The sequence below is a fragment of the Pseudonaja textilis genome, chromosome 15 (genome assembly GCF_049901715.1).
Source record: "Pseudonaja textilis isolate UNSWEBS1 chromosome 15, rPseTex1.2, whole genome shotgun sequence".
NCBI classification, from domain to species: Eukaryota; Metazoa; Chordata; class Lepidosauria; order Squamata; family Elapidae; genus Pseudonaja; species Pseudonaja textilis.
Window position 1 is genome coordinate 12642481 of NC_142004.1, and position 115722 is coordinate 12758202.

A 115722-nucleotide genomic window follows, 5' to 3' on the forward strand; every position below is an offset into this window, starting at 1 on the left:
ACTCCACATGAAGGGAGCGGGAAGGAAGGAAGGAAAGACAGCAATCGCTTCCTAGTGCTTTACAACCCTCTCTAATTAGGCAGTTTGCAGAGTCGGCTTATTGCCCCCAACCATCTGGGTCCTCATTTTACCCACCTGGGAAGGATGGAAGGCTGAGTCAACCTTGAGCCTGGTGAGATTTGAACTGCCAAATTGCAGTCAGCAGAAGTAGCCTGCACTTCTGCATTCTAACCACTGCACCACCGTGGCTCAAACTCACACCCCCATTGTGTCCATGACACTGTCTAATCATCTCACCGTCCTTTGGCCTTCCATCTTTCCCAAAATCAGGGTCTTCTCCAAGGAGTCCCCTCTTGTCTTTAGGTGGCCAAAGTGTTTGAGCTTCAGCTTCAGGATCTGTCCATCCAAAGGACAGTCGGGGTTGATTTCCTTTCAAAGACGGATTGGGTCTCACTGCCGCCCAAGGGAGGCCGGTCCAGAGTCTTCTGCAACCCCCACAATTTGAAAGCATCCGGTGTTGACCACCACAATAAAGAAAAGATGTTGAGACTCTGGAAAGAGGGCAGAGAAGAGCAACAAAGATGTTCAGTTTAGCTTACCTTATTGACATTGCACCTCGTAGAGTGAAATAAGTGCCATCACCAGTGTACATTATAACTATAAAAATAAAACACAAACACACCTCCTTCACATTCTATACAATTGAATGGAGACCCCATTAATATTGCACTCTACAGTAGAATCCGGTAGAGTTCCTGCCCTGGGATAGAAGCTGTTTTCCAGCCTGTTTGTCCTTCTTTTTATTATTATCCTGTACCGTCTGCCCGATGGTAATAGTTAAAAAAAAATAGGGTTCCCAGGATGAGATGGATCTTTGAGAATGTTTTGAACTTTCTTAAGGCAGCGGGGGCTATAAAGCTCTTCCAAAGAGGGAAAAGGGCAACCAATGATCTTCCGGGCAATGACATTCACCCTCTGGAGAGCCATCCTATCTGCCCCTGTGCAATTGGCAAACCATACAGAGATGTGCAGGATGTTAAAATGCTCTCTATAACCATCAGATGAATTAATTATTCAAAAAATAATGGCGTGTGCTGAGATGGATAAATTAACCCTGATGTTACGAGAGAAAGAGGAATCTGAATATTACAAATGGATGATGAAAGAATTAATGATAAGCAATTTATAAGGGTTTACATTCGCATAGATTGTATATATTTGTAAATAAGCACAAAATAGAAGTATATGAGATAGATGTCACACGCTGTGAATGTCATAATATGTATATTTCTGGTTCAGTTTTTAAAGATATAAAAGACTAATAAAGTTTATTAAAATAAAATACTCCCTATAGCAGGGGTCTTCAACCTTTAAGACCTGTGGACTTCAACTCCCAGAATTCCCCAGCCAGGCTTTGCTTAAAGTTCCCATGGTTGGAGACCCCTGCTCTGTAGGACTAAAACAGATGAAGAACGATTGCAGGAACCGGGCACCTTACGAAGAGAAGGCCTAGAGCTGGCATAGAGGAATAGAATATAGACTAGGATATAGAATAAAAGAGTCGGAAGGGAACCTAGAGATCTTCTAGTCCAACCTCTTGCTTAGGCAGGAATCCCTATACCATTTCAGACAAGTGGTGACTGTTCAATCTCTTCTTAAGCTGATATGACAGTCAATAGGGAAAGCCGGATTCGCTTAACAACTGACTCACTTACTGTCCAGACGCTAGCCGGTCTTCCGATGCAAGGAAACCGGCTTGGCGCGCCGCCTTCCCGCCCGGGCTGCCAACGGTGCGGAGGGGGATGCCCGCTGCCAGCCTGCGCCGGGAGAGGGGATGCGGACCGCAGGGAGAGCAGAGCAACACCCTCCCCCTCCCTCTCCCCCCGCGGCGTGTCACAATGTAGCCCCACCCCGACGGGACGGGACGGCTGGGCGGCGGCAGCGCAACCCGGAGCCCAGCAGCGCCGCGAACCCGCCGGGCACCAGCTGTGCCAGCTGCTCTCGGGGACAGGCAAGCCACGCCCCTCGGCGCGGAAACGCCCCCGGGCCGGCGCCGCCGCCGCCTTGGAGCACCTGCGGAGGGGTCCTTGGAGCGCCGGGCGGGGGTGGGAGAGTTCGGCCCCCGGCCGGAGGGGCTCCGGGGAGGAGGGTCGGTCCGGAACCCGGGGCAGGGAGGCGTTTAGGGCAGGGGTCTCCAATCATGGCGACTTGAAGCCTGGTGGACTTCAACTCCCAGAATTCCTCAGCCAACTTTGTGCTGGGGAATGCCGGAGCTTTGCTGGCTGGGGAATTCTGGGAGTTGAAGTCCGCCAGGCTTCAAGTCGCCATGATTGGAGACTCTTTGATCTACTAGAGCAGGGGGTCTTCAAACTTGAAAGCTTGAAGACTTGTGGACTTCAACTCCCAGAATTCCTCCTCCAGTCATGTTCGCTCAGGAATTCTGGGAGTTGGAAGTCCACAAGTCTTATCCTGGCCAAGGTTGAAGACCCCTGGGGTCTTGGGCATCCCGGGAGCCAGCTGCAAAACTTTTTTGGAGTGGGCGGGCAGGGCAGGACTCAACTATCACTTCCAACATCTCTTTGGGAGCACGAGTTGTGGCAAAGGGTGCTGGGAGTTGTAGTCTCACCGTCTGTAGCTGCCACAAAGAAAGAGGGGGTCAATTTATTCTCCAAAGCACTGGAGGGCCAAACAAGAAACAATGGAAACTAAACGAAGAGAGAAGCAACCTGGCATTAAGGAGAAACTTCCTAGCAGGGAGGACAATTAACCAGGGGAACAGAAGCGGCCTCCAGAAGTTGTAAATGTTCCATCTCTGGAGGTTTCTCAGAAGAGACTGGACAGCCACTTGTCTGAGATGGTATAGAATCTCCTGCTTGAGCAAGGGGTTGGACTAGAAGACCTCCAAGGCCCCTTCCAGCTCTATTCTATTCTATCTGGAGAGGCAGAAGTTGTGCCTCTGCCTGTAGGATCTGTGCCCCTTCCGGGGTCTGAAAACGCCAGCCGAGGCAATCTTCTCATGCTCTTCTGCCCCCCCTCCCCCCACCCCCCACTATTTGTTTGCCTTTTGAGAGCACTGCTCTCTAAACATGCTCAGAGGTAACCTTCCCTGCCTTGCCCCAGTGGATGGGGGAGGGTTTGGGGGTGGGCAGGCTGAATTCCCCTGTGCCTGACTCTTCCCCTCCCTTCTGGCCGAGGCGTGCAGGATGGAGACCCTGGAGGAATTTGACAGCGAGTACCCGCTCACCCTGTCCTTCTGCGAGCGGATCTCTCCCCAGGACTACGAGGCCCAAGGCCTGAGCTACACCCAGAAGTCCCTGCAGGAGCTCTTCACCCAGATGGAGCGGAAGCCCAGCATCTGCGAGCGGGTGGTGCGGAAGCGGAAACAGGCCGAGAACGAGAGGGGCAGCCTGGGGCAGTATCTCAAGGTGAGGGGACCGGTCGCCAGAAGGGACCCCAGGATGGGCAGAAGGGGTGGCATCCCCACCATTTGGGGTGCAGCAGAGGCTTCTTCGGTCCAGGGCAGCCTGCAGGGCAGGGTCACCAAGTCAGTGCAGTGGTCTTAACGTTTCCTTCAAAAGAGAGAGAGTGGTTACCATAAGTCCTGGCTGCCATCTTGACTTTTTTGACACAACTCCACCATTCCCTGGCTTTTATCGCTCCTATTCTGACCAAGGCTTCCTGAGACCGTAATTAAGCACATGCTTAGTTAATACAATTCTCTTTTTATTGCAATGCTGGGAATTATGTTCATTCTCCATAATGAGTCCCAAACAGTCCCTCAAGATAAGCACCCACCTTTCTTTCCTCTGAAGTGCTGCCAACAACTGGAGTACCAAATGAACTATAAAAACCAACCAAAGTACAAAGTCCACACAGAGCTTCAAGGTTTAATCCGAAGAGAAAAAACAAGGTTGCTTCCTGCAAAGGTTTCATCATCTTAGTCTTACTTGTATCCCTTATGGGAGGGCCAATCACCTCCCAGCCTTACTCCCGAGTTGTCCCTTTTGTCTCAGCTGCTCTCGCCTTCTGGAAGCTCTGCACACATGCGCACTGGGAACAGGCTCCCCTGGGTCCTCTGCCTTGCTGCTGCCAGACTCCGGAGGCTCCAGAGGCAGCACCCCACTCCCAGATGGTCCTGGCCCCATCTCTGCATCGGATGCAGGACCCTCATCTGAGTCCTCCCCAGACTCCTGGACTGGTCTCTGTTCTTCCCCACTGTCCGATTCCGTTGCCGTCTGCACAGGCTGCACAGCTCCTGAGGAGCTGTTTGTGGCTCAGGCATCCTCCTAGAGCGGAAAGGTTTGGCTCTGCCTACAGGAGAGCCTGATGCTTCGCTCTGCCCAGCCGGAGCAACTGCCCGACCCAAAGGCACTGACCATCGCTCGGCCTCGGCTCTTTTCCGAGAGAGAGAGAGGGAGAGAGGTTTCTGGGCTGAAACACTGATCTGGATCCCAGGTGTTCTGGATGAAGGACAGCCATCTGGAGACCCTGGACGTCCCCAGTTCTCAGGCTGTGTCCAATAAGGTGGTCTGTGCTGGATCACCACTCCCATGTTCCCCAGCCAGCATGATGGGAGATATGGTCCAAGCAGCCCCAGGCTGTGCCTTTGACTGCTCTTGTCCTGAAAGCAGGACAGGAATTGTCTCCTGCAAGGAGCCAAGGTCAACAGCCTTGGGTCCTGCAACGTCCTTTCAGCTCAGTTTGATTGATTGTTCCTCAGAAATTCAGATCCAATAACTGATCCATCAGCTGTTGAGAGAGGAGGGGCCCTGCAGCCCCCTGCCGTAAAGTGCCTGTTCCCTTCGGGCGGAAAACTAGCCCAGCAGGGAGGAGACGTGTCGAACTGCCTTTGAATCCTCTCTTCCACTTTCCTCCTTCGGGACATTTTGTATTTTGAGCACTCCACTAGGCTGCCCTTCGCCGCCTTTGCGCCTGGAGGTCCCTTTTGCGCGCCTGTTCCCAGCTCTCCCTCGCCCCCTTTGGCCCAAGAGTCGTGGTGGCAAAGTGGTTAGAGTGCAGCATTGCAGGCCAATTCTGCTGACTGCCAGCAGTTTGGCAGTTCAGTTCTCACCGGCTCACAGTTGACTCAGCCTTCCTTCCTTCCTTCCCAGGTGGGTAAAATGAGGGCCCGGATGGTTGTGGGGGCAAGAGGCTGACTCTGTAAACCGCTTGGAGAGGGCTGGGAAGCCCTGGGAAGCGGCATATAAGTCTAAAGGCTCGTGCCGTTGTTCTGCTCTTTTCCAGGCCAAGTTCTTTGCCCTGCTGCAGGGCAGTGTAAATTACGACAACTCCCTGGGGGAAATGGAGATGGAGGAAAAAGTCGAGCAACTCAAACGGGAGATGGAGAAGGCCAACGATTATGCCCGTGGTAACTCTGCCTTGCCTTTCCTCTCCTCTCATTTGTTGTACCTGCGTTCAGGTGTTTTCCTGCTCCCTCCTACCCTCCCCCGGACACTTTGAATAGCTGTAAGACTGGAGGGAGCCAAACTGCTGACCCTGGGGGGGGGGGCACCTTCCAGAAAAACTCCCGAGACCCTCCCCACAACATCACTGGCTGCATCCACACACGACGAGGGGGGATTTCAGACTTTCTCAGGCTGCAGAACTTGACAATTAAAAAAAACCCTGTACTGTTAAGCAAATTAAATACCCAGACAACGTGATGTTTATCAAGCACTAAGAAATGTAATTAATTGAACATTAATAAAATTTATCTAAAACAAAACCTTAAAGTTCAAGGAACCCTGAGCAAGGGTTAGAAAATTGGCTTTGAGCAAAATTATTTCTTCTTAGTCTTTCCTGGAACCCTTAAAAAAACAAGTTTGAAGCTCCACCCGACCGCCCCCCCCCCCGACCCCCAAATCCCCTGCACTGCCAGGCCTCTGGATCAGGGCTACTACAATCCAGTGACCGGCAGAAGGTAGCGAAGCGATACGAACAAAGCCATACACTTTGGGGCTCTTCTCCAGGGACAGCATGTGGCAGCCCAGAGCTGGTAGCAGCCCAAAGTGAGAAGCCCCTTGTTGTCTTAGCACAGGGGTCCCCAAACCTGGCAACTTTAAGACGTGTGGACTTCAACTCCCAGAATTCTCCTGCCAGCATAGCATAACTGGCTGGAGAATTCTGGGAGTTGAAGTCCACACGTCTTAAAGTTGCCAGGTTTTGGAGACCCCTGTCTTAGCATTTGGTATAAATTAATCTGGCGCTAAGGAGAGCCTGAGTTTTTGCGAATGTAGCAATGGTGTTAATAGAATAGAATAGAAATAATAGAATCACCATAGAATTTAGAATAGAAGTTAGAATAGAATAGAATAGAATAGAATAGAATAGAATAGAATAGAATAGAATAGAATAGAATAGAATAGAATATGGAATTAATAGGATAGGACAGGACAGGACAGGACAGGACAGGACAGGATAGGATAGGATAGGATAGGAGCTGGAAGGGACCTCAGAGGTCTTCTAGTCCAACTGCTCTGCTTAGGCAGGAAACCTTACACCACTTCAGACAAACTGGTTATCCAACCTCTTCTTTCAAACTTCCAGTGTTGGAGCATTCATAACTTCTTGTGGCAAGCTGTTCCACTGATTAATTGTCCTCACTGTCAGGAAATTTCTCCTTAGTTCCAGGTTGCTTCTCTCCTTGATTAGCTTCCACCCATTGCTCCTTGTCCTGCCCTTAGGGGCTTTGGAGAATAGCTCGACTCCCTCTTTCTTGTGGCAGCCCCTCAAATATTGGGGCTCTGCTATCCTGAAGTGATACCCATGAGGAGAAAGCCGCAATGCTGGCACCCAGCTGGTTATTAAGCTTCAGGTTGAAAGTTTCAGGGGCCTCTTTTGAATCCCGATGTAATCACATTTTTTTTGCAGGAAACGTCCATTGTCATTCTGCAACTGGGTCAGGCCGCCCAGTTGCTCTGGTCAAGTCAGACTCCCTGAGCATCCTTCCACAGCCCCCAGCTCCACCAGTGGAAATCTGGAACAGCCCAAACCAGAACTGCATCCAAAGGTGCTTTTTCAAGAGGCAACTGGACTTCCTGGTTTTTCCTTGGAGACGTTTCTCTTCTCACCAGAGAAGCTTCTCCAGCTCTGACTGGAGGGTGGGGAATGGAAGGGTTTAGACTCCTTGTAGGCAGCTGGTCATTTGCGTCCTTTTAGAGGGTCGTTGAGGCCACCTGGAGGTTTGTCCTTAGGGTCACCTGAGTGGTGCAAATGGGTGTGGAGTCTTCTCGGAAAGGACTGTGTTGTGGAGCTGTGCTTTCTGCAGGGACACAGGGCAGAAAACATCCTGCAGATCCTTCCACCCTAGCCCCACTGTCCAGTCAGAGCAGAAGAAGCTTCTTGGATGAGAAGCAACATGTCTTCAAGGAAAAACAAAGTCCAGGTGCTTTTAGAAAAAAAAGCACTTTGGGGACAGCCATGACCTGGATAACTGGGAATCTCCATAGACATTTAGAATTTCATCTACTGAGGCACACAGGCCCCGGGGGGGACGAACTGTTTGAAAACAGGGGTTGACCACTCCCTGCCAGGTTTATTTTGAAAGAATGCATTCCAGATTTAGGAAATTTAAAAACTGTGTACAGGTATAAATCTTTGCTTTGTAGCATGCCGGTGTCTCATTAAAGTAAAAAACAAAACACAACTTAATACAATCACAGGGGCCTAAAGCAGGGGTCTCCAACCTTGGCCACTTTAAGACTTGTGGACTTCAACTCCCAGAATCCCTCAACCAGCAAAGCTGGGAGTTGAAGTCCGCAAGCAAAGCTGGCTGAGGGATTCTGGGAGTTGAAGTCCACAAGTCTTAAAGTGGCCAAGTTTGGAGACCTCTGGCCTGAAGGATAAAATGAAGGGTAGTCTGGGATAGGGATTTAAGGAAGTCAAGGTGGAAAAATATAACAAAAGAAATACATGTTTAATTTTACCTGTGGTACCTGCAGCGAGAATTGTGTATGCACAAATTTGGAAAATTATATAGAGGAAAATATAATACAGAAAATATTAGAATGTGCTGAAATGGATAGATTAATCTTATAAATTAAGTATAAGGAGGAAACAGAATACTTTTTAAAGTGGGAATTATTCTATCAATGGTTAGAAAATAGAAACAGAAGTTAGAAATTTAAAACTAAGGAGGATATGTAAACAAAAATGAAGTAAGTGTATAATTAAATAATGAACGTTGAATAAGTAAATATTTTGAGTTATAGACTTGGAGGATAATGGTTACAAATGTGATGTTTATAATGTTTGATACTGTTAACTAATTATAGACAAAACTGAACAGTGCTTAATTAAATAATGGAAAACATTTAATAAAGGATAAATGAAGATCATGGACTTTGAGAATAATGGTTACAACTATTGTGTGCATAAGGTTTCCTATTTGTATTTAAAAGAGATTGTATACTGCCATTGTGGATATGGAAATTGTATATATAACAAAAGAAATTGCACAATATAAAATAATTTTAAAAAGAAAAGTAAGTCAAGAAGGTGATCCAAACCATGCAGGGAAATTCCTGCCCCTTTTTTGTGCACTAGAAGAATCACATTCACATGGTTGGTGGTTGCCATTTTGACTTTCTTGACCTCCTTGCAGCCTGGCGGGAGGCACTGGCTTAGCCCCCAAACCCTAATTCTTCCAAACATGGATGGGAGGGTGAAACTTTGCTCCTTTTCAGCTGCCAAGACCTCATCCTGGAGGCCGGCCGAGAGGAGGCTCCGGAGGACTATCCTGACGGGAGGGTTCAGCCCGACAGAAGCCAAGCTCTGGGACTCAGGCGTTCCAGCCATGCCCAAAATCTTCGGTTCTTTCCCAAAGCAGGTTTGTGCTTTTGTGCTTCTCATCTCGGCAACCTCTTCCCTTTCCAGAGGTTGCCCCTCTGCACTGGGGTGGGGTGGGGAGCATTAGTTACAGCAGAGGTCTCCAAACTTGGCCACTTTAAGACTTGTAGACTTCAACTCCCAGAATTCTCTGTAGTTGAAGTCCACAAGTCTTAAAGTGGCCAAGTTTGGAGACCTCTGAGTTACAGCAAGGGGACTTTCTTGGTGGTGGCCCCGATAGAGTGGGCTGGACCCAGAGGCTCCACTGGCCTCTATTATGGCTTTTTAGAGTCAGGGAAGAGTTTAGACTTATCTTAAATATTCGGTGGCTTTTTTTTATTACTGGGATTTTATGCTGGGTTTATTGCTTCTAATTTTTAACTGGTTATCGTCCTCCATTTACTTCTTAAAAGCCTCCAGTGCTGGGACACCCACAATTTCTGAAGACAAGCCACTCTACTGGTTAATTGACCTCACTGTTAGGAAGTTTCTCCTTAGTTCCAGGTTGCTCTTCTCCTCGATCAGTTTCCATCCATTGTTTCTTGTCCTGTCCTTCAGGTGCTTTGGAGAATAGCTTGACTCCCTCTCCTTTGTGGCAGCCCCTCAAATACAGGAATGCTGCTATCATGTCGCCCCCAGTCCTTCTTGTCCTTAGACAAGTCCATATGTCCATATGTTTTAGCCTCCAGTCCCCTCATCATCCTGCTTGCTCTTCTCTGCACCTTTTCTAGAGTCTCAACTTTTTGTATAGTGTGGTGACCAAAACTGGACGCAGTACTCTAGGTGTGGCCTTACTAAGGCTTTATAGAGTGGCATTAGTACCTCCCTTGATCTTGATTGTATCCCTCTGTTAATGCAATATAGGATTGCATTGGCTTTTTTGGCTGCTGCCACACACGGCTGGCTCCTATTTAGCCGGTTGTCCACTAAGACTCCAAGATCCCTCTCCCAGTTGCTGCTATTGAGCCTGGTTTCACCCAGTCTATATGTGTCCTTTTGGTTTTTCTTGCCTAAGTGTGAGACTTTACTTTACATTGAATTTCGTTTTGTTAGATGTGTTAATATCTTTTGCTTTTCATTTACTTGGACTTGTTAAAGGAAGAGGATTTCCTCTCCAGGCTTAGCATCTTCTTCATAATTCCCCAGGAAAGATAATTGCTTGCATTGAATATAAACTGCTGCTCTCTACCCTGACAGGCGGAGAGAAACAATACAGACTTGAAGCAGCTTTGGGCCGGCATGTCACCTGTCAATCAAAAGAGGTCAGGAGCCAGACAGGGAGGAAGAAAACTGTATAGAAATGAGGTAGAATTGTTGCCTTCACAGAACTCCCCGAGCCACCCATGGGCTTGAAGGGTTTCTCAACCTCAGCAAACTGTAAGGTATTTGGATTTCAACACCAAAAGTCCCTAGAAAGCATTTTTAGTATTTTTATCTTCTGAGACATCCAAATTATTAAAAAAACTTGTTAGTTCTTTTGAAACTAAAAATACCACTCTACATTTTATAGATACCTATTATCAATAAATCAGTTTTGTGTGCATATGCTAAGAAATAAGTGGAATAGAATAGAATAGAATAGAATAGAATAGAATAGAATAGAATAGAATAGAATAGAATAGAATAGAATAGAATAGAAAACTCAAATTCAATGTAGAGAAAAGTGAAGTTCTACACTTAGACAAGAAAAACCCAAAGGACGCATCCAGAGTGGGTGAAACCAGGCTCAATAGCAGGAACTGGGAGAGCGATCTTGGAGTCTTAGTGGACAACCAGCTAAATAGGAGCCAGCCGTGTGCAGCGGCAGCCAAAAAAGCCAACACAATCCTAAATTGCATTAACAGAGGGATACAATCAAGATCAAGAGAGGTACTAATACCACGCTATAAAGCCTTAGTAAGATCACACCAAGAGTACTGCATCCAGTTTTGGTCACCACATTATAAAAAAGATGTTGAGGCTCTAGAAAAAGTGCAGAGAAGAGCAACCAGGATGATTAGGGGACTGGAGGCTAAAACATACAACGAACGGTTGCAGAACTGGGCTTGGCTAGTCTAGGGAAGAGAAGGACCAGGGGAGACAGGAGAGCAGCCTTCCAGCGTTTGAGGGGCTGCCCCAGAGAGGAGGAAGGGCTCAAGCTGTTCTACAAGGCACCTGAAGGCCAGACAAGGAATAATAATGGATGGGAACTGAACAAGGAGAGATTCAACCTGGAAATAAAGAGAGATTTTTTGACAATGAGAATCATCGACCAATGGAATTGAAGATGCCTTCGGAAGTTGTGGGAGCTTCATCACTGGAGGCTTTCAAGAAAAGATTGGACTGCCATATGTCAGAAATAATGTAGGGTTTCCTGCTTGGGCAGAGGGTTGGACTAGATGACCTCAACTCTGCTAATCTGTAATCTGTAAGAATAGAATTAGAATAGAATAGAGAATAGAATAGAAAATAGGATAGGATAGGATCAGATAGGATAGAATAATAAAAATAAAAGATAGAAAAATAAAATAGAATAGACTTTATTTGGCCAATGTGATTGGGCACACAAAGAATTAGAAATTCCTATATTGCCTAGACAATGTGAGTTTGAGTGTCACTGGGCCTCAAATGAAGGTTTATGTAATAAGAATAATGCTTCTTTGAAACACATGTTTTTACAATGTAGAAGATTTACTTAAGTTTTGGGAGAAAGGCATTGGAAAAAGTAATTGTATGGCCACTTTGAATCATTGGAGCTGACTCCACTTGCTGGAGTGGATGTGTGATTGCCTACAAACGTGTGGACAAATATAATGAAATAGGCAACTCAGTTTTACAAAGTAGTAGTAGGCTAAAAACATGAAAATTATATAACCGTAAGAAATAAATTTGTACTCGACTGATAACTCCATTAGATAACTATATATGGAATAATAACTATTTTACTGCTAAAATATGTCCTTTGTTGTATCTTTTTCCTTTTTAAAACAGTATTTTCTGTGTTTTTATTTCCTTGATAAAGTCTTGAAGGTTGCTGAGGTTGAGAAATGCTGGAGTAGAGCTTTTCTCTGGAACAGAGGTCTCCAACAGTGGTGGGATTCAGCCAATTTGCACCAGTTGGGGAGAACCGATTGCTAACTTTCTGAGCAGTTTGGTGAACTGGTTGCTGGAAGAAATCATTAGGGCAGAGAACCGGTTGTTAAATTATTTGAATCTCACCACTGATCTTCAACCTTGGCAAGTTTAAGCCTGGAGCACTACAACTCTCAGAATTCTGGGAGTTAAAGTCTGCCAAGTTTAAAGTTCCCAAGCTTGGAGACCCCTACTCTGGAAAACCAGCCCCACGGGACCAGTTTATGGTTCAGGAGGTCATGTGAATCCAGGCAGTTGGGCAAATTAACCAAGTCCTGCCAGGGCAAAGAACCCAAAGCTAAGAAAGTGTTTTGGCACCCTGTGGCTCCTCCCGGCTGGTTTTCTGGTATCAATCGGCTACAAGAAAGGGGAAGGGGAGGAAGGAGGCTATTCAACCAGCGTTGGGTTGGCCAGCGTGGAAAGCAAGATGATCAGTGTGGGAGGGACTGGGAGGCCCCTGAAATGGAGGAACACCTGACTGATGGGGGGAAGTGGGAAGTGATGAGTCAAACCACCCTCTGAGCATCCCACGGAAGGGAGGAGGTGCAGGGCAGGTGCCAGGGTGGTCAGAGGGAACCTGGCATCCGCTGGGCCGCCATGGACCCTGGTGGTGATGGGGAGGGGGTGGGAAGGATGGGGTCTCCCTCAGGGGCGGGCTCCAAAAACTTTAGCAACGGGTTCTTTGCCTGGTTGCTGGGTGGGCGTGGCCTAGTCAGCCTCCTGCTCCATGGCGGTGGGGAGCTCTTGAGGCTTTCCTTGAGCCTCCGGGAGGGCAAAAACAGCCTCCCCCGGGCTCCGGAAGGCCCATTTCTGGCCTTCCCGAACTTCCGGGAGGCCCGTTTTTCGTCGTCTACGAGCCTCCACGCACCCCCTGCACTTACTGGCATCCAAACCAGCCCGGTGGGGACTCCTGGGAGGGGTGGGGTGGGTGGACAGAGCCAGCCAGAAGGGGGATTTGGGGGTTCTCTGAACTGCGCAGATTCTTAGCTAGGGGCTCTCCTAAACCCCCGCCAGCCCGTTCCTGGCCTCCCTCAAAAGAGCAGCACCCAGGGGAGAGTAAGGGAAGGCCAGGTACAGCCGCAGGCTCTGGGGCATGTTCTCTATAGCAGGGGTCCCCAACCTTGGCCCCTTTAAGACTTGTGGACTTCAACTCCCAGAATCCCTCAGCCAGCAAAGCTGGGAGTTGAAGTCCACAAGCAAAGCTGGCTGAAGGAATTCTGGGAGTTGAAGTCCACAAGTCTTAAAGGGGCCACGGTTGGGGACCGCTGCTCTATAGGACTCCTGTTTCCTTTTTCCCACCTTCCGCAGCATGGTTGACCTACGCCCGCTAATGCTGAATCCTGGAGGATTTCGTCCCTCGTTCCTCACAAACAACCCTGTCCACCGGCTGAAATATCCTTTCCCGAGGTACGTGTGCCCGCCTTCAGGCCTTCCTTGATTTTCCTTGGACCATTTTTCTTTTCCTCTTGCAAGATTGGCTGGCCTGGCAAGATGAGTTTGCATTTTAGTGTCTAGGTCGGGATTCTCAACCGTGGTGCCAGCGCTGTTCCTTGTCAGTGGGCCAGTGGGCCAGACTGCCTTTCCGCAGCTGCAGTGGGCCGACTCAGGAGCCCCCTCTTAGAGTAGGAGATCTGCGGCTGGATTGAACCGGGCGCCAGGGGCACAAGAACCACCCACTGGGTGCGGAGGGAACCAGAGATGGGGGAAAGGAAAAAGTTCTCTTCTTTGTTTCTTACTTGGAGAACACTATCAATGCATACTGAGAGCCATGGTGGTGCAGTGGTTAGAATGCCGTATCGCAGGCTAATATTCTGCCCACTACCAGCAGTTCGATCCTGACGGGCTCAAGGACCAGTCGCCAAGGTTGGAGATCTCTGCTCTAAGGCAGGAGGTGGACCAGGAGAGAAGAGAGCTGGTGGAAGGGAGGTTGGGACCCCGAGGCTGCCCACCGTTTGCCTCAAGGAGGTTGGCAGTCAGTGGTGGGATTCAGTTTTTTTTACTACCGGTCCTGTGGGCTGGGTGGGCATGGTGTGGCTTGGTGGGCGTGGCAGGGGAAGGTTACTGCAAAATCCCCCTTCCCTCCCCACCCCACTAACCTGCTTTCCAGCTCCGTTCTCCTGTGCAGGGCAACCAAAGGAGACCCAGCTGATCAGCCGGGACTCAGTGGGAGGCAGAGAAGAGACGGGGTTGGCGGGGCCAGTCAGAGTGGGGATTGGCCGGTTCTCCGAACTAGTCAAAATTTCCGCTACCGGGTCTCTAGAACCGGTCAGAACCAGCTGAATCCCACCTCTGTTGACAGTGTCTTCCAGGCACATCTGGGACCGTCAGCCCTTCCTGAGAAGGAGGGCGGAGGGTCCCACCCCACGGCCTGATCCCACAGCCCGCTTCCTTCTGGAGGAGCCAGTCTTGACTGCAGGCGTGGCTCTCTTCTTCCAGGGTTCCTGCCAGCAGCTCCCCGACCTCGTCTCCCCAAGGCTCTGGCCCTCCTTCCAGCCCCACTTCTGTTTTCAACACCCCCGTGCTGGCCAGGTTCAGAGGCAACAAGGAGGACGAGACGGACAAGGGAAGCCCGGGCCCCGATACAAACTCTGCAGGGGCCTAAATGTCTTTTCGTTGTATGGGAAGATGCTACGTGAATAAAAAGTTTGGTGCATGCTCCTCAGGGCAGGTGTGGCTGTGGGTCTCTCTCTGCATCTCTCTCTCTCTCTCTCTCTGTGTGTGTGTGTGTGTGTGTGTGGCCTCTGCTTCTCAGCTGATCCCAATGCAGCAGAAAGTAAACATAATGTCTATTTTCTTGAGTGAAAGGGAGATGGCCAAGCACATTGAAGTGTCCTTCCTTTCCTCTGTTTCCCTTCCTCCTCCTTCCTTCCTTCCTCCTCTCCTTTCTTCCTTCTTTCCTTCCTCTTTCTCCCTCCCTCCCTCCCTCCCCCCTCCCTCCCACTCCTTTCTTCCCTCCTTCCTTCCCTTCCCCTTCCCCTTCCCTCTTCCCTCCCTCCCTTCCCTCCTGCCTTCCCTCCCCTCCCTCTTTTGTCCCATATCCCCCCTCCCTCCTTTCTCTCAAAACCCACCTTCTAGGCCGAGCTGTTGCAACTTGCAGGTGGTCCTTCACTTGCAACCCTGAAAAAAGCGAATGGTGGCGGGGCCGGCCAGGGGCACGATTGGCCAATTCTCTGAACTGCAAATGGTTCTGTAGAACCGGTCGGAACCGGCAGAATCCCACCCCTGCTTCATCTGCTTTCAGAGGGGATAAAAATTGGAAGGGTGGCCAGAGTGGGTGGAAAAGGATGATGGGCATTTGGCCAGTTAGAAGGTTCGTGTGAAATGAGACTCAGTGGTGGAAGGGGCTTCCAGACTGTGTTTTAATTGCAGACGTGCCCAAAAACGATCCTGACATTCTGCAATTTTATGAAAACTTTACGTTACTTAAGTGGAGAAAGATTTTGCTTCCGTGACTTCTAGGGCCAGGTGCTGTCGGCCGAGATCACCCTTGGCCCTTGCAGAGTGAATCTGACCCTCAAACCAGCCATTCTGGGCTGCAAATCTAGCGATTGATGGGTAGGGGGATAGCAGTACAAGATGCTTCTGTTGGCTTTGTCATCAAAACTAAAGCAATTTGTGCAGCTCAGGATAGCACCTCACGTAGTACAGGATACGTCATTTATGGGTCCCAGCTCTTATCTCTGCTGTGATCACAGTCTGTAGGTTCAGTAAGTACTTGGTTCCAGATTCCCCAACGGGTCTTGAAAAATTGGGCACCCTGAGAAGAGTTTGATTTACTGCTGGGTTCTGCACAAAGTGAGCTGAGGGAAGAAAAGGAAATGGCGCCATTTTGTCCCTGGCTCTCCTCTCCTAGGGCAGAGGAGACTTGGGTTTCCTCTCGCATTCGCCACAAACGATCTTTTGGGAGACACGGATGGCGATGCTGGGTGGTCCTTTGAGCTTTAGAGGATGTTCTCCAGTCTGTAGCCGTAGCCTATGACTTGGTCCATGAGGTCTGGCAGCAGCTCTCGGTAGATCAGGGTGGGCTTCAGGGCCCAGTAAGGATAAAAGACCTCGCGGTAACGCAGCACTCCGCCCCTCACAATCTGCTGGGCACACTCTTCCTTGGGGCTCGGCCTCTGCGTGATTTTGTTTCCCACGGACTTCACGGCCGTTTCTGCAGAAAGGAGCAAAAGGATGGGTGGCTGGCCCGACTGGAGGGCGCTGGGTTTGGGCAAGCGAGGGTTTCGACGTGTCACTCACCCGTGTCGATGTAGCCCAGCACAGCCACGGTGATGGGCAGGTCCATGTTCCGCAGGCGCAACTCGGTGCGCAGCGAAGTGAAGAACCCTTCCACGGCGAACTTAGCTGCTGCGTAGGAGACGCTGAAGGGGCCCGGAACACGTCCTTGAGAGGAGGAAAGAGAGGTTGGCGTGGATGGAGGATCCGTTTGCTTGTTCCCCCTTCTCTCAATCTCTCCCCCAATTGTGCGCTCTTCCATGTTTAGTTTAGTTTAGTTTATTGCCATTGCACCTCGCACAATGAAATTAAGTGCCATCTTCAATGTCTATTATGATTATGAAAATAAACACAAACACACATCCTTCGCATTCTATACAATTGAACGGAAAACCCCTGATACTGCATTAATATTGCACTATATACAGTAGAATTCAACAGAGCTCCTGTCCTGGGATAGAAGCTGTTTTTCAGCCTATTTGTCTTTGTTTTGATTATCCTGTACCGTCTGCCAGATGGTAATAGTTCAAAAAAAAAGGGGGTGCCCAGCATGAGATGGATCTTTGAGGATGTTTAGAACTTTCTTTGTCCATTTTAATAAGGTCATTCTTAACTTAGAATCATTATGGAGCCTGGTTTTGGAGAAAACCAGAAGTGCCAATTTTGGGCAAAATCCTTGTCAAAGGCAGCCAAGCCAGGTGACCAACAATGGGATGCTGCAAATGGCCACAGATGTGGCTGTGTGGCCGAGCACTCCAACTCTGGTCAAGTGTCTGTGAGTGAGGGGAGGGGGACCGTTGGAACTTTGAATCCAAGTGGTAACTAGCTTCAAAGTAGGTCTGCTGTAACAGTCACTAATGTTGTGGCCCACCAGCAGTTAGCGGAGCTGGTGGAAGAGTCAGACAGTGAGGAGTCTGGCGAGGAACATGGGCTCTGGAGTCTGGATAAGGCTCTGACGAGGGCTCTGTCTCGGAGGCAGAGATGGGGCCAGGGCCGTCCGACAGTTATCAGCTGACTTCGGAGTTGGAGATAAGTGGGGCAGAAGAACAGCTGGAGCCTGTTCCCAATGTGCGCATGTGCAGAGCTGCCAGAAGAAGGGAACAGCTAAGGAACGAGGGCCGATTTGGGAGCAAGGGCTTTGGTGGATGGTGAATGGCCCCTCCCACAGGGAATAAAGAGGAGGGAAAGGGGAGTGGGGTTTCCAGGAGACAATTAGTTCATTTAATTAGGGTGAAGTTTTGTTTGAGACTCCCTGCCAAGTATTTTCTGGTACAGCGTTGCGCTTGGAAGCTACCGGCCTGGCAGCTCTCCAAGCCTGAGAAGGTCTGTGGTTGTAAATTCACCCTTGAAAGACTGTTTGCTGGGACTTTGCTGGATGTGAGTGACAGGAATTCACATTAGCCTATTAAAAAGGGGTTTTGTCGGGCCGAGGAATCTGCTTTGGGATTTCGTGAAACCCAGGTCAGAACAGCTAAATGACCACTACCTGTCACTCTGACTTGACAGTGATGTGTGGGTAGAGCATAGCTAGTGACTTGTTCATGAGCTGATTGCATCTCTGCCTTGCAAAGAAACCCAGGCCCAAGGGGTGATGTGCAGTGAGTTATTAAAGCCTCCTTATTATAGTAGCCCTCTGGAGAAGAAAGTCCATTGCAACACTTAGAATGAGAAGAGCAGATAAAAATCAAGAGTGAAACAAAATCAACAAATCGAAAGGGCTCCTTGAAGTGCGCTGACAAAGGCAGAAGTCTTCCCCGTCTCGAAGAAAGACCTTTGTGTCATCACCATCAGATGAGCCTCTCTGGGGATTAAGGGCAATAAAGAGAGAGGCTCCCCGGGGACTTCTGGAGAAGGGGCTGCTGCAGGTGGATCTGGTAAACCACATCTGGAACTGGAAGGGTTGGCTCCTATTTAGCTGGTTGTCCACTAAGATTTTAAGATCCTTCTCACAGTTACCACTATTGAGCCTGGTTTCACTCAGTCTGTATGTGTCCTTTTGGTTTTTCTTGCCTAAGTGTAAGACTTTACTCTTCTCTACATTGAATTTCATTTTGTAAGATAGGGCCCAGTGTTCTGGATCTTGAGCCTATCTTCTTGGGTGTTGGCTATTCCTGCCAGCTTAGTATCATCTGCAAATTTGGTAAGTTCCCCTTCTATTTCCTCATCTAAGTCATTAATGAAGATATTGAAGAGTCCTGGGCCTAAGGCAGAACCTCGTGGCACCCCACTGCTTCCATGTAGACTTAGACCCATTAAGGACTACTTGTTGAGTACGGTTTGCCAGCCAGTTGCGAATCCATCTAGTGGTGGTGCTATCTATTCCATTTTTTCCTAGCTTACTAAAAAGTAGGTTGTGGATGAGATCTTCGGGAAGAGAGAGACCCGAAATTTGGAGACTAAGAGGCAATGAATGAAGGGGAGTATAGAAGGAAGAACGGGGTGCGAGGAGAGAACGGGGTGGGGAAATGGAGCGGCTGGTGACACCTGGAAGCAAATCCTCTGCCATCAAATTGAGAACTGGTAGGATCTCATCGGTGGTGGGATTCAAAACTTTTTACTACCAGTTCTGTGGGAGTGACTTGGTGAGCATGGCCATGTGACTGGGTGGGCGTGGCTTGCTTTTTTTTTTGGCTTTTTTGCAGCCCCTACCCATTTTGGGGGCCCTCTCGGCCTCAGAGGAGCCTGGGGGGGGGGTTGTTGCTCCCCTAAGGTTCCTCTGAGGCTCAGGAAGAAGAAAAGGCAGAGCATGGGAAGGGGACGCAGCACCCCTCGACGCTCCATTTGGGGAGCTTCCTGGCCTCAGAAGAGCCTCTGGGGGGGGCATTTTTGCTCCCCTAAAGCTCCCCTGGGGCTCAGGAAGGCAAAAAAAATGGAGGGGGGGCCTTCCTGGGCCTCAGCAAGGGGAATCCCGGCCCAGCAGATCGTATGAACAGCTGATGGTTGGGAGGGGAAAAAAAGAAATACCTTGAATGTCAGGCGGGCGGGGCGACCGAGCATCGGGCGGGAGGGCAACCGGGTCGTGGGCGTGGCCAGCCAGACCCACGCCAAATCCTTGCCCCCGGTTTGCCCGATCCGGCTGAATACCGCCATGGGATCCCACGCAGGAGACGTCCTTCCTTCAGCACGAATGGATGCCTCACTCCCTGCAGGATCCCCCCGGGTGCCTGTGAGGATTGCGGTACTTACCGCTCATGGAGGAGACGACTACGATGTTCCCCTTCGATTCCAGCAGCAGGTCCATGGCACAAATGGTCAACTGGACGTAGCTGAAGAAGTTCACGGTCATCGACTTGATCACGGGCTCAATTGTTCCCTTGAATGGACCGAAGGAGGTTCCTCCCACGTGGTTCAGAACTAGCTGGTCGAGACCTCCTGGGGGAGTGAAGGACAGAGAGGCGCTCAGGGCCTACCTGCACAAAAGGCAAACGGATCTTTTTGCTGGTGCTGGCGCTGGCTCGCTGCCCCCCTCGGAAGGCGTCTTCCAGCGTGGAGCCCCAGGCAGGGCAGATGGGCATGCAGAAGGCTGCAAAGGGGCTGGATGTTGACATCACAGCTCAGTGCAGGAGGGAGCCCAGCACAGGGGAAGGTCAGTCAGCCAGACCAGGCCAGCAAAGGGCAAAACATTGGGATATCTTGGGCCTTTCTCAAAATAGTTGATCTTCTGGGACAGGAATGAGCGCGCACACACACACACACACACACACACGCCTGCCAATTGCTGGCCATCCTGGCTTTTCCTGGTCCTGCATTATTGTTTGTTTATTGCATTTATTAAATGCAGCCATTTGGAATGCGAGGAGCCCGGATGGCTCAGCGGTCAGAATGCAGCATTACAAACAAACTCTGCCCATTGCCTGGAGTTCAAGGCTGACCGGCTCAAGGTTGATTCAGCCTTCCATCCTGGATTGTTGGGGGCAATATGCAAATAATTCTGACACTGAATGCTCTAAAAGAACTAAAGGGCGGCATATAAAGGTTCCCCAGGCTATTCGTTTTTGGCTCTAGGGGATGCTGCTTATCTCTGTTTCATAGCCGGAGAACCAGCGCTGTCCGAAGACGTCTCCCTGGTCATGTGGCCGGCATGACTAACCACCTTCAAAGGCGCACGGAGCACCGTTACCTTCCCACCAAAGGGGTCCCTATTTTTCTACTTGCATTTTTTTAACGTGTTTTCAAACTGCTCGGTTGGCAGAAACTGGGACCAGCAACGGGGGCTCACTCCGTTACGCGGCACTAGGGATTTGAACCGCCAAACTGCCGACCTTTCTGATCGACAAGCTCAGCGTCCGAGCCCCTGAGCCACCATGCCCCTGAAAAGAGCAGCATATAAGTCAGTCCTGTTGCCATTGAGCAGGGGCTTGGACTAAAACTCCTCCAAGATTCCTTTCCACGTGTGTTATCTGTTTTTCACATTGCCCCATATTGGGGGCCAACTCTGGATTCTCAGAGCTGGGCCATGTGGGGTGCAGAAACACCTGAGAGCAAGCATGTTTCTCCGCACAGCTATGAAGTCCCCCAAAAAGGGTCCCCTCAGGTGCACCCCAAAGATTTGAACCGCTTGTTGCTTTTCAAAGAGGTTGTCTCCCACCACTCCATTTTTTCTTTGACATTTAATGACCCCACAATCCCTTGCGGGGTGGAGTCTGGGCAACTGAATGGAGCTAGCAGGGTGTTCACTGGCCAGACGCCCTTCCTGTCACCAATGCGGAGTTTTGCTCAGCAGATCTATTCTCATAGTGCCCAGAGAGAGAAATAACTGCCTCTGTCTAGGATCGAACTCACAGCCTCCTGATTGTGAGGAGAGAGCTCCCCCTGTAGGCTACCGTACCTCCCCCACCCCATTTGCTGCATGGATTCTCCCATTCTGGAGGAGCTGTGGAAATGGGACCCCCCTGGGTGGTCTTCCCCATGTAGGAAAGGAGGGGACAGCAAAGTACAGGGGGTGGGAGACAAGACAACTTCTAGAGAGAGGAATGGATGGTGCCGGGGATTCAAAGAGGTTCAGGAGAGCCCCTAGCTCGGGTTCTGCACAGTTCGGAGAGACCCCGCCAGTCCCACTCCTGGCTGGCCCCACCCACCCCTCCCCTTCCCTCCCAGGAGTCCCCATGCAGCCCGTTTTGGATGCAGGTAAGTGCAAGGTGTGTGCGCAGGCTCGAGGAAGGCAAAAAACAGGCCTCCCGGAAGTTTGGGAAGACCAGAAATGGGCCTCTTTCCAGCTTCCAGAGAGCCTCCGGAGCCCGGGGAGGGCAAAAATGTCCCTCCCGCTATGGTGTAGGAGGCCAACCAGACCACGCCCACCACCGCCACGCCCATCCAGCACCTGGGCAGAGAACCTGTTGCTAATATTTTGGAAGCCCAGCCCTGGAAGGGCGGGGTGTGTGTGGCTAGGTTCACTGCATGGCTGGGCTAGGTAGGGGAAGGTGAACACCGCCCTGCCTTCCTACACACACAGCATCCCATTCCTCAGTCTCTCCCCTCCCCGCAACGCCCCCCCCCCCCCCGCCCCCCAGGAGGCACAAGGGTTGGTCCTGGGTGAGATGCAAAAGGTCGCCTTTACCCAACTTGGCCTTAGTTTCTTCCACCACCTTCTGGGCATCGGTCAGGTTGCCCATATCCGCCACCACATAGTGGGCAGAACTGGCGCCCAGGTCCTGGCACTTCTTCACCACCTGAAGAGGAAGGGAAAAAAGAGGGCAAGGGGTTGGCGCTTGGAAAGGACTCCCAAGAACCAGGGAATCCGAAGGGTTTGGACCCAAAAGTCAAGTCACTGCAGTTGAATCTCTGCCAAGCCGAATGTTAGGATGAGACCACTGGAATCCTTTTGTTGGGGTTTCATGGGCCGTCAGTTAGAAACGTGGGGAATTAATATGGCATATTGTATATGATACGGTATGTGCCAGGGTTATTGCAAGCACAAAGATGGAGAAATCATGAAATAAAACAGGAAAGGTGACTTGTAATATTGATAACTTGAGGAAAAAAACCAAAAATGACTAGTTTAGTCAAGGAAAAATAATCAAAGGGTTTTTTTTTTTAAAAAAAGACAAGAAACTTTATCCGATGGACATTTGTTGAAAGATGAAGACTGAGTTGATGATTTCTGGATTGAGGATTTGAAAAGTAAGATAAACTGGGAGGTGGACGAATTTAGATGGCAACTACTTGGTAAAAAGAAGGGTGGAAATAATTCTTTGTTTTCTTTTAAATTTAATTTTTTTCTCATTTTTTTCCTCCTATACATTTTCTTTCTTAATCTTTTAATTTTGAATAGTTTTATTGTGTTGAAAAATTCTAATAAAAAAGGTCAAAATAAAAGAAGCTCTGCCAAGCTTTAACAGCAACAACAAAAGTCAAGATGTGTGGCCTTTTTTTCTTTTTTGACCACCTTGCGGGCTCAAGAGCAGCCAGTGAGATTGGTGGCTGTCAGCAGGATTGGCGCTCAGGCCTATTTTAAACCACCATCCCTTCACCCTTTCCCTGAAACTCAGTTTCCGGAAACCAAGGTTAGCTGTTGCTTAGAGCCAGAGGTGGGATTCAGCGGTTCTGGCCAGTTCTGGAGAACCGGTAGAGGAAATTTTGAGTAGTCCGGAGAACCAGCCAACCCCATCTCTTCTCTGCCTCTTATTGAGTCTCAGCTGATTGGCTGGGTCTCCTTTGGTTGCCCTGCCCAGGAGAACAGAGCTGGAAAGCAGGTTAGTGGGGTGGAGAGGGAAGGGGGATTTTGCAGTCTCCTTCCCCTGCCACGCCCACAGAACTGGTAGTAAAAATGTTTGAATCCCACCACTGCTCAGAGCGTCCTTCCAGAATGGCTGGGGGGGGGGGCGGCATTGGGGTGCCCCAGCAAGAACGGAACTGTCTCCACCCCAAAAAGCAGAGGATCTGGATTTGCACCCGACACCCATTTGAGACTGAAGCTAGTGAATGAATCTGTGGAGATTCTCGTCCTCTGGTTGTTCCAAAGGTGCTTTTTTTATTTTTTTCAAGAGGCATCTGGACTTTCTGTTTTTTGTCTTTGAAGACGTTTCACTTCTCATCCGAGAAGTTCCTCCGCTCTGACTGAATGACGGGGAAGGGAAGGATTTATGCTCTTTGCAGAAAGTCTTCTCTATCTCAAACTGAAGCGCAAATGGTTCCTGTAGTCTGCATTTTTTCCTGTAATCTGCAATTTTCCCATCCTCACCCTTCCAGTCAGAGCAGAGGAAGCTTCTTGGATGAGAAGTGAAACGTCTTCAAAGGGAAAAAAAAAAGGCCCAGTTGTCTCTTGGAAAAAAAGCACCTCTGGGATAGCGAGGGAATCTCTCCGGTTTCAAACGCGGACAGGGGCTTTTTTCTTTCTCGCGTGGGAAAGCAGTCCAGTTCTTTGCTAAAGACCGAGTGGGGCAGCGAAACACGGGCTGAGGCTGCGATGCGATCCGTGCAGGGCTGGTCCTGTTCAGATGATCGGGGGTTCGGAGTTGGATTGGGCTCCCGCCCGCTTACCTTCCGCAGTTGCTCCTCCCTCCTGGCAGTCAGCACCAGGTGGGCTCCCATCCGTGCGAACTCGTAGGCCATTTGCTCCCCGATGCCCGAACTTGAACCCGTCACCAACACGCGCATTCCTCGCACCATCTCTGCAGGCAGAAGAGGAAGATGGACGGCCTGTGGATTTGGATGCCCGGCTGGAGTGGCGCAGGCTCTGGGCCCAGCCAGGAAAAGGAGTCTGGCCAAAGGTCTTTTGGACCGCCTGCCGTGAGCAGCGTGGGGTGAACTAGAAGACCTTCGAGGTCCCTTCCAGCCCTGCTGTATTATCCTGTGTTCCCTTCGGTGAATTTTCTCAGGCTCTTTACTGGGACCAGTTTATGTTTCATCTTTTTATTAAATGTCCATGTTGTCTAGAGAGAGGAGTCTCCAACCTTGGCAACTTTAAGACTTGTGTGGACTTCAACTCCCAGAATTCCCCAGCTGGCAACGTTAAGCCTTTGCTGGCTGAGGAATTCTGGGAGTTGGTCCTCAAGGCTTGAAGTTGCCACGGTTGGAGACGTGGACTAGAAGGGATCGTTCTAGCCGCGGGTACAGATCTGAAGGTCCCTCCTTGGGCAGGAAAGCCAATAAACAAGGAAATTAGTCTGGGGTGTGTGTGACAGCATTGTCCACACACACACATACACACACACCCATGGGATCCTTACTCAATTCCCTACCCGGAGGGCCCCCCAGCTGCCTCTCCGGGCAAATTCCAACACTATGCTTCACTTCCACGTGCCCCCCACCCCGCAGCTCCCCTCTCCCCATCGGTCCACCCCCTTTCACTGGGGACACAGGTGGTTTGGGACATGCCAGTGGTCCGCTCACCTCCCCGCTTGCCAACCCACCTCGAAGCGAGGCAGCCAAGAGTCCAGCTGAGCATTCACCTCCCATGCTCCGTGGGTTGGGCAAAAAAGCGAGAGGGATTTTGGCATGGAGAAAAGCCCCCCCCCACCCCCCCCACCTGCCCCCAAGGAGAACCAACAGCGGAGGGGGCGATCCTCGGTTGCCTCCAGGGCCAATAGGAGCAGGGCAGCCCCCTCTGCCTTTCGCCTAATCCCTTGTGGAAACAGCGGGTGGCAGAGCTTTCCTTCACAGTGGGGGGGGGGGAATTGGTGGGGCTTTGGGGGTTTGGGTGGAGGAAGCTGATGATCTGCTGACCTCTTCTTTCCTTCTCGGGCTAATTGCATCTTTTCTCAGCCCCAAATTCTACTCCCCCCCTCCCTTCCTCAAGGTCCCAGAGTCCGAGCTGGCAGAATTTCCCAACCCAAACAAACTTTGAAGACCGATGGACTTCAGCTCCCGAGATTGTCCAGCACCATCTTCTGCAATTTGCTCCTGCACCGGCGGGGGTGTGTGTGTGTGTGTGTGTGTCTCAACTTCGGTGTCTTTTGACTTCAAACTCCCAGAATTCCTCCCGGCCACTGCACTGCCCACCTCAACCGGGGTCGTTCTACACTCCTCTAGCTCCCACCTGAAACACCAAGCTAGAATAGGACTGGCCACCAGCTACACTTACCTACTGGGGATGCTCAGCCTCCCACCAGGTGAGCAAAAAACGCAGGTAGGAATGGCAGAACTGACAACCACTTCAAACTGGATCAGCACTGTGGCTTCGGGGTGGGTGGACGGGGGCTTGCCCGGGTGCCCTGGGGCTGGGCAGAGGTCCGCTCAACGTCTCTCCCTCTGACGCGATCCGCCCAGGTGCCTGGGACACCCGTGGGAGGAAAGCTGGCTGTCCCAGCCCTGAGCCACAGATTCCATCGGTGAAGAGCTAGCAGATTCCCGCTCCTGTGACGGATCCTCCGTGTGAGCAGAGAATCCAGTGGGTGGCACTTTTGGCCAGAGGGGCTCTAATGCAGCCGGACCCCAAAGCTGCTACTTCTAGTCTGCTGCAGCCCTCCTGGTCTCCTGCCCCGCCCTTCCCAATCTGAGAGTCTCCAGCATGCTGATTCCCCTGGGGTGTGTGTGTGTGTGTGTGTGTGTGTGTGTGTGTGTGATGTCTGAATGACAGGGCGCACGAAAGGCTGCAGAGACAATCACACAGAGAAAGGGATGTTTGTGCGTCTCCACCAGTGGTGCCTCACTTGCCGGTGCAAAACTGGGTTGCGGGTCTGTGTTGTGCGACCTCAACCCGTTTCTTTAGCCTGGAGGTCCACCAGAAATGGGCCGCCCTCCCAGCTCACCTGCTTCACACCTTGCGTGCAAGAGCTTCACCCACATTTTCCCCTCTCTAGGGAAGCCTGTTCTTCTCCGTTAAATGGAAAACAGAATCATTAAAAAAGAGCAAAAGGCAGACGCACAACAATGGCCTGGCCTCCCCAGGGGTGTGTGGGAATCTACCTTCCTTACCTGCAGAGAAAGTTTCCTGTGGGTAGTAATAGTAAGCACCCAGCCCGATCAGGAGAGGGACCATGATCTTCAAGAGCGCCATGGCCAGCAGCTTCTGAACTCTGTCATTGACCTGCACGGGGTTTTTCTTTGCAAGCTCATCACAAGGTTCAGAAATGCAGTTTTTCCAGCTCTGATGAAAGACAACAGGCCTCAGCGGCACCCAATCAGGGCCTGGCCCAGGTGGAGGCGGCGCGTCCTCTGCTGACGCAGGTTCTCTCCAGGACAGAGAGATTGACAGCCATCCAGAATAAATAGGAGAGCGGTTTCAAAAGTTGCCCGGGAGGCTTTTGTGGCCCCAAGGCCTTTCGGCCCCAGTTTCATATTCCTGTGTGTGTCGAAAGGCACCAGCGTTTCCCAAGTCCCCTCCCTGGTTCCTCTTCTTCGGAGGGAGAGGAAGGTTTCTGGGCCGGGATCAGTGGGCAACGTGTGTTGGTTGGATTGGACAGAACTTCCGGAGACTTTTCTAGAATAATACATTCTAAATTTCAGTTCTGGACTTACGGCCATAAATTGAAAGACAAAATGTGATGTTGGTAAGCAGGACAGCCATTAAAGTGAGGTTTGCCTCATCTTGCAACCTTTCTTGCAGCCGTCATAAATGCGAATCAGTTGCCAAGTGCCTATGTTTTGATCATGTGAGTGCTGCCACAGTTGTAAAGTGTGAAAAACGGTCACAAGTCACATTTTTCAGTGCCATTTGGTGTAACTTTGAAAGACTCACTCAATGAAAGGGTTGTACACTGTACCTATACAATCCCTGCCCTCAGTGTACCTGCGTAAAAGGAAGCTTAGGGGAGAAGGGAAGCGTGAGGACTGAGGCTCCCTCACTCAATGGCTCAGGCTGGGGTAGAGTTTAAGGTTTGGGAAGATCAGCAGAAACCTGGAAGCGGGAAAGCCGGTCATGTGGCAATCGGTTCCAATGTCAAGAGCTTCAGGTTTTCCTGCTGACTTGTGGAAGACTTGACTTTACACAGACTTTGCTCCTTTTTGTTTATTCTTGAATTCCTCTCCCACCCTTCAGCTGAGGTGGGGCTGCACCTCTAGTTTTAGCTTTTATGAGCTGTGGTGGCACAGCGGTTAGAGTGCAGCACTGCAAGGCACTTCTGCTGACTGCCGGCTGCCTGCAACTTGGCAGTTTGAATCCCAACAGGCTCCAGGTTGACTCAGCCTTCCCTCCTTCCCAGGCGGGTCAAATGAGGACCCAGATTGTTGGGGGCAAGAGGCTGACTCTGTATAAACCGCTTAGAGAGGGCTGAAAAGGATTGTGAAGCGGTATATAAGTCTATTGCTATTTTCCTTCCTTCCTTCCTTCCTTCCTTCCTTCCTTCCTTCCTTCCTTCCTTCCTTCCTCGTGGTTAGAATGCAGTACTGGAGGCAAACTCTGCCCACTGCCAGGAGTTCCATCCTCACCAGGCTCCAGGTTGACTCAGATTTTCATCCTTCCCAGGTGGGTCAAATGAGGACCCAGATTGTTGGGGGCCAGAGGCTGACTGTCAGCCTTCCAGAGCCCTCCTTCTGCTTGTCTTTCCAGTCTGCCATAGAAAGGGGGCGGGGAGGGAAAATTAATTGGGCTTTGTGGAGGGGGAAGAGTGCTGGAGGCTTGAGAGGGTGAATTGTAAACCTTGAGTAAACTTTTTTACTTGCTTATTGCGCAACTGTAGCTTCTTATCTAAGCAGACCAAGGCCAACCATCCTGGGGAGCCAGGTGTGTGAAATGCCACCTGAAGATGCTCCACGTGACATTATACACATCTCAGATTGGATGGCCAGTCTGAACTCTTGGGGGTGGGAACATGGGATAGCTTCCTATATGTGATTTTCACGCCTAACGCCTCAGATCTTGAATTCTTCTGATGCTCCCACTTCAATTTCCAGTAAAAGTCCTTTCCTCCAAAACAATGGAGTCTAAGGTTTTCTTTCTTAGATTTTGAATGGAGCCTCACTTTTGACTCCATAAACCGCTTAGAGAGGCCTGTAAAGCACACCGTGAAGCGGTATATAAGTCTAAGGGCTACTCCTATTGCTATCTTCCACTCCTGAGAAGCAGGCCCAGAGTGGGGCCAAACTGAGCCCAAGACCCAAACCCACCACCCTGGAGAGGCCAATCTGAGCAGGCCAGATGCTCCAATCAACCCCCAAACCTGGGCTCCTCTCCTGATTAGCGCTGCACCCAAGGAAGGGCAGTGCTACTTTTAACCAGCATGGCGGCATCGCACCCCTTTCGGTCCCTGGCAAGGTGGGGAAGCTGCTGGGTGCAGAGCACAACAAAAGCCACCGTGGGAAGAACAAGCCAGGGACACAAAACCTTCCCCAGCTGCACAAAAGCCGAAAGGAAAACCCCGAGTTCAGGCCACGCGCAAATGGGAAACACTGAAAGGTGGAACGCTGTTTGGCAGCAATTTGGCCTTCACGGATTGTAAAGTCTTTCCCTCCAGCAAGGCCCATCCGCAGCCCTTTCCGAGCCTCTCAACTCCCTCCCTTCTCCTGCTGCCGCTTTCTGCCTCTTTCACCAGGCCCTTCAAAGCAGTGAAAAGCTGCATTTGTGCCCTTGGATTCCAAAAAGCCAGAAAAACCAGCGCCTGCTCTCCGCCTGGACTGAGAGGTCAGGTGGCTGCAATTGTGCACAAACGTTGGGCAACCGTTCCTGTTTTTCTTAGATCAAAGGTCCTGAAATAGTCCAGCAGAGATTTCTTCATTTTATGTTACTTACTACATATTTGAATTACTTTATTCAAATAAAGAGGAAAGTCACGCTTCAGTGTACAATTGCTTTTAAAACCGACAAATCTATGAACTGCAATAACGGAGCTTGTCATGTCGTGTTCACGGGTAGCCGAGTCCTGTGACTTTCCTGTGCCTCTGAGGAAGGAAGGCAAGATTTCTCTGAAACAGATGCCTTTATTCGTGTCGTCCCCTTAAAAGCAACAACAGCGGAGCTGGGGTGCAGGAGAAGCACCAGTCAATGTCATGGACATCTGAATGTTGCAGAAGGCCCTTCGAGGGGGCACTTTGAGGGGGCCACTTGAGTATATAATATTTACAGTACTAAAAAGGCAAACTGCTTTGCCATTGCACCGTGAGCTGAGAATCTACCTGGCCCCGAGCCTGAATAGCCAAAGGGAGACAAGACAAGATCTAGATTTTTCCCATTCTCCTTGGCTCAGCCCTGCTTGGGTTACCTCAACCTTGATTTCACCAGTTGCTGGTCGGTTGCAAAAGATCAAAGCTCTCCAAGAACGAGATTCTTTTATCCCCCCTGGCTTTAACCCATGATCCTAAGATGGCAAGCCAAGATAACAGCTGGAACCCAAGAGGTTTACATAAGAAGTGTGGAAAACGAGTTTTGAGGGAAGAGGACAATTGGAGGAATTTCTGGGAGCTGAAGTCCTCCAGGCTTAAAACTGCCAAGGTTGGAGACCCTTGCTCTAAGGTCCCGTCCAATCCTATCACTCTATGTTCTACAAAGCTCTTTCTAGGCTGCAAATCACCTTACTCAGTCCTTCAGGCTATCTTTGTGAAATTTGACTCAGCTCCCTGGGCCTCAAATCCCTGGGCCACTTCAACAACACTCCCACCGTCACCCTTGAATCTTTACTGGTCTGGATGCCCACCGGGTCTCTCAAACGACAATCAAAGGCAGCAGTGCCCCACAGCGGGAATTCAGCTTTAGAGATGCTAAGGCATCGCCCCGCGTGGGGCCAATGTTAACAATGGCCATCGGCAACTTCCTGTCCCGGGCAGCAAGTGCAAATTTGTAAGCGGAGAAGACCTGCCAGACACAAAGCAAACATTTGTCAGAGGAAGTGAAGCAAATGGCTGACAAGCTCTCAGCCTGTGATGGCGAACCTATGGCACGCGTGTCACAGGTAGCACGCAGAGCCATTTGTGCTGGCACACGAGCTGTAGGCAAACTTATCTCACTGCACATACGTGCACCTCACAGCTGATTTTTGTCCGGTTTGAGGCCTTTTTCGGCCTCCCAGACGCTTTAGGAAGGCTTCTGCAGGCTTTTCAGGATGAAAATTAGGCCTGTTTCATCACTTCCTGTTTTTCTGGAAATACTGGAAGTGACAAGATGGGCCTAGTTTTCGTCCTGAAAAGCCTGCAGAAGCCTTCCTAAAGCGTCTGGGAGGCCGAGAAAGGCCTCAAACCGGACGAAAATCAGCTGTGAGGCGCAGTGCAGGTAAGGGGGTGGTGGGGTGAGGGGTGGTGGGGGATTGTGCACACATGCGTAGGGGGTGTGGGGAGGTGTGTGTTGCCTTCTGGGTGCTGGTACGTACGCGCGAGCGTGCAAGTGCACGCACAATTTTTGGCACAGGAGCCCAAAAAGGTTAGCCACCACTGCTCTAAGCCAAGGCTCTTCAAACTTGACAGCTTTAAGACTTGTGGGCTTCCAACTCCCAGAATTCCTGAGCTAACATGAGTGGAGGAGGGATTCTGGGAGTTGAAGTCCACAAGTCTTAAAGTGGTCAAGTTTGAAGAGCTCTGCTCTTCCTATCCAGGTGCCCTCTGGATGTGCTGACACACAACACCAAGACTCTCAGCCAGCACAACCTTGGGCCAATTCTGCTTTACGGATTAGGCAGCTCAGCCACTTTCAAAGGTGTGTGGACTTCAACTCCCAGAATCCTCTAGCCAGGCATACTGGCAGAGAGATTCTGGGAGTTGAGCTCCACGCATATCTTAAAAGTGGCTGAGTTGAGAAAACACTGGATTGTTGTTGTTAGTTGCAAAGTCATGTCCGACTCATCGCGACCCGATGGACAACGTTCCTCCAGGCCTTCCTGTCCTCTACCATCTTTTGGAGCCATTTAAGCTCACGCCGATTGCTTCAGTGACTCCATCCAGCCTTCTTCTTCTTCTTCTTCTTCTTCTTCTTCTTCTTCTTCTTCTTCTTCTTCTTCTTCTTCTTCTTCTTCTTCTTCTTCTTCTTCTTCTTCTTCTTCTTCTTCTCTTCTTCTTCTTCTTCTTCTTCTTTCTTCTCTCTTTCTCCTCCTCCTCCTCCTCCTCCTCCTCCTTCTTCTTCTTCTTCTTCTTCTTCCCTCCATCTTTCCCAGCATTAGGCCCTTCGCCAGCGAGTCCTTCCTTCTCATGAGGTGGTCAAAGTTTCACCTTCAGGATCTGATCTTCTAAAGAGCAGCTGGATTAGATACCTAAAGGCTACTAAGCAGGAGGACTTGGGGTGTGGGTGTGAGGGTGTGGACCAGGGGTTAAGATAGGGTTCCAAGTAAACAAAGTAGCTTGCGCCTTCATTGCTGCAGCAATCTGCAGATGGGCTTGGCCACAGGAGGAACAATAAAAGATACTCAGGTAGGACCATCAAATCCCACTAGCCTGGCCCTGGGCCCAGTTTCTCATGGCTTGTCGTGGCTTGTTCTAGTGAGGAGCCCTGGCAGAAAGGACGCCACTGGGTGTCGATCTCCCTTCTCCCCACGGGGTCTAGTCTTGCTTGGTAGCCACCAGGGGTGGGCTTCAAAACCTTTAGCAAAGGGTTCTCTGCTCGGTTGCTGGGTGGGCGTCACCATGGGGTGTGTGGCCTAGTTGGCCTCCTGCACCACGGCGGGAGGGGGGCATGTTTTTGCCCTCTCCAGGCTCCTGAGGCTTTCCTCTAGCCTCCAGGAGGGTGAAAATGGCTTCCCCAGGCTCCGGAGGCTCTCTGGAAGCAGAGATGGGCCCATTTCCAGCCTTCCCAAACTTCCGGGGGCTTTTTGCCCTCCCCAAGTCCCTGCGCTCACCCTGCACTTACCTGCATCCAAAATGGGCTGCGTGGGGACTCCTGGGGTGGGTGGGGCCAGCCTATTCTATTTCTATTTCTATTTCTATTTCTATTTCTATTTCTTCTATTTCTATTCCATTCCATTCCATTCCATTCCATTACTTTACTTTCCTTTCCATTCCATTTCCTATCCTATCCTATCCTATCCTATCCTATCCTATCCTATCCTATCCTATCCATTCCATTCCATTCTCTTTCCTATTCTATTCTATTCTATTCTATTCTACTCTACTCTACTCTACTCTACTCTACTCTACTCTACTCTACTCTACTCTACTCTACTCTACTCTACTCTACTCTACTCTATTCTGCTCTTATTCTATTCTACTCCATTCCACTCCACTGCACCCTACCTATTCCCATTCTATTCTACTGTACTCAACTTGAGGCTGGCACCCCCTCATCGGGCATCTCAGAGGCAGATTCGCATGCATACCTGCAAGGAAGACCCAGCCACGAGGACCGCATCAGACTCCTCGAGACGCTGGTACACTAGGTCCACTTTCTCCTTGCACACATTGTCCCCAAAGAAAGTCACATCGGGCTTGAGGACCCCGCCACATTTGCTGCACGATGGGACACGGAAGTGTCGCACCTGTTCTTCCGGCAGAAAGACATCTCCGTCAGGAGCCACGCCGTGGGCCTCAGCTGTCCACGTGGGGTTCAAGGCCTCAAAGTGTTCCTGGAGATGCTGGCGGGAGACCCGGGCCTCGCAGCTGAGGCACACGACCCTGTGGAGAAAGAGGCTTTCAAGGATGGATATCTAAGCTCAGGGAGAAGGAAGGAACTACCTCATGATTCCCAGCAGCTAAATCCCAACCAGCCCCACCCACCCCCATTAGAAATTAAGAAAATAAGAAAATAGAAAAGAAGTTGAACTCAGTGCTCGCCTAAGTGTCAGATTTTGCTTTGCTCTGAGAGATTTGGGCCAGAGAAAAGGGTATTCTTCTTTTTTTTTTCTACTGCTGCGAACACTTCCTGGGAACTAATGTGCCTGCGGAGGGGGGTGTCAGCATTGTCTGGCTCCCCGCAGGCAGCAAAAGTCTTGGGCAGTGGCGGGATTCAAAAACTTTTACCACCGGTTTGGTGGGTGTGGCTTCGTGGGTGCGCTTGGCGCACGTGCACATATTTTGTGTGCATGCGCACGCCAAACACGCAATTTGCGCAGGCGCCAGAGGTGTTCCAAATCACCTCCTGCAAGCCTGCACTCTCCTGGTCGCATGACACTCAGCAGCTGCTGCATGACCCCCTTCTGTGTCGCGCAAAGCAGTTGCGCTTCAGAAGCAGAAGATACAGGTGAGTAAGGGAGCCTGGGAGGGCGGGTGGGCCCAACAGCAAAGTGGTGGAGAGAACCGGTTTGGTCTCTGCTGCTCATCACTGCTACCGGCTTGGCGGAACTGGGCCGAACTGGTAGCATACCACCACTGGTCTTGGGGCTCTGCCAGGGAGGCCCATTTCAGCCAAACCGGTAGCTTCGAAGATCATCAGCTGCTGGGCCCATCCACCTCGGCTCCATTACTGACCGTTATTTGCAGTTGCATCACGTGGCACAGTGGGTTGCTGTGCATCAGCTGTTGAAGACACAGGAAGAGTGCAAGAGGGCAGGAGAAGGTCGGTAAGAAAGCCTCTGCTTGCACGCAAAGCACATGTGTTCAGGGGTGAGATTCTACCAGTTCTCACCTATTTGCTAGAACGGTTGTTAACATTCTAAGCAGTTTGGAGAACCGGTTGTTAGAAGAAATTACTGGCCTAATCCTGTAAAGAAGGCAGGAAGGAAACATTCTGGTGTTGCTTACAGAAACTGTTTCTCCATTAACCCTTATTACATTCTTGGCAGGACTAGATTTCCTGTCTCAGGAACTTCTCTGGAGTTTTTTTCCCCCTCTTTTGCTAGTACTTTGCTTGTGTGGAGTGACCATTCAAAGTTACAATGGCACTGAAAAAAGTGACTTATGACCATTTTTCACACTTACGACTGTTACAGCATCCCCACATTCATGAGAGGCCGGGCGAGGAGATGCGTGCCTCAATGTGAGTGACATTGAGTTGGTCACGTCCAGCCAATAACATGACCACCAAGCCACATCCACACAGTCACATGACCACCAAGCCACACCCACCACCTAAGCTACGCCCACAGAACTGGTTGTTAAAAAATTTGAATCCCACCCCTGCAGGGAGGGACATGATCGGACCCCCCAGCCCTCTGGCATCTATGCAGAAGGCGCCTCTGAGCTGCTGGCTTCAAGAGCCCTGATGGGTCTGCCTCGGCCCAGGGCCCTTTTCAACCTGGTGAAACCGGAGGGCCAGGCCAGGCAGGTGCGCCGGGCACTTGCACCTTCCCTGCCAGGCTTGGCACCTGCTCCCCCCTCCCCACCTGTGTGTGCAGCCATGCAGCTCAGTCATGCGCCGACTCCCGGCCTTGGCGTGGAGGGCATCCACGTTCTGGGTCACCAGCCAGTGCAGCTTCTCCTGCTGTTCCCAGCTGCTCAGAGCCCAGTGTGCCGCGTTGGGCTGGTGGGAGGAAAACCGGGGCCACCCCACGAAGTTCCTGGCCCAGTACTTCTGCCGGGCTGCAGCACTGCGGAGAAACTCGGCGTGCTGGATGGGTCGGCGGTCAGACCGGGCATAGAGGCCCACACCTTCAGAGCGGTAGTCCGGGATGCCGGATTCGGTGGAGATTCCTGCTCCAGTCAAGACGAAGAGCCGCTGGCAGCGGAGAACGAACCCCTGGAGCTTCTCGATCGCCCCAGCGTCCGGAGGGGGGCTGGCTGGGACGAAGGCCAGGCAGGGGGCAGCCTGGGGCACGGAGGCCTGGGAGGCCCAATGATGGAGTCCAGGAACCGGCTGTTCTCGCCACCTTTTCAGAAACTTCATCTGGGGAAGGCAGAAACGGGAAAACCAGGTTTCCAAACTATTCAAGGAGACCCACCTTTTTGGTTTTTTTGCCCCAGACATTTTGGTGGGGCAGGAAAACTTCCTTTTTCTTGCTGTCCGGTAGTGAAAGCAGAGTTTAAGTAGATGGATCAGACACGACTATGCAACTAACAACAAACAATAAGGTTTAATGAAAAGAAGGACTAGCAGGGACATGATAGCAGCGTCCCAGTACTTGAGGGGCTGCTACAAAGAAGGGGAGGTCAACCTATTTTCCAAAGCAGCAGAGGGCAGGACAAGAAGCAACTAGTGACCTTCTACCGCTGCACCAGAGAGAGTATCTTAACTTACTGCACCTGTGTAGGGTTTGCCAATTGCGCAGGGGCAGACAGGACAGGGCTCCAGAGGGTGAATGTCATTGCCCGGAAGATCATTGGCTGCCCTTTTCCCTCTTTGGAAGAGCTTTAGAGCTCCCGCTGCCTTCAGAAAGTTCAAAACGTCCTCAAAGATCCATCTCATCCTGGGCACCAGCCTTTTTTTGAACTATTACCATCTGGCAATTGGTACAGGGTAATAAAAACAAGGACAAATAGGCTGGAAAACAGTTTCTATCCCAGGGCAGGAGCTCTTTTCTGCTGTATAGTGCAGTGTTGGTGTGCTGTGTGGGGTTTTCAGTTCAATGTGTGGAGGGTGAAGGATGTGTGTTTGTGTTTATTTTCATGGTCATGACGTGCACTGAAGTGTTTGATTTCGTTGTACGAGGCGCAATGGCAATCAAGTAAAGTAACTAACTAACCGATGGAAAGTAACCCAGGAGAGAAGCAACCTGGAATTAAGGAGAAACTTCCTAACAGTGAGGACGGTGAACCAGTGGAACAGAAATTGTGTGGGTTCCATCACTTGTCTGAAATGGGATAGGTTCTCCTGCTTGAGCAGGGGGCCAGACTAGATGACCTCCAAGGTCCCTTCCAGCTTCTATTCCATTCCATTCCATTCCATTCCATTCCATTCTATTCTATTCTGCTTCTATTCTATATGCTATTCTATGTTCTGTTCTGTTCTAAAATAAGGACCAGCCTGGTTGCTTGTCCATCCCTGGCAGAATGCAGCCTGCTGGGCGGGAGGGGAGGGGGAGGAGGGAGGGGCTTTCCCAGGTGGGGCGCGGGCGACGGGCAGCTCCTTCCCCAGCCATTCCCGGGAGTCTGCTGGGATTTTGCAAAGCGGGCGGCCGGCTGGGGGAAAGCCGTCAGCGCGCCCGATCTTTCTGCCTCCCCGACCCCCGTGCGCGTGCACGGGCTGCGCGCGACGCCCTCGGGAGGGAGTGGGGAATGCTGGGTGGGAGGCGCGTGCATACTCCAGGCAGGCGCTTGCGCCCTTCAGGCGACCCTCTGCCACCTCTCAGAAATGGTTGCTTCAGGGTTGGACTAGATGGCCTCCAAGGTCCCTTTCCAATCTGTAAACCCCGTTTCCCCAAACCCCGACCCAGGCACGCTCACCTCTCGTTCCCCGCCGGGCGCGCGAGCGGCGGCCGCGAGAAGGGCAACCTGCCGGGAGGGGTGGGGGGGGAGCTCAGCCCGGAAAAACTACAGCTCCCACAATCCACCGCGAGAGACCCGCCAACACCCACCCCCCCCCCGGCTTGCCAGCCTCGGAGCTTTATGAGCTCAGGATCGGGCGGGCGGGCGGGGGCGGCGGGGCGGGGCGGCGCAGTCCCGGAAGGAGCCGGGAGTCAGCTGAGCCAGGCGGCGGAGGAGGAGGGGGGCTAGAGGGCCAGATCGGCTTGGGGAGCGTAGTAAGGGGGGGCACCGCGAGATCATCCGTTCAAAATCCTTGCCCGAGCAGGGGCGTTCAGGAGAACGGCAGGAGGAGGAGGAGGAGGAGAAGCTGCGGTGAAGCCGCGGGACTGCCTTGCCAGCCGGTGCGGGGCGATCGCCCAGTTGGAGGGAACCCTGCTTCAATACAAATTAACAGAGTGGGAAGGGATCTTGGAGGTCATCCAGTCCAACCCCCTGCCCAAGCAGGAGACTCTGCACCAGGGCAGTCCACTCTCTTCTTGAAAGCCTCCAGGGATGAAACTCCCACAACTTTCAAAACCCTCTTTAAACTCTTTAAGTTTAAGCCCTCTTTAGCTTGGACCCGGGGCAATTCGGGGCTCCTCCCGAGGCCAGGCTGCCCTCCCCCCACTGACCTCTTTGGGGTTGGGCAGCTACCGGGGCAATGGAGGGGGCGATGCGGGGCGTTTCCTCCCGAGGAGGCTTCGGGGTTGCCCAGAAGTTCGTGTTTCTAACAGGCTCCGTTTTCTGCCCCCCCTTCCCCTCTTTTCAAGGGCCCTGGCCACATTTCTGAGGCCTCCTTTTTTTTCCCTCAGACATTTTGTTCTAAGCAACACAATAATAGCTTGTTTCTTTTTTTAAAAAATGTATTATATATTTTCATTTATTATACATCACGTTTCCATTTCTGCAATGCCAGTGTACTGTTGTATCAAATTTCATTTGAAGTATACATAAGTATATATGTAAGTATATATAAGTATACACCCTGATTGTATTTTTCTCATACAATATAATTTCCTTTGAATATACATATTATATCACATCATAATTAGAACCATTATTCTCATAGTTATACCATGTAGTCTTCACCTCTAGTCACTCTGTAGACCCGGGGTCTCCAACATTGGCAACTTTAAGACTTGTGGATTCCCAGAATTCTCCAGCAATCATAAATGCCTGGAGAATTCTGGGAGTTGAAGTCCACAAGTCTTAAAGTTGCCAAGTTTGGGGACCCCTGGTGTTGACTACAATCTATAGTCAAGTACAATCCATTAGTAATATAGCATATATACTTCTGTCTGTCTGTCTGTCTATCAATATCTATTATCTATTCCTATCTCTTGGGCGCGCTTATTTATTTTCTATTCCTATCTATTATCTCTGTCTATCTATCTATCTATCTACAAACCATTAGTAATATATATACTTCTATCTATCTATCTATCTATCTATCTATCTATCTATCTATCTATCTACAATCCATTAGTAATATAGCATATATACTTCTGTCTGTCTGTCTGTCTATCTATCTATCATCTATATCATCTATTCCTATCTCTCTCTCTCTCTCTCTTGCTTATTTATTATCTATTCCTTTCTATCTATCTATCTATCTATCTATCTATCTATATCTATCTATCTATCTATCTATCATCTATCTATCTATCTATCTATCTATCTATCTATCTATCTATCTATCTATCTATCTATCTACAACCCATTAGTAATATAGCATATATACTTACATCTATCTACTTTTATTAATCTTTTTCCATTATAGTTACATTTCTGAGAATTCTGACCACAGTTTATTCTCCAGCTGGAGAATATTCTTCCTGGAGGTCAGTGAGGATGGCAACTCCTAGGACCTGAAGATCTGCAACCCAGGGGGGTGGGCAGTAGGGCATCCCAGCTTCCTCCCCCTCCCCTGTTGCCAGCACTTCCATGGCCTGAGATCTGGAAACCAGCACTGACCACCTGATCATTCCCATCCTCCTCAGCCAGCATTGGCCATGCTGGTCTAGGAAATGGACCTAGCCCTTAGAAAATAGAAGAAGAGAGTTGGAAGGGACTTTGGGGGTCTTCGAGTCCAACCCCCTGCAAGGAAACCCTGTAGCATTTCAGACAGATGGTTGTCCAATCTTTTCTTTAAAACTTCCTTCCTTAAAATTAGGTCAGACAATGGCTGAGCTTAGCTTGAATCAGAGAAGTGGAAGGGATCCATGAGACCATTTAGCCCAACCCTCTGCTCAGTGCAGACATCCAAATTCAAGGGCCCCTGACAGATGGGCTGGCAGCAGGGTACCCGAGAAAGAATTTGGAGGGGAAGGGGACCCATCTCTTCCCTGGGTCAGTGGCTCTAGGGGTAAATTGGGTCACTTTTCCTGGCACTCAACTGAGTTTTTTTGCGTGCATGTTACCATTTTCTACGACCAGAAAATATTATTATTATTATTATTATTATTTTTATTGGCCATTGTGTCCCCGCTCAGGCAGCCCTCTTTATTTGAATGGGGCAGTTTTCCAACTTGTTGGCTGTTTGCTCACTCCCACCACTCTCCTGAGCCTTTTAAAGTGCGGCCCTCCATCGGTACCTGGACTCACAGTGGAGCCTGAATAATGCACAATGCAGTAGAACTATTGTAAATCATAGCTTGTTAAATAAACCACAACGGACCAAAGAGGAGTGAACGGAATTAGCATAGTCCTGGAAATCAGGGGGGGGAGGCTTGGGGACTACAAAGCACTGCACACATTGTGCGGGGGTGGGGAGCTCTGTGTGTGTGTGTGTGGAGAGAGAGAGAGAGAGAGAGTTTGAGAAGTTGATTTTTAAAGCCGGGTCTCAACCTTGGCACTTTAAGCCTGGAGGGCTTCAACTCCCAGAATTCCCCAGCCAGCAAGCTGGCTGGGGAATTCTGGGAGTTGAAGCCCTCCAGGCTTAAAGTTGCCAAGGTTGGAGACCCGGCTTTAAAGTCTCTGTTTTAGAACTAACATTTTTCATAGGCTTCCCACGTGTGAACAGCAGCCAAATTTGTATCCAGGGTTTTAGCAATGTTAATCTGTGTGGGTTCCAAGAACCTGCCCCCCACAAAAAAATTAATCCTTCCTGGCATCCCCACCACCACCAGTCCAAATAGCTGATTTGGTAGGAGGCTCAACATTAAAGGAAGCAAAGCAAACTGCGATCCAGGACCCCCCCTTTTAAAAAAAGAACCCAAACAGCTACAATATTCACATTTGCCTTCTGGAAAAGTTGGAGCAATTGTGCTTCTTCCTTTAGCGGCTCTTGCGCAGGGCCCGCCAGTCTGCTGGGAGGGCGCCCTGTCCAGGGGTCAATGTCCGGGCTTCAGGAGCTGCCCAGAGGCTCCAATCTGAGGAATGGAGGCTCGGTGTGCCCACCCACCCCCACCCCCACCGAAAAGCCGAAGGGGCCCGAAAGTTAGGAATGGGGGTGGGGAGGAAAGGGGCGCCATCCTTGGAGACTTTCCAGAAGAGACGGGACTGCCCTCGGTCAGAAATGATGTAGGGGCTCCTGCTTGGGCAGGGGGTTGGACTGGATGACCTACAAGGTCCCTTTCAACTCTATTACTCTAAGCCCCAAGGCGGAGTTGAGGGCCAGTGGCTTGGACCCCTTTGCGCGGGCTGGCTGCGGCTGCTGCTGCGCCCGATCCCCCCGCAGATCTCGCCTGAGGGCAGGAGGGAGGGAGGCGATCCGGACCGGGGAGGGGGAGATGCCTTCGCGCCACGCTGCCAGAAGAGCCGCCCCGTCCCGCGGAGCCCACGCGTGTCCCGCGAAGCGGCCGCGGGGAGGGCAGAAGCCCCTCCAGGGGGCGCCTCCCCCCAAGCGGCCGGCCGGTGCGGGGCCCAGTCCGGAGCCCCCGATCCGCCCGCGCCCGGCTGTCCGCGGCGGAGGAGCGCGGGGCGGGCGCGGGGGCGGCGCCAGGCGGCCGCGGGCAGGTGCGCCGGGAAGCGGCCGGCCGGCAGCGCAGAAGCCGCGGCGTCGCCCAGCCCGAAGTTTGGGGGCTGCTTCTTGGGCAGCCCGGAGCGGGGACGGGCGGGGGCACCGGAAGGAGACCCGGAGCGCCGCCGGCCAAGTCGCCTGCCCGCCCGCCGCCCCCCCACCCTTCCCGGGACCCCGGTCCGGAGTTGCGGCTCTTCATCTGGCCCGGTAAGAAGCGGGAAGGACGGAGCGGGGATGCGGAGGGGGGGGGTCGGTCGGCTGGTCCCGGGCATGTCCTCCACCCGCCCCACCCCTGCCCGGTGCAATTGCAGCCCTTCGGGGCAGAGCCGCTGCTGGCATCTGCGGAGGGATCGGCCGGCGAGGTTGGGCCAGCGCTGCAGATGGATGCTCCCCGGGGCTGCAGTGCCCCCCCTCGACCGGCTCCATCCTGCCAGCTGCTCTGCCGAAGAGTTGCGGTCCCCGCGAAGCCCCCTTCGGTCCTTCTCCCCCCCACCCTCAGCCCCCTCCTCCACTCTGCTCTTTCGGTGCGGCTCGGCTGGGGGGGTGGGGACGACTAAGCAGCGCTCCCACATCCCTCCAGGAAGGGACTGAAGTGAGCGCAATCGCCCTGGGCCAGTGGAGAATCCTCTCCATTAAGGATAAGAAGACAACGGAATGGAATAGGAATTCTCGATTGGCCCAGTGGGATCGGACACACAAGGAATTTGTCTCTGGTGCAAATGCTCTCAGGCTCCATAAAAGAGTCAAGAATCATCAGAATAATTAATGATAGTCATAGGGTACAATAAGCAATTGCATCATAATTAATCTAATTAATCTATTAGGAGGGGGGGAAATTGCATGCGGGAGGTGGGGGGGGGGAGCGGTTTTTCAAATGCCCTCCCTTGGTTGCCTCTACTGAGGATCCTGCGGGCAGCCACTGGTCTATTTCTGGGCATCCAAGCCCCAGGCGCGCGACTGGCATCCCTTCTCCCATCGCGGGAGAAAGGCGGGATTTCTGGCTCATGAAAGACGGGGCGACGCCATTCAGGCTCTGAGTTCAGATTCTACTGCCACCGCCACTGCCGCCACCGATGGGCACTCAGGCAAGCCTCTTCTGGTTTCCAGCTATCAAAATTTAAATATATTTTGCAGCCCGTTTGCAGATTCTGAGAATTCTGTGAGGTGACCCAAGTGCTTTCCTGGAGGAAAACAATTTTAAATGTTGAACTCTTGTTTTATTCTGGCGTCCTCTAAAACAGGGGTCTCCAACCTTGGCAACTTTAAGCCTGGAGGACTTCAACTCCCAGAATTCCCCAGCCAGCAAAGGAGTTGGGAGTTGAAGTCCTCCAGGCTTAAAGTTGCCAAGGTTGGAGACCCCTGCTCTAAAAGACCAAGGGGGGTTCCCATTTCTTTTCAGCTACTGCATCCATTCACCAGCAGGTGGGCATAATTTGCAGGGGGGGGGGGGCATGGGCCCATCCCCAAGCTTTCCATTTTGGAAGTAAAACCAAAACCCTGAGGTCTGGTAGCACCTTTTAAGACTTAAAAGTTTTTCAAATTAAATCCATTTTAAATGCTTCTGATTGTTGCCTACCAAGGACTAAAATGATGTCTACATTTTGGAAGAAGAAAATGGCAAACAGCTGTGATACTAGTATTAATTGTGCTTATTTTACTTGGAGCAAGATTTAGATGAAATAAAAGTCAACAAAGTAAATGAAACCAAAATCATAATTGCAACCCCCGCAAACCCTTCACTATTTTTTCTGTCCAACATCCCATTCCCAGACGTTTTTACCTGAGGTTGAATGAAACATTGAGCCTCTTAGAAGTTTTGTACAGGAGAAAGGGGGATATTTCCTTTTAATGTCTTTAACTGTAAAGCCCATCTCTTGCCCCCCTCCTCCCCAGGGTCAGGCTGTGTGACCCTCAGCCCCCCCCGCCCCCCCAGTTCCTTGTTCCATATCCCTTGCTAGCAGGTGAGTTGGGAGGGGCGGAAGAGGGCAGCCTTGCGACTGTGGGAAGGCAGGCTCAGAGCAAAACTGCGGAATAAACGGGAAAGGAAGGGAAAGAACGGAATACTGAAACTCTTTGAACCACAATAGCCTTTAGCTACTTTCAGAGTTTATGACATACTTTCTTTCCAGGAAAACTTAGGAATCATTCATACAACTTGGGTAAAATTCAGTGGCTCAGTGCATTTGTGAGGATCTTAGAATACGCAATCTCTTCGAAGCATTGTAGAGCCCCCCCAATAAAAATGGTATTTTGCTATTTCAGGCGTTGTGCAGAGATGTTGTCATCAGGGCACAGTGAAAAAATAAACCCTCAGATGCTTTCTCATTCAATTTCTAATAAATTCCAACCCGGCTTAAATTCAGCCAAGGCCGAACATATTTTTCTTTCTTTTTTGTTGTTGTTGTAAGAACCAGTTTTAATAAGAAAACTGTAGGCTAGCAGATGTAAATCATCTAAAGAGTAACAAACATTAAAGTATAGTATAAAATTACAAGTCAGGGCTAGGCAATTACATCCAAGGAAATAAAGATTTTGAAAATAAACATATTTTTCATCTGTTCTGTGGCAGTGGGAAATCGGGCCGCTCCGACAAGCCTCATGCATATTTGGAAGCGGTTTCTTATATAATGTTTGTGCTGCAACACGTCTGCACATTTTAGCTCAATTAAGTCCCCCCCCCTCCAAAGATCCAGAACTCGCTGTGCCGGCTTTCGAAGTCTTGCGATGTATAATGCTGAGGCAGTCCTTGGCTTTGTAGATTCGTTTTCATTCAGCAGAGAGACCATTAACACGATCAGCTTCCAGACATCTTACTAAGCAGTTGAAGCTGCACATGTTTGAAATTGACGGGGCTGTGATCTGATGTAGAAGAGGCCCGGATCGTGCACGTTTGAAAACAGTGAAATGATGTGGCAGATTTGTGCGCTGGCTCAGGGAAACTCAGCTGCTTGCTCCTCGTTTCTCAGAGCAGAGGGCAACTTGACTGATGCCCCTTCCTTGGGGTGGGGGCTCCATATCTGCCCTCGTGAAAGCACCCCACCTTCTGACAATGTTGATCTTAGCAGGGGCCAAACTCCCCCTGGCCTTGTTTGGGCTCCCCTCTCTCTGGAACATCATCCCCTGCCCCACAAGATTAGAATGGCCCTCACTCTAGCACAGGGGTCTCCAACCTTGGCCACTTTTAAGACTTGTGGACTTCAACTCCCAGAATCCCTCAGCCAGCTTTGCTTGTGGACTTCCAACTCCCAGGTTTGCTGGCTGAGGGATTCTGGGAGTTGAAGTCCACAAGTCTTAAAGTGGCCAAGGTTGGAGACCCCTGCTCTAGCACTCTCCTGGAAGGCGCTGAAGACCTGGTTCTGCCTGGGGAACCAAGAGTGGGATACAATACAGACTTGAAGCAGCTTTGGGCCGGCATGTCACCTGTCAATCAAAAGAGGTCAGGAGCCAGACAGGGAGGAAGAAAACTGTATAGAAATGAGGTAGAATTGTTGCCTTCACAGAACTCCCTGAGCCACCCGTGGGCTTGAAGGGTTTCTCAACCTCAGCAAACTGTAAGATATTTGGATTTCAACACCAAAAGTCCCTAGAAAGCATTTTTAGTATTTTATCTTCTGAGACATCCAAATTATTAAAAAAACTTGTTAGTTCTTTTGAAACTAAAAATACCACTCTACATTTTTATAGATACCTATTATCAATAAATCAGTTTTGTGTGCATATGCTAAGAAATAAGTGGAATAGAATAGAATATAATAGAATCAGAATAGAGTAGAGTAGAATATAGGAATAGGAATGGAGTAGAGTAGAGTAGAGTAAAGAATGGAATGGAATGGAATGGAATGGAATGCAATAGAATAGAATAGAATAGGGAAAGAATTAATCTTGTGTTGTGTTGTATTGCGGAGTAGAGTAGAGTAGAGTAGAGTAGAATGGAATAGAATATTGTAGAATAGAATAGAATAATGAATGGAATGGAATTCTTTATCGGCCAAGTGAGATTGGACACACAAGGAATTTGCCTCTGGTGCATAAGCGTTCATATGCAGGCAAATCCTTCTGTGTCCCTAATCAAGAACCCAATCTGGACGTGTCTTTGGAGCCGTCCAAAGGGTAGCAAGGGAGTCAGGCTGATGGAAGAAGCATGAAGTGTTCCCCTTCTTTTTTATGTGCACGCAATGCACATAAAGAGAACGCAGAGACGTGGTGTGACGCTGAGATGCTGTTTCCCTTATCTGGAGGGGAGCTTTGCTCTTGACTCGTGGGCGGTCTGGTCCCCACCAGACCCCCCCCCCCACTTCCTTTGGGTGGCCGAGCAGGACGGCCTCTGGACTGTGGAAAAGGCCGGACTCCCAGGCATCATCTTGGGGTGGGGGTGGGGGTCTTCAGTGGGGCAGGAGGAGCCTCCCCATGTATTCCTGCTTGCCTCCCCTGCGGAGTTGGCCCTTTGAAGCACAGGGAAGAGCAAAGAGCATTGAATTATTGAACTGCTTTTGGCGCAGCAGCTCTTCTCCGGAGGCCGGGGGGTGGGTGGGTGGGACAAAACACCCTGAGAGCCTGTGTGGCAATGATCTGTGTGATGACGCGTAAGATTGAAGCGTCTCTGGCGATATTCCATCATCCAGGTCCTGGTTGCCCCCAAAGTTCCTTTTTTTCAAGAGGCAACTGGACTTTCTGGTTTTTCTTTGAATATGTTTTGCTTCTCATCCAAGAAGTTTCATCCGTTCTGACAGAAGGGAAATTCTTGATTCAGAGCTGAAGAAGCTTCTTGGATGAGAAGCGAAACGTCTTCAAAGAAAAATCAGAAAGTCCAGTTGCCTCTTGGAAAAAGCTCCTTTGGGACAAGATTGATGTTGCTTTTTATAAGTCTCCATCAATGTTTCTTTCCTTCCTTCCTTCCTTCCTTCCTTCCTTCCTTCCTTCCTTCCTTCCTTCCTTCCTTCCTTCCTTCCTTCCTTCTTTCCTTCCTCCCTCCCTTCTCTTCCTCCCTTCTCTTCCTCCCCCCTCTCCTCAGCTGAGACATCATTTTCTCAGCCTTTGAGGAATCAATCAGCATTTTATTGATGCACCTTTGAAATCTTCATTGCACCTCTTGCTTAATGATTAATCTGGGACAGCTGTCAGTCTTCCCCTCGGAAAGAGCACACTCAGGCGTTCCCCCGCCAGGCTTCCCGTTCAGCAGATCTAATCTGGAGACCAATTTGCTGAAGCAGCAGCCAGGAGGAGGCAGGCCTGGGCGGGAGGGCAAGGGTTACTCTCTCTGTCCTTCTGGTCTTGAGTCTGCCGGGGAAGGAAAGCCGAAATCAGCTCCCCTCCCTTGAAGGGGCAGCCGGGCAGGGGAACTTCCTGGGAGAACTGATGGGGCTGAGCTTGTAATCTATCAGGCTCTCCAACCCACGCCATGGGTGGATTTCCAGCCGATTTGGCTGAACTTCCCCTTCTACTGTATTCTATTGCATTGCATTGCATTCATTATTCTGTTCTGTTCTGTTCTAGAAGAGACTGGACTGCCATCTGTCAGAAATGTTGTAGGGTCTCCTGCTTGGGCGGGGGGGGGTTGGACTAGATGACCTACAGGGTCCCTTCCAACTCTATTAATCTGTAAAAACTTGACAAGACCGCTAGGGACCTTAGCAGCAAAATGGATGCCTTGGATAAAAAGCAGAGAGGCCCAAGCACAGCTGCTTTAAACATACGTTGCTTTAGGGAGGGAAGGGCAGGTCTACCCATCTCATCGAGGAACGTCAAGGAACCTCCAAAGATCGTTTCTTTCCTTTCTTCCAACTCGGTTGGAAACGGATGAATGTAGCCTGACTAGTCAGAACGGTGTTACCTTTTGCCCTCCGAAGGCTGTGGGTCAATGACATGGCAAACTTCACAGCCCTCCCACTCTTCCTTTCCTGCTCAAGGTTTATATTACCTTTTTTTTCCATTTGCTTCTTGTAAAGATAAGGAAGGAAATGAGGTACATCGGAAGATTGCTGAGGGTGGAATGACCTCCGGGCTTAGCCAGGCATGCACTGGACCAGCCCAAAGGCCTCTGGAGGGCAATTTGGGGGAAGAGCAGGGGGCCGGCGGTGCTTCAGGGCTCCGTCTTCTATCTTCAGGCTCTTTGGATACCCAAAGACTTCAACAGACAAGTAGAACTGCAGAAAAAAAGCAATTTCTAGCAACCTGCCTTCCATGGAGGACCTGTATGCTGCACGAGTCAAAAGGAGGGCTGTGAAAATATCTACAGACCCCTCACATCCCGGACATAAACTGTTTCAACTCCTTCCCTCAAAACGACACAAGGGGAATTTTTCCCCGAATGCCATCACTCTGCTAAACAACTAATTCCCACAACACTGTCAAATTATTTTAATTATTATAAGACTGTATTATTATTATTCCCCTCATCCTTCCTATTGCCTATCTCTTCCCACTTGTGACTATAAGTGTGTTGCTTGTATTTTACCATTTTTATCGTTTTATTTGTTCCCTAATATGATTTATTAGTATCCTATGCCTATCACTAAGTGTTGTATTTTGTGATTCTGGATGAATGTATTTTATTTTTTCTTTATGTATATGAGAGCATATGCACCAAAGACAAATTCCTTGTGTGTCCAATCACACTTGGCCAGTAAAGAATTGTATTTATTTATTTATTTTATTTATTTATTTTTATCTTATCTTTCTATCTTATCTTTTTAGTTTATCTATCATCCATCTACCTTCCTATCTACCTTTCTATCTATCTATCTATCGATCTATCTATCGATCTATCTATCCATCCATCCTCTATCTACTGTCTGTCTGTCTGTCTGTCTAGATACCTAGATGACTTCTTGGAAGTGGGAGCGGTTTCTTCCTTCCCTCTATCTCTCTAGAGGTAGAAAGAACAGGGACTAACAGCCCAGTTCAGAAGGAGAGGACCAGCCAAATATTTCATAAACAAGCCAACATGGTTTGTAAACCCCTGGATCATACAAAAGGTAGCAAGGAATATATTTTGCCCTATTACATTCAGGGTTTACCTCAGGATATGGTAGAAAATGTTAAGATGGGGCAGCCAGAGTCACTCTGGGTAGTGAGATGGGCGGCATACCACATACATACATACATACATACATACATACAAACATGGAAGCTCTGATCATTTTTTAATGTGCAGCACAATGCCCTTAAAATGGGGAAAAGCTTTCCTTATGCCATGGTGGGCTGCCATCTTGATTTACTGGCCCCCATGGATACGCTGGTAACGTTCAACTCTGGAGTGGGAACGAATGAAGTCTAATGATGATTGTGCTACTTTGGGCCTTTTTCTTTGATGTGTGGCGACCACAGAGGAGGGCAAAGTGCCTCTGTGAGGGGAGCGGGAAGCAGAGCTTAGTCCCCACCTTGCCTGGGGTTTCTTTCCGGATTGCATTTCCCCCTAGATGTTTGTCTGTGGGGAGAAAAGCTCTCCCAGAACCAAGCTCTGAATTGGGAAAGTGTGTTACGTGGATTCTTTTCCTTAGAAGAGATGGGAGTTCAGAATAACAGAGTTGGAAAGGTCCTTGGAGGTCATCTAGTCAAACCCCTTGCTCAAGCAGGAGACCCTATAGCATTTCAGAAGAATGGCTGTCCAGTCTCTTCTCTTCTTCAAAACTTCCAGTGATCTTCAGCTTAGTAGATAGTCTAAGGAAAAGAAGAATTAGGGGCGACGTGATAACAGTGTTCCAGTATTTGAGGGGCTGCCCCAAAGAAGAGGGGGTCAAATTAGCAGGACAAGAAACCATGATGGAAACTAATCAAAGAAAGAAGCAACCTGGAATTAGGGAGAAACTTCCTAACCGCGAGGTCAATTAACCAGAAGAACAGCTTCCCTCCAGAAATTGTGGGCGCTCCATCTGTGGAGGTTTTTAAGAAGAGTAAACTTGTCTGAGATTGTACTAGCGATTCTCCTGCTTAAGCAGGGGGCTGGACTAGAAGACCTCTGAGTTCCCTTCCAGCTCTACTCCATTCTTTTCTGATGGAGCAGCCACAACCTTTGAAGGCAAGATGAGAGTCTCTCTCTCTCTCTCCCTCTCTCTCCTTTTGCAAGACAGCTATTTTCACACGGATGTTTCACAGGAAACTATAAATAAGGCCACGACTTAAAAATGATTGAGAAGGTTCTTCGTTCTTTTCAGACAGGTCTTCCTGAGTCCCCTTCCTGTTCTCAGGGAACAAAATGGATATCTGGGGTTTAAATATCGAGAGGGTATCCAGGGCTTCAGAGGGATTGTGCAAGCGGGGCCATTGTTTCAGAATTAGAATTAGAGTAAAGAATTGGAAGGGACCCTAGAGGTCTCCTAGTCCAGCCCCCTGCTTAGGCAGGAAACCCTCTACCAGTTCAGACAAATGGTTATCCAATCTCTTCTTTAAAATTTCCAGTGTTGGAGCATTTGCACCTTGCAAGTTGTTCAAATTTTACCTTTTGGTGTCTCCCACCTACCACCCCCAGTCCACAAACACTCCACAAGGAATATGATTTAATAACTTTCTCCACCCTGGTTCTTTCTGAGTGGTTTCAAAGTCAGACAACCTCTCTTCTCCAAGTAGGGGACATCTTGGTGGAAGTGCCCCATCCCTGGCCATGTCTAGGGCAGGGGTCCCCAACCTTGGCCACTTTAAGACTTGTGGACTTCAACTCCCAGAATTCCTCAGCCAGCTTTGCTTTGCCAGTTACAACTTATTGCATTTTTTTTTTTATCCCACGCAGGTCTCCCAAGAAGCCACATGATGACCAAAGTAGTAACGACAAGCCTGGTTTTGCAGAAAGCCATTCAACAGCGGCCACCATGTTGACTTTCCCCAGTTCCTCTCACTTGTTGGCTGGCTTGGAAGTCCCCATTGCCCAAAGGCTGAGCTAAAGGTGCCGCTTCCTCCCTTAGTCCTTCCCTTGCCGGACGGCTTCCGTCGCTTGACTCGCCATGGGAGGATGTTTCTCCAAACCCAAACCAGGTGAGCTTCTCTCAGCAAAGCTTTCTGCTTCCGTGGCCCCAAAATGGCCTCTTTTGTGTAGAGCTGTGATTAAACTAGTTCAGGCACGCCGGAGGCCTCTTCTGCCAAGAGACTCAGTGGAGAATTTCAACGTGGCGGGATTGCTAAAGCGATTGGCTAATCCCCTGGAAACTTCATTTCATGCAAGCATAATTCTTTAATAGGAGATTAAGAACCCTTCCTGGAAGACGGTGGGGAGCAAAGGCGGCAGGGGGGTGTCTTTCTGGAGGAGCAGTCGGAGACCAAGTCTCTTGAGAAAGAGAGGCCAGAGCTGGGGGAAAGTAAAGCCCTTTTAAAGTTGGCACTTGGGCATCAATTCAGGCTGAATGTCAGGGCAGGAAAACCTTAGGCCGAAGCGGAGACAGACAGTGAGGTTAGGCAAAGGAATTTCTCTGCAAATCTACTGCACGTCAACCGAACCGTAAGATGTGAGTTTTAAGAGTCCAGTCAAGTATTAAAGCCAGGACTTGAGCGACGGCCATCCAATCCTCCACTTGTCTATGGAGAGTCTCAGTCCTCCATCCAGGTCATGGTTGTCCCGAAGATGCTTTTTCAAAAAGCAACTGGACTTTCCTGTTTTTCCTTGAAGACGTTTTCCTTCTCATCCAAGAAGCTTCTCCTGTTCTACTTGAACTCCTCACTCTTCCCACTATTGGTCCTGCTGACCAACTAATCTAGCCTTCAAACATAAGATATTTTTCTAACATTCAGCTGGAACTTGTCTTCCTGTAGCTTAAATAACAGATAATAGATTAACAGAGTTGGAAGGGATCTTGTAGGTCATCTAGTCCATCCCCCTGCCCAAGCAGGAGACTCTGCACCATTCCTGACAGATAGCAGTCCAATCTCTTCTCGAAAGTCTCAAGTGATGAAGCTCCCACAACTTCTGAAGGCATCTCCTGTTCCATGGGTTGATTGCTCTCGACTGTTAGGAAAGTTCCTCCTTGTTTCCAGGTTGAATCTCTCCTGGATCAGTTTCCATCCATTAGTGCTCGTCTGGCCTTCAGGTGCCTTGGAGAATAGCTTGACCCCCTCCTCCTCCTCTCTGGGGCAGCCCCTCAAATATTGGAAGGCTGCTCTCCTGTCTCCCCTACTTCTTTCTCTTCCCTAGACTAGCCAGGCCCAGTTCCTGCAACCGTTTATTGTATGTTTTATCCTCCTGTCCCCTAATCCTCTTGGTTGCTGTGTGATTCCTTGTCCTGCACTCTAGAGGGGGAGGGGAGTCATTGGGTGACCCCCCCCCACCGCCAGGTATTCAAATAGGACCTTCCAGTCGTTCCTCAGTCATCTCAGGGCTCCACAGTCCCACCTCTTGCAGGACAGGTGATTGAGAGACCTGACCATTTTTTTTAATCCTTCTCTGCCCTTCCAGGTTCTGTTAAGCTTATTTAGTTTTAACTTGAGTTAGATGCTTCTATGTGTCTTAGATTGTTGTGTAAATTCAGTTTATTTAGTTAATTATTTCTTTTATCAATCTATTTATTTGCTAACACTAATATCTTACCCAGTTATAAAAGTCCCTGACAGCTAACAACAGTTTTAACATATTAAGTGAAAATAATCATCATAATATAAAAAATACCAGTAAATACAGGATCAAATAAGAAATAGCAGAATATAAGCATTTTACTTATGTTAAATTTACTTTACTTTAAGTTTACTTTAAATGTTTTAAATGATGGGAGAGGTGGAATTTGAAAGGAAAAAAATCCACCTAGGTTGGGAGGGGGAGCCCAGAGCATCTCTTCATGAACAGGAAGGATAAATCACCTTGGGAGGAGTTCTTGTCAGGTGCTTGTAGCTAAGCCAGGTAGGGTTTCACAGGTAATAACTGGCGCTTTAAGCTCCACCTGGAAACAAATTGGTAACCAATAAAGCTGTGCTTTGCACCCTATTAAGTTTCCAACTAGTCTTCAAGAGCAGTGCCTCAAAGAACTTGTTGCAGTAGTCCAGCTGTGAAGTAATAAAAGCACCAGTGGCTGTTCTAAAAGAGACTGCAGCTTGGAAGTAGATCATCCTGGAGTGGCCAAGGACTTAACTCCTCCCTTAGGAAGGCGCATCAGTGGAGACCAGACAGAAGTTGTTTAGTCTGGTTGCATTGACAGGCTCCTCTTCTCTTTCTCACCCTCCTAAATTCTTCACCCCTGGAAGGAGCCAGGTGGAGCAAATAGCCACCTCACACATGCCTGTAACCCGTGAGGAACTCGGTCCTTTTCACCTGAGCCCAGCCACTTCCAAGAATCTCAGGTCCTTCTCTCAAGACGTTCAACAAATGGCTTTCGGTTTATATATACTGTATCAGGGTCCCGTATAAGCCAGGGGTCTCCAACCTTGGCAACTTTCAGATTTCCCCAGCCAGTAAAGCTATTCCTATTCTATATTCTGTTCTATTCTGTTCTAAATTCTATTCTATTCTATCAATTCCATATTCTATTCTACTCTTATTCCATATCCTATCCTATTCTAATTCAAATTCTAAATTCTTTTTAATATTTTAATAACTGTATTTGGGCACACTATAGGTAGTCCTTGACTTACAACAGTTCATCTACTGATGATTCAAAGTTAACAACGGCCCTGGAAAAGTGACTTATGACTGTTTTTCACACTTTTACAACCCTGTGCAGCATCCCCACGTGGTCACATGATCAAAATTCACACGCTTGGCACCTGGTTCATATTTAGGATGGTTGCAGTGTCCAGGGGTGACATGATCCCCTTTATAATCTTCGGGCAAGCAAAGTCATTGGGAACCCCAGATTCACTTAACGACCATATCACTAACTTCACAACTGCAGCGATTCCCTTAACAAATGTGGCAAGAAAGGTCATAAAATGGGACAAAACTCAACAAATGTCTCGCTTAGCAACAGAAACTTTGAGGCTCAGTTGTGGTCATATGTCGAGGACTCCCTGTAGCTGAACGAAGATAGAATAGAATAGAATAGAATAGAATAGAATAGAATAGAATAGGATAGGATAGGATAGGATAGGATAACATTAGAATAGAATAGAACAGAATAGAACAGGGAAAGAATGAATGTTATGTTGTGTTGTGTTATGTTGTGTTGTAGAGTAGAGTAGAGTAGAGTAGAATATAATAGAATAGAATAGAATAGAATAGAATTCTTTATTGGCCAAGTGTGATTGAACACACAAGGAATTTGTCTTTGGTGCAAATGCTCTCAGTGTACATAAAAGGAAAGATACATTTGTCAAGAGTCAAGAATCATCAGGTCCAACATTTAATCATAGGGTACAATAAGCAATCAAATTATACTAGGAAACAATCTATAAAAATTGTAAGGATACAAGCCACAAAGTTACAGTCCTACAGTCACAAGTGGGAGGGTATGGGCAATAAGAAGTGATGAGAAGTTTAATAGTAATAGTATTACAGACTTTGTAAATAGTTGGACTGTGTTGAGGGAATTATTTGTTTAGCAGAGTGATGGCGTTCAGGAAAAAACTGTGTCTAGTTGTTCTGGTGTGCAGTGCTCTGTAGCGTCGTTTTGAGAGAAGGAGTTGAAACAGTTTATGTCCAGGGTGTGAGGGGTCTGTAAATATTTTCACAGCCCCCTTTTTGACTCATGCAGTATACAGGTCCTCAGTTGAAGGCAGGTGGGTAGTAATTGTTTTTTGTGCAGTCCTAATTATCCTCTGAAGTCTCTGTCTGTCCTGTTGGGTTGCAGAGCCAAACCAGACAGTTATAGAGGTGCAGATGACAGACTCAATGATTCCTCTGTAGAACTGGACCAGCGGCTCCTTGGGCAGTTTGAGCTTTCTGAGTTGGCGCAGAAAGAACAAGAGTGCCAAGAAGGAATTGAGGCTTGAGAGCCAAATTGGGAAGCTGCAAAAACATCTCGAGAAAAAAGAAGAAGCAACATGCAACCTTGCTTTGATGAGGTCAGGAAAACAACCTGAGTTCGGTTGGCACATTTTTCGGTGATGGTTCCTGGCGCATCAGGCTGAGGCTGGCATCGGGCGGCCCTTTCAGGAGGCAAACTGTCCACCCGGTTTCGCCTCTGTCAGGTCCTCCTGGCAGATGGCCTGAATCGGCTCTTTTGAGCCATCATTTATCAGAGGAGCCGGTGGTGGCATTGTTGCATTGCCAGCCTCCAAAGATACTAAAACGAGGAGTAAGCAAGAGGTTGTAAAGTTGCTTTCTTCACGGGACTAATGGAAAAGTTCCGCGGAGAGGATTCATGGGAATTGCTTTTCCTACTGAAAAGTTGCATTTAAATGCTAATCGTTACAAACCTTACGGTGCAGTAATCTTTCCCGTTGCAAAGGGCCACACCATGTTGTTTAGAAACAATTTGAAAGCCCTCATGTTTATTAAATTCCTTGCGGAGAAAAATCTGCCCAGTCAGCGCGTCTTCTCGGGGGAAGGTATGAAATCTCTCTCCGTTCCCAGCTTTTCGTTCTGCCAACGCAGCTCTTGCAGATCTTAACTGTCCCGGGGTGGGCAGGGCAGTTTGGGGATGGGGGGAAAATGGGACAGGAGGAAAACCTGCCCAAAAGGTATCCAAGTCTGATCAAAAGGTGAGGAAATTCGCTCTTTTTGGTCCTGCTGAAAGGGCTAAAGGAGCCCTCCTGAGAAAACTCCAGCTCCATCAGCTGAGCAGTTTCCATTCTTGCCAGGAATAGAATAGAATAGAATAGAATAGAATAGAATAGAATAGAATAGAATAGAAGAGAAGAGAAGAGAAGAGAAGAGAAGAGAAGAGAAGAGAAGAGAAGAGAAGAGAAGAGAAGAGAATTCTTTATTGGCCCAGTGTGATTGGACACACAAGGAATTTGTCTTTGGTGCAAATGCTCTCGGTGTATATAAAAGAAAAGATACATTTGTCAAGAGTCAAGAATCATCAGGTACAACACTTAATAATAGTCATAGGGTACAATAAGCAATCAAATCATACTAGGAAACAGTCTGTCATGCCCCTGTTAGAATCTGACTCTGAGGGAGAGGAGGAACAGCTGACAGGGAGTGGGAGTGTGGCTCTGGAGGTTGTGGAGGAAACTGGGGAGGGGCACAGGCCGGCTGGGCATTCAGAGGAAGACCCAGGCCCATCCCCTCTTCATCCTAGGGCACGCAGGGAGGAGTGGATAAAAGAGAAACGTGAATGGCATGGTCTGCGGTGGAGGAAGGGACCCTGATCCCCTTCATGGGCTGCAGCTGTGGGGACTGTTTAAAAGGACAAACTGCGCATGGCCCAGTGCTGGAAGCAAAGTGAAAATATTTCTAGTCTGTCAGTTCTTATCTGAGTTCTGGCGTCCTTCCCAGTGTATGTATTTCGATATATGTGGACGTCATCAAGCCCTTATCCTGCCTTGTCTCATTAATTGCTTCAGTGTGGTTTGCGTTGTTTTTTCTATTTATAATTTATATGTATTTTGAGTTTGAACGGAAGTTCTTCCTTTTCACAACTGTTTGTGGGGGAGTTTTTTCTCCAGTCAATGATAATTGGACCTTTAAAGCCAAGTTGAAGGAATTAAAGGGACTTCGCCTGTTTTTGTGACTTTATTACTTTTGTATCTCACCCTGGGTCATCAGTATAAATCATAAGGATACAAGTGACAAAGTTATAATCATACAGTCACAAATGGCAGGAGATGGATGATAGGAACAATGAGAAGATTTATAGTAGTGTAGACTTTGTAAATAGTTGGACAGTGTTGAGGGAATTAGTTGTTTAGCAGAGTGATGGCATTTGGGAAAAAAAACTCCCCTTGTGTCTAGTTGTTCTGGTGTGCAGGGCTCTATAGCGTCGTTTTGAGAGAAGGAGTTTATGTCCAGGATGTGAGGGGTCTGTAAATATTTTCACAAGCTGATGGTGCAAAAGCCCATAGCAATAGCAATAGCACCTTTTTTTTACTTAGTGGATAAGGGAAATGCTGTGGACATAGTTTACTTAGACTTCAGTAAGGCATTTGACAAAGTAGGCCACAGCCCACTTCCTGATAAGATAGAAAAAATGTAGCATAGACAGCATCAGATGGGTTTACAACTGGCTGACCATCTGCACTCAACATGTAATTTTCAACAGAACTACATCAACACGGAGGAAAGCCTGCAGTGGGGTACCCCACGGTTCTGTCTTAGCCCGAGTACTTTTCAAGATCTTCATAAACTATCTAAGAAGACGTACTCATCCCATTTTCAGACAACACCAGGCTGTGTGGCATAGTCAACACAGCTGAAGTTGGTGGTGCTCCATCTCTGGAGGTTTTCAGTACACTGGTCAGTCGTTTGTCTGGGATGACATAGGGTATCCTGTTCAAGCAGGGGGTTAGACTAGAAGATCTCTAAGGTACTTTCCAGCTCTACCATTCTAAGTTCCTTAAGAGAAACTCTTTGCATGAATCTGGCTCAGCTAGTGTTAAGGGATAAATTGCCCACCGACTCTCCTCCTGCCTTAATTGTTGGGGTCTGCGCTCCCTTCCATTCCTTTCCTGGCCTCCCATCCCATCTTTCTACACTCCTGTTGGGAAGTCAGCTTGGGAACCACATAAATCAGGGGGCCTCAGCTGTGGACGTGGTTAAAAGAAAAGTGCCTCGGTGGTGATACCCTACAGCAGGGGTCCCCAAACTTGGCAACTTTAAGACTTGTGAATTTCAGCCCCCAGAATTCCACAGCCAGTAAAGCTAGCTGAGGAATTCTGGGACTTGAAGTCCACAAGTCTTAAAGTTGCCAAGTTTGGGGACCCCTGCCCTACACGTATGGTTAGCGAAGCTGCTTCAGGAGAAAACTGGTGGGGTATGGAAATGACCTAAATTCTCAGAATAGGGTTAGATAACTTGCATCTCACCGAGCATTGTAGGAACCAGCCCTTGCCTTGGTAGGTTTGTGGGCCAGAATATGGTTTGTTTGGACACAGGTTGGAGCTGTGTAGTTGCAGTGGTTAGCTGTGGCTTAAGATCTCCAGCCAGAATCTCATGTTGGAAGTTGTACTGGTATTTTCCTGTTAACTGATATGGACTTTCCCACCCCACTCCTCCTCCTCCCCTCCCCCCCCCTTAGTCTTAGTCTTTTGGTTCATCACACAGTCAGCCAGAGGTTCAGACTGGATTTGGCATTTTTACCCACCTATTGGGTCCTTTCCAAGGACCTAGGATAAGCAGATCTATATGTTTGATGGTGTTAAATATATTGTCATGCCCATCGGAGTCTGAATCCAAGGAAGAAGATGAACAGCTGACAGGGAGTGGGAGTGTGGCTCTGTTGGCTGTGGAGGAAACTGGGGAAGGGCAAAGTCCGGCTGGGCAGAGCAGGGGAGAGGTAGAACAAGGGAGAGGGAGTTCAGAGGAAGACTCAGGCCCACCCCCTCTTCATCCTAGGGCACGCAGGGGGGAATGGAGAAGAGAGCAACATGGGTTGCATAGCTTATGGGGCAGGAAAGGGCCCCGAATCCCTTCATTAGCCACATCTGGGAATGAGAGTTTAAAAGAAAGGCAGGCTGTGTGCGGCAGGCTGCTAGGAGCAAACGTGACTTTATCTTGTATCGTCATGGCTTATCTGTGTTCCTGGCGTCTTCCCAACCATGTGAGTTTTGCTGTGCCTTCAAATATGAAATTCTTGCTCCTGCCCTGCCAAACTAATTATTTCAGTTTGGCTTGTTTGGACTTTAAGTTACAGTTTGTGTTGACCCTGTTTTGGACTTAATTTTCTGCAGTGAAAGGCTGTTCCTGAGAGAGTTTTTCTCCAGCCAGAAGGTAAACTTGACATTGGGGGCAAAGTTGGAGATAATAACGATTGCTTATCTGACTGTGTTGCCTTCGTGCCATGCCCTGAGGGGTCATCACAGATATTTTCGCAGAATGGAAGCTGTTCCAAGTCAAGCTGCCCATTGCCAGTGTCTTGGGGCGGAGAGAAAGTTGTGCGTCTCCCCATATTCCTCTCACTGCCTCCATGGCCTTGCAGCACCTTGTGCAGCACACTTAAATTTAGCACATTTCACAATGGGGGAGGCAGCATCCTCTCCTCCTGGAGCCCATTATGATGCGGAGCATCGCCTGCAGCCAGCCCAGCCAGTGTCTCGGGTTGGAGCGAAAGTCGCGTGTCTCCCGGAATGGCTAAGTTGTGCGTAGCACCAACCAGGGCCAGAGGCAAGTAAAGGGGCGCTTTGCTCCCGCTCTGGAATATGGGGTGAGTCTCTATCCGCCACCATCACCCTTACCTTCTTAGGAAAGGAGTGACTGGGAGGGGAAGGCGAGGGGGCAGGGCGAGGGCCCAAAACAACATTCCATTCCAATTCAATTCTATCATTAATATTAAAATTCATTAAAGTCTTAAGATTTTTCACGTTACTTTTCAATTAAATATCATACCTCTATGGGAACAATTATTAGCTTTCCATAGTCAATTCCCTCCCTCTTCACTTATGTTTTATAAAAGATTGACTAATTAAAGTGTTCCCATTCCTTCCTAATTCAATATTCTTATTTATTTTATTTCATTTACTTTATTCACAAACATTTCACTAAGTTACACTAACCATTCTATCCTTCATTCTAATCCTATGTTGTTTCCAATTTTCTAAAGTTATTTCTATTTCAAATATAACAACACAATCTCATGTACCTTTACAGAATCCCCCTTTCAGTTAAATTTTTACCCATTATCTCTAAATAGGTCCTGTTTCTTTATATCTTGCTCCGGACCTTTGTGGCTTCTTTTCCTTTCCTTCTTCCCTCTCTTCTTCTCCCTCCCCTTTTTGCCCCTTTGTCTCTCTACCTCTACTTCCCTCTTCTGTATTCCCCTTTTCTGTTGTTTTCCAGTATTATATTTATTTTTCTAATTATTTTTCTTTTCTTTGGTTGTTTTTTTAAGTCTTAAATTCTCCATTCTCTTTCCCCCCTTTCCTTTTTCTTCCCCACATAGTTACTTGTTCATTAAAGATGGCTTCTTCTTTGTCCCAGTCTTCTTGTTTTGCAGTCTTTTCTTGTTGTTTCTCATAGTTCCAAATCTCCATTTCTAGGAATTGAAAAACGAAGCCAAGGGAACCGTTCCCTTCTTGTGCATCTTCTTTGTACTTTTTAAGTTCCATTTTCAATTCATTGAAAAGTGATGCCATTGTAAAAAATTTTAAACAACCACCCGATTGATTTTAGTCATTCAAATATAATAGCCAAAAATCCAAAAGTCACCAAGTAATCCAAATACACACAAACTGTTTCTTTTTGCTTTTTCTTTTTTTCCCCACTTCCTCTTTCTGGGGTTACTATTTAGTTGCAAAGTTTCAGTTAAAATGTATCTTTTAGAAGTCTTATTGAAATTTTATTTTAGATTCTTTTAAAGTCCAGGCAGTCTCCTCCCTCCTCCAGATCCCGCCCTTATTCTTTTTCTCTCCCTTCTTGCTTATAGAAGAAAAAGGTTTTAATGTCCACAAATCTTTATTGTCCCTTTGGCATTTAGTTATATTTTCAGCTTAATTGCCAGTTGATGCCAAAGTGGATTTTTCCAATTTCTTATTCGTAATTGTCAATATAAGGAAGGAGAGAGAAGAAGAAAAAAGGCAAACCTTTCCCTTTTCACTTTCTTTCGCTGCTTCCGACTCTTCTTTGGGAACAATGTTGTTTCTTGTAAAATTTAAATTCCAGGGTACCTTAGTTATTGCCATTCCATTCCATTCTCTATTCTATTCTATTCTATTCTATTCTATTCTATTCTATTCTATTCTATTCCATTCCATTCCATTCCATTCCATTCCATTCTCTTTCCTATTCTATTCTGTTCTGTTCTGTTCTATTCGAATCTATTCTGTTCTGTTCTGTTCCATTCCATTCTCTTTCCTATTCCATTCCATTGTCTTTCCTATTCTATTCTATTCTATTCTATTCTATTCTATTCTATTCTATTCTATTCTATTCTATTCTATTCTATTCTATTCTAGTTCTTGTTCCATTCCATTCCATTCTTGTTCCATTCCATTCCATTCTCTTTCCTATTCTATTCTATTCTATTCTATTCTATTCTATTCTATTCTATTCTATTCTATTCTAGTTCTTGTTCCTGTTCCATTCCATTCTGTTCTATTCTCTTCTTATCCCTATCCCTATCATCTTTGTCATCCTTATCCTTATTCAAAATAAACAGAACAGAAAAAAGTTGTGGGCTACTTGCCAGAAGAGGCACAGGGCGAGTGATGACAAATGTATTGCAAGTCACAACAGAAATGATCACCTCTTCAGTACTTCACTGATTGACATTTGCCACACAAATACAGGAGAATAGAATAGAATAGAATAGAATAGAATTCTTTATTGGGCAAGTGTGATTGGACACGCAAGGAATTTGTCTTGGTGTAAATACTCTCAATGTACCTAAAAGAAAAGTTACATTAGTCAAGAGTCAAGAATCATCAGGTACAACACTTAATGATAGTCATAGAATACAATGAGCAATCAAATCATGGGAAATATTCCATATAAATTGTAAGGATACAAGTGAGAAAGTTACAATCATACAGTCACAAGTGGGAGGGGATCAGTGATAGGAGTGATGAGACTAATTATTAATAGGATTAATAGGAATAATAGTGTAGACTTTGTAGATAGTTGGACAGTGTTGAGGGAATTATTTGTTTAGCAGAGTAATGGCGTTCGGGGGGGAAATGTCATAAAAAAGTACAACAAAGAATGTTCTTTCTGCGCCAACTCAGGAAGCTCAAACTGCCCAAGGAGCTGCTGGTCCAGTTCTACAGAGGAATGATGGAGTCTGTCATCTGCACCTCTATAACTATCTGGTTTGGTTCTGCAACCCAACAGGACAGATACAGACTTCAGAGAGTAATTAGGACGGCAGAAAAAACAATTACTACCAATCTGCCTTCCATCAAGGTCCTGTACATACTGCACAAGTCAAAAAGAGGGCTGTGAAAATATTTACAGACCCTCACATCCCAGACATAAACTGTTTTAACTCCTTCCCTCAAAACGAGGCTATAGAGCCCTGCACACCAGCACAACTAAACACAAGGTCAATTTTCCCCCAAACGCCATCACTCTGCTAAACAAATAATTCCCTCAACACTGTCCAACTATTTACAAAGTCTGTACTACTATTACTATTAAACTTCTCATCACTTCTTATCGCCCATCCCCTCCCACTTGTGACTGTATGACTGTAACTTTGTTGCTTGTATCCTTACAATTTATATGGACTGTTTCCTAGTATGATTTGATTGCTTATTGTACCCTATGACTATCATTAAATGTCGTACCTGATGATTCTCGACTCTTGACGAATGTATCTTTCCTTTTATGTACACTGAGAGTATTTACACCAAGACAAATTCCTTGTGTGTCCAATCACACTGGGCCAATAAAGAATTCTATTGTATTCTAGTAGTTCTGGTGTACAGGGCTCTATAGCGTCCTTTTGAGGGTAGGAGTTGAAACAGTTTATGTCCAGGATGTGAGGGGTCTGTAGATATTTTCACAGCCCTCTTTTTGACTCGTGCAGGATACAGGTCCTCCATGGAAGGCAAAGGAAAACTCCAGCATGATGCTGGGGTCCAGGTAAGAATGTCCCCAAGCTGCCTCAGCCCAACCAGAGATCGATTCCCTGACCAATTACAGATGTGACCACTTGACATGAACCACATCTCCCATGAAGCATTCCCTTTAGGGGCAGCTCTTATTCCTAAACTAACTATGTACTGTCTAACCAGCACAACTATTTAATTGGTTGGGTTCGAGCTCACGGCGTCGAAGATGCTCCCCGTCCTTCTCACCTCCGTCTCTTTGCTCCTGCAGTGGAAGTGAAAATCGAGGTGGTGCTGCCGGAGAAGGAGCGCATCAAAGAGGAGGCGTCGCCCAATGGGAAGGCCAGCCCCATTGTTTACAAGGCCAACGGCACCTCGCGGCATTACCAGCTGGAGGAGCACCCGGTCGCCCTCAACCTCTACCGGAACGTGAAGGATGTGGTGGAGGCCTCCGTTTGCCACGTGAAGGACCTGGACAATGGACAGTCAGTGGGGGCCCAGGGCTTTTTCTTGGGATTTCAAAACTGTTTCTCAACTTCACCTGCTTGAAGGTGTGTGGACTTCAACTCCCAGAATCCCCCAGCGAGCAAAATTTCTGGGAGTTAAAGTCCATCTTAAAGTGGCTGAGGAAACGCTGCTTTAATCAAAATGAGGTGGGGGGGGAGGCTTGCTCTCTGCAGACTCTGCCTATCACTCAAACGTTTGCTTCACTCTCTGAGAATGGCGTCTAATCCAGGAGTCTCCAACCTTGGCAACTCGTGGACTTCAACTCCCAGAATTCCTCAGCCAGCTTTGCTGGCTGTGGAATTCTGTATTCTGACCCAAATCTTGTTAGAATAGAATAGAATAGAATAGAATAGAATAGAATAGAATAGAATAGAATAGAATAGAATAGAATAGAATAGAATAGAATAGAATAGAATACTTTATTGGCCAAGTGTGATTGGACACACAAGGAATTTGTCTTGGTGTAAATACTCTCAGTATACATAAGGAAACACCAGACAGAGGTAACAGCAAAACCTTCTAATGATTCTTTACAAATTCCATTCCTTCACGGTTAAAAGGCTGTTTCAAACTAATTGTCTCTGATAAAAACAAGCCTTGCCAAGGTTGTGCAAGGCTGCCAAGAACACGAGATAAAGTTTCTAAGAAATATTTCAAACACAAAGAGTCTCCAAACACCAACCAAGATAATCCGAACGTCCACAAGGCTTGAGTGCAAAAACTTCTTTGCTTCCTGCAAAGGACTCTGGTTTCTCAGCTGGCTTTTATCTCTTAAGGGAGGGGCCATTACCTTGCAGCCTTACTCCCGAGTTGCCCATGCTGCTGCAGGTGCTCTCTGAGTTTGGTTATTTTCATGCAGAAGTTTCGTTCCCAAACTAAATAACGTCATCAGTGCTAGAAGGGGGTGGGGTTTGCAGGGAGGAGAAAGAGGAGGAGGAGGAAGTCTGTGGGGTCCTTGGTGCTCTCTGAGCTTGGTGGTTTTCTTGCAGACATTTCATTATCCAAGTAAGTAATATCATCAATGCTAGCACTGATGACGTTACCTAGTTTGTTAATGAATCATCTACAGGAAAACTACCAAGCTCAGAGAGCACCAAGGACCCTACAGTCCTTCTCCCCCAACCCCTTCGAGCACTGATGATGTTACTTAGTTTGGCAATGAAACTTCTACAAGAAAACTACTAAGCTCAGAGACCACCAAGCAGGGGTGGGATTCAAATTTTTAACAACCGGTTCTGTGGGCATGGCTTAGTTGGTGGGAGTGGCTTGGTGGTCATGTTATTGGCTGGACATGACCACCTCAATATCACTCACATTGAGGCACACATTCCCTCGCCTGGCCTCTCATGACTGTGGGGATGCTGCAACAGTCATAAGTGTGAAAAATGGTCATAAGTCACTTTTTTCAGTGCCATTGTAACTTTGAATGGTCACTCCACACAAGCAAAGGACCAGCAAAGGAGGGGAAAAAAACTCCAGAGAAGTTCCTGAGACAGGAAGTCTAGTCCTGCCAAGAATGTAATAAGGGTTAACGGAGAGGCAGTTTCTGTAAGCAACACCAGAATGTTTCCTTCCTGCCTTTGTTACAGGATTAGGCCAGTAATTTCTTCTAACAACCGGTTCTCCAAAGTGCTTAGAATGTTAACAACCGGTTCTAGCGAATAGGTGCGAACTGGTAGAATCCCACCCCTGCCACCAAGGATCTGCAGTTCACCCTTAAGTGACAAATATTCTCTTCTATCTGTACATTGGTTATTTCTGACCAATAAACTTGCATAGTGTCATTCTGGGCATTAATTTCTGCCTCTGCTTTGGAAACCTTGTTGGTCAAAACAGGATCCAGTTTTCGTGATTTGCAGGACAGCCATGTAGAATGGTGGGATTCAAATTTTTTTTTACTACCGGTTCTGTGGGCGTGGCTTGGTGGGCGTGGCAGGGGAAGGATATACTGCAAAATCCTCCTTCCCTCCCCACCCCACTGACCTGCTTTTCAGCTCCTGTGCAGGGCAACCAAAGGAGACCCAGCCAATCGGCCGGGACTTGATGGGATCCAGAGAAGAGATGGGGTTGGCGGGGCCAGTCAGAGGTGGGATTGGCTGGTTTTCCGAACTACCCAAAATTTCTGCTACTGGCTCTCCAGAACTGGTCAGAACCGGCTGAATGTAGCTCACCCAGAGGGAAGTTTGCTGAGATCTAGCCGGACAGTTCTGCCTCTCACTTCCTTCCATGTGGGTGCGATCACAGACTGTTCTTGTTCTGCTGGGCTTCTGGCAAAGTCAGGTCTGCATGGAAAAGATGTTTAACAATGCTCCTTCTTGTTCTCCCTAGGATGCGAGAAGTTGACCTGGGCTGTGGGAAGGCTCTGCTGGTGAAAGAAAACGGAGAGTTTTATGCCATGGGCCACAAGTGTCCTCACTACGGCGCCCCACTGGTGAAAGGTGTGTTTTACTCCACCCACCCCAGAGCAGGAGTCAGGGTTAGGAGTCAGGGTTAGCTAGAACATGGGTCCCCAACCTTGGCAACTTTAAGACGTGTGGACGTCAACTCCCAGAGTTCCTCAGCCAGCTTTGCTGAGGAATTCTAGGAGTTGAAGTTCACAAGTCTTGAAGTTGCCAAGGTTGGAGACCCCTGAGCTAGAAGATGTCTGTGCAAGACTGGCCTGAAAAAGGCTTAGGGAAGTTCTGACAATTGTTTGCCCAAAGAAGAAACCTGCAAGGCTCTTGAAAGCAGTGAGAACGCTAGACTAGAAGATCCTGTCACTCATTGTTTGATCCCATGTAGGTTTGTCTGCTTCTCAGTCAGCTCGTGTTTTAAATCTTTCTGGTGGTCCCTGCAAAAGGACTGTTTTTTTCCCTTCATTAATCCACATCAGAGCCATGGCGTGTAGGTTTTATTCCTCTCCTCCCCCCTTCCAAACAGGTGAGCAAAACCACTCTAGATTATAATTGGTCCTTGGTGGATTCCTGATGAGATGTCTACAAGGATCTTGAAAAATTATCTCCTCTCCATGATGGTTGTCCATTTTTATAGCCAGCATATGATACAGATATAGATTAACTGAGTTAGAAGGAACCTTGTAGGTCATCTAGTCCAACCCCCCTGTCCAAGCAGGAGATCCTATTACACCATTTCTGACGGAGGGCAGTCCAGTCTCTTCATGAAAGCCTCCAGTGATGAAGCTCCCACAACTTCCGAAGGCAACTTCTGTTCCAACGGTTGATTCTCACAGTTAGAAAAATTCCTCCTTACTTCCCTGTTGAATCTCTCCTTGTTCAGTTTCCATCCATTATTCCTTGTCTGGCCTTCAGGTGCTTTAGAAAATAGCTTGACCCCCTCCTCCTCCTCTCTGGGGCAGCTCCTCAAATACTAGAATCCTGCTCTCCTGTCTCCCCTGGTCCTTCTCTTCACTAGACTAGCCAGGCCCAGGTCTTAAAGTTGCTAAAGTTGAGAGACACTGCTATAGAATTAACCCAGCTCTCCTCTTGCAATGTTTAATTCATGGCAAATCTTACTTTCTGTTCAGCTACCTCTTTTTTGTTTCAAAGCAGCAACGGTTGGCCTACTTCCAGCCAAGAGGGGGAGCTAATTTTGCTGTTTCTTTCTTGGGGTCCCCCTGCAGGGGTCTTGTCCAAAGGCCGGGTCCGATGTCCCTGGCACGGGGCTTGCTTCAACATCGGCACTGGTGATATCGAAGACTTCCCAGGGCTGGATAGTCTCCCCAAATTCCAGGTGAGAGGTCTTCAGTTTAACAGCAAGCCAGGAGCAGGTCATCTGAGGAAAACAACATCTGTCCCTGGGAATCTGCAGCTATCCACCCCACTCCCAACCCCCATCTGTTTTGACCCAGGCTTTGTAAACCGTAATTATTCACAAACTTGTTTTAAAAACAAAACCTATTTTATTGCAACGCTGGGAATTGTTTTCATTCCCGGCTGGAATTAAGCTCAAACAGTCCCCCAAGATAAGCACACATCCTTTAGTTCTGTGGAATGCTGCCAAAAAGAGAAGTATCCAATTAACTATAAAAGAAACCAACTGAAGTACAAGAAAAAAACAACCAAAGTACACAGAGCTTCAAGAATGACTTAGAACCAATGAAGCTACCTTGCTTCCTGCAAAGGTTTTGTCATCTTGGCCTGACTTTTATGGGAGGGGCAACCACCTCTAAGCCTTACTCCTGAGTCGCCCCTTTTGTCTCAGCTGCTCTCGCCTTCTAGCAGCTCTGCACTTATGTGCACTGGGAACAGGCTCCCCTGGGTCCTCTGCTTCGCTGCTGCCAGACTCCGAAGGCTCCAGAGTCAGCACCCCACTCCCAGTTGGCCCTGGCCCCATCTCTGCATTGGACGGAGGATCCTCATCCGAGTCGTCTCCAGACTCCTGGATTGGTCTCTGTTCTTCCCCACTATCCGATTCCAATGCCGTCTCCGCAGGCTGCCAGCAAACCACGACACCATCCAAGTTTGCAGAGCGTCAGACAAATTGCCTCCTTCGGTCTATTGAGCCAGGTGGTCCCTGGGAAATATCCCAGAAAGCCACTCCCTTTAATCCCTAGACCCGAATTTCTCAACCTTGTCCACTTGAAGATAGGCGGACTTCAATTCCCAGAATTCCCCAGGCATCATGAAGTCCATACATCTTCAAGCGGCCACGATTGAGAAACCCTGAAAAGTTTACAGACTGTGACTCCTTGAACTGGGGGCTGTCAAAGACTTTTGTGGGGGAGTTTTCCCTTCATACACCTTGGCCAGGTCAACTGAGGTTCCAAGGTGAAGTCAGGATGGGCAAAGAGGAGGCAGATTGGGACCCAAACGGTGTCTGAGGAGCCCAGCTCTGCCTTGTCAGTCCTCCAGGTCATAAAGAGAAATTATAGAGGGGCTGAAAGGAGATGGCAGTCTACACAAAACACACACACACACACACACACACACAGCCTCCTTGTCAGCACCCATGGACGTAGTGGTGCATAAGGAGCTCTACCTGATCTGTCCCACAAAGGCCCAACCAACTCTTAGCTCTGAGACTCTTTCTTTGGTCTTACTCATACAATCCTAGGATTGGAAGGGAACTTAGAGGTCACGTAGCCAGGGATGGGCTTCAAAAATTTTAGCAATGGGTTTCTCTGCCTGGTTGTTGGGTGGGCGTGGCCTTGTTGGCCTCCTGCACCAGGCGCGGGGGCCTTTTTCACCCTCCCTGGGCCCTGGAGGCTCTCTGGTAGCTGGAAATGGGCCCATTTCTGGCCTTCCTGAACTTCCGGGAGGCCCATTTTTCGCCCTCCACGTGCACCCTGCACTTACCTGCATCCAAAACGGGCTGGGTGGGGACTCCTGAGAGGAAAGGGGAGGGGAGGGGTGGGTGGGGCCAGCCAGGGGTGGGATATGTGGGTTCGCTGAACCAGCCATAAAATTAGCTACCTGTTAGCTACAGGTTTGCCTGAACTGGGGCGAACTGATAGCAGCCCACCCCTGCATGTAGCCAAACCTGGGCAGGATGCCCTGGAGCAGCTCTGAGAGATGGTGATCCAGCACCTGTTAAAGATTTCTGAGGGAAGCTGAAGTGACCATGTGTTGGGGATGACCATCGATCCTTGGATCTGGGAAAACTTTGGAGGCGATTCTGAGCCTCTGCTGGGTCAGGTTGGGCATTCTTCTTCTGCCATCCTCTTGATACCGTTTCCCCCTGAAGACAACCTGTTTTTCATTGGGTTGTGGGGCAGCTGGATTAGGTTTAGAATAATCAGACCCTTATTTTAATGAGGGCGAAAGTTACATCATGAAACATGAAGGCTGTCAGGATTCTGGCACTTAACCCCAATTAAATCATGAGTCTCAAGCCAAACTTCCAAAACTTAAAAAGGATTTATTGGGGGTTAAACTGTCTGGCACTGCCTGGGTATAACCGACTCTGAGACACATAATTCACTGTCACCCTTGACCCTGGTTTTCCCTTGGGTGTATTGTAATTCATATTCTCCAATGAGACACATCCATAGCCAAGAGTCATTAATCATACTTTTCAGTTAGAATTTTGCGTGGCAGAAACTTTGATCACAGTTACTATCTTTGAAAACATTTATGGAATGCAGTTTTGGTTGCAAGCTGTCACACTGTTCCCCCCTCCCTTTCTGTTGGCAACTCTAAAAAGACCATAGAATTATTTTATGAGTTGACATTTGGCTCCCCTCACTTCTTGAAGGTTACCTGTACAACACAAAAAGAGGAGTTGACAAAGGCATTCTTTCTCGTTCTAGGTGAAAATCGAGAAGGAAAAAGTGTACATCCGAGCAAGCAAACAGGTGAGCTGTAAGGTCTACCATCCCGCCCCACCCTACTTGAACCCCTGGGCATTTATTCTTCAAGGCAGCTTCCCTTGGGCAGTCAGGAGAGTTTGCAGGACGAAGAGGCTGGTGGCTCTGGGTGGGACTGTCGAGAGGTCCAGGCATGCACTGGCCACTGGTAATGGAGCCCCTCAAGGAGCAGGCTGTTCCTCCTTGGTGGTACCTTTTCAGGTGAACATCTTTGCTTAAAAGGTGGAGCTTTTGTGAACTGCAGTTCCTGACCCCTGGTGCCTTTCATTAACATGGATTTGATGGAAAGGGTACTAGCAGTCTTCTTCCGATTGATCGTAGGAGTTGGGGCTAGGTTAATGCAATCTGCTAACCCTAAACCAGGTTTTACAAATCACAATTGCTGTGTTGTTGCACTCAGTTCAATCCACAAGTTTGCTATGTCCAACACCAGTAGGAAATGGCGGGTAGAAAGTGGGTTCCCACCTGTCTGGCATTTCCTATACCAGAGACCTCCAAATTTGGCAATTTTAAGACTTGTGGACAACTCCCAGAATTCACCAGCCAGCAGGGGTAGTTTACGGTGCTGCACTGATTAATGTGCATTTTTGTTATCTTCCTGCCCTATTATTATTATATTATATATTTTTTATTTTTAATATAATCATTCCATCTTCAGTTGAATAGCGTGTTGTCTGGGTATCAATATCTTTGTTAAACAATAATCAAAATTACAACATCCTTCGTTAAATTAATATTGCTTCTGCAATCTTTAACATAATAATATTCCACATATTAATTCTACAATATTAACATAATAATATTCAATATTATTTAATATTCAATAATATTTGATAATATTATATAAATATAATAATATTCAATAAATATTATAGTCATAATATTTACTTATCTCTTTTAACATATCTTCTTTACCTTGTTTCCCTATTTCTAACTTCCATTTTTATTATTTAACCATTGGTAAAATAGATCCCATACCATATAGTACTCAGTTTGCTCTTTCCCCTTAATTACCAGCGTTAATCTATTCATTTCCGCACATTCTAATATTTTCCTAATCACATTCTCACCTGGAGGTATCTCTTCACTCTTCCAATTTTGTGCAAATACAATTCTAGTAGCAGTTAATATATGAATAACTGAATATGCATTTTCCTTACTGTATTTTTTGAATCCCCAATGAAATATTTCTGGTTTTAAATCAATATGTTGTTTTATCATTTTTTCCCACCACGTATGTATTTTTGTCTAGTATTTTTTTTTGCTTTTGAGCAGGTCCACCACATATGATAATATGACCCAGGTATCTGGTGGCACTTCCAGCATTTAGCAGATTTGTCCTTAAACATCCTTGCCCTATTGAGCTGGCAGGTGGGGGGCATTCTCTGGGTACCCTAGAGAGCTTTTCCTGCCAGGGCAAGCACGCTTTCAAACATAATCCCCTCTTAAGATTAGACTGGCGACATCACTGTTGGCCATTTGTAAGGTCTTGAAACCTTATCTTTGTGCCTCAAAAGGCATGGGATAGAGCCCATCTTCTAACTGTGAGAGTGACGGGTTAGTTAATGCCCCGGTGCTATGTATTTAATTTAATTTAATTTAATTTTTAGTCTCTACTTTTTCTGTTGTGTATTTTAATTATTTGATTGTAAGCCACCTACAGTCACATAAAAGGGACATGGGTAGCCATATAACTCAACTAACTAACTAACTAACTAACTAATTAACTAATAGGAGTCGTGGTGGTGCAATGGTTAGACTGCAGTACTGCAGGCTAACTCACTGCTGAATCCAGGAGTTCAATCTTAACCAGCTCAAGGTTGACTCAGCCACTTAGAGAGGGCTGCAAAGCATCGTGAAGAGGCAAATAAGTCTAAGTGCTATTGCCCTTCCTTCCTTCCTTCCTTCCTTCCTTCCTTCCTTCCTTCCTTCCTTCCTTCCTTCCTTCCTTCCTTCCTTCCTCCCTCTCTTCCTTCCTTCCTTCCTTCCTTCCTTCCTTCCTTCCTTCCTTCCTTCCTTCCTTCCTTCCTTCCTTCCTTCCTTCCTTCCTTCCTCCCTCCCTCCTCCCTCTCTTCCTTTCTTCCTTCCTTCCTTCCTTTCATGGTGTGCAGTGGTTAGAATGCAGTATTGCAGGCAAACTCTGCCCACTGCCAGGAATTCAATCCTGACCGGCTTGAGGTTGACTCAGATTTCCATCCTTCCGAGGTGGTTAAAATGAGGACCCAGATTGTTGGGGGCCATAGGCTGACTTTGTAAACCACTTGGAGAGGTCTGCGAAGCATTATGAAGTGGTATATAAGTCTAAGGGCTATTGCTAACTGATTAATTGTGTGTAGAGCAGCTTTTCACAGGCTGGATGCCTTCAAATCCCAGATTCTTCCCGCCACTAGCACAAGAATTCTGGGTGTTGAAGTCCACCTCTTCAACTTGGGTCCTAGTTGGAGGAGACTTGGCCAGAGGTGTAGGGATTGATATGGTGCGTGCTTCAGTTTGGGACTGAGTTGACATGGCCCCTTCTTGGACCCCAGGCTCTTCAAGCCCAGAAGCGGACGAAGGTGATGGCAAAATGCATCTCGCTGAGCAACTACAGCATCAGCAGCACCAACGTGCTCATCATTGGGGCAGGTACCGGCTGGTGGAGACAGGAGGTGCCCAAGGGTGGAGGTCTCAACTTGGGGGCGGGGGCGGGTCAGAGCCCTGCTTGGGTGGGTGCCCTGCTGGAAACTCCACTACGTGGTTCAAGGAGCAGGGATGTCCACCCCTCCCTTCAGATGCCCAAAATGAATCTGGTTTTGCTCAGATTTTCCGAGAACTGTGGAGAAAACTCACAACAACATCCAATTATGGAAGCCCTGATTCAGTCATTCAGGTGGGCTTTCTCCTTTATTCTGAAAAATCCATTCAGTCTGGGGATTCTGTAGAATTGTTTTTGGATCAAACCTCCAAATCAAATAGTTGTCCAGCTCAATTGGTGCCTCTGTGCTGTAGCAGCACCGTTCCTGCTTCCTGGGAGCATCGTATCAATTTGGCAGATCGAATCTCACCAGGCTCAAAGTTCACTCAGCCTTCTGTCCTTCCCAGGCAGGTAAAATGAGGGCCTAGATTGTTGAGGGAAGAGGCTGACTCTACAAACCAATTAGAGAGGCGTAGAGTAGAGTAGAGTAGAGTAGAGTAGAGTAGAGTAGAGTAGAGTAGAATAGAGTAGAATAGAATAGAATAGAATAGAATAGAATAGAATAGAATAGAATAGAATAGAATAGAACAGAATATGGAATAGAATAGAATAGAATAGAATAGAATAGAATAGAATAGAATATGGAATAGAATAGAATAGCAATAGAATGGAATAGGACTAGACTAGACTAGACTAGACTAGACTAGAATATAGAATATAGAATATAGAATATAGAATATAGAATATAGAATATAGAATATAGAATAGAATTCTTTATTGGCCAAGTATGATTGGAATTTGTCTTGGTGCAAATGAATAAAGCACTGTGAAGCGGTATCTAAGTCTAAGGGCTACTGCTATCGCCACTCTGGGAGGAAGACGGAGAAGACCTAATGGGGGATTCTCAGCTGCCAAAGGACGGATGCTTCCACTGGCCGTCTCTTCCTATGGCAGGTCCTGCTGGGTTGGTGTGTGCAGAGACTCTCCGCCAAGAGGGCTTCTCGGACAGGATTGTGATGTGCACCATCGACCGACATTTGCCCTACGACAGGCCCAAGCTGAGCAAGGTTGGTGCCTACCCGGGAATTTCTCCAAGACTTCCTCGAGGGCAGTGGGTGGCTGGTCCAATTTCCCATCCTATCCCCTGAGAGTTGAGCCTCCGCGATGCTGTCTTTGAGACGAAGCAGAGTTCCTTTTCGTGCAGTTCCTCAGAGGTGGGATTCAGCTAGTTGGCTAGTTAGCTAGATTCAGCTAGCTAACCGGCTGAGTCCCACCTCTGATGAACATCAAATAATAGCTCATACAGTAGGTTACATCATAGTTACAATCACTAATCGTAAGTTACAAACAACTATGGATAAACCAAAAGAAACCAACCAATAAGGAGAAGATAGCAGGAAAGATGAGGAGATAAGAAAAGATGGGAAATGACAGAGTTCCCCAAACTTTTCGGCTTTGCAGACCAGCAAGAGGGAGTGCGGGGGAGAGAGAATGGTTCTGCATGAGTGGCTGACAAGGGTGTGTGTGCACGCAGCCCCATTTGCACAAACGGCAAGTGCATATGCTCTCCCCTGCTTGTGCAAGGGCGGATGCGCATGTGCGTGCTCACCCACCTGCTGTTTCTGTGGCCCGGTTGCAAACCCCTCATGGCCCACTGATTAGTGGGATTAGGGACTCCTGAGAAATGAGACAGTGGGGATTAAGTGTTCAGCAGAGTGGTGACATGGATAAAAAAAACCCCCTATTTTTATGTCTCATTGTTTTGGCGTGCAATGCCCTATGGCGTGCAGTGCCAATGCATCCTGGGGGAGAAGTTGAAACAGTTGATGTCCAGGATGTGAGGCACCTTCTCAGCCCTCTTACCTCATTGTTCCTTAGTCTTTGGTCCTTCCACCTGTCTGTCTCCAAAGTTCATCCTTATATAGACTCTTACAACGTTTATACGTAGTCATACTTACATATTCAACTTTCTTATTTAATAACACATCAAATTATTATCCACTCCACTAGTCTTCAAATAAATTTCCATTTCATATTTCAATTCATTAATTCAATATCAAAATCATTTCCTCACATATATTTTCAATTCTTTATCCCCTATTATTTCCATTTTCAGCTTACCACCTATTTTATTTTACCTTATGCATTATTATCCTCATTAATTAACTCAAGACCAATATATAGTAAACACACCAAAAAAAAGCAAGATTAAAAGTAAAATTAATATATTTAGAATCCACATGGTGTATTCCTCAATCTACAATATGTCGTATATTTATTCCAACACTATTCATATAACCATTTCATAGTTTTTCTTTATTTCCACATAGCCAAATTTTACCCCATAATTTAAATAAAATTTCATTCCCCTATTTTTAATTATAATATAATATTCTCATTATAAAATTCCAATATGATTCATATTTTTTATTTTCTCATATCCTTTGTTTAGTCAAATATGTATACATACACACACACACACACACACACACACACACACACACACACACATACACACTGCTCAAAAAAATAAAGGGAACACAAAAATAAGACATCCTAGATCTGAGTGAATGAAATATCCTTATTAAATACTTTGTTCATTACATAGTTGAATGTGCTAACAACAAAGTCACACAAAAATTATCAATGGAAATCAAATTTTGCAACCCATGGAGGTCTGGATTTGGAGTTACACTCAAAATTAAAGTGGAAAAAAACACTACAGGCTGATCCAACTTTGATGTAAGGCTCAGTAGTGTGTGTGGCCTCCACGTGCCTGTATGACCTCCCTACAACCCCTGGGTATGCTCCTGATGAGGTGGCAGATGGTCTCCTGAGGGATCTCCTCCCACACCTGGACTAAAGCATCCCACAACTCCTGGACAGTCTGTGGTGCAACATGGCGTTGATGGATGGAACGAGACATGATGTCCCAGATGTGCTCAATTGGATTCAGGTGTGGGGAACGGGCGGGCCAGTCCATAGCATCAATGCCTTCATCTTACAGGAACTGCTGACACACTTCAGTCACATGAGGTCTAGCATTGTCTTGCATTAGGAGGAACCCAGGGCCAACTGCACCAGCATATGGTCTCACAAGGGGTCTGAGGATCTCACCTCGGTACCTAATGGCAGTCAGGCTACCTCTGGTGAGCACATGGAGGGCTGTGCGGTCCCCTAAAGAAATGCCACCCCACACCATTACTGATACACCTGCTTTTATCTGTGAAGAGTACAGGGCGCCAGTGGCGACTTTGCCAATCTTGGTGTTCTCTGGCAAATGCCAAATGTCCTGCATGGTGTTGGGCTGTAAGCACAACCCCCACCTGTGGACATCGGGCCCTCATACCACCCTCATGGAGTCTGTTTCTGACCGTTTAAGCAGCCACATGCACATTTGTGGCCCGCTGGAGGTCATTTTGTAGGCCTCTGGCAGTGCTCCTCCTGTCCCTCCTTGCACAAAGGCGGAGGTAGCGGTCCTGATGCTGGGTTGTTGCCCTCCTATGGCCTCCTCCACGTCTCCTGATGTACTGGCCTGTCTCCTGGTAGTGCCTCCATGCTCTAGGCACTACGCTGACAGACACAGCAAACCTTCTTGCCACAGCTCGCATTGATGTGCCATCCTGGATGAGCTGCACTACCTGAGCCACTTGTGTGGGTTGTAGATTTCGTCTCATGCTACCACTAGAGTGAAAGCACCACCGGTATTCAAAAGTGACCAAACCATCAGCCAGAAAGCATAGAAACTGAGAAGTGGTCTGTGGTCACCACCTGCAGAACCACTCCTTTCTTGGGGATGTCTTGCTAACTGCCTCTGCTTTCCACCTGTTGTCTATTCCATTTGCACAACAGCATGTGAAATTGATTGTCAATCAGTGTTGCTACCTAAGTGGACAGTTTGATTTCACAAAAGTGTGATTGACTTGGAGTTACATTGTGTGGTTTAAGTGTTCCCTTTATTTTTGTGAGCAGTGTATATGTTTTCTTAAGTTTTCGTGGGTATTGTATGGTATTCAACTCAATTCAACTCATTATATTTATACTTTTGTCTATTCTGTTTCAATTTCATATTATCTTTTCTCATTAAACAAATTTTCTCCTGTAGTTACTAATTGGAGTATGACACCTGTATATCTTTTGATTGGATCCATTCAACTCTTATTTAAACTTCAAGGTATACCTTAAGTTTATGACCTTCAATATAATACATAATACATAACTTCCAATCTAATTCTGCTTGGTACATTCTTATAATACACACTATATTCTTTTTTAAAAAAAGAAAGATTGTAAATATATGTAATTATAAACCCTCATTCCATTCCAGTTCAGTTCTATCATTAATAATCATTAAAACCTTAACATCTTTAACACTTCTTTTCAATTAAACATCATACTTCCTTAAAAACACATATAATCTCCATAATTAATTTTTCCCTTATTTCTCTTCACATATGTTTTATAAATCATTAAATATACCTTTTGTTACATTTATTTATTGACAATCATTCCACTGAATTACAATAGCTATTTTATCAGACATTTTAATCATACATTGTTTCATATTTTCTAAAATTATTTCTGCTTCTAATATAACTATACTATCTTATGCACCTTTGCAGAATCCCTTTTTCCATTAAGTTTTCACCCATTATCTCTAGATAGGCCCTGTTTCTCTATATTTTGCTTCTGTCCTTTATAACTTTTTTTCCTTTCTTTCTTCCCACTCATCTTCTCCCTCCCCTTTTTACCCCCTTGTCTCTCTACTTCTAATTCTCTCTTCTGCATTTCCCTCTTCTGTTGCTTTCTGATTTTATACTTATTTTTCACTCTATTTTTTTTGGAGTTGTTTTTCCCAATCTTAAACTTTCCATTCTCTTTCCCCCCTTTCCCCCATCTAAGCTTACTTGTTCATTAAAGATGGCTTCTTCTTTGTCGCAATCTTCTTGTTCTGCAGGCATTTCTTGTTGTTTCTCATCATTCCAAATCTCCATTTCTAAAATCTGAAATACGAAGCCAAAAGAACCTCTCCCTTCTTGTGCATCTTCTTTGTACTTTTTAAGTTCCGTTTTCAATTCTTCTAAAAGTAGAGCCATTTTAAACAGTTTTAAATAACCACCCGATTGATTTTAGTCATTCAAAACAATAACCAAGAATCCAGAAATCATCAAGTAATCCAGATAGTCCCAAGTTATATCTTCTTATTTCTTTTTCGACTTTCTCTTCCTGGGGTTTTTGTTGTGATATTTCAGCTAGAATGTATCTTTTGGAAGTCTTGTTGAGATTTTGCTGTAAGTTCTTTTTAATTCCAGGCAGTCTCCTCCCTTCCAGATCCTACCCTTTTATTCTTTTTCTCTCCTTTCCTGTTTTCAAAAGCTTTTAATTATCCAGAAATCTTTATTATCCCTTTGACTTTTTATTTTCAGCATTAAATGCCAATTGATGTCAAAGTGGCTTTTTTTCCAATTTCTTGCTTAAGTCTCTTAGCTGTCAGTATAGGAAAATGAGAAAACCATTTGTTTTCTGAGGTTCTCGCGGGTATTTGTATGTGGATCTTTGGTTGTTTGGGTTTTCTCCCATGTAAGATTCGAAGTATCTAGGCAACGTTTCGATGAAGTCTCATTCATCATCTTCAGGCTTCTGTCTTTGGCTCTTGCTTCTCAGAGTGATGTGAGATTGCAGCTGCTTCTTCCTTTTAACTGCTAGTGGGGGTGGGACTTGATTGGGTGGGGGCTTGGCTGTGTTCTGATTGGGTGGGGTGTGTTCTCATTGGTAGGGGGTTTGGCTGTGTTCTGATTGGTTGGGGGTTGGCCATGTTCTGATTGGTTGGAGGCATGTTCTGTTCAGGTGGGGGCTTGGTTGTGCTCAGGTTAGTCTTAGTTGCTGGGGGATTTGAGCTGGTGAGCTGTGATCTTGCTGTTTGGCTTCGAGTTCGTGGTCGTGCTGCATCTTCATAGTGGGTGTCGGTTTGCTTCATGTATGGCTCGGAGGGGTTTGAAGTGGGTAGTGATGCAGCTGCAGTGCAGCTTCTGGTCCATGGTCGCGTCTCATCTTCTGAGTGGGTGTGAGTCTGTTTTCTACATGGAAGTGTGGTGGTGGCATCTTGTGTGGCTCTCATGGGTGTGGGTCTGGTGTCATTCTTCATGTTAGGTACTCGTCTGTTCATGAGGGCGGGTTTCCAAATGGCTGGAAGGCGGGAGGTGTCATCTCGTTTGTTCATGCTTTGTGGGCGTTTTTCTATCTCTATGGCTTCTCTGATTATTCTGCTGTTGAAGTGTTCAGTTTTGGCGATAGTTCTGGTATTTTTGAAGTCAATTTCATGTCCTGTGGCTTTGAGGTGTTGGACCAGGGAAGAGGTTGTTTCTTCTTTTTGATTGAGTTCTTATGTTCTTCAATGCGTGCACTTATTCTTCTGTTAGTTTGTCCAATGTATGTGGTAGGGCAGGCAGTGCAGGGATTTCATATACTCCTTGGTTTTCTAATTCGATTTTGTCTTTGGGGTTTCTTAGGATGGTGGATATTTTCTGTTTGTGCAGAATGCTGTTTTAATGTTGTGTTTTTGGAGGATCTTGCTGATTTTGTCTGTAGTGCCTTTATATATGGGAGGAGGGCTTTGCCATTTTCTTGTTCTCTGTCTTGGATTTTGGTTGGGGTTTCTTTTTGGATTAGGTGGGTAATCTTCTTTCTTTGGAGTCCATTGGCTGTAAGTACGTTGGTGAGAGTGTGTAGTTTGGTTTTTTTGGTGTTGTTCATCGGTTAAGCATTTTGTTCTGGAGATGAGTGTCTTCAACAGCAGAATAATCAGAGAAGCCATAGAGATAGAAAAACGCCCACACAGCATGAACAAACGAGATGACACCTCCGCCTTCCAGCTATTTGGAAACCCGCCTCATGAACAGACGCAGTACCTAACATGAAGAAGGACACCAGACCCACACCCATGAGAGCCACACAAGATGCCACCACCACACTTCCATGTAGAAAACAGACTCACACCCACTCAGAAGATGAGACACAACCATGGACCAGAAGCTTCACTGCAGCTGCATCACTACCCACTTCAAACTCCTCCGAGCCATACATGAGGAAACCGACACCCACTATGAAGATGCAGCACGACCACGAACTCAAGCCAAACAGCAAGATCACAACTCACCAGCTCAAATCCCCCAGCAACTAAGACTAACCTGAGCACAACCAAGCCCCCACCTGAACAGAACACGCTCCAACCAATCAGAACACGGCTAACCCCCAACCAATCAGAACACAGCCAAACCCCTACCAATGAGAACACACCCCACCCAATCAGAACACAGCCAAGCCCCCACCCAATCAAGTCCCACCCCACTGGCAGTTAAAAGGAGGAAGCAGCTGCAATCTCACATTACTCTGAGAAGCACAGAGCCGGAGACAGAAGCCTGAAGATGATGAATGAGACTTCATCGAAACGTTGCCTAGATACTTGAATCTTACGCAGGAGAAAACCCAACAACCAAAGATCCATATATATATATATATATATATATATATATATATATATATATATATATATATATATATATACATACACACATACATACATACATACATACATAGATTAATAATAATAAAACCCTCTTGACATCTCTTAGTTCATCTTCACTTTTCTCTTATATAGTTATATAATACTCTTAGGATAATTCCCAATACATTTTGAATTTCAAATCTCCCCATTTTAAGTTTCTAATAAAAAAATACCCAAATACATTCCCATGTGGCATCGCCCTTTTTTATCCTATGTAACCCTTATCTCTAAATCTCTTGACCTTGTCATTTCTCTTGGTTTTAGCTAGTTTTCCCTTTTCTAAGTTTTCCCGATCTTTCCTTTTTATTTCCGTCTGCCAGTCACCCATCTTTTCCCCCACCCTTTCTCTTTTTTGAAGTTTCTTCTTGTAGAATTTCTTCTTCTTGTGTTTAATCCTGGGAGCGTTTTCTCTTTTATTTATTAACTCTGTCATCAATGTCATAGTTTTAGTTCCTTTAATGTCTTTTGGCGATATCTCTTGTTCTTCATGTTCATCTGAGTCACTTTCCTCTCCCTTTAACTCCTCCTCTCTGAGATTTCTTTGTTCTTCTACGGGCTGCATTGCCATGATTGTTTTTGCCAGTATGTCCAATAATCCCCTTCTTTCTTTCAGCATTCCTCTTACAGTTTGCAATTCCGACTTAAAGTCTTTGCTTATTTCTTCCATTTAAAAAAAAAATCAGTTGAGTTATTAAAATTCAAAGTCTTCTGTTGCGATCCTTGCCAAAAGTCTCCTTTTGTCTCTATTGCCCTTATTAATCCTTCTGCCTCTTTATTACAATCAACACCCCAAAGTCCCAGAATATTGCCTTCATTTATCCTCTTACTACAATTTCTTCCCCCGCTTTTAAGTTTCTGGGGTTCTTGTTCTTTTATTATTCTTTTACCTCATAGCAATTATACGACCAGTGATTTTCCATAAAATCATGAAGGAAAAAAGTCTTTAACCATTAGGTGGCACTCTATATCACTTTCCACTTTTTAAAGTTCTTGTCAACACTGAGATTCAGCTGCCACAAGAATATATGTGAACAATGAAGGGGGGGGTGAAGGAGTTGAACAGTTCAAGGTTATTTAATATGTCACCTTAAAAAATTCCAGCTGCAGTGAATTGGTTTTCATGATTTATGAAGTGTAGTAAGTGGGAGGAGATAGGGTGGACTTTATGAGACAAGCTGGGAATGAGTTTCAGTTTTGGAAATTCCCATAGACGTACCAGAGCTGTTCCTAATAAATCAGTTGGAGATTATGCTTGTCTTGGAGGGATCAATTACTACGCATAATTTCGGGATGCCTAACATTTCTTTTCTCTTTTCAATTATATTAACGTAAATTTTCAACCATTTCCACTATTAGCTTTCTTAAATATAGTCAATTCCAGGCAAGTCCAGCATTTTGTCCAATGCCTAATTGATGCCAAATTATATGTATTGTTCCCAAATTTAATCTCTAATTTAGTTGCACCTTTTTTTATCCAATTTTGTTTACTTTATATTTTCCTCTTATTTTCCATTTGCTGCTGTCATACTCTTAAGCAAGGGCTCTTTCTTTCTGCTTTGTGGGGTTATTTAAAAAAAATTCAGGTTCTTTATTCTGGTTACATGTCGCTCATCACTTCACTGCTCCAGCGCATACTTAGGTCCTGGCAGCTTTCCATCTTCAGGGCAGCCATTAAACTGCCATTTTTCCCTGTCTTCCAGGGGAGTTAATACCTAGCCAGGGAGGGGAGATGTGGCTCCCCTCGACCCAGCTGGCGATCTCCCCCTCTTCCCCCACCCATCCAAGGTGAGTCAGATGGTTTCGGTCCTACAGGGACCCTTCCAACAAGGTAAACATGGATCAAAGCCGCACATGATTGCGGTCTCTGATCCGTCTTTGATGGAAACGCCACCGGAAGTCATCTAGGAATAGAATTGAAGGGATGTGGTGGCTCCGTGGCTAAGACACTGAGCTTGAAAGGTCGGCAGTTTAGCGGTTTGAATCTCTAGCACAGCGTAATGGAGTGAGCTCCCGTTACTGGTCCCAGCTTCTGCCAACTAAGTAGTTCGAAAGCATGTAAAAAATGCAAGTAGAAAAATAGGGACCTCTTTGGTGGGAAGGGAACAGCATTCTGTGCGCCTTCAGCATTTAGTTATGCCGGCTACATGACCCCGGAGACATCTTTGGCCAGTGCTGGCTCTTCTTTGGCTTTGTAATGGAGATGATCACCGCTCCCTAGAGCCGGAAACGACTAGTACAGACGTGCAAAGGGAACCTTTACTTTTACTAAGAACGGAATTGACTTCTGCTTTTAGTCAATGGATTCCCACGCTGACCAGATTGCTCTGCGTCCGAAAGAATTCTTCCGCACAAACGACATTGAGGTCCTGACTGAAATGCAGGTGAGGGTCTGCCTGTGAGTGTGTGTGGGGGGGAGAGGAGTTTCAAAGAAGGCCTGGCCCTCTTTGAGGGATGTGTGAAGGGAGAGTCTATGAGCCACGTGCACTCAAAAATGGACTTTGTTATTAATCCAGAGGTGGTTTGATTTAACCCACCCTTTCGAGAACTGCTTTACCAAACCTGGTGCCTATGGAGGGAGGTCACATCACCTGGCCTAGTTTCATCTCCTAAAATGGGCAGGATGGATGCAGTTGGATCCTTGAAGCCTGTCCCCAGTGTGGACTCTTGTTCTGACCCAGCTCCCCAAACACAACAACCCCCTGAAGTTAACTCAAAGATCCCTTTATTAAGAGCGCCAGCAGCCCCGGCAAAAAGTTCCTCTCTCAACGCAGGCTAATAAGTCCGTCCGGCAGGGAGAGGAATGGTTGTCTGCTACACCTTTTCATCTCCGCCCCCTGCCTTTGATCCCCAGAGCTAGAGGGGGTCTTTGCTAGCAGCAGTGGCTCTTCCGTCCCAAGGACCGGCCCATAGATTTCCACTGCTCTCCTCTCCTCTGCCTTCTGCACATCCATGCGTCAGGCACTGGACCCGGCTCTTCCTCCTCTTCCTTATCAGCCACCTCCAGACCTGCAGGCTGTTGATTCTCCATTTGAGGCCTGACGGCCGGCCCAGGCTCCACCTCTCTCTCTCTGCCTGCCAACTCCATTCCCTCTTTCCCCTCAGACCTCTCAGGTTGCCTGGATGCTGACCCCGACTCCCAGGCCTCCTCCTCCTCCTCTGATTCAGCTGCTGAAGGGACCGGCAGCCAACAAGCCATAACAAGTCTGTAGCTGTGTGTTGCTCTGATAGGAAAAAAAAGAACAGCTAAGAAATTACTGTTACGGATCTGTCCATACTGTTTCAGGTGGCAGCAGTGGATGTCAAGAACAAGACGGCTATTTTCAAGGATGGCTTTAAGATGGAGTACAATAAGTTGCTGCTGGCAACAGGAAACACGTAAGTGGCCCCTAGAAGGTTTTACACCAAGTGTTGAGGTCTTGTTTTTTAGGCTGGAGGATTTTTTGCACCCCAAATTTGTCAGAGACTGGCTGAGCCAGGGGGAGGAGTCAAGTGGGGAATTAGCCTGGAATCTTTACGTAATCACAAGAGGGCAAGTTCTGTTCCCCATTGAATACCATTGAACCTTCTCTAGTCTGGCCTGGATGCAAAATCTGAGAAGATTTCCCTAATACAGTGGTTGCCAACCAGTGGGCCAGGAACCACTGGTGGTCTGCAGAGAAATGTCACCCCCAAAGCAATTAATCCAGGCTGCGTGGGAACACAAGTCTGCACCACCCAGAGACCCTGCGGGAACACAAGGCTTGCGTCGCTTGCATTGCAAACCACACAAGGTAGTGAGGGGAGGGGAAAAAGGGCGGAGGGGGGAGGAACTTGCCCCACTCACCCCACGCGCCTGGCCTGGCCACTGGGCTGCTTCTTTCCACTTCTTTCTTCTTCTGCTTTTGGCTGCATGCAAGGAAAGCAGCAGAAGTCTTTCTTTCTCTCCCCCAACCTCTGCCAGAAATGAGTCTTTGGGACCCTGCAAGGCCTCCTGCTCCAAGAGGGTGCGCCGGCGCCACAAGTCTCACAAAGACTCATTTCTGGCAGAGTTTGAGGGAGAGAAAGAAAAACTTCTGATGCTTCTGCTGCTTTCCTTGCATGAAGCCAAAAGAAATCTGGGAGTTAAAGTCCACAAGTCTTAAAATTGCTAAGGTTGGAGACCGCTGCTTTAGAGGATATCTCGGCCTGACCTTTCCAATCTCTCTTTCCAGACCCAAAACACTCAGCTGCAAAGGCAAGGAAGTGGAGAACGTCTTCACCATCCGTGCTGTGGAAGATGCCAACAGGGTGGTCAAAGTGGCCACTGGCAAAAATGCCGTGGTGGTGGGAGCCTCTTTCCTTGGTGAGCAAAGGCTGCTGCATATACAGCCTCGGAAGCTCAGCTGATTCATAATGGGGTTTGTTTAATCTGAGCTTAGCATGCAGTAGCATGGTTTACTACCACGTTTCCCTGAAAATAAGCCCTAATTGCTAATTGCTGCATTTCAAAGTGCCCCATTTGCAAGCAGGAAAAGCTTTGAGTCTCTGTCATTTCTCCATCTGGGCGAAAAGTGCACCTGCCCTGGTAAGCCCTATAAGTCGTCGCAGCCACGGGCAAGCAGAAGGTGGGAGGGAGCAAATGGGCATCTGCAAAATAAGACATCCCCGAAAATAAGACCTAATGGGTCTTTTGTTCCAAAAAAGATATAAGACCCAGTGCTATTTTCGGGGAAACATGGTATCTATGGTTGATGGCATGCAAAGCAGATCCTGCTGCTTGTAGTTTATTGTACAAATCATGATTAAGGAAACCATGTGTTGTGGTCCGCCAGCAGCCTGTGCAGACAGCAGCAGAGTCGGACAGTGGGGAGGAACATGGGCCAATCCAGAAGTCTGGGGAGGACTCAGATGAGGGTCCTGCGTCTGATGCAGAGATGGGGCCAGGACGATCTGGGAGTGGGGTGCTGCCTTTGGAGCCTCCAGAGTCTGGCAGCAGCGAGGCAGAGGACCCAGGGGAGCCTGTTCCCAGTGCACATGTGCGCAGGGCTGCTAGAAGAGCACCTAAGACAAAAGGGGCGACTCGGGAGTAAGGCTGGGAGGTGATTGCCCCTCCCCTAAGGTGTAAAGGAAGTGCAAAGGAAGAGAAACCTTTGCAGGAAGCAAAGTCATTTGCTCTGTTCGGATAAATCCTTGAAGCTCTGTGCGGACTTTGTACTTTGGTTGATTTTTTTATAGTTCATTTGGCATTTTACTTATTGGCAGCCATTCAAAGGAGAGAAAGGTGGGTGCTTATCTTGAGGGACTGTTTGGGACTCATTACAGGCTGGGAATGAACATAATTCCCAGCGTTGAAATAAAATGAGTTGTTTGGACTAAGCGTGTGCTTAATTATGGTCCCAGGAACCATGGTTTAGTACAGTGTGTGAACACAGGCTAAATATGTCTTGAAAATTAAACTCTGCGTCCAAGATGGAGAGGTTTCTGTTTTTAGCTGTTGTTGTTTTTCCTCGTTTCACCCAACTTGACCCATTTCAGCAGCCAGAACCTCTGCCTTTGTGCGGCACCAAACCTGCAGGCTCTCTGCTTGTCCGGGGTCTTTCTCGCAGTGTCTTCCTAACCCTCCTGCCCCCTCTGGCATTCTGCAGGGATGGAGGTGGCTGCCTACCTTTCGGAGAAGGCTCACTCGGTCTCGGTGGTGGAGCTGGAAGAAGTGCCCTTCAGGAAATCTTTTGGAGAGAAGGTTGGGCGAGCCATCATGAAGGCAAGGCAGCTGCCTGGAGGGGGCAGGTTTGGGGAGGGGTCGGGCCTTCTTCTGAGGGGAATGTTTTTCGACCTTCTCTCCCCTTCCTCTCCCTTCGGACAGATGTTTGAAAACAACCGAGTGAAGTTCTACATGCAGACCGAAGTGTCGGAACTGCGCGAACAGGAGGGCAAGGTAGACTTGGATGCCCAGAATGGAGGGGAACTGATCAGGGAGAGATTATTCATTCGTTTGTTTGTTTGTTTGTTTAATTTATATTGCCACCTATTCGCCTATGGTGACTTGAGGCGGCTTACACAATGTAAAACTATATTTTTAAAAAAACCAATACAAACTAACAAAAAAGAATCAAATAAATTAGTAAAGTACAATAGAACAAAATTTGGGGGAAAAAACCCCAACTCCCACTTCCCGCCCCCACTACAGCAGATCATTCTAGCTATCGGATGGTTCGATGGGCCCCATCCCTCTCTGGGTTTCCCAGGCCCGCTGGCAGAACCTTCAGGCCTTCCGGGCCTTCCGGAAGAGGGCTAGAGTGGGGGGCCATTCTAATCTCGGGGTGGTGGTGGGCAGGCCTGGATGCGGGATGGGGGCAGTCGCTTTGCAAGCTTTGGAACTAATAGCTGAGTGGGGAAATTTTTATTTTTTATTTTTTGCAAAGGTGGCAAACCTTGAGAGCTATGTAACAGGATGCCTGGATCATGATAGATAGATAGATAGATAGATAGATAGATAGATAGATAGATAGATAGATTTAATTCTTTATTGGCCAAGTGTGATTGGACACAAGGAATTTGTCTTTGTTGCATGTGCTCTCAGAAAAAACCATTAGAGTTTTCCCATCATCTCTGCAGCCTCCTGTTTCTTTTGGAGGAGACTTTTGGGGGGGGTTGTTTATAAAAGAAAAATATGAACATCAAGAACAAGGCCCTTCCTCATCCTGCCCCCTCCGGACATGACTGCCTGCCCCATCAGCCACAGCCCTTGCAGTCGAGATCCAGAGATCCTCCAGCCTTCATCCGGACTCATTTTGAGCGCTTAGGATTCTGCCCATACACAGAGTGAGGAAGTCCACAGTTGTGGAGGCACTTCGTAAGGCAGCTGGCGACTCCCTTTGGACCCAGGCAGGCAGGGAGGAGAGGCAGAGCCCCCTCTGGGGAGGCTAAACAGCAATAAAACGAGTGAGCTGGAAGGGACCTTGGGCGTCTTCTGGGAGGAGGAACCTATCACATTTCAGAACTTGCAAGGTGGCCGGGATCTTCCTGTTTGAATCCACTCACCCAAGGAGAAGTGAGGAGCCTCCTCCCTCCAGCACTGTCTTTCTTTCTGGCTTCACAGACAAGCAAGGCTGGGTCAAAGAAATCTATCCAATTCTTTTCTAATTGGCTGCCCTTTACCTTTCTCCAAAGCTGAAGGAGGTCGTGCTGAAGAGCGGCAAGGTTCTCCGGGCGGACGTCTGCGTGATCGGCATAGGTAGGTCTCTGGAGTGCTTGGGGGGGGGGGTCCATCAGTCTCCACCTCCAGGTCTCAGCAGGGCCAGTTTTCGTTCCCACAGGAAGAAGAGCCACCTAAACAACTCACTCTATCTCCCCTTCTCCCACCTTAGGAATGTGGCAAGCCCGAAACCCCTCTCCCCCCCCATAACCAGCAAAGAGAAAGAAAGAAAAGGAGTATAAGGCTAAATAAAGTGGCTACGTCAATTTTGGGCTTGACACATTAATTAACCCAGTTCCTTATGTGCCAGGAATGAGCTCATCCTCCCTTGAGCCGACCTCTGAGGAAGCATCCTACATGCTTTGAACAGTTGCTCTTGGCCATCTTGAGCTTTTGGATAACCCCCTGGGGATGTCCCTGAGTGCTCCTGGTGTTTTGGGGACCCTTCCTTGAAAGCTTCCCCTAATGACAGCCCTGATTATAAGCATACAGCTCTTTTTGTCCACCAGGGGACAGCACTTAGCTGACATTTGCTGAGGTTGCAAAAAATAAAAGCCACTGCAGATATTTTTGGAGGGGGGACCACCTGGAGATTCTAGGACAAGGATTAAGCTGGAAAGGAGGCTGTGGCAGAATACTTCCCTATGATTGCCAAGAAAATTGTCCCTGAAGTAAGTCCCAAGGCTCAGTGAGGAGAGTCAGAAGAGAGATTATACGGTAGTTGACATCGGCTGGTTCACAAAAATGAAGGCAATAGACCAAATGGGCAGATCAGAGATGAAGAGAAACAAAAGACCATCTTGATTCCAAGAAAACTACCCGGAATACCCACTTGTTGTCTGAAAAAACATTTGCATTTGTGGAAAAGAGAAAAAAAATGAGAAAGTAAAGTTTTATCTAAGACAGAGAAATCCTTGCATCCTCGTCTTCTTTTAATCACCCCATAATCCCTTGGGGGTGGAGTCTGGGCAACTGAATGGAACTAGCAGAGTGTTTTACTGGCTGGATGCCCTTCCTGTCACCAATGCGGAGTTTTATTCAGCAGATATATTCTCATTGTGCCCAGAGAGAGAAATATTTGCCTTTACTTAGGATTGAACTCACGGACTCCTGATTGTGAGATGAGAACTTCACCTCTAGGCCACTGCACCACTCAGAGGAATCCTTGCATAGGATAATTATTTGATACGACAGAAACCGGGGTCTTCAGAAGCCATGAGAAACCGTCAGAAAGAAGTGTTGACATGATGGAGGGAGCCCAAAAAGTGTTTGACTTTGTCAGCAAGGCAGTATCAGTATCAGGGCAGAAAGAGGCTATAATTTATTTATTGAAAGCATTTCAATTTTAATTTTCCACCAAAAAGCCAGAATGTTCTACAGGCCATACAATCACTATCTAAAGATAAGCTAAAAAACTGTAACATGGAAGGAAAATAGGAGGAGAAGAGAGGGGAAAACTCACAACAATTGTTAATGGGGACTTAAACTTATATTATCTCCAGTTATATAGACGGTCTGTCCTTCTATGATTTATAAAGCAGATGGCCTTGTCAAGGGCAATTAGCACTTGGGAATGGTCTTTTCTGTGGTTCAAATAAATGGGGCAGGGGGTCAAGAGTCCCTCCCACTGCTAATGCCCCTTTTTTCTTTGGCACAGGGGCCACTCCAGCTACCGGGTTTTTGAAGCAGAGCGGGGTCCATCTGGACTCCAAAGGTTACATCGTGGTGAACAAGGTACTGTAGAAGCATCCAAACAGGCCAGCCAGGGAGGAGGTGGGGGGGTGGGGGGGTTGACCAAGCATTGGACATTCACTCATCCATCCATCCATCCATCCATTCAATTCATCCATCCATCCATTCAATTCATCCATCCATCCAATTCAATTCCTCCATCCATCCATCCATTCAATTCATCCATCCATCCATCCATCCATCCATCCATCCATCCATTCATTCAATTCATGCATCCATCCATCCATCCATCCATTCATTCAATTCATGCATCCATCCATCCATCCATTCAGTTCATGCATCCATTCATTCAATTCCTCCATCCATCCATCCATTCAATTCATCCATCCATCCATCCATTCATTCATTCAATGCATGCATCCATCCATTCAAATCATCCATCCATTCATCCATCCATCCATCCATCCATCCATCCATCCATCCATTCAATTCATCCATCCATCCATCCATCCATCAATTCAATTCATTCATTCATCCATTCATTCATTCATTCAATTCATCCATCCATCCATCCATCCATCCATCCATCCATCCATCCATCTATCCATTTATTCCATCCATCCATCCATTCAATCCATCCATCCATCCAATTCATCCATCCATCCATCCATTCAATTCATCCATCCATCTATCTATCCATCCATTCATTCAATCCATCCATCCATCCATCCAATCCATCCATCATCCATTCAATTCATCCACCCATCCATTCATTCAGTGGTGGGATTCAAACATTTTTACTACTGTTTCTGTGGGCGTGGCTTGGTGGGCGTGGCTTGGTGGGCATGGCAGGGGAAGGAGGTTGCAAAATCCCCATTCCCTCCCCACCCCACTAACCTGCTTTCCAGCTCTGTTCTCCTGTGCAGGACAACCAAAGGAGACCCAGCCGATCAGTTGGGACTCAATGGGAGGCAGGGAATAGAGGGGCGCAGGGCCAGTCAGAGGTGGGATTTGCCGGTTCTCCGGACTACTCAAAATTTCTGATACCGGTTCTCCAGAACAGGGCAGAACCTGCTGAATACCATCTCTGCATTCATTCAATTCATCCATCCATCCATCCAATTCGTTCAAATTTATATAGCTGCCTACTTGCTCCCAGTGACTAGGCAGCTTACAGAAAATAAAAATACAAGGTAGAAGAAATAAAAATAATCAAAAATAATCAAATAACAACCTCCCAGTTGCTGGGTGCTTTGCCTGCAGATGTTGCAGTGCCCCACTAGGGAACTTCAACAGTGCGAGGGAGAGTGGGGTGCGCAAACCACCAAACCTAAAGAGCACCAAGGAACCCACAGTTCCACCCCGTGGAAGTGTTTCAGGCAAGATGAGTGGGTATCCCTCCCTCCCTCCATCCATCCATCCATCCATCCCAAATTTTAAAGTAAAATTTAATCCCTGATTATTTCCTGACTCAAATCTTGAGCTGGTTTTGTTCTGTGTGGATCTCTTTTCTCTCCATTTGAAAGTATCTGAGTAGAAGCGCGCGTGTATGTGTGTGTGTGTGTGTGTGTGTGTGTGTGTGTGTGTGTGCGTGCGTGTACTGGGAGAAGAGACCGCACTCTCCAACTCAGCTGGGAGGACTGAAAGGGGGCCCTTCTTCAGGTTGGGGCTGCAGCTGTGTGATCAATGCCCCAACTTTTTGTTAACGTGATCCTTTTTTTGGGATCTACTAAGAAGGGATCTCCAACCTTGGCAACTTTACAGCCCTATGGACTTCACCTCCCAGAATTCCCCAGAGAGCCCACACTCTGCTTGAAAACCCCAACGAAGGAGACTTCACCCAACAGGTAGCAGCCTCTTCCACTGGGGAGCTTATGTGGCCAGGAAGATCCTCTCCAATGTCCAATGGCTGCCCAATCTTTTCTCACTGGAGATCTTTGAGAAAAGACTGGACAGCCATTTCTCCAGGATACAATAAGGCCCCCTCCCTTGAAGGGTTGGACTAGAAGACCTCCAAGGTACCTTCTAGGCTGAGGGTTCTATGATACTTACCTGGTCACCCATCCATGGGTATCAAGGTTATTTCCTAACTCAGCCTTCGACCACTGATAAAACAATATTGTTGTTGTGTGAATATTCACTTCTTGGCCCATGTGCTGTGCAGAAGCCAATACCACTAAGTGATACTGTGAGGGGAATCTCAGAGTCCAAATGGGACAATCACTTAAATATGAGCCAGCCGTGTGCTGCAGCTGCCAAAAAAGCCAACCCAGTTCGAGGCTGCATAAACAGAGGGATGGAATCAAGATCATGCGAAGTGTTAATACCACTTTATAAGGCCTTGGTAAGGCCACACTTGGAATACGGCATCCGGTTTTGGTCACCATGATGTAAAAAAGACGTTGAGATTCTGGAAAGAGTGTGGAGAAGAGCAAGAAAGATGATTAGGGGACTGGAGGCTAAAACATACGAAGAATGGTTGCTAGAAGAATTGGATATCTCTAGTTTGATGAAAAGGACTACAGGAGACAAGATAGCTGTCTTCCAGTATCTCAGGGGCTGCCCCAAAGCTGAGGGGGTCAAGCTATTCTCCAAAACACCTGAGGGCAGGACAAGGAGCAATGGGTGGAAGCTAATCAAGGAGAGAAGCAACCTGGAACTAAGGAGAAATTTCCTGATAGGACAATTAACCAGTGGAACAACATGCCTCCAGAAGTTATACATTCTCCAACACTGGAATTTTTTAAGATTGGATAACCATTTGTCTGAAATGGTACAAGATTTCCTGCCTAAGTAGAGGGTTGGACTAGATGACCTACAAAGTCCCTTCCATTCTATTCTATTCTATTCTATTCTATTCTATTCTATTCTATTCCCTATTCCCTATTCCCTATTCCCTATTCCATTCTATTCTTTCCCAAAGACCCCACTGCCGCCGAGCTTCGGTTTTTGAAGAAATTAGCAGCAGATCCGTTTAAAGTCATATAAAAATGCAATTCAAGCTACGCAGTTGTGGAAAACACAGCAGTGCCCAGAGGCTGGAAACTATCCATTTATATCTGTCCTGGGATTGACCCACATGTTTAATTAGTCCTTGGAAGAGAGGCTGCCCAGACCAACTAATCTTCCTATTTACTTTTGTGAGCTGCAAGGTAACAAACCTCCAGTTCTAACCCCAACCAGATAATTATTTTCCTCTTTTGTCTTAGCAGGCGTCTCCAATAATGTTAATCCTCATTAATACGTAACCCTCCTTTGCTGATAACAAGGGGCGGAGGAGGTGGGGAGATGTGGGAGGGCTATACGCCTTGCCCGAGGAAAGCAGCCTCTTTGCAAGTTCCCCAGCCTTTCCTCCCAAGCCAGGCTCCCTGTGTTCTTTCCAGAGCAGGGCTGGGTTACCTTTCTCACTGCCCATAGTTGCCCAGGGACAAGGCAGCTCGGCTTGCTTCAGTCAGAACCAAACCCTTTCTTAGTTATTTGCTTCCCTTGTGCAGCTGAAAACCAGGAAGCGTCATAGGGCTGTCCGTTAAAAACTCAACCCAAACTCTCAGGATGCGACGGGTATAAAAATTAAATCATGCAGGCTGTGGAGAAGAACCTAAAGAAACTTGCAGGTATTCCTCAGCATCTCGACCTGGAGTGATCCCTTGACTTGCTGCATTTTTTAAAAGAGGTCGGACAAATAGTCCTATTTGCTACTGAAAAAGTTAAGGAAAGGATTCAGTCTGCTTGCTTTGGCTGTCTTTTGAACCGATCTATTGATAGTGCATCCATCTCCCCCCCTCCTTCCCTCCCTCCTTTCTTTTGCTCCTTTCTTGCCTCCTTCGTTCCTTCCTTCCCTCCCTCCTGTCCTTCTAGCCCTCCTTCCTTCCTTCCCTCCCTTCTTTCCTTCTGTTAATTCTTGTAATGTTCATTATTGTTTTTATTTCATTCTGTTTGCTGCCCAGAGAGTCACTCATTAAGGTGGAGGGGCCATATATATTGGATAAATACATATTTTTAAAAAAGAATCCACTCAGTCAGATTGGCAAAATCCACAGCTATCACACTTCTTCCTTAGAAAGTGTGGAAGAAATGCAGAAGTCTTATAGTCCTCTTTCTTCCCTCCTCGCTTTCCTTCCTTTTTGCCCCTTCCTTCCTTCCTTCCTTCCTTCCTTCCTTCCTTCCTTCCTTCCTTCCTTCCTTCCTTCCTTCTCTTCCTCTTTCCTTCCTTCCTCCCTCCCTCCTTCCCTCTCTCCCTCCTTCCTTCCTTCCTTCCTTCCTTCCTTCCTTCCTTTCCTTCCTTCCTTCTTTCTCTTCCTCTTTCCTTCCTCCCTCCCTCCCTCTCTTCCTTCCCTGCCTCCCTCCCTCCTTCCTTCCTTCCTTCTCTCCCTCCCTCTTTCCTTCCTTCCCTCCTTCCCTCTTTCCTTCCCTCCCTCCCTCCCTCTTTCCTCCTACAATGGACCCTTCCCCGCCCCCTTGCAAGCCACCCCCGCCAACAGCACTTTTCTCTCCCTTCCAGATGATGCAGACCAACATTCCAGGAGTTTTCGCTGCAGGCGACGCAGTGGTCTTTCCTTTGGCGCTGAGGAACCACAAGAAGACCAACGTTCCGCACTGGCAGATGGCTCACATGCACGGTGGGTGTTGCTGTCCTGGAAGTGAAGTCTCAGTTTCCCCCCTGGAAGTCCTGGGAAGCCCTTCGCAAACGGTGCAGGTAGCTGCAGTCAGTCTTGGTTCTTCCATGTAGTTTAGGGCAGTCAACATATCGGGGCGGGGGGCACGAGGGGCCCCCTGAATCAGAGGTGGGATTCAGCCGGTTCTGACTGGTTCTGGAGAACCAGTAGTGGGCATTTTGAGTAGTTCGGAGAACCAGCAAATCCCGCCTCTGACTGGCCCCGCCAACCCCATATATTCCCTGCCTCCCATTGAGTCCCATCTGATTGGCTGGGTCTCCTTTGGTTGCCCTGCCCAGGAGAACGGAGCTGGAAAGCAGGTTAGTGGGGTGGGGAGGGAAGGGGGATTTTGCAGTACCTCTCCCCTGCCACGCCCACCAAGCCAAGCCACGCCCACCAAACTGGTAAAAAAAATTGAATCCCACCACTGGCCTGAACCCAATGATGCTGATTCTCCCCCCACCCTTCTGACCACAAGGAGCAGCGGGGCATAGAGAGGGGAGGGATTCTGCCCCAGGCGGGGGAATTTGGGAGTTGGAGCCCCCCCCCATCTTAAAGTTGCCAAGGTTGAGAAACGCTGGCTTACACCATTTGAATAATGAACAAGCGCACTTGTGTGATGTTGCTCTAAAGGCCCTAATTCATATGCCTGGTTGACTTTCTCTGTTACATTCTCTATTGCATCCCAGGGCGCATAGCAGCACTGAACATGCTGGCCTATGGGACCGAAATCAGCACCGTCCCTTACCTGTGGACTGCCATGTTTGGCAAAAGTATTCGCTATGCAGGTGAGGGAAGAAAAGTTTAGGATTAGACAGTGTGCCGAGACCTGCTTCTCGGTTGCCTTTCTGGTTTGGGGAGGTGGGGAGCTCTTTGATGTTCTCCGGTACGTAGATTGTATTTTAACTCTTGTAATGTTCGTTATTGTTTTTATTACATTCTGTTTGCTGCCCAGAGAGTCACTCATTAAGGTGGAGGGGCCATATACGTTGGATAAATAAAATTTTAAAAAAGAATCCACTCAGGCAGATTGGCAAAATCCACAGATATCATGTTTCTTCCTCAGAAAGCGTGGAAGAAATGCAGAAGTCTTGTATCTATGGACACTTCGTGCTACGAAATTAAGCCCAGATTTGAAAGGCTGGAGAAAGCATCAAATTTAGGGTGCCATAAAATGTCTTCTTCTCCACTCTTGATCAGAAGGGAGCGAACTCTGCACCTTGTCGGCTTACCTGCACTTCGCAGCAAAATTCTCCTTGTTTTCTCCACATTGCAATGCAGTGCTCCATAAAAATATGGTGAAATACATTTTAAAAATGTGTATTTATTTCAAAATGCTCTAAATATATTTATGCATGTGCAGCATTAATTAGTGTCTTATAACATATTTTTACACTTTTTAAAGTGTAAAAATATGTTAAAGATGTCAGACTAACATAGATTAACATAGGAAAAAGAAACTTAGTGCTTCCTACAGATACACGTTGGTTTTCTTTTCTAGGTCATGGAGAAGGATTTGATGATGTGATTATTCGGGGAGACCTAGACGAACTTAAATTTGTAGCCTTTTACACTAAGTAAGTGCCCATGAAAAGCTTTAATTTAAAAACCACCATGATGGTGTGTTGCAAAATTATACTTAGTTTGTGATAAGCAAATACAGCTGCTTGTGTATTGATGTTACAGAAGCTGGCTGAATCTGTGCAATTGATTTTGGCTTCCAAGAATAATAGAAGTTTTTATTGTATTTTATTTTATTATCTTGGCCACGAAACTCCAGATTTACAGTGTTTCTCAACTTTGGCAATTTTAAGATGGGTGGATTTCGACTCCCAGAATTCTCCTGCCTGCATAGCTGGCTAGGGAATTCTGAGATGGAAGATCATCCCGCATTGTTAAGGTTGAGAAACATGGTACTAAAAAAAAAACATTTTTGAAGAAGGTCACCAAGGACCATTCCAGGCTTCCAAAGGTCAAAGGAATTTTGATTGACTTGAATATTGGGCTGCATCCTGTTCAGCCTCCTTGTTCAGGGGTGAGAAATGTCAGGTTCCCAAAGTCTGCAGAGATCCTCCGTCCTCCAGGTCCTGGTTGTCCCAAAGGAGCTTTTTCAGGAGGCAACTGGACTTTCTTGGTTTTTCTTTTGAAGATGTTTCACTTCTCATTCCAGAAGCTTCTTCAGCTCTGACTTGGATGATAGGGAATGGAAGGATTTATGTTCCTTGCAGGCAGCTGGTCATTTGCATCCTTTTAGAGGGTCATTCAGGCCACTTGGAGGTTTATCTGTATCCTCGGGGTTACCTGAGTGGTACAAATGGTTCCTATAGTCTGCAATTTTTCCCTCTCTGGAAATCCATTCCAATTCCTACACCATTCCAAGGGTTTTCATCCCAAATTGTAGAGCTAAAAGTCTGTAGAGATTCTCAGTCCTGGTTGCCCCAAAGGTGCTTTTTCAGGAGGCAACTGGACTCGCTTGGTTTTTCTTCCACTCCATCCTTCCATTCCCCACTGTCCTGTCAGAGCTGAAGAAGCTGAACACTCAAAATTAAGGAGAAGGAAGAAACTGGATATGTTTTAACATGGGACTTATTTTACCAATGGTTAACTAGCAGAAACTGAAGTTAGAAATTTAAAAGTATAAGGGAATGATTTACATAAGGAAGGTTCACTAGAATGGACAAGCAAATACTATTATGATTATTACTAAGTAAGCAAGTGAAAAGTATTATTGTTATTATTACTATTATTATTTCTCAAAATTAACTGTACCCAGACAACATACTGTTTATGTGGACACTGAATTTTTATGTTTAACAACAATAATAATAGAGCTGAAAAAGCTTCTTGGATGAGAAGCAAAATGTCCTCAAAGAAAAAACAAGTCCACTTTTTAAAATTTTATTTTAATACAAACAATCCATCCAAATCTGTCCAAATCCATACAAACAATCCATTAAACAGTGTATTGTCTGGGTTCAGATATCTTGTGCAACAACAATTAAAGTTTACAGCCATATTCATTATTTATCTACTCTTAACTTAATATTAATATACATAACATATCTAATACTATAACAATCATCATCTTAACTTATTTAATTCTATTAATATATTTTTTATGTTTCGCTAATCATTTATTTCTAGCTTTCATATTTATTCTCTAACCATCGGTAAAATAGTTCCCACATCATATAATATTTAGTTTGTACCTTCTCTTTAATTGCATGTGTTGACCTATTCATTTCTGTATGTTCTAATATTTTCATAATCACGTTCTCATCTGTAGGAATCTCTTCACTTTTCCAATTTTGTGCAAATACAATTCTAGCTGCAATTAATACACAAATAATCAAATATACATTTTCTTTACTATAAATCCCCAGCAAAAATATTTCGGGTTTCAAATCACTGTGCTGTTGTATCATCTTCTCCAACCACGTATGTATTTTTGTCCAATATTTTTTGGCTTCTACCCATGTCCACCACATATGGTAATATGACCCGGGTGTCTGGTGGCATTTCCAACATTTAGCTGATTTGTCCACTTAGGCCTCTTGAAAAAGCACATTTGGGTCAGGTTCCAAAGTTAAATAGAAACAAGATAGGCAGTTCCTGGATTAGCAGTTGTACTTGCAAGAGGGATCTCGGTGTCTTGGTAGACCACAGATTTCAAATAAGCCAACGACGCACAGCAGCTGCCTCAAGAAAGCAGTCTGTCTGTTTCTGCTGGACAGCTCGACCTGCAGAAGGGAGTTTGAAAAGCCATCTTGTCTTTTTGGATCATGAGAGATGCTGGGATTGCTAGCTTGTTCCTTGAGCCAATGAAGTGGGTCATGCGAATATAATTAGTCAGCATTTGTGTTCCATTCATATCATCCCATTCAGTTCGTTGGGTCAACTCAGCAGACCTGGGTGCAAGAAAAAAAAAGCAAAGCGCCTGGGGAAAACTCCCTTGGAATCCACTGGAACCTCCTGCCTGGTGGGAAATGCACCCTGGCTAGGTAGCAGTGGCTCTTCACCTCCACTTCTGAGCCCTGAGTTTTTTCTTCCAGGAGTGACGAGGTGCTGGCCGTGGCCAGCATGAACTATGACCCCCTGGTCTCCAAAGTGGCTGACGTCATGGGCTCTGGCAGAGCCATCCGCAAGCGAGACGTGGAGTAAGTCACCTTGAGTATCTGCTGCCTTCCTCCTCCTTCACAGAGAGGTTAACTCTGGGCATGTATTCCAGCTCCCACATTCCGACTCCCTGTGGAGCAAACATGTTGGAGCAACAGCAAACATGAGTGGGAACTTCCTGTGGCTCTCTCTCATCTCATCATCTTCTTTTAACAACCCCATAATCCAGGGGTCTTCAAAATTGACAGCTTTAAGAACTTGTGGACTTCAACTCCCAGAATCCCTCCTCCTCCAGTCATGTTAGCTCAGGAATTCTGGGAGTTGAAGTCCACAAGTCTTAAATTTGCCAAGTTGGAAGACCCTTGCCATAATCCCTTGCGGGGTGGAGCCTGGGCAACTGAATGGAACTGAGTGTTTAGTGGCCGGATGCCCTTCCTGTTGTCAATGTGGAGTTTTGTTCAGTTGTGCCCAGAGAGAGAGGTATCTGCCTCTACCTAGGATCGAACTCCCAGCCTCCTGATTATGAGGCAAGAGCTCCACCTCTAGGCCACCACATTACTCTTCCTGTGGCTCCCCCTGACCATCTGAAACACAAATGCCTTATTCTTGTGACTTTAAACTGGGCTCTTTACGTTTGTCTTTCTGCCTGACAAAGGACTCTCCACTTTTCTCTTCGGCCTGGAGGAGAGAACCTGTCCCTGTGGGTTGGGAGGAGGTAGATTTGAAAGGTTTGGATAGAATAGGCTGGAAGGGACCTTGGAGGTCTTCTAGTCCAGCCCACTGCTCAATCAGGAGAACCTCTACCATCTCAGACAAGTGACTGTCCAGCCTCTTCTGAAAAACAAAATGTTTTCATTTTGAATCGGGCGTCTTGGGTGGGAGGGGGAGGTCTATGACAATTTGCCGTGGCCAAATGACCGCAGGTTGACTCTCACTGTGGCACAAGAGTTAAACTAGCTCGAAGAAACGGTGGAATTATTATTTATAGTATTAACTAAAGAAAGGATGCAAAAGGAGGGACAGAATGAAATGCGAATGATAAAAATGAAAATGATTAAAATCATTTGAAATAATTAAATGGAACGGTTAAATTGTCCCACGGTGAATTATCCTGCAGTGAGTTGATCGTGGTGCCTGGGCTGCAGCGAGGGGTCCCGTTCCGTGTCGGGGGGCTGAGGATGGGAGGAGCATCAAGCCAAGATGGGGACCGTTCAGTTGGCCCCGGGTGTAAAACGGACGTTGGGGGGGAACTTTGGCTGCCCAATCATGGTGGCTATCTTGACATTTGACAGCCGGGGGGGGGGGGCTCATTATAAATCTGGGCATAAGCTATTCTGACGAAGAAAATTGACAAAGGAATCCTGCTTTCTGGGTCTCAGAACAGGGACAAGGTGAGATTTCGGGTGATGGAGAGAGGGGCCCTTTTTCATGGCTAGCTTTCCTAGACTGAGGAATGGAGCCGTGGAACAGGGACAGAACAACTGCAACCTGGTCTCCGGTTTTGAATCCTTTCCCCCTTTTTCTAAAGTGGCTCCTGCATTTTTTGCTTTCTCCACCACCATCCCCAACTCAGCCACGACCAATATTTGCCTGGGAAACTTGCACGGCTTCCGTTTGATAGTTTGCAGCAGAATTTTGGCACCACAGTTTATGGGGCAGGAGGGGGAGGAATACAAAAAGGAACTGGGACTATATGTGGCTGCCAAGAACTCTGAGTGGCCCCCACTCACCCACCCAGTTTAGAAAGTGAATGATCACATTCATGTTAGGTTGGAATGGAATTTAGATCTGTTTTCCCACACAGAGGAGAGTGGTCCTGACTTATTCTCCTTTCCTCCCTCTTTCTCTCTCTTTTTTACTGCTACAATTTAAGGCTCTTCATCCGGTATGTATGCGCATGTGTGTGTTTGCATTAGGACCACGGCCCAGGAAAGGGCATTGGAGGGGCTGCCTTTGGCTGAGAAGCTATCTCTGCTTTTTCATTAGATTAAAAATAAGAGGCCAACTGTGGCACAGAACTGATCCATTGATTATTAAAAGACCCCAGAGGCTACGTTGGTGCAGAGTTCTGTGGCCTTCAGTGGTCAGCTGAGGAACAGACAGGCACTATGCCACTGTGCTCCAGATCTATCCATCCATCCAGGGGTGGGATTCTACAGGTTCGCCCCTATTCACTAGAACTGGTTGTTAACATTCTAAGCAGTTTGGAGAACCGGTTGTTGGAAGAAATTACAGGGCTAATCCTGTCAGGAAGGCAGGAAGGAAACATTCTGGTGTTGCTTACAGAAACTGCCTCTCCGTTAACCCTGCTTACATTCTTGGCAGGACTAGACTTCCTGTCTCAGGAACTTCTCTGGAGCTTTTCCCCCCTCTTTTGCTGGTACTTTGCTTGTGTGGAGTGACCATTCAAAGTTACAATGGCAGTGAAAAAAGTGACTTATGACCATTTTTCACACTTACGACTGCTGCAGCATCCCCACAGTCATGAGAGGCCAGGCGAGGAAATGAGTGCCTCGATGTGAGTGTTATTGAGTTGGCCATGCCCAGCCAATAACATGACCACCAAGCCACATCCATCCGGTCACATGACCACCAAGCCACGCCACCAACTAAGCCACGCCCACACAACTGGTTGTTAAAAAATTTGAATCCCACCCCTGCATCCATCCCTCCATCTGTCTATCTATCTCTATCATCTCTCTCTCTCTATCTCTGTCTATCTCTATCATCTATCTACCTCTATCTCTCATCTATATCTATCTATTTCTCATCTATATCTATCTCTATTATCTCTCTATCATCTCTCTATTTATCTCTCTATCTATCTCTATCATCTATCTCTATCTTCTATCTCTATCATCTATCTATCTATATCTATCTATCTATCTATCTATCTATCTATCTATCTATCTATCTATCTATCTATCTATCTATCTATCTATCATCTATCATCTCTCTCTCTCTCATCATCATCTATCTATCATCTATCTATCATCTGTCTGTCTGTCAGTCTGTCATCCATCCCTGGCCAGGTCTCTTGGCCAGCGTTGCCTGGGCTTCAGGGAGGCTGCGATAACCCAGCCGCCATTTTGTCTTTTCTGCAGAACTGGAGACATGTCCTGGCTGACGGGGAAAGGCTCCTAAGAGCTTGGAATCCTTTTGAGCTTGGCTCCCTTTCTGGGACCCTCTGCAAAAGCCACCTTCCTCCAGGCATGGCGAGCCCGACCATCCCCCCCGTGACTCTTCTCCCGGCTCTCCCCCTCATCTCAAGGGTCTCTCCGGAGCGCATCGGAAGTGGACTTGCCTTCACAGCTGCAGTTCCGAAGATGGAGCTGAAGGAAGGAAGCGTGGAACCTCCGGGCTGGAAGGCTCTCCGTGGAGGAGGCAAGAGAAGGAAGGGATAGACACAAACGTGTGATGGGCACCTTTGGCAGGCTGGCACAGGCTGCTGAGGCTGCTGGGGGAGGGGGCACAGCTTCCTCAGTGGGGCTGCCTGGCGCCCACCCTTCCCTTCTCCCGAGGCAAGCCCTCTCCTGCTTCTCTCCCGGTGCCATGTGCCAAAATGTTCTCTGGAATCATGTGGACGGAGGCAGAAGACTAGAAGGTCCCTTGGACAGCTGGGAAACCAGAACGTGGCCTGAGCAGCTTCTGTTCCTTTCTCTTTGTGGCTGAACTGCCCGTGATATCTACTGGGATGACTGGAATCCACACGGTCTTCCCTGGTTCTATCTCCCTCCCCCCACTTTTCTTTTCTTTTTTTTTGGCAATGCACTTTATAGATCCTAGACCAAGTTTCTCCTGCAGGAACACTGAAGCAAGGCAGGATTTCATTCTTGGGCCAGGGTGGTTTTTTCTAACTGGATAAGTAGGGAAGGATTCATGTTGGCCAGAGGTCTCCAAACGTGGCAATATTAAGACTTGTGGACTTCCATAATTCCTCAGCTAGCATATCTATCTATCTATCTATCTATCTATCTATCTATCTATCTATCTATCTATCTATCTATCTATCTATCTATCTATCTCATATCTCTCTCCACACCTATCATATCTATCTTCTATGTATCTACTATCTACTACCTACCTACCTACTTATCTATCATTTCTATCTCTATTTCTATCTATATCATCTCTCTCTCTCTCTGTATATATATACATCTATCTTTCTCTCTCTCTCCAATCCATTAGTAATATAGCATATATACATCTATCTATCTATCTATCTATCTATCTATCTATCTATCTATCTATCTATCTATCTATCTATCATCTATCTATCTATCTATCATCTATCTATCTCTACCTATCATCTATGTCTATCATCTATCTATCTATCTATCTATCTATCTATCTATCTATCTATCTATCTATCTCATATCTCTCTCCACACTTATCATATCTATCTTCTGTATCTACTATCTACTACCTACCTACCTACTTATCTATCATTTCTATCTATATCATCTCTCTCTCTCTGTATATATATACATCTATTTTTCTCTCTCTCTCCAATCCATTAGTAATATAGCATATATACATCTATCTATCTATCTATCTATCTATCTATCTATCTATCTATCTATCTATCTATCTATCTATCTATCTATCATCTATCATCTTGGCTATGAATTGAAAGTACACTGGCCTTTTAATGAAACCCAGCTTAGGTTTTGTTCTGTTCTTGCCCCCCTTTTGTCGGAATGCAGCCTTTTTGTCTGGAAAGGCCAAATCCAACCCCAGGCAGAAAACGTTTTCATTCCCCCGCCCCCCCGTGCGATTGATTCATAAATCTACATGGGGGAAACTGAGTCATCCTGCATTCCTACCCACATTAGTGAAATTGTCACGGTGCAGCTTGAAGCTCCAGCTGGGTTTTAACGTGAGATGCACAGAGCTTGGATTGCACCCTTTGAGGCCACTCTCTTTCCTTTTTATGCTACAGTTAATCCTCGACTTACAACCCTTCATTTAGCGACTGTTCAAATGGCCCTGAAAAATAGTAACTTACAACAAGTCCTGGCATGTATGGCTATTGCAGCATTCGCCCGGTCATTGTATTCAAAATTGCATGCTTAGCTACCGGCATGCAGAGTCCCAGGGTAACAATTTTGTGACATTCCCAGCCGACTTCCAACACCCAAAGTCAAGGGAGGGAAAACCAGTTTCACTTAATGACCAGTTTCATTTAATTCACTTAACTGCAGTGATTCACTTAACAGCAGTGGCAAAAAAAGGTCATCAAATTGGGAGCAACTCGCTCAGAAATTCTGGTCCCAATGGCAGTCGTAATTTGAGGAGTTCCTGTACACCCTTTAGACCCCTCCCCCCGCCCCCCCGGTGGCTCCCCATCCCAGGTGCACAAGTAAGAGGGCGGTTGGGCTGGCCTAACATGGTCTCTCCCTGCATCCCGTAGGCGTTCACAATCTCCCCACTTTTTAAAAATGTTCTTAATAAACCGAATATATGCCATGCATCCGTGTTATGTTGGTCTCCAGTGCTTCGCTCTCGGTGGAAGAAATGTGGCGCTCACCGTGGTCTAAAGCAGTGGTGGTATTCAACAGGTTCTGGCCAGTTCTGGAGAACCGGTAGCGGAAATGTTGAGTAGTCCGGAGAACCGGCCAACCCCATCTCTTCTCTGCCTCCCATTGAGTCCCGGCTGATCGGCTGGGTCTCCTTTGGTTGCCCTGCCCAGGAAAGCAGGTCAGTGGGGTGGGGAGGGAAGGGGTATCTTGCAATATCCTTCCCCTGCCACGCCCACCAAGCCACACCCAAGTCACCAAGCCACGCCCACGGAACACCATGCCCATCAAGCCACACCCACAGCTGATCAGCTGGGTCTTCTTTGGTTGCCCTGCACAGGAGAAGGGAGCTGGAAAGCAGGTTAGTGGGGTGGGGAGGGAAGGGGGATTTTGCAGTATATCCTTCCCCTGCCACGCCCACCAAGCCACGCCCACAGAACCGGTAATAAAACAATTTGAATCCTACCACTGGTCTAAAGGGGGCAGGGAATTGGGAAGGGAAAGAGGAGGCACTTGCAGGCCAACCACACTCCCCTGGACCCTCAGGCAGGTGCCAGTCTGCCCCATGGAGCTGAACGTTCACCGAGGAGAAAGGCTGGACATCCAGGGAGAGGAGGAAGGCCTCTTCCACCCCTGTTGGGCTACAGCTTCCATCATGTCTTGCATTCCTGGCTGAAAACGTGTTAGGTTGGGAAATGGGAGATGGAGTCCAAGAGTAAACTTCCTCCTGGCCTCTGGCTGCTTCCCAGCTTGTGGCTACTCTAGCAATGGCCCTTAGACTTCTATTCGGCTTCTCACAGCGCTTTTACCACCCTCTCTAAGCGGTTTCCAGAGTCCGCCTCTTGCCCCCCAACAATCTGGGTCCTCATTTTACCAACTTCAGAAGGATGGAAGGTGGATCAAACTGCTGGCAGTCAGCAGAATTAGCCTGCAAATTAGCTTGCATTCTAACCACAGGGAGGAGGGGAGGGGAGGGGGAGAGGGAGGGAGGAAGGAGAAAAGGAATAGCAATAGTTGTTGTTTGCCTGTATTTATTTTACTACACAGAACAGAGAAAAGGAAACATTAGGGGGGAACACTCTGTGTACACAGCATGTAAAGTTTTGCACACATTTTTCATATGGTGACCGTACATCAGTATGATGGTCAGCACATGAACTGCACCTGCGCATAAAGCAGAGGCGTTTTGGAAACTTGGTTTAAATGTGGCCACCATCTTGATGGCGGAGTCCCCTGCGTCTCGTGCATAAATTCAAACCTCTGAGTAACTGGGAGCCCTCCGCGTGGCTATCCGACTGGAAGGTCTCCAACCCTAATCTCAACCTGAACTCTACTTATGGCTAAAAGGTTTCCCTTTTGATATGGGAAAGCAGAGTGTATTTTCAAGAGCGCTTTCCGAAAACAGAAGAGGAGTGGCAGAAGCAAAGCTGCTGCCAAAGACGGACAGCAGGCATCACAGTGCAGCAATTCATGCGGCTGCTTTAAATGGTTTCACTGCCGAGACAGGACAGAGCATGTGATGCACATCTCACCTCTGCAAGCACTGGCTGGGGAATTCTGGGAGTTGGGAGTCCCCAAAGTCTTAAAGCTGCCAAGTTTGGAGACCCCTGGCATAGACTGAAGAGCTCTAGGATCACCGGCCCCTCCAGCAGCCGAATCAGAGGAGGAGGAGGAGGAGGAGGGGTTAGGGTCAGCATCAGGGCAACCTGAGAGCTCCAAGGGGGAATGGAGCTGGCAGGGAGAGAGAGAGAGAGAGGCGGAGCCTGGGCCATCCATCAGTCCTCAGATGGCCAGTCAACAGCGTCCAGGTCTGGAGGGGGCTGATGAGGAAGAGGAGGAACAGCTGGCTCCAGTGCACAGAAGGCAGAGGAGAGGAGAGCAGGGGAAATCTATGGGCCAAAAGAGCCACCGCTGCTGCTAGCGAAGCCCCACCCTAGCTCTGGGGATCAAAGGCAGCGGGGGGAGAGGAATAGATGCGGCAGACAACTCTTCCTCTTCCAGCCGGCTGGGCTTGTCAGCCTGAGAGAGAGAGAGAGACGTTTGCCGGGCCTGCCGGCACTCCTGAGAAAGGAATCTCTGGAGTTCCCGTCAGAGGGCTTGTCGTGCTTGGGGAGCTGGGTCAGAACAGGCCCCTTGTCTGTGCGCTAAATCAAGGGCTGCAACGAGTGGTGGGATTCGACCAGTTTCCCTACCAGTATTGTGATCGCGCTCGTCACGCCTGTGTGCACGTGCACACCTGACATGCACGCACAGCTTTCCAAGCACCAGCTGAGGCTCTGCCCTGCCAGTCACCTGAGAGGAAAAAGAAGAGAGAAGCGCAGGGCAGGGCCGATCCTGAGCTTTTCTCTTCTTTCTCCTCTCAGCTGATCGTTGGAGCTTTACTTATTTATTTATTGATTTTACTACTGGTTTGGTTGAACCGTGCCAAACCGGGTAGCATTTCCCCAGTGGTTGCAACAGGACAGAGAGATGGGGGCTTTGTAATCTGGCAACGTCAGCCACGGTCATGTTCTCATCCTTCCTACATTCTATTTTGAGCAGCGCTAGATTAGCCCAGAGCCCTGGCTTGAAGGACAGTTGGGGACATTATCAGCCTGGCCTGATTATGTGATTAAGCACAACTACCACGTGTCTCATGTGATCCAGCTGGGGACGGGGGAGGAGCACAGGAGAGGATGAGGGCTGCCACTTGCCTCTATATCTCTGGAAGGCTTGGTGACTTTTGGTGTCTCTCTCTCCGGCCACGTCTAGACCTAGGACAGCAGAATGGCTGAGGGCTACCAGCTAGGTATCTGGGATGGAGGGTGGGAGTGGGCTGCCATACAGCAGAGGAGGGTCTCACACACACCCCCACCCTCATTGGCAAGGAGGACCAGTCTGCCCTCCTTTCCCAATGCTGAAGCCAACTAGGTCAGAAAGGCTGGATGGTTGGGTTGAGATGGTTGGGTGAGGGTTCGAGGCTGTAAAGCAGGATTGGGGAACCTCGGCCCGTTATGACTTGTGGACTTCAACTCCCAGAATTCCTGAGCCAGGCAGGTTCCCCACCCCCACTGCTGTAGGGGTCTCAAAAGCATCCAAATCACGAATGGCCGTAAAACAGGGCTCTCCAACCTCGGCCACTTTAAGACTTGTGGACTTGAACTCATGGCACATCTGCTGGGGGCCCTCAGTGGGGGATCTGGATCAAAGGGATGTGAAGGGAAGGCCTCTGCTCTTTTGGCCTGGAACTGATTGCACTGATGTGGGTCCTAAGGCAGAAACCCACCTGGGACACCTGTCTTGTGGAGATCCCACCAAATGCTCAAAAATGTACTCAACCCCACCCATGCATTTGAGGGAGTTTGAGGGGATATGGCGACCTGAAATAGCAGAACGTCAGGAAAAACTTGTCAAGAGTAAAAGCAGCTTGATGGTGGCTCAGACCCCAAAGAGGGGCTCCTTCCTTGGGGGTCCCAAAGGGGCTTTTTCAGGAGGCAACTGGACTTTTTTCTTTTGAAGATGTTTCACTTCTCACCCAAGAAGCTTCTTCAGCTCTGACAGGGCAGTGGGGAATGGAATGGAAGGATAGATAAAGAAAATTCAAGAATTCTTTCTCCAAAAACAAACACAGGAAAGTCCCGTTTGCCTCCTGAAAAAGCCCCTTTGGGACAACCATGGCCTGGATGATGGAGAATCTCTACGGACTTCCTTGGGTGTGTTCGGGGTGCGAGGGTGGGGTGGGGGCTTTGATTTGGATCCCAGTCCTGAACCTGAAGGCTTCTTCCGCTCCTGTATTCAGAGGTCTCCAAACTTGGCCACTTTAAGACTAGTGGACTTCAACTCCCAGAATTCTCCAGCCAGTGGGATCCCTGTTCTAGGATTTAAAGGCCCATCACAAACCCCAAAACAAGAAGGAAAGCGGCACTTTTTTCACGGCACTTTTCTTCTGTCCCCTTGAAGGCCAGACGGTGCTCTCCAGCCTCCCCCTTCAGATGCTGCTCTATTTCAACGCCATCTTCCTCCCCTTCTGGTGTCTCTCGGAGGCCGTTATGCTGGAGCTGAAGGTAAAGTGCCCTGGGGCAGCTGCCGAGGGGAACTTCGCCCCCCGCTTGGGATGGTGGGAGGGAGGTTTTCCAGTCTGTGGCGTGACTGGAGCCTGGGGCTTATAGTTGGAGAAATCCTGGGGCTGGATAAGGCTCCAAAGACGGGCAGGAGGGGCAGGAGGGGCATAGCAGGAGGGGCCCATTGGAAAAGACCCCCCCGGTCTCTTTTTATGTCCCTGCAGTTTAGCTTGCTGTCCCTTTGCTACCAATGCTTGCTGGTTGCTGCGTATGTGACAATTGTCGGAGCAGAATCTGCCCGCCTCCTCCTTGGATACATTGGGAATCTGCAAGAAAAGGTAAGGAATGACAGGAGAATCCGCTGCTCTGCTAACTTTCTTTTCGAACACAAGATTCTCACGGCGGGTACAACTCATACACGGGAAATCATGGGATGCCATGGATCCTGTGGTGATGGTGAGGGTGGGGGAGGAAGGCAAAAGTCCAGGTGGCGTCCGCAACCATGCCATCCTCTAGGGCACGTACAAAAGAGCAAGGCCGCCACCTTGGCCTTTTTGACTCCCGTCCGATGAAGACTCCCGATGGGCCTCATTCCTTCAGAGCCACAGAATGAGATCTGGACTTCTAGTGTTCTGACCCAGGCTTCGTCAAACGTACTTAAATACAAACTTCTTTTAAAAGCAAAACCTATTTTATTGCAACCCTGGGAATTACTTGCGTTCCCAGCCAGAACCAATTAAACACAGTTCCCCAAGATAAGCCCAGGCTTGTCAGCGCTGTGGAATGCTGCCAAAAACAGAAGTCTTCAAATTAATTATAACAGAACCCACCCCCGAAGTATCAGAAAAAAACCGACCAGAGTATGCAGAGCTTCAAGGATTCAGAATCTAATTGAACTGCTTTGCTTCCTGCAAAGTTTTTGTCATTGTGGTCTGACTTTTATCCCTTATGGGAGGGGCAATCACCCCCCCAGCCTTACTCCCCAGTCACCCCTTCTGCTTCAGCTGCTCTCGCCTTCTGGAAGCTCTGTGCACACATGCACACTGGGAACAGGCTCCCCTTGTTCCTCTGCCTCGCTGCTGCCAGACTCCGGAGGCTCCAGAGGCAGCACCCGACTCCCCGATGGTCCTGGCCCCATCTCTGCATCGGATGCAGGACCCTCATCTAAGTCCCCTTCAGATTCTCTGAGTGGTTCCCTTTCTTTCCCACTGTTTGACTCCGCTGCCGCCAACAGGCGAACCACAACATCTAGGGTGATCATTTGCTTAAACTACTTTCCAAAAATTGAAATAAGGAGGGCGGGGGGAATAGAGGAGAGGTTTATCAAGATGCCTTTCTGGAATCTCTTATCCAAACTGAAATATCTTGCCACTGAGAGACTAAAGGAATTTCTCTAAAGGTGCATCTGAATAGCAACAGCAATAGCACTTAAGACTTATATACCGGTTCACAGTGCTTTACAGCCTCTCTAAGCGGTTTACAATATCAGCGTTGTAAACATTGAGCTAGTCAGGATCGAACTATTGGCAGTGGGCAGAGGTTGCCTGCAATACTGCATTCTAACCACTGTGCACCAAGGAAGGAAGGAGGGAGGGAGGGAGGGAGGAAGAGCAATAGCAATAACCGTTAGACTTATATGCCACTTTACAGTGCTTTTACCACCCTAAGTGGTTTACAGAGTCAGCCTCTTGCCCCCAACAATCTGGGCCCTCATTTTTACCACCTCGGAAGGATGGAAAGCTGAGTAAATCTTGAGCCCAGTGGGATTTGAACTCCTGGCAGTCAGCAGAATGAGCCTGCGATGCTGCATTCTGTGGCACTCTGTGGCTCTCTGGACCTGCTCAAGAAGGGCATCTACAGAACTTGGCCAAAAATGTTGAAGGGGACAACTGTAGTGATATGACTGAAGCTGTTGTTTGTATGCATCATTCGTGTGACACACATGGACACAACCCCCAAATTGAACTCTGCAGTCATGGACCTCATCTTAACCTTTTTAACCATCTACCCAATACCAGAGCAGATAAAATTGGAATTGGAAAGGATGCCCAGCATTGTGGGAAGGCAGCAAACAGTGTGGAGGCCTCAGTTGCTAAGGGGAGAAAGAGACAGTGCATCTCCTTCAGTGGTTTTCCTTCTTCTGCAGACTTTTTATGAAAGATGAGGAGGGAGTGTGGGCATTTCTCTGTTAGAGTTGTGAATCATTTATCAATGTCGAAACAGATGCAACATTCCACATTTGCCAGTGGGTGTTTCCTGCAACCCCGATTTCCTGTTTTGAGTATCAATTTTGCTCTCAGAAGACAAGTCCTTGGAGAGAGCAGGTGCCTCTTGATTCTGGCTCATTCACTATAGGACAGCCTTGAATGTCAATTCAGTTGTGGATAAATTTAGACATTATCGCTAAATATCTTCCACCGAAATTGAGGAGTCTGGGGTCCCTGCAGCTGCAGCCCTGAAAGAGAAGTTGTTGTAGGGCTCATGTTGAGGTATTCCCCATTAGGAGAATGAGTGCACTCAGGGAAACATAGCGAGAGTGGTGATGAATAACAACCAGCATACAGATACACTGAATAGTAAAATGTTAAGTTTTTACTTCCAGTAAACGCGTAAACAAAGTCCAACAAACAGTCCAAATCGTACACAGTTAAAGCAGTTAGTATTCAAAACAATCAGTCCAGGGATAATCCAAAAACAAAGTCCTTTTCTTTATCAGTATCATAAACAAAGTTCAGTAAACAGAGTTTGTGAACAGTTGCAAGACTCACAGCAATTCAAACAGAATGACGTTCAGGCAAAAGGCAAAAAGGAAATGCAAAGAAGAACAAACCAGGTTTCTGGCTCCATCTTATGGCCATTGGAGGAACCTCAGCCAATCACAATTACAACATTCTCTTAAAGATACAACAGTATTAAATGACTATCCTGGCTTATATATTGCCAACCCAACTGTTGGGTGACTATCATTCCTAACAGCTCTCATATAGAGTGGAGTTTCAATTGTTGGGCAAGGCTGCCCTCTGACCTTTTCGGATCCTTCCTGTGGATACACCTGACCAGGTGTCAAATATCAAATATCTGGTGAGTTTTCAAAACACATTAATCTAAAATATTGAGGCAGAGAAGAGCATTAAGAGGAACAGTTTTGGTTTTCAAGGATGCCCAGAGGCTTCTGAGATTTGGTTGAAATTCATGATGAATTTAGGGGCCAAGTGTCAGTTCCAAGTAATACACCCACGGTGAACAAAATTTCGAGGCAGGTAGATTCCTCAAAGAATAGTTTTATTTGGATATATATTGGCAGAATTCTGAGGAAAACCAACTCTGAAGGTTCCCAGAGTTTTCATCTAGTTAAAAGTCCCCCCCGCTCTTCCAAACAGTCACATGATCCAATCAAGGTGCCATCTGGTTGCCTGGTGACATCACCCCTCCTCCCTCTGACCAGGTTTAATGTCCTTGGTTCCCAAGAGAAAATATTTTGTTTTGACCACAAAAGCCCAGCTATCTCTATTCCCCCGCTCTCTATCCCTTAGCTCCAGCGTGGCAACACTGAAGCTCCAAGATGGCTTTGGTGAGGTCAGCTTCAGGGTTGACACCAGGTTAGTCTCTTGAAAGGTAAGCACTGCATGGAACCATCCCCCCCCCCCCTTGGCTCCCACAGGTTCCAGAGCTGGCTGGATTCCTCCTCCTGTCTTTTGTCATTGAGATGCCCGTCTTGCTGTTCATCCTGACGGACCATCAGGTGATCCAGATGCCTCTGGAAATGGCGGTGCATGGTGTCCTCCTCTGCTTCCTCACCTCGGAGATCATGGCCGCTTCCTTTGCCCTCAAAGAAATGGCCATGTACCTGGCCAGGCAGTTCTACCTGATGCAGTTTGAAGGGCTCCCGGGCAGAGTTAGGCACCAGGAGTTCTGTGTGGAGGAACCATCAACATGCCCCAGTTACAGGGCAAGAGGCGCTAACCACCCACTTCCTGCAAGACAGGGGAGTCCTTGCCAAAATTAAAAATGACTTTGGGCCAAGGGTGGGGTGGGGGGGGCTTTGGGAACGTCTGTTCCTCTCAAGTTTCTTTTCTGGTAAAGTCTGTTTGTTTTGGTTTTGCTAGCTTTTCATCGGGGCAAGCCCAGCATTTGGGGTTCTCCCAACTTCCCATGTCTCCAAATGCACCGAGGGTAGTTCCTGGATCTTGAGGTTTCTCAAAAGCTCACTTTAAATTTCTGGTGGCTTTAACCCTCCTGTTTCCCATTTTCACTTATTCTAAACGTCCATTATTTTTCCAGGATCTGGGGAAGGGCAGTGGGGCAAGGGATTCTTCTCCCAACTATAGGGAGCCCCCTCTGAAAAATCTGTGCCTGGCTCTGTGTCCTGCATTTAATATTTCCAGTTTACTACACATTTGAAATAATTATGGGGTGTGCTGGGTGTGTGGGGGGGTGGGTGGGGAGGGGGTTAAGGCCCAAAAGACCAGAAGAGAGACCAGGGTGCTGGGGCCCCCAAAAGCATAGCAGCCTGTGGAGTGGTGGGTTACACATAGAACACCCCCCCCGCCCCGTGTCTATGTGATCCCCAGATGGCAGCCTGGATATGGGTAGCAAGGCTGAATGCCTACCTGAGGGAGACTTCCTGCCTCATTATGGGGGCTCTTGGGATAGTTTTAATTAATAGAGACCTCTCCCCATCTCAGCAGGACCCCTGCTGCCTCACGGCCTCTCTTCTCAGCCCCCGGACCCTCCCAAGACAACAAAGCTTAGGCAGATACCATGCTTGGAGGCCACCCTCAGCCTGTGTTGGAGCAAGGGAGGAAAAATTATGGGCTGGGAGAGAAAGACAACGTGTGAAACTGTTAAGCCCTGCGTGGCCATGTACACTTAAAACTCCCACTTGCTTTGGAGAGGCAACATAATTAGTCAACACAAAAAAGCCAACTTCCCCCCAGGTTTTATTAATACATGCTTTTAGTTGTTGTTTATTTTTTTGTGATAGGTTGCTCACAAGGCAGAGCCATGGCTCACACTTGGCTCAAAATTTCTGGGATGTCCAGAGAGGAGATGAGATGCCTAGAAATCAGTGGAATGTCAGTAAAATCCTCTTAATTTCTGCTCCCTGGTGGGGTTCCCATACTGCATTCATATGGGGAAACCACATTCATCCTTTTTATGAAATTGCCTTCCTGCTATATTATAAAAAATCAATTATAAAAAAGAGACTTTGCATAAAATCATCTAAGGGCAATTAAAACATACAAAACAATAAACCAGAAGGAAGTGGCAATACTGCCAGAATCTGACTGCTAGTTCAAGAGAATCTTCAGCACCCTCACAGATTTTTTTTTCAAGAACATACAGAGTTATACCAAAAGGTGGATTTAGTAAACAACTATATTTTAGCCTAGTGTGCTTAGCTGACATTTTGGTATGCAACATAAATGAAGATTAATTTGAATAATTCCCTAAGCTAACATTAAGTTAACCATGGATAAGCATGATGGAGGCTTCCAATTATTTTTTCTATTTTGGAAGAACACATTTTAGACATATTGGTCTTCTCATCCTTTTCCTGCGATATAATTTAAATTTATTCTACTTGTGCAAAGACACCTGTGGCAACTTTTCTAATTGTCCTTAGAGCCAATTTGTTCTGTTTTAGCTATGGCCTGATCTGATAACTTGTGTGGAGGTTACACTTTAGAACCAAAAGCAGACAATGATACTGGAATCCAGGCCTCCAGATTAAAGAGCTGTGACTATTTTAGACTCTCCTTGAATGCAACCAGTGCAGTGGGGTCTGCCGTTTATTTATACATGTTAAAAGTTATTTGTCACCCTTCTCACCACGAGGTGGTCGTCATGTCTTTTCATTCGCACATCCTTAGTAAGCTTCTACTCTGGTGTCATGAGTCTCAAAGTGTCCATGGACATCTCCCTTGGTGGCCTCCATGCTGGTTGCTTGTGACTTAGTATTTTTAAAGAAAGAAAGAAAGATCGGTTGCAAAGCAAAACGTTGGTCTTTAGCATCATCATCATGGAGAAAAATACCTCTGGCCCACAAAGTCTTCTTCAGAAATAAGTAGGTGTTAAGAGAATTTGCAGGCCCGGGTTAAAAAGATAAGGCAGAGGTCATGAGGGAACAATGGGATGGAAGACCGGCTTTTTTTTTTCTTTTTTCCTTGCAAGATACATTAAAAAGGGGTGGATCTTGGAACAGTCATTATCACCCATCTTTTCTGTTCATTTTCTTGACATCCCCCTCCCTACCCAGACATCCCTGATATGTGCTCACCTGCACATAAATCTGTCTGGTAGTGATCAGAGGAAACTTGGGAGGGTCCAACTTTAGTTTGCTTTTTACTGAATTATCTGTGGACACATAATGGAGGAGTCCCCTAATAAGCAAGAGTGATTTTGAACTAGTATGTTGCATTAAGCCAGTAAACACGATAATATACACTGCTCAAAAAAATAAAGGGAACACTTAAACAACACAATGTAACTCCAAGTCAATCATACTTCTGTGAAATCAAACTGTCCACTTAGGTAGCAACACTGATTGACAATCCATTTCACATGGTGTTGTGCAAATGGAAGAGACAACAGGTGGAAAGCAGAGGCAGTTAGCAAGACATCCCCATGAAAGGAGCGGTTCTGCAGGTGGTGACCACAGACCACTTCTCAGTTCCTATGCTTTCTGGCTGATGGTTTGGCCACTTTTGAATGCTGGCGGTGCTTTCACTCTAGTGGTAGCATGAGACGGAGTCTACAACCCACACAAGTGGCTCAGGTAGTGCAGCTCATCCAGGATGGCACATCAATGCGAGCTGTGGCAGGAAGGTTTGCTGTGTCTGTCAGCGTAGTGCCTAGAGCATGGAGGCGCTACCAGGAGACAGGCCAGTACATCAGGAGACGTGGAGGAGGCCATAGGAGGGCAACAACCCAGCATCAGGACCGCTACCTCCGCCTTTGTGCAAGAAGGGACAGGAGGAGCACTGCCAGAGCTCTGCAAAATGACCTCCAGCGGGCCACAAATGTGCATGTGGCTGCTTAAACGGTCAGAAACAGACTCCATGAGGGTGGTATGAGGGCCCGACATCCACAGGTGGGGGTTGTGCTTACAGCCCAACACCATGCAGGACGTTTGGCATTTGCCAGAGAACACCAAGATTGGCAAAGTCGCCACTGGCGCCCTGTGATCTTCACAGATGAAAGCAGGTTCACACTGAGCACATGTGACAGACATGACAGGTTCTGGAGACACCGTGGAGAACGTTCTGCTGCCTGCAACATCCTCCAGCATGACCAGTTTGGCAGTGTGTCAGTAATGGTGTGGGGTGGCATTTCTTTAGGGGGCCGCACAGCCCTCCATGTGCTCGCCAGAGGTATCCTGACTGCCATTAGGTACCGAGATGAGATCCTCAGACCCCTTGTGAGACCATATGCTGGTGTGGTTGGCCCTGGGTTACTCCTAATGCACGACAATGCTAGACCTCGTGTGGCTGAAGTGTGTCAGCAGTTCCTGCAAGACGAACACATTGATGCTATGGACTGGCCTGCCCGTTCCCCAGACCTGAATCCAATTGAGCACATCTGGGACATCATGTCTCGCTCCATCCACCAAGGCCACGTTGCACCACAGACTGTCCAGGAGTTGGGGGATGCTTTAGTCCAGGTGTGGGAGGAGATCCCTCAGGAGACCATCCGCCACCTCATCAGGGGCATGCCCAGGCATTGTAGGGAGGTCATACAGGCACGTGGAGGCCACACACACTACTCAGCCTCATTTTGACTTGTTTTAAGGACATTACATCAAAGTTGGATCAGCTTGTAGTATTGTTTTCCACGTTAATTTTGAGTGTAACTCCAAATCCAGACCTCCATGGGTTGCTAAATTTGATTTCCATTGATAATTTTTGTGACTTTGTTGTCAACACATTCAACTATGTAATGAACCAAGTATTTAATAAGAATATTTCATTCATTCAGATCTAGGATGTCTTATTTTTGTGTTCCCTTTATTTTTTTGAGCAGTACGTACAGCTGAGTGTTCAGAACACACTAAACCCTAAATCTGGATGAACAAAACCCTAATTGCTCAGATAAAAATCTCTTCTGATTGAGCAGAATGGCCTTGTTCGCATCCTGGGCCCAGAGAACAGCAGGATCAGAGGACAGGTAGTCCTCAAGGTATGACCCTAATGGAAACCGCCCATTAAGGTTGTAAATCAAAAATATCGTAAAATGAAAGAGACTCAATTTTAGTATTTTTTTTTTACTAAGCTTGCTAATTGAATCAAATAAGTTAAGTGAGTTAAATGATCACCTCCATTGTTAAGTGAGTAGAGGGGCTTTGGTGTGGGACCTCCCGAGTCCTGCCACCTGCCTATCAGCTGTTTCTAGCCAGGCTGTGCAGCCTTCTGCCCAGGAATTGTCTCCAGGCAGGTGCCCAAAGTGGGGAGGGGATGACTTCCTCCCAGCTAGGGGACAGCAGCAGCTCCCTTGGCTCTCTGCCAGGGGAAAAAGGAACAGTAGCAGCCACATGCTACCCATGTTTACCCTGGATTGATGGATTCGTGGCTCTCCCCTCTAACCCTCCCCACCACGAGCTGAAGGCTGGTCCTGAATCCTCACCTAAAAAAACAACCCTGTGAAGTAGGGCAGGTTAGCAGAGTGGCTGGCACACAAAGTTTAAGCTTCCAAGGCTGAACCACACCATCATCTTTGCAGACAGCATCAAGCCAACAGCTGTAGCATCCAGTCTTCAAGCCCCACCAAGGATGCTCCATGCAGCAGCTATTGAGAATAAAACTGCACTGCCTACAAAATTCCCAGATCTTGATTGGCCATGTGACCAGGGGGAAAAAAATGTGCCGACCATTTGGGTCTCCAGAAATTGCCTGTCATAACCCCAGGCGAAAAAAGGGAAGTCGTGGGATTCAAAATGGCCCCCAATGCAGGAGTGACTGAATCCAGGTCACATGGCTGCAGAGGCTTCTTCTTGGATGCAATTTTGAGTTCCTAGGGTAAGTACAGATTTGGGGTAAATTTGTTTAATGGATGTTTCTACCTGTACAGTAGATCCTCTGGTGATGACCGTAATCTGTTCTGAGAATTTGTCGTCACCGTATTTGGTCATCACCAAAAGTACATGTGTGTAAAAAAAATGGCAGGGTGCAGAAGGGCAAATTGCTGCGGCTGTGTTTGGTTCCCACCTGAGCACCTGTTCACCACCAGAGGTAAAAAAAATTTTGTTCATCACCCGATTTGGTCGTGAACAGAAGCATTTGCAACCAGAGGTACTACTGTATTAGGGGATAGATCTGGATTGCAAAATGTGAACCACCACTAGAGGGCAGCAATACCCTCTGCTGCCATCTAGTGAGCTTTTGTATTTTGACAGCCCAGATTTTGTCTCTGTCAGTGTTATTTCTAAAATAGCCCACTGGAGAAGTCTCCCTGTCCTAAAGATATGCCCTTGCCTTCAGCCAATGTAACTGTTAACTTTCACTGCCATGAACAGAACCACAAAATAATGACCTAGAAATGCGGATAACTTGCAGTGTCCCTCTTTCCTTAGCCCAATATATAGCCAAGGATTCCATGTTGGGTCAGGCAGTGCAAGATCCCATTTTTTTCTGTCCCTCATCATTGCAAATCTCTGTTTTGCAATCCAAAAGGCCAAAGCAAGGCCTAATTCAGGGATTCTCCAGTGCTGGAAACCACCACAAGCAGCAACAGACAACATAGTGATGGCCCTTGGAATGCTAGGAGTTGAATACTGGCAAGTCCACAATACTGGCAAGTCACATTGGACCAGGTTGGTCTGGGACAATAAAAACTCATCGTTCTCTTCTTCTGGTGCAAGAAGGAAAAGCTGCAAGGACTGTCAACCTGCTAAAATTGAGGCAGCTGAAGCAAGCAGATGGTGCTGGATGGCCCAGTCGGCAGTAACTTCTTCACCTTTTGAGATGCTGCTCTTTTAAGTGGCAGCCAAGGCAAGCTTGTTGTGATGACCCGGAGTGTAACACAAACGTAACAAAATCCAAAATGTAAATAAATGTCCTTTAATGCCTCCAACTTGGTCCCACTATTCAATAATTCTCAGTTGGAGATAAAACGTACTCAAAAATACTCTTCAAAAGAAAGCAATACCGTCCAAACTTAATAAGCAGATAGAGGTGAAATAAAAAACCAAACTACAATGAAGAAATTTGCACAACGGACCAGGATAAGTAATTACCAACTTCAAGGAGATAACAAGGAAGTCTGTTGGAAGGACGCCAAGATAACTTCAGCCCAAAATAAAACATGCGTTGCTTCTGGCAAAGCTGTGTTGTAATCATCTCTCTTATATACTATTCTCCCCAGCTGCAACCAATGAGTGGGATCATGGCCATTTCCCCTCTCATAAGCCAAGTTGTTTCCTTTTCCCTTCCTCCCTGCGTGTCCCAGGATGAAGAGGGGATAGGCCCGGGTCCTCCTGACTGCCCAGCTGGTCTCTGCCCTTCCCCAGCCTCCTCCACAACCTCCGAAGCCACACCTCCACTCCCTGTTGGCTGTTCCTCCTCTCCCTCAGAGTCCGACTCTAACAAGGGCATGACACTTGTGTTCAACCTCTTTGCTTCTGAAATAAGCCAGAAATGTCTGTATTTTCTCTCAACACCCTGAGCCAAGAAACCGCATTATGGCGTAACATGATCTGTGACTCCAAATTCTTCTCCCCTATGGCCACCAGGTTGTGTATCATCTGTTTCCTTCTTCTATTGGCTGTGCTACGGCTTTTGCACAC

General features: G+C 47.4%; 5 protein-coding genes across 11 annotated transcripts; 3 read left to right on the forward strand and 2 right to left on the reverse strand.

Moving 5' to 3' along the window:
- Positions 1 to 3037: 3037 nt before the first annotated feature.
- LOC113447091 (uncharacterized) lies at positions 3038 to 14592 on the forward strand. The gene is made up of 6 exons (XM_026717098.2): positions 3038 to 3425; positions 5245 to 5368; positions 8685 to 8827; positions 10024 to 10088; positions 13246 to 13344; positions 14374 to 14592. Exons 1-6 carry the CDS (start codon positions 3204 to 3206, stop codon positions 14537 to 14539), a joined length of 819 nt encoding a protein of 272 aa, XP_026572883.1. The 5' UTR covers positions 3038 to 3203; the 3' UTR covers positions 14540 to 14592.
- A 682-nt stretch (positions 14593 to 15274) lies between these two features.
- LOC113447090 (hydroxysteroid 11-beta-dehydrogenase 1-like protein B) lies at positions 15275 to 26269 on the reverse strand. The gene is made up of 6 exons (XM_026717096.2): positions 26011 to 26269; positions 23635 to 23765; positions 21713 to 21824; positions 19342 to 19527; positions 16180 to 16323; positions 15275 to 16093 (listed from the first exon to the last, which is right to left on the reverse strand). Exons 1-6 carry the CDS (start codon positions 26090 to 26092, stop codon positions 15879 to 15881), a joined length of 870 nt encoding a protein of 289 aa, XP_026572881.1. The 5' UTR covers positions 26093 to 26269; the 3' UTR covers positions 15275 to 15878.
- A 2493-nt stretch (positions 26270 to 28762) lies between these two features.
- Positions 28763 to 36392, reverse strand: SIRT4 (sirtuin 4). The gene is made up of 4 exons (XM_026717115.2): positions 36202 to 36392; positions 34206 to 34705; positions 32265 to 32559; positions 28763 to 29821 (listed from the first exon to the last, which is right to left on the reverse strand). The coding sequence occupies exons 2-4, from the start codon at positions 34703 to 34705 to the stop codon at positions 29672 to 29674; spliced, it is 945 nt and encodes a 314-aa protein (XP_026572900.1). The 5' UTR covers positions 36202 to 36392; the 3' UTR covers positions 28763 to 29671.
- A 3688-nt stretch (positions 36393 to 40080) lies between these two features.
- Positions 40081 to 99666, forward strand: AIFM3 (AIF family member 3). 4 transcript variants are annotated; one of them, XM_087913586.1, is made up of 20 exons: positions 40082 to 40429; positions 48948 to 49189; positions 60990 to 61203; positions 63554 to 63663; positions 64845 to 64954; positions 67473 to 67517; positions 70058 to 70154; positions 71158 to 71270; positions 80062 to 80148; positions 81051 to 81142; positions 81958 to 82088; positions 83371 to 83486; positions 83589 to 83660; positions 84896 to 84959; positions 86578 to 86654; positions 91114 to 91231; positions 91957 to 92055; positions 92769 to 92844; positions 95320 to 95424; positions 98488 to 99665. In XM_087913586.1, exons 2-20 carry the CDS (start codon positions 49159 to 49161, stop codon positions 98525 to 98527), a joined length of 1797 nt encoding a protein of 598 aa, XP_087769712.1. In that variant the 5' UTR covers positions 40082 to 40429; positions 48948 to 49158; the 3' UTR covers positions 98528 to 99665. The 4 variants fall into 4 exon arrangements, with proteins under 4 accessions (XP_087769713.1, XP_087769712.1, XP_087769714.1 ...); XM_087913588.1 differs by lacking the exon at positions 60990 to 61203 and having other exon boundaries at positions 40083 to 40429; XM_087913587.1 differs by lacking the exons at positions 70058 to 70154; positions 71158 to 71270 and having other exon boundaries at positions 40081 to 40429; positions 98488 to 99666.
- Positions 99667 to 103589: 3923 nt separating this feature from the next.
- LOC113447084 (transmembrane protein 17B-like) lies at positions 103590 to 111287 on the forward strand. 4 transcript variants are annotated; one of them, XR_015739647.1, is made up of 5 exons: positions 103590 to 103690; positions 104842 to 104945; positions 105167 to 105280; positions 108604 to 109303; positions 111202 to 111287. XR_015739647.1 is itself a non-coding variant. In XM_087913594.1 (5 exons), the coding sequence occupies exons 1-5, from the start codon at positions 103669 to 103671 to the stop codon at positions 111209 to 111211; spliced, it is 330 nt and encodes a 109-aa protein (XP_087769720.1). In that variant the 5' UTR covers positions 103590 to 103668; the 3' UTR covers positions 111212 to 111287. The 4 variants fall into 4 exon arrangements, 2 of the variants coding, with proteins under 2 accessions (XP_087769720.1, XP_087769719.1); XR_015739648.1 differs by lacking the exon at positions 111202 to 111287 and adding an exon at positions 109398 to 110047 and having other exon boundaries at positions 108604 to 109357; XM_087913594.1 differs by having other exon boundaries at positions 109224 to 109303.
- The last annotated feature ends 4435 nt before the right edge of the window (positions 111288 to 115722 follow it).

Excerpts from the sequence above, each read along its gene's own strand:
- LOC113447084 (XM_087913593.1), top strand. The coding sequence starts at position 103,669 with ATGGCTGAGGGCTACCAGCTAG. Across the intron at positions 104,946-105,166 it reads CCGTTATGCTGGAGCTGAAG|TTTAGCTTGCTGTCCCTTTG; the intron begins GTAAAGTGCCCT and ends ATGTCCCTGCAG. Across the intron at positions 105,281-108,603 it reads TTGGGAATCTGCAAGAAAAG|GTTCCAGAGCTGGCTGGATT; the intron begins GTAAGGAATGAC and ends TGGCTCCCACAG.
- LOC113447091 (XM_026717098.2), top strand. The coding sequence starts at position 3,204 with ATGGAGACCCTGGAGGAATTTGACAGCGAGTACCCGCTCACCCTGTCC. Across the intron at positions 3,426-5,244 it reads GCCTGGGGCAGTATCTCAAG|GCCAAGTTCTTTGCCCTGCT; the intron begins GTGAGGGGACCG and ends GCTCTTTTCCAG. Across the intron at positions 13,345-14,373 it reads CTGAAATATCCTTTCCCGAG|GGTTCCTGCCAGCAGCTCCC; the intron begins GTACGTGTGCCC and ends CTCTTCTTCCAG.
- LOC113447090 (XM_026717096.2), bottom strand. The coding sequence starts at position 26,092 with ATGGCGCTCTTGAAGATCATGGTCCCTCTCCTGATCGGGCTGGGTGCT. Across the intron at positions 19,528-21,712 it reads AGAAACTAAGGCCAAGTTGG|GAGGTCTCGACCAGCTAGTT; the intron begins GTAAAGGCGACC and ends TCACTCCCCCAG. Across the intron at positions 16,324-19,341 it reads AGTCGTCTCCTCCATGAGCG|GACGTGTTCCGGGCCCCTTC; the intron begins GTAAGTACCGCA and ends CCTCCTCTCAAG.
- SIRT4 (XM_026717115.2), bottom strand. The coding sequence starts at position 34,705 with ATGAAGTTTCTGAAAAGGTGGCGAGAACAGCCGGTTCCTGGACTCCAT. Across the intron at positions 32,560-34,205 it reads CTGCATGGCTGCACACACAG|GGTCGTGTGCCTCAGCTGCG; the intron begins GTGGGGAGGGGG and ends CTTTCTCCACAG. Across the intron at positions 29,822-32,264 it reads TGGCTGGGTCTTCCTTGCAG|GTCTTCTCCGCTTACAAATT; the intron begins GTATGCATGCGA and ends TGTGTCTGGCAG.
- AIFM3 (XM_087913586.1), top strand. The coding sequence starts at position 49,159 with ATGGGAGGATGTTTCTCCAAACCCAAACCAG. Across the intron at positions 80,149-81,050 it reads AGGTCCTGACTGAAATGCAG|GTGGCAGCAGTGGATGTCAA; the intron begins GTGAGGGTCTGC and ends ATACTGTTTCAG. Across the intron at positions 83,487-83,588 it reads TTGGGCGAGCCATCATGAAG|ATGTTTGAAAACAACCGAGT; the intron begins GCAAGGCAGCTG and ends CCCTTCGGACAG.